Source organism: Scomber japonicus, chromosome 20, assembly GCF_027409825.1.
Source record: "Scomber japonicus isolate fScoJap1 chromosome 20, fScoJap1.pri, whole genome shotgun sequence".
NCBI classification, from domain to species: Eukaryota; Metazoa; Chordata; class Actinopteri; order Scombriformes; family Scombridae; genus Scomber; species Scomber japonicus.
In genome coordinates this window covers 16,971,758-17,115,936 of record NC_070597.1, presented here as the reverse complement: position 1 = coordinate 17,115,936, position 144,179 = coordinate 16,971,758, and the positions used below count along the sequence as shown (strand labels likewise).

The 144,179-nt window shown below is 40.1% G+C and overlaps 8 protein-coding genes across 13 annotated transcripts in view; 4 read left to right on the top strand and 4 right to left on the bottom strand.

The window, feature by feature from the left end:
- Nucleotides 1-4,118: 4,118 nt before the first annotated feature.
- metrn (meteorin, glial cell differentiation regulator) lies at nt 4,119-9,975 on the bottom strand. The gene is made up of 4 exons (XM_053341966.1): nt 9,701-9,975; nt 8,542-8,975; nt 6,819-6,878; nt 4,119-6,163 (listed from the first exon to the last, which is right to left on the bottom strand). Exons 1-4 carry the CDS (start codon nt 9,802-9,804, stop codon nt 5,850-5,852), a joined length of 912 nt encoding a protein of 303 aa, XP_053197941.1. The 5' UTR covers nt 9,805-9,975; the 3' UTR covers nt 4,119-5,849.
- Nucleotides 9,976-27,590: 17,615 nt separating this feature from the next.
- Nucleotides 27,591-34,465, top strand: stub1 (STIP1 homology and U-Box containing protein 1). Its single transcript, XM_053341964.1, has 8 exons — nt 27,591-27,638; nt 28,463-28,690; nt 28,865-29,063; nt 29,499-29,664; nt 29,789-29,864; nt 30,030-30,086; nt 30,881-30,997; nt 32,355-34,465. The coding sequence occupies exons 2-8, from the start codon at nt 28,577-28,579 to the stop codon at nt 32,478-32,480; spliced, it is 855 nt and encodes a 284-aa protein (XP_053197939.1). The 5' UTR covers nt 27,591-27,638; nt 28,463-28,576; the 3' UTR covers nt 32,481-34,465.
- Nucleotides 32,523-38,588, top strand: crp1 (C-reactive protein 1). The gene is made up of 3 exons (XM_053341097.1): nt 32,523-32,709; nt 36,049-36,159; nt 37,978-38,588. Exons 1-3 carry the CDS (start codon nt 32,523-32,525, stop codon nt 38,586-38,588), a joined length of 909 nt encoding a protein of 302 aa, XP_053197072.1.
- A 23,410-nt stretch (nt 38,589-61,998) lies between these two features.
- Nucleotides 61,999-64,392, top strand: prr35 (proline rich 35). Its single transcript, XM_053341753.1, has 2 exons — nt 61,999-63,407; nt 63,567-64,392. Exons 1-2 carry the CDS (start codon nt 61,999-62,001, stop codon nt 64,390-64,392), a joined length of 2,235 nt encoding a protein of 744 aa, XP_053197728.1.
- Nucleotides 64,393-66,849: 2,457 nt separating this feature from the next.
- LOC128381345 (toll-like receptor 13) lies at nt 66,850-70,970 on the top strand. The gene is made up of 6 exons (XM_053341340.1): nt 66,850-67,671; nt 67,780-68,342; nt 68,427-68,574; nt 68,673-69,043; nt 70,000-70,093; nt 70,221-70,970. The coding sequence occupies exons 1-6, from the start codon at nt 66,850-66,852 to the stop codon at nt 70,968-70,970; spliced, it is 2,748 nt and encodes a 915-aa protein (XP_053197315.1).
- Nucleotides 70,971-71,986: 1,016 nt separating this feature from the next.
- si:ch73-103b11.2 (myosin phosphatase Rho-interacting protein) lies at nt 71,987-120,667 on the bottom strand. 4 transcript variants are annotated; one of them, XM_053340836.1, is made up of 25 exons: nt 119,829-120,667; nt 117,323-117,400; nt 115,411-115,476; nt 98,270-98,421; nt 96,601-96,685; nt 93,954-94,007; nt 92,952-93,177; nt 92,185-92,743; nt 90,752-90,893; nt 90,544-90,660; nt 88,849-88,905; nt 88,679-88,747; nt 88,467-88,556; nt 86,139-86,248; nt 84,286-85,066; nt 84,076-84,192; nt 76,772-76,919; nt 76,580-76,685; nt 75,982-76,141; nt 75,792-75,899; nt 75,621-75,707; nt 75,362-75,524; nt 74,874-74,950; nt 74,549-74,638; nt 71,987-73,375 (listed from the first exon to the last, which is right to left on the bottom strand). In XM_053340836.1, exons 1-24 carry the CDS (start codon nt 119,946-119,948, stop codon nt 74,606-74,608), a joined length of 3,705 nt encoding a protein of 1,234 aa, XP_053196811.1. In that variant the 5' UTR covers nt 119,949-120,667; the 3' UTR covers nt 71,987-73,375; nt 74,549-74,605. The 4 variants fall into 4 exon arrangements, with proteins under 4 accessions (XP_053196811.1, XP_053196810.1, XP_053196813.1 ...); XM_053340835.1 differs by having other exon boundaries at nt 74,553-74,638; XM_053340838.1 differs by having other exon boundaries at nt 74,553-74,638; nt 92,563-92,743.
- Nucleotides 120,668-122,937: 2,270 nt separating this feature from the next.
- Nucleotides 122,938-139,793, bottom strand: LOC128381330 (actin-binding LIM protein 1-like). Of its 3 annotated transcripts, XM_053341319.1 has the most exons (20): nt 139,727-139,793; nt 135,913-136,056; nt 134,284-134,467; nt 134,040-134,152; nt 132,705-132,831; nt 132,381-132,474; nt 131,840-131,927; nt 131,613-131,671; nt 130,660-130,737; nt 129,681-129,851; nt 128,996-129,025; nt 128,721-128,838; nt 128,476-128,565; nt 127,308-127,355; nt 126,451-126,518; nt 126,159-126,204; nt 126,025-126,032; nt 124,803-124,877; nt 124,193-124,273; nt 122,938-123,985 (listed from the first exon to the last, which is right to left on the bottom strand). In XM_053341319.1, the coding sequence occupies exons 1-20, from the start codon at nt 139,737-139,739 to the stop codon at nt 123,872-123,874; spliced, it is 1,749 nt and encodes a 582-aa protein (XP_053197294.1). In that variant the 5' UTR covers nt 139,740-139,793; the 3' UTR covers nt 122,938-123,871. The 3 variants fall into 3 exon arrangements, 2 of the variants coding, with proteins under 2 accessions (XP_053197294.1, XP_053197295.1); XR_008323540.1 differs by lacking the exon at nt 126,025-126,032 and having other exon boundaries at nt 123,932-123,985; nt 124,799-124,877; XM_053341320.1 differs by lacking the exons at nt 122,938-123,985; nt 124,193-124,273; nt 126,025-126,032 and having other exon boundaries at nt 124,566-124,877.
- A 3,443-nt stretch (nt 139,794-143,236) lies between these two features.
- The window catches only part of mfsd1l (major facilitator superfamily domain containing 1-like), a 4,634-nt gene continuing 3,691 nt past the window's right edge, over nt 143,237-144,179 (bottom strand). The window contains exon 13 of the mRNA XM_053341302.1: nt 143,237-144,179. This exon is cut by the window's right edge and continues 131 nt beyond it. Coding sequence (XP_053197277.1) covers nt 144,170-144,179 — 10 coding nt within the window. The 3' untranslated portion in view covers nt 143,237-144,169.

The window sequence follows — 144,179 nt, the reverse complement described above, 5'->3', positions numbered from 1 at the left end:
TTCCATTTGGGGATCATCACTCCCAGCTGTGCGAGGGTGTTATGGGAACAGGGAATCATCAGCTGGAAATCTGGGATGCCAGTGTGGTCATGGACTTCATGCTCACTCTCAGCTGGTGCCAAGCTGATGGAGAGGGAACAGGATGCACAACCACTGAGTCACATGGAGAGGTGGACAGACCACTAGGCTTAATGTTTGGTTGCAGTGGGTTGGATGTTATGGCAAAATCATTTGTTTATGTGGACAATAAAGCCTCTCGAAATCCACAGCTGTTTCTTCATCACTACTCTACCAGATGCAGAAACTGTAAAGAAGCCTTAAATGTTTTTCCCTTGACGCCTTTTAATCATACTTGCTAATGCATTTAGCTTTTTAAAGTCCGTGTCAAGCAATAATAAATATGTGTTATAAGTTTGTCACACCACAGAAAATGTCTATTTCACCACACAAATATACAAAATTAGGTTTCAAAATCGTGGAAAAATAAGCAGTATTCTTTGCTCTGAAACACTGGGGTTGTAACAACGCTCATGCCAAACCCTCCTATAATAAGGCATTGTTTGTCGCTGTAAGGAAAGCAACATGGATGATATCTCAACAATATAATGTTAGGAGCCTCTGTATAATTTGGCACATATTTTGTTGACTTCTTTCAGTAAAAATGTAACTTAAATGGTATACCAGACAGTTCATGTAAACTGCTGTAAAGTCCTTGGCTTCATTGTGGTTGTTGCCCTGGGAGCAATTACCTCTCACGCCTTGCTTTTTGGTGAAGTGCTGCCCGGCAAATGCTCTCTCACTGGCTGGGGACCTCCCAGGTGCTGAAGCCGACGCCACAGGCAGCTCCACCAGTCAACGGATACTTCAGCTGGGTTTAAAGCCTTGAACACAATTACCAAAAATGGCAGCATTCACCATGAACAGCGGATTATACAAAGTGAATCCCAGTGGTCTCCAGTGAAAGTACCCAGTGTAAAAATAGCAACTATGTGTATGTAGATTCTATTGTCATCACTCTACCACTTCAGGCCCAATTGAAGAATCCTGAACACAGGAATGATGAAAAACAGTTTAATGCTCTAACTCCACAATTCATTTGTACATACACAGTATTTTCATGTTTTCAGCAATTATTTTCAAACATGTAAAATGTGTTCAAAAAGAAATCTCTGATTTTCTTTGACATAGACTTCAATAAATAGATAAAACATTTCAACTAATTAGCTTCTCAGCTATTTGCTATCTGAGTGCCTGAGGGGAAAAAAACATAGATGGATTGTTATGTCTTGTCTTGAAGTATTTGAAAAACACTGGTCTCTCTCTCTCTCTCTCTCTCTCTCTCTCTCTCTCTCTCTCTCTCTCTCTCTCTCTCTCTCTCTCTCTCTCTCTGGACCTGATACTGAGAAAACAGTAGTGGTGGAAAAAAGAAAAGCAGCAGAAGAGTAAATCATTCTGTTTATTGATTCAAAAGCCTTAAGTTTGTTTTGGCAAAAGGAGAGCGATATGATTTTGTATGATGTCAGAGCTTTGCAGCCACAATTTCCAAATCAGCATCCAACACACCCAACAGCTGTGGTCACCATTACGGGAAATATCAGATTCAGAACTCAAAGCCAAACACACACGATGAGCGCATGAAAAGAAAGTTACAGTCGTTTGGAGTCCAAGAGAAGAGTGAGTTTGACAAAGCCCATCATGTACTGAGAGAAGCTATAGGAGAGGATGTTAATGGTTTAGAAGAAGCTGAAGCAATACAACTGACATTCCTGCAGTTATAAAACCTAAAGGGTAGACAGTCTGGTTTCAGTTTTGTAATTTAAGGATAAACAAAATAAAATCATTCTTATGCATGTCAAATCTGACTTCAACAATGGTTTTATTGTAAAAAAAAAAAAAAGAAAAAGAAAAGAGTTAGTTAACCAGGCATCGGTGGTGCCGCTGATTCTGTAAAGTCATGCAGATGCAAATAAAGTGAAAATGCTCTAAGTGCAATATCATGCTAACTGTGTAAATTTCAGCAATTCTGCAGAAAATTATGGCATTTTTAAATAATATAAAACGTTATTTGTGTAAGCTATTATGATGAAGGAGATGGAAAATTGCTAAAACCAGGAAGAGACATTTCAAACAGCCTCCAGGGATGGCTTTATTTGCAGCAGGAGCTGTTGAAGACATGTGACAGTTACAAAAAAAAGTAGATGCAATAAATACATACAAGAGAAGTCCCATTTTAGACTAGATAAGGAAGTATGTCATCAGTCTTTGTAGAGGTCTAACATCAGGGTTTTGTATGTCTGATTTATTAACCTTTATATAGATGGTTATTAGGGGAAATGTGCTGCTAGAAACACCGGACCTGCATGCTGGGTGGGATGTTGTTATGCCAGACTAGAAGGGAGTGTCCAGGAGCACTTTGCCCCTGCTTGTACTCTCATCTCTGGAGCTTTGTCTCTGGCCACTTCCCTCAAAGTCCCCCAGGGGTTGACGGAAGTCCACACCCAACAACTCTCTCCCATCTCTTTGGATTCCCCTTTCCTGAGTGCTTCCTGCTACGCTGTGTCTACACCTCACCTTCAGCCACACAACAGGACAGAATAAAGAGAGGTGTGGGGTGTATGGGGGCATGGGGGTTTATTATGTGTCTACAGTACTCTGTGGGACCACCAAAGAACAAATGAAAATAAGTCAGCGTTGAAAAAGTGTGTGTAGTCATTACCAGTGTGCAATAGTATCATGAATAAGTTGGATGTAAACACTACATGTGAAAACAATTTTATTTAAATTGTGGAGTGCATGCATGTAAACAGTAATAATTCCAATAGCTTTAAATATATGCAACTGTGCCACTGTGTCAGTGTGTGTACACTGACATTAATACTGCAGTTTTGGGGGTTCAAGCCGAGTTCACAAAGAAATGACAACAATGCAGGAAGTTGAGCTTTGTCAAAATGTCACATGATGTATTAGTTGAGGGAGTATAATTTGAGTGCTCTTTGTTTTGGCTTATCAGCTTTGCAACAGTAACCTCGGATGGACTCGAAGAGAGGGGGGCAGAGGAGGAGTTTGTGCAGGGCCGAGCAGCTCGAGGCCCCCAGCTATGGGATGTTTTAAAGGAGCACTGAGGCAGTAAATAGCTGGGGAGGTTGGTTGTTCACTCACATGAACTACCAATGTGGTGGCAAACCAGTGTCACAGTTTCTATGGGAGATGGCTTGCCAGACATGGGAAGCATGTCGCGCTTTTGTGATTCTTTTCCATTTAACCCAAACACCATGTTAATTCCCCAGCTGCTCTTTTTCAAACGGATTTACTGCTTACAGTAAATCTGAGATTTTACTGAGGTGTGCAGTGCAAGTGCAGAATTTTGCAAGCAGGAGAAACAGGTGGTGAATTTATCAGAGTTTCAGTATTAAGGGTGTAATCTACCATGCAGCTCCTCATCTGTCGGAGTAAAAATATGTACCATTGTAAACCATAGCAGGTAACAGATATACTATGTGATGCTGTAGAGAAAAGACAAGTTGAGGTTGGAAACAAACTTTTGCGCCAGTCTGAAGGCGCATGGATAAGTGGGAATGGAAAAGAGATTTGGTTTGATTGTGTCCTTGTGCACACGTGGTCAGGATGGAGTGAGCGACTGTGTGGCACCTCAGCTCAACCCAGTCTGCCATGCTGCTCCCTTAATGGCAATTTATTGCTTCCTGAAGCTGAAAACGGGGGGCCGAGGACAACAGAATTCCAACCTCTGTTTTCTACGTCCTTCCACGTCCAAACGCTCTAGGGGCCCTAAACACTCCCTAAATCTCTCTGCCTTTTAGGCCTCTCGCTCACTCAGGCATGCCATTTGTTCTGAGCTTTCATGGGTCTGAATTATGGGTACTTGAAGTGACTTATGTCTGAGAAAAGTTTACCATGGTAGATAACCTTTGGCTGAATGTACTATAATGCAGGTTGAACAGATTTGATGTGTTAGGTGAAATAGTTGGTGTGCTGCTACTCTAATGATCCAGCTGCATCATGTTTATGGGGCATTAAATGACTGTACTGAATTAAAAAGCCTTAAAGAATCAGCAGAAAAAGGACAATAATTACATCCCAAAACATCCAGGGTGTTTCTTAAAGTATATTTAATGACACAGACAAACATAGAAATAATCCACAATACTGAGACAGTGTTTTTTTCTCCACAGGCATTTTTCATGCCAACATTTCTAGAATTTTCTTATTGACATATTTACATTCACATTGATATAGACACAAATTCACATAAAAAAAGAAACAACAGCAAAATGGCAGTGTACGCATTTAAAAACATACCGCTTCAGCACATCACGGTCATTTGGTATGATCCCCTCTCCTTGTTGATATAGTGCACATTAGTTATGAAATCATTTTACAGAACATAATTTTTACACATTAAATGCATATTTTGTGTTTCTCTTGAGCTAGCCTTGTTCAGTGTGATAAATTGTTTTTCCACCAATAACTGGTCACAGGATTTTTCTGTATATTCCTCCATTCTTACTTCTATAGCACAGAAAAGCTCTGGATATCAGTTATGAATGGCTGTTGTCGTCTGTTCTACTAACTTTACTGTTTATATACAGGTGAATAAAATCTTTTTTTTTTCTTTTTACTTAATAACATAAAATAGTCTTCTTGGTATTCATTTCTTGTTATGCATGTCTTGATAATGAGTGACAGAATCATTGGAGAGCAGTGATTGACAACAACCAAACTTTTAACTGCTTTGGCTAAACTGCTACAATTTAACTCCACAGGTTTTAAATGACTCTCTTTACAGTCCAATTACTCTACTTAACATTTTGCGAAAATATTGGATGGCAATTGACACGAAACCTACTGCAGGTGTGATATCTTATAAACTTATTTTACCAACTGCTCTTAAAAGCCTACATCTCCTTATAGAAGCAAAATCTCAGAGTTGGCGAGAATATGAAAAGTGCTTTCAGCACTACTTTGAGCTGCTCAGGTAGCCTCAGCTTTGTGTTACTTCTGTATGTGCTCAAATTATCTGTACTGTACATATATTAAAATTCTCAATTGCTCCACTATGCTACATATAGTTGCTTTTTATTTGGTTTTCAGTGCTTGCAGCATCACTTTCCAGATCATTCCCTTTCCTTTATCAGTGCAAATATATATATCTTTACTTTTCCTTTTGTGAGGACCATTTATAATCTCCTTAATAATAATAATAGTCACACTGAGGAGGACACCAGCAAAGAGGTGACCACCAAAGCATGCTAAACACACTGTCCTCTAGCTGCCTGGCTGCTAATAAATGTAGGCCAGACATTTTCCAAACGAAAACACTGTGGGAAAAGGTAGAACATTTGAAATCTTGGACCACAGCAACACCTGCCCAAAGTTTACCCTCGCTGGGATAGCAACTAAGGCAGTAAGCTTTCTATAGAACTTTTCATAAATGTTCCTGAGTTTCAAAGCAATGACTCTCAATAGGCCTGAATTAATGGCTTGACTTAATTTATCCCAAATGGAAACCCTTTCAAGAGATTGCCTCTGAACCTGCATAATGGCATTACTCAAACGGTCCAATGCCAAATGCGTATAATCTTCATTTCAACCATGTCTCTCATTTGACAACTTCACCAGGTCTTGGGGACCCGGGGGACTGCATATTGCACTGCATATTTCACTCCTCAGTCCTTTGGGGAAGACTATATCCATTAGTGGCACCATGGCCACATCGGCCAACGGTTGTTTGTCGTGGCTTCTTCCGAAACATGGAACAGGGCTGAATTTGGCCTGGCTTTCAGTACAGCCTTGATTTTGTGTGGTAGACAAGCTGCTGGAGAGGCTTCAGCTCAGTCTACTGGCAGTTCACAAGGTATCTGCTGGGCTGCTTTAGCCATGATGTATGCCTGTTGGAAGTCCTTGTAGCGGGGAGCGCAGCCCAGCCAGGCCTCCCCAAAGTGGACCCGACCAGTGAAAAGGAAGCTGCCGGGCCCCGGTTTGACACCACATTGAAGCAGAGTCCTGATCTCACCCCGGCTGGTCAGGCGACTGTTGCCGGTGAACAGGGCGTACTTTTGACGAAACACCCTCGTGGCGCTAACCTTGATCACTGCCGCCCGTAGGTTCTCGTCTTCGGCCACTGCCTTGATGTTACCACGCACAACTGTGGATAAAGAGCATAGTTGGGTTAATTTCCAATTCAGTTCTGTGATTCTGTTCATATAAAAATGCTTTGGTTTCATTCTGATATCTTTCAATGTTGTGTTGTCCAATTTCAGCAAGAGATTTGGTTCTTTGCAGGCTACCAACTGATGGTAAAGGCTATCTCAAGCCTGTCCACTAATCTCTCTAACTTTTGTTGCCAGCTGAACTTCTCCTCAGTCCCATTACAGCTCAATCAGAGGCCAAGAGATTAGTCCACTGCTCCTTCTCTAGGGGGGTGATGTTAGGATTAGTCCACGACAGTGCCTTCCGTAGGGGTTCTTGTGTGTGTGTGTGTGGGTGTGTGGGTATGTTGGGGGTGCGGAGAGCTGCTGTTTCACCTTTAACCTCTGCACTTTTGAGAGGAGAGGATTTAGAGGCACTGGGGTGCTCTGCCTTTAAACCAATTCGACACAACCGATTTGTAGATACTGACAAGAAATCATTATTTTCTGTGGCTTTTTGCTGCAAAGACTTCTTTCCATTTGGTAGTCTGGTTAAGTATGATAATCCTGACTGACTTAGAAGGAGGGGGTTTCTGTGTGACAATGACATATCATTCCTGGGTCACTGTGTTTTTACATATGTGACCAGTAGCATTATATCAGGTAACTTACCAAAGTCACTGGTACAGACAGCCATCAGGATTTCAGTGTTGTTGCAGGGTCTGCAGGCTTCTGGAGTGACAAGGAGAGGAGAAAAAAGAAAGAGAAGAGTCAGTTGGTGACCCCATGTAACACTTTAAACCATTAGAAAACACCTATATGCTAATACTTATATTGAGCCTCTGGAAATCAAAGTGTGTTTCCAGATAAAAGATCACATGCAGGAATGTGAGTTGTGGATCTAGGCCCAAAAATCTGTGCAAAGACGAGCAACAAAGGAGCGACCAACCACCGCGTTCTAACAGACAGCTGCTACTTTTACAGTTGGCAGAGGAGGACCAGTGGAGCTTTAGGTGCGAGGCTCTTCCACCCCGGACAATTTAAAGGCCAAATGAAACTTCCCCCCTAAAGCCTTCCAGGGTGTCTACAGTCACACCTCATCAAAGCCTGCTAGACAGGGGCCGAGGAGAGGGAGTGGGGGAGGACTTCAAAGATTTTTTTTTTAAGCACCACAATCCTACTTCTCACAAAATACTTCCCTTCCTTTCTGCTGAAGCCTTTTTGAAAACTGGAAAAAAAAAAAAAAAAAAAAAAAATATATATATATATATATATATATATTACATGCACCTTCCTGTAGTTCATAGCATGATAGCCAGATGACCAAAAAAAAAAAAAAAAAAAAAAAAAAAAACCAAACCAGCAAAGCACTGGCTGTCTGAATGACTGAACTGTGGGTAGAATAAAAAAAAGTCTTGGCATTTTTTAAAGTTCTCTTCTCCTTGTGGCTCTTTGGAGGCCCCTTGCCCACCCCACACATTCTCCTCCATAGTGAAAACCTCTTGATAAATGAGATTCCTTCCTCTCTGGGCTAAACCCCCATCCAAACCTAATCAGTGTGTGTGTGTGTGTGTGTGTGTGTGTGTGTGTGTGTGTGAGTGTGTGTGTGTGAGAGAGAGAGAGAGAGAGGGATATGGGCGAGGGGGGTTACACTCCTACAGACAAGTCTCCCCACAGAGAGGCAGCTCAACAAAAGAGGGGAGCATCTCAGCTGGGTAGAGGCCTCCCTGTCGCCTAGGCAACGGCAGTAATCCCAGAATACTCATGCGGCACCCATTCAAAGGGCTCTGGACTCTGGAGAAAGCCCCACATACTGTGCTTTTGTCCCCCTCCCTCCCCACTCCACGTCTCCCCTTCTCCTGCTCCAAACCAGCACGCCTCTGGGGAAAGTTTGGCCACTTCCTCTTCTCTGCACTCTGCATGGGCTCTGGAAAGTCCAGCCAGCCCACAGAGGCCTGTTATGAATTATGAATCATCTACAGAGAGAAGTTTATTATACTGGTGGGTTAAAACCTACATTGGTGGGTTAAAACCTTGGATCCCTCAACCTTTTCAGGAAGGGAAAAGCGCCTTGACTACATTTTGGAGATGTTTGAGAGGAGTTTTATATGTCCAAGTAGTCAGATATTCTTTGCCTTTCAAAGATAGTTAAGTTTTGAGTTTGAAGATACTTAAAGTTTTGAAATGTTCACACAGCAACAGTCACATCAGATTAGACTGGGCTTTAAGCTTGTGTTATAAAGACAAAAAACTTCCCCCCAAGTTCCTCTGTACCTCCTGTTCATTAACATCCACAAATGACAAATTAAAGTGAAAAACTTCACTATCTACTTCTGTTTGACCCGAAGGAGCCTTACTCAAACCAACATGGCTGACTCACGCCTCACTGACTCACCTTCACTGCTGATGGGGTTGGAGTCAAGTGACAGGCGAGCAGTCCAGTCCCCTCTCAACTCATACCGAAAGGAGGCGATCCGCCGGCTGATATCCTGGTGAGGTGTAGCTTGCAGGAAGAGAGCCACCCTCTCCCCTGGCAGGCGGCTGAAGCAGCGAACCCTTGGTGGGGGAGAGGACTCCAGTCGGTCCCCTACCAGAAGCTCCAGGACCCCGTCTCTCTCTAGGTATAGCTGGGCTCCATGGAACTGCTCAGAGGGCTTGACGCAGGCTGTGATGAGGCCAGAGCTGCTCCCGCCAGGCCCCACCGCCACAGAGGGCAGACGGGGTGACAGGGTGAGTCGCAAGGCTCCTTTGGGATACAGCCAGTCCAGAGTACCCTCAGAGCAGTGGAGGGAGATCTGCTCCACACTTCCCTGCTGCATGGACAGACCACTGTATGAAGGGAAGAACAGAGGATGGTTACAATAATGTTTTCATATTATTCTCCCAGGTAAGAACTGCCTTCACAGTTTGGGTTTGAAAACTTAAGTTCCTAACATCATCAGTGGATACACCTCCAACAATCACACTGTCAAACTGCAGAGGGGTTTGAGATGGTTTAATGTGGGTAATGCAAACAGCAAATCAAAAATACTCATGATAAAAGAGTACAAACCCCAAATTACTTTTTAGTTAAAGAAAAGTTACAAAAAAAAAAAAAAAAAAAAGTTTAATAAGAGAAAGCGCCGCCTACTGGCAGCTCTGGGGGGCCCAGGGCCCTTCACAGTATCTTTAGAGCCAAACTTATACATTTCCTAAAAGTCATCTGCAGGAATTTTAATAACATCACTATAATAAAGCTGCACTGCTACAATGTCATCCACAGTGTGTATCTTCTCCAGTTATCAGAACTAATCCTTCAGTCTCCTGTCTGTCTGGACCCCTCATGGCTCCTGCAGACAGCCCGGAGGCGCAATCGCAGCAGACCACTAAAACATTTTAATTGCGCCCAATGGCAAGTTTCAACATGTTGTTGCATTCAAACAAACATTGTCATTTTACACGCTCCCAAAAACAAACAAACAAAAAGAGCCACCTGTTGCATCTCTGAGCAACAATATAAAATATATTTTTTAATTTATGCAAAAATTACAAATGGGAGATAAAGTAGTACTTGCCTGCCTCTCCAGCTACATTGGTCTTCCGAATAGTTTGAGAGAGCCACGTCAAAAATGACCAAAAGTAAAATCCAAATTGCGTAAATCCGAATTCCAAAAGACATTTTCGACAGTTGATGCAAAGTAAAAAAATGTTTAAAATAAAGAAGAAAGATTATTCCCAAAGCTGCAAAATCGTCTATAAAACAAATCTAATTATATCTATGACAAACTCCATAGTTTAGTATTCTCTTACCCTGGTGTATAAGATAAGAGAATACCACTGCAGCTCTCGACGCTCCGTGCTGCTGTGAGCCAAAGGACGCGCAGCTCGAAAGTTTATTCCCCCTTTAGAAAAACTTCAGCGACCAATCAGAGCGCGACCAGAGAAACTTTAAACCACTCACACTGAGGAGGGGGGAGGTACGTCTGACCTGCAGAATCACTAACAGTTTGCATAAGATAAACCATGTTACAATTCACTATTGTGTTGGACATGTCTAGACTGCAAATACTACAATTAACTGATGCTGGGCGATTTTAGAGAAAGTTTAAGGCCCCCTCCAAACATGTTTAAGTCATATTTAAAATGCTCTGCTTTGAATAATGATTTGTGCTTTGTTTTTCCCGAAAGAAAAAAAAACGTATTAAAATGCATAATCCAGAAATATTGTTGTATTCAAATATTGTTCATTTCTACAGCTGATTTAGTCAATCAAAAGAAAAATAACAATTTCAGCTTTTCAACTGTGAGTATTTTCTGCTTGTCTCTGTTTAAGATTATTATCAACTGAATATCTTTGGATGTTGGATTGTTGGTTAGACAAAACAAGCAATCTGAAGATGCTATTTCCAGCTCTGGGAAATGAATGGAGCTTAAACAAGACTAAATAAGTAATCAAATAATCAAAAAGAAACATTCATACTGCACAGTGAACCTCACTAAACTTCCAAGTAATGTAACAATAAGAAAAATCTTTGAGTGAGGTGACTTTAAATATAATATAAAACAAGAATGTATGTTTGCTACTTTGTGATGCTGACTCAGCCTTTAGAGCAGAGATATCTTAGTTTTCAAAATGTTCTTTACTTTAGTTTAATAAACACTTTCTGTTAAAGATGAATAAAATACTTTTTTTAATTATAATCTGTTGTGTTTGTCTTTAAAAAAAAACCATAACCCCTGACCTTGTATAGCCATTTTGAGGGCTGGAGTTATAAAATATGGACTTTTTAAGATTTGGAGGTGATATGGGTGAAAGAGACAAAACAGGAGACATAAAGCACTGGTCACAGTTAAATAATGCTAACCTGATTTTCAGGAGCAACATATATGATGGTGATGATGATGAAGATTTTGCCTCCTCTGGTTGTCTGCCCTCTGCCCTTTCCCCCACTGGGCTTCTCTTTCATGTTGTGGTATTTATAACCAAATCAAATATTCTTTTGTGTCCATAGTGCCCATCCATCTCCTCGAGCCAGTGACTTTCAGTGTACTTGTGTGTGTGTTTTTTTTGCATGTGTGTGTGTGTGATGAAAGTCTAGGCCCTCTGATGGAGTTATGACAAGGCCCCAGACCAAGACAAAGGCACATGTGCAGCAATCCAGCTGCTTTATTGTCTGCAGCAGGACGGACTTTTGTTTTCTGCAGGGCATTTCAAAGCAGCAGAGTTTAAAGCGTAGAGCGACAGGGGGGTGACCCAGTCAAAGAAAAATGAATACATTAGTGACTAAAACTTGGTTATGGACTTCACAAATATGTCAGAGCATCCACGTGTGCACAGAGTTTTTAGACACCAACGCTCAGATTTACACACTATGTCAAACACATCAGCGGGCATGTATTCATACGCGTGTCTATTAAAACAATAACACACACGCGCTCTTTATGACCTGCATGACCCCAGCTACAGTCTTATCCAGTCTGGATCATATTCAGTGCTTTCATGTGGCTGCTTAGTGTTCTGCTATGAACACAAAGATCTTAATTTCCAGCATACTGAGAAAAAACTCACTTGATGTGGTTATCAACTGTTTCAAATTTCTTTTCCGCTCTCATTTACTGAGGGTTCTCTGTATGAAAAAACTGTAATGGAATGGAGGACAGAGAAGAGGGTTAGATTTATAAAACATATGTGAAAATGACATTTCTTTTGGTTTAAACATACTCACATGTTTTACAATCAGTGCGTTGTCATCAAAAACTGGATGCCTTGCTGCCAGAGTCATGCACTGAGTTAATTAAAGGAAATTGTTTGACATTTTGATTATTTGCTTTCTTGAGTTTAATGAAAAGATTGATACCAGTTAGCTTAGTTAAGCATAAAGAATGGAGAAATGGGCAAGCAGCTAGTCTGGTTCTGTCCAGATGTTTTAAAAAGTCTGCTTACTAGCATGGATTCAATAAATGAGATATAAGAAGAACAGCTGTTCTCACTGTTTCTAGTTTTATCCTAAGATAAGTAAAGCTGCAACTAATGATTATTTTCATTGTTGATTAATCTAATTAATATTTTCTTAATTGATCAATGAATGTTTTTGTCTATGTCATAAAAGAGTGAAACAACGTTATAGTTCTCTTGAGTGCAAGGAGACGTGTTCAAATGTCTTGTTCAATCACTCAAAAACCAAAAGATGTTCAGTTAACTGTCATGTATCTTTACATCTGAGAGGCTGAAACAAGCTCATTTTGGGCATATTTGCTTCTTTAAATGACTTTAAATGACCCAAATGATTATTTGATTATCTGTCCTTTGATTAATTGACTAATTGCTGCAGCTCTAAAGATAAGCTAACTGTTTGCTAGCTGTAGCTTCATATTTAACAGCCAGACAGAACACTAGTATCAATCTTATGTGACTCTCTGCAAGAAAGTCAAATTCCTTAAAGTTACATTTTGGCCTTAATCATTGACACATCAATACATCAACTAAAATTCAATAGAAATATTTTATCTTTGTTTGTCAGGAATACAAAAAACTTTATTTGGCTTCACTAGAATCAACATGTTGTCACAGGACCATCGCGTGCATAGAAAAGCATCACAACTTGCACACCAGCATGCAGAGCTGCAATCAAACAGTGCGTGAGTTACAGTTAAATGTCATTTGGAGTGTGTGAACCGTCAGACCTGGTTGCTTCCGTTCTGCATGGAGAACAATGCCATCTTTGACTGTGCTCATACTTTAACCACTGAACCAGATTGCCACTGTTGTAGAGTTTCAGCTCTCTGTGTCTGCTGCATTCTCACTGGCCCGCCAATGAGAGCGTCTTCAAACAGTGCTGCTGTACGCATACGAGAGTTGCATGCATGTGTTAGAGCTGTGTCTATTTGCTAGGTATTCTGTATTCCTTTATGTGTTGGCGTGTGTCTATGCAAACACAGAGAGGATGTAGTGACAGTGTGGTGTCGCTGGTATTTATGGGACTTTGACATTGTGTGTAGCTCTCTCTTGCTGCCTCTTCTCACTGTCTCAGGCACATACAGTAGAGACTCTTTTCAATGCTAAAAAACAAAACTTGAATTTCAGCATATTTCAGGGTAAACCTTAACAGTAGAAGTGCATCAGTTATTTCAGTATTTTGAATGTTGAGTTTTATCTTTGAATTTTAACTCTAAAGCCCATCTGTTGAATGTTCCCAGTTAAAAATGAATCAGCGTTTAACACTTCCTGTCTTCTTCTGTGACACAAGTTTAAGATGGCTGGCATCTAGAAACTTTATCCTGTTGCAAGATTAAAATGAGCACAGAGGTATGTAACTTTAGTGAGATTTGAACAGTAATATGCTATCCAATATGTCCCATCTAAAACACCACAGAGAGACTAAACTGAGTTGGAAAGTTGGGATGTCTCTGTTCCCAGACTTTTCAGCAGCTTCCCATGGCACCTCAGCGCTAATCCAGTTGATCTGACATCGCTACTGTTTGTTTTCCAGCACAGAGTCATCTATCTGCTGGTAATGAGATCTAAGACCTTGACAGGACACTCTGATAATCCGCCTATGTCCAGGGTGGCAGAAAATATGCCCTTCCCTTCACTGGATTGTGCTGTGTCTAATGTTTTGCCTGCTTAGTTTGAGGTTTGTCATGGGAAACAGATTTAATGTTTGATTGACTGATTTTTATATAATATTAGGCCACCACGTGAAAAATATTGATATCTCAAGTGCCAGAACGCAGCATACATTTTGGTGTTAAAGGAAATTATTATGCATTAGAGTGTCATATATTAGAGTAAAAATCAACTTATTGGCACGCAGGTGGTTGAGTGGTTAAGAGCGAATGTCATGTATGTAGTGGACCCCGGTTCGAGTCCTGGTCAGTGGACCTTTCTGCCCCCCCTCCCTCTCCCATAATTTCCTGTCTCTCTACTTTCAAATAAAGGTGTCTTTGCCAGAGAGAACCTTTTAAAAAAATTGACTCAATCTGAAAACAGGGCCAAAGACAGTTACATTTTTTTGCTTCATTTCTGACTGAAACCCAACATTTAGTAGGGGCATGTTGTTTTTTGTCATCATTACAGCTATTTTTCCTTCCTTCCTTTTCCTGTTAGCTGTAAAGGAGAGTATATAGTGATTAATGTGTGGTTATAGGAGAGAGGCCCTGCTAAACCACTGGAGCTTGGTGTTGTGATGAGTCAGTGAGAGCAGTGAAGATGGCATTTTCTCACCTCTCCATGCAGGTGAGGGGCTCTTCCGTCAGAGTCGAATGGCGGGCCAGAGGCCTGTGAGAAGAACCAACGCTACCGGAGCTCGGAAAAACTTGCGCTGATATTTACCCTCTGAGCCCCCATGAGAGCTGCATGTGAAAACTGACACCTGCTCTCTCATTGCACTTTCTCAGGATCCCGATTGTGCTTGTGTTTGTTTGTATGACAGTAAATTTCTCTTTGTGCCTCTCATCTCAGTTTGTGTAGTTTGTGTGTGTGTGTGACAGTGTGCGTGTGTGTGAGTGTTAGTGTAAAGCCCAGTGGGAAACTGAATACAAGAGGGTTCTATACCAGATAAACAGAGTCAGAGAGGGTTGATAGCAAACGCAGCTGGAAACGCGCAGACACCCTGAGAATGCTCTCTAATGCTTTTCTAAACATGTAATAGATCACTTAGCTCTACTGTCACAATACTCTCATACGGCCCTTGTGTACTTTAATCTTTTCCATTGGGATCACACATAACTTTTGCATGCAAGATATGACCCACGTGTTGTTGCATTCAAAAGGCTCAGATGAATTATTTTTTGATTTTGACACAAATCACAAGAGATTTGTTTGTGGCAGCTGAGGTCAAGTCTCAGTTTACACTTTTTATGTGAGTATATGCTGTAACTCTCTCACACACATTAACTTGCTCCTCTTTCTGTGACTATCTCTCTTCTCGCTCTCTCTCTCTCTCTCTTTTTTTTTTATTTTTACCTCTATGCACATGTTTCTGTTTTAGTTTATTGTACTTATTTAGAGTCTCATTCATTATTGCCATGTGTGTTTGTGTCTATTTCAAGCGAATTGTGGCAGTAATTAAAAAAAAAAAGTTATTTTATATGTCTCATAGCTCAACATGCAGCAATCCACTTTTGGCATTCAGCAGCTCCAAATCTAACCTAATTATAGTGTCTAAGGTCAGAGGTCACAGCTGGGTGCCCTGGGGACTTTTCATTAGCAAAATGGAGGGAAGAGGCTGCAGGTGTCTAAAATGTCCCTCTACTTATTCTGCTCCAAATCAGCTCCAAATTCTTTATTGCTCTTGCATATTGTAGTTATCTTCAACAATAAACTTTTTTCCACATCAGACAAATCATTTGTGCATTATACATTTTGTTGAAAAGAACAGAACAGGACCAGCAAAAGGAAAGAGCCAGCAAAACTATTTGCTCAGTGAACTGATTCAACCCTGGAAGTGTTCAGCAATGCAGATTCAAGTACTGAATTAATGACATCAGAGCGCTCATCATGCCAGTATCCCACAACAGCATCTCTGCCAAATAAACTCCTCTAAGACAGTGATTCTCAACATTTTTCACGTCAAGGACCCTTAAACTGACACAAATTAGATCACAACCCCCTTCGCATGAGAGTTTTGTTTTTAGGTGTTTTATTACAAAAATGAATGAAACCCAAGACCAAAATAGTCACACATTCTGTCATTGTGTTAATTAAACTATTCCCCTTTTTGCTGGGGAACCCCTGGAAACCCATCAATGACTTCTGGGGAACCCAAGACTACACTTTGAGAATTATGCTCTAAGAAACAATCATTCAGTTTCATTCAGCTCTTTTTTGAACTCATTTTAGGTCAACATAACATTTATTTCTCATCTCTCTTAACATTAAATTTAAATAATATGATGATTGGGTCAAGACATTTATCACCACTATTTGTGTACCTCACAGCTCTTCTAAATTGTTGGATCATCCTTGATGCTTGACAATTATTGTATTCCTATGTTGACAAAGAGGTCAGATCCAAAGCCTTATCTCAGTTTGAGCAGATACTGATAGTGTCATTGAACTGAGACTGACTTTAAACAGAGACAGCATCAATAGTGCAGTCAACCTTGATGTTCTTTTGCCTTGATTCTCACATTCCTCAGTGTTCAACAGCACACAAGGGAATAGTTTAGCTCCAGGGAAAACAGGCCAGACTCTTTTTAAGTGGTTTTTCACACAATGTTGCCACCACTAAGTCAGAGGATTTTTCTTTTGACAGTCAGTGCTTGATTGCGAGTAGCAGAGGGGTGGAATAACAGATGAAGAAGGCATAAGAAAACCCATCGCTGTCACCGCAGAATGCACAGGAAGTGTCTTGCGGTATATGAGGTTTGAGGGTAAATTTAGACTACAAAGCATCCGCATCCAGTGCTGCAACTTTTGATTGTAGCCAGATTGGAACAAGCATGTGTCGTGTTACATCATGAAGGTTGAGTTCCCTCATCATAGCATGTTGGTGTGTGGGTGAGCATGTCATGATTGCCTGACATTGAGTTGCAAAATCCGGTCTGTGAATGGTGTGGTCGTCTTGTTTTTGGAGGGAAACACACTTTGTTAAGAAGGCCCTTTCACTTTACATTTATGACTCACATTAGCTGCAATTAACAGAGCATCACCCAGTCCTACTAATTGTAATCTAGATGAGAGTATTGTCACCAGCCCAGCCCAGCGGTGCTATAGCAATGTCCTGGGCCTGATGGGTTTGATAAGGAGTGTTGTTGGAGCCCAGCTGGGGGTCAGACAGAGGTTCTCCGCTGTCTGAGTTGTTTGTTGCTCCCTTCCCCCTACACTTCTTCTAATTGGCTGAATCAATTTGGAGGGAAACTTAACAAGTAGCAGGATCCCTCCAAAATTGACAATAGGTAGAGTGTTTTACATATGTCCACAGGAAAGACAGATGTTGTTGCCCTCGACCACATCCACATTTGAATACCCTTATTGGAATACAATGGAATAGAATACAAAAGGGTTATATATTGGCGGTCAAGGCAGATGCATAATTTTGGCGGTCAAGCCATTTCCACGTTCTTAAAGTTTGTGGCGAACGACTTCTTCTAATTCTTCATCCTCTTGAGAATCGTTTTTAAGTTAAACAATCATTAACCTTTTGAAAATAATACAGTAGATACAAGCTCGATGTCCACATCTGTGCCAACATGTGTCCACATCAGTCACACAGAAAGAAAAGATTTCTTGTAAACATGGAAACTAAAAGTCATCCTGATCCTGACAATGTGTCACACATCAACATCATTCCTTGTAACTGATGTCATTTTTGTTTCATACACTTGAGGAAACTGCTGAATTTAGTCAAGTATTGTGTCTTGAGGATACTTATGAGATATTTCACTTTAAAAAACTGCATCAACTGCATTTAACAGGATGGGGCCTTTCTTTTAGAAAACACAGCCTCCAAAAATCCCTATTAAAAATACAACATGCAGACTTTAATTAGAACAGTATAGACAAAGAAATCTACAAAACCTTATAGTACTATTGTCACAAATGTTGCTATTACACCATAAAAATGTAATATGGATATAATTTTATACGATAACCTATTATAATAAAATTATTTTATTAAATTATTATTATTTTTTTTTAAACGTACATATCAACATACCAGTAAAAACTAGTTTAACTTAAAGTCTCTCTTCACTCAATGTATTTTTATTATTACTTTTTTCTTCTTATTGTTCCTTCACTTGAATGTTTGAAAGTTATGTTTTACAAATTTACCTTCAAGCATGATATGTAACATCACAAATAGTTTGGAGCCAATCCTGGTCCAATACTCAACTTACACAAGTGCTATCTGGAACCTTGAGGCCTCCAGTGCACATATACTGAGAATGGACTTTAGAGTGCAGTAGGAGAAATCTTGTATTCAGCAGTTAAACTACTGAAATGAAAAACATTTGCATATTCATAAAGCCTGGATTGATCTTTTAATGAAGGAGAAGAAGTAGTTGCCATTAAGTTTTTAATGTGTTAAAATAGAAATATTATTATGCGTCTCTAAACATGTCTAAACATGTCCTGAGGGAATCTTTAAATTCCCCCTCCGGACATGTTTTGAGACACATAAAATACTGTGATTAGCTTAATAATGTGTGTTTGATATGATTTCCTCAGTTAAAAAATCTGAACATCACGTCTACTCTTTCTCTGTTATTGAAAATTGCAGCATCAGCGAAAGTTTTCTTTAAAAAGTTTAATTGCTGAATATGAGATGTTTCCTGCTTTACCAAAACATCTGTTTGCAGCGTACAGTATGTGCACTGGAGGCTTCAAGTTTCCACATCTGTGTCTGTCATATGTTTAAGTTGCGTACTAGGCTACAATGGGTTTCCCAAGTAGTTTTGATGTCACATTATGCCTTAAAACTCAGATTTAAGGTGAGCACAGACTTTCAGTAGACTCTGAACACATTTCTTGAATGGTGGTCTGGTTGGTGGTCTGCTCATGTTTGTCTCACTGTTGTGCGCACACATAACAATCGAGCAGACACACATCAGAAACTCACTTCAGAAAGCTACAAACTAAAAAACTGAAAGAATCAGTTTTTCCACTTTTGCTGCCTGACTGCACTCACTCTCCCCCTCCTCCTCCTCCTCCTCCTTCTCCTCTGTGCTGCATCCTGCTCTGTGAATTGAGTTGGTCAGGGTAGGTCATCCTTGGCTGTGCAGAATATAATTAGCCTGCCTACACACATACACACACAGACCCACATACACTTTAAACTTTAAACCCCCTCTTATACAAAGGCCTGCTCAGACAATAGACACATGCCAATACTCTGACCCCCTCGGCCCTCTCCCTATGCACAAGAAACTCCCTGTTCGTCCTCAAACCCTCTATCCTCCTGATCACTCAGCAGAATAATGACACTGATAAGGTTACATTTTTACATACAGTATCAGATTTCACATCATATCATGGAACAGGTGCTGAATATCAGCTGTTCCTGTGGAGATTTGAAATCTGGCCAATTTACACTCAATGTCTTCATGTACATTTGTGAAAGTAATCAAGGTAATAACATTTTACGGCTTCAAAACTGCATGCTGTGAAGTTTGTAACCAATATGTAGCTGGAGCTGGTTTACCTTCATAAACCACCAAATGAGGTCAGTGATTTTTTTGACTGTTGCATGAATCTCTTTTTTCAATATTATTTGATTACTAATGTTGCAAAGTGTCAAACAGTAATAAAGCGTGACCATAAGCTTGCATAAAATGCTAACACCAAAGGAAAAGGGCTGGGAGAGAGACATTATGGGAATAAAAATAACAGGATTAACGCCTCACATAATAGTCCACACGATGTGATTTAATGGTCATTCTGCAAGTCTTAGCAGTAATCCACATTTCATTCACATTTCAGCCCCCCAGATGATAATTAAAATCTCTGAATAGGGACTTAGTGTGCCCATAATTGCACACCAAATCTGATTCTTTTATCCCCCCTCCCCTCCATCTTTCATCAACTCAATTCAGACTCCTTGGTGACCTGCAGCTTCTCCCTGAGCCCCTTTTGATCTCATTTTTAAAATGCCATTGCATACAGGCACAACCTCCCCTTTGCTCTCTCTCAGCACCTGCACTTCAGTGTCCTCCGGCTCATCAATGGAACCTGTCTTTTAAAAATGTATACATCTGTTGCAAATGAGGAACCTTTGTTGGGGTGGTGGGGAGAACCCTTGAGGGGACCGCCAAAATTTAGTGTCTCCCTGGCTCCATCTATTAGTGTAAACCCCCACCCCCAACTTCTCTGCCACACTCACTCACTCACCTCTTACTTCAGGGATATCATATCACTTATCCCTTGGGGTATATTGGTGTGCAAGGCTGGATGCTCTCATATTAACAGGTGTATCTGAATGGATACAACAGGTGGGATGAATGTCGGAAATGGAAAAGACTGATGTTGTTTTGGATTTTCCTCAGTTTCCTCACAGATTTATATGATAGACACAATGCAGACGTGTAAGGTACTTGCAAATGCTGGACTTCAATAATGAATACTTTGCAATATTTACTATTAATCTTTCACATTTTGAACAAGAGATTGGTGATGTCATTGTTACCCATAGTGGCAATTAAATTCTTATATTTCTCTTTTGAGGATATTAGGAATTTAGCAAAGCTTTCCAGAAGCAATAAATATTTATCTCATAGCTCCATGTGGTTATTTTTGCTTTATTTTCTTTATGTGGCCCAAGACTGAATCTGATAGAGGTGAAAAAAGAGAGAGACAAAACAGAGCCTGTCTGAGTGACTCTTCAATAGAGGAGTTTTCTTTATGCAGTGAACTGTGTCGTCCTGCAGCGAAGTGCAGACGAGTGAGAAAGCAAAGGAGGGATCGAAAAGAGGAAAAGGGAACTGAATAATTAGAGCATGGAAGATAGACCTGAATTGTCTGACACATTCATGTGTGCACACATACTTTTTCCCTCCATATACTGGACATGCACGTACGCACACACATACACACATTCATACATAGTCCCGACTTGAGGATTTTGGGCCTATCTGCACATGTATGCAGGCTAATCAGGGCCTCTTCACAGACAGAAAGCAAAGGGTCAGTCAGGGTGAGATGTTTGTGATGGAAATTTGGACGGCAGGCGTAGGAAAACAAAGCTAGAGACAGGACGCCCCAGAGACGACATACTTTACACATGAGATAACACACATTGAGGAATTACCAAAAAAAATCCTTAAAATAGGATCGCAAAGCCGTTCTAATTAATTTCACTGATAAAGAGTTCAACTGCAGGAACTTTCACTAAATTCTAAGTGAATAGTTGAATTTTAAAACTATTTTGTCTGTAGATTTAATTCTGAAAGCTGGCAAGAAAATACATTTCAACAAGTTGTAAGATAAGATATCACTATCGCTTGTATTTGGATTTGAACAGACAGACACCCAATGTTAAAGACAAACCTCTTCTTCATTTTGGTGAAGAACAGAATCTTAAATCCAACCAAATGCTTGACTTTTAGTATATTTCCTAAAAGTGTTTATTGTTCAAAATAAATAAGCTGTTTCCTTTCTCGCCAAGTTGCTTCAGACACTCTGTTTTCAGCTATTTTCCAGCTGTTACTGGATTGCATATGATCCAGTGGTAAGGGTATGATGTTGATCATTCATTCCTAATTGGAGCACAAGGTATTTAGATTTTAGTGGGCATAGTTGGTACACCGGGGTTATGTGATGGAACCTCCACACCACATTGAGAAATCACACAAAGATGGGATTTAATGGCCCTTCGATTGAGCGATTTTGAAAAGCCAACCTCTAACCCCCAGCCTTGACCCCTGGCAACCCCTCCCATCCTCCAAGGTCCAGTGCTTGTCATTGGTCATTTGTCAAACTCCTCACACTGATCTGATTACCGTCCAATTTGGGATCTGCCGACTACACACTTCTGGGATCAGACAAGCGGCTTTCAGCAACTTTACATGACAACAAATAGCTGGATTGTGCGGGAAGAGTAAAGGAACGAGTATTTGTTCTATTCAGGCAAGAGAGACAGAAAAACTTTAAAGAGACACCAACTGTGGTGTCTTCTAATGGCTTTACATTCTTCATTTAATGAAGAACTGATACAAATAGGATACAAATGAGCAGATTTGTATTAAAAATGTTACAGAAGACACACCAGAGTCAAATTTCATAAAAAAATGTATCAACCAAACAAAGAGAATGATGAAACTATGGAAAATAACCAGATGAATCATCTAATGAATCATTGAAACAAAAATGTCTCACTCTGATCCCTTCCCATCCAAATCTGATGATTAACAGTATCCAGGAAAGCAACAGCAAAAATAGCACGAATGATGATGATTCTTAACAGTCTGAAATCTAAACTGACTGTTCATAGATTATAGTTATAGAGTTGATCTATGAGTATATATACAATATATAGAAGATAGTGAATGACTGAACATGGGAGTAATTTCAGATGGAGTAGCAGAGGCTTGGTGATGAGGGGACCACTAGACTTTATGTACTAATGTAAGTAGTGATCTAACTATTAATATGCTAATCAGCCAGGAACCTGTCAGAATAGCTTTGTGAGCTTTTTACTATTTTCTCTGTACTGTGCCATTTAATCCCTTACATTATTTTTTTTCTCAGAATTCACCCTTCATACAATAAAGATGAAGAAGGGGAAATCTCTCTAGCCAGCTTGCAACACTTCAGCTTCTCATCCCCTCAAAGGTCAACACTATCAACATAACCATAAACATTGGTCAATGGCACAAATTTGTGTGTCAAAGTTCACCAGTTGAAGTGGACACGCTGACCACAGTAATTCCATTGAAATGAATAATGTGACCGGGCTTTAGTATTTAGTTTGCTTCCGCTTTATGAGTGAATATAAACATCCTTTTGAACAGCTAAGATGCCATAAACTACCACAAACTGTGGGGTGCTTTGTAGATCTGTATGTACTGTATGTACTTTGGGTGGTCATATAGCTGTAGTGTAGAGCAGTTTGTGTGTTATTATTAATTTGTCTCCTCATGACTGGCTGCTCTGAAAATCTTTGGTAAAGGACTGTCAGTAAATCAGATAAATGTCTTTCCCCAAGTCTTTCTGAGGTACACACACACACACACACACCCACACCCACCCACACATACACACACACACACACACACACACACACACACACACACACACACACACACACACACACACACACACACACACACAATTAGCCCATACCTCATTATGTCTGCTTTAGCTCCTCTGGATTGTATTGGATGGGGGGGTTGGGGCAGGGTGGGGTTTGGTGACCCTGGAGAGCATGACCTGAGGGGACATTCAGGGAGTTAAAGGGGGGGAGGAGCACAGAGGGACAGGGGGATGGGGCATCACACAGGGAGGGAAAGTAACTTCTTGGTGCCCCTGCTGGTTGTGTTGACTCCTGTAAAGATCCCCATTGATTTTCTAAGTTAAAACTCACTGATTTGTCACCACTAGTAAAGTGAATGAGCTTTACCAGAACAATTGCTTTTGAGTTGATAATGTGATGAGATACTACTAAAACAAAGCTTCATTATAATTATTTAAAAAATCAGTCTTGTCTTCTATAGCTTACAATTAATAAGACACAATAAACATATTGTTTCCATCTGGAAGTAGTTGTTAGTTATATTTATGACTACACTCCATTTTTGGGTGGGTGGGGTGCAGGTCTGTTAGGAAGAATTTCCCCCCACATATTTGAATTAGTCAGTCACAAGAGTTTGGATTTCCCTCCAAAAACTCTCTATTGTAAAAGTTCTCCCCCGCCACTTATACAAACTACACAGCAGCCGCCTCCACCCCCAGCCGTCACACATCAATCCATGGTGTGTGTGTGTGTTTTGAGAAGGTGGGGGTGTCTCAGCCAGTGTTCTGTTAACCCCCCAGGGTGTAAAGGCTTTTTGGACTAACTCTGCACTTTTCAAAAACAACCTCTTTGTTTTCAGTTTGCTTTAGCTTTTTTTTTTTTTGGAGGGGTCTTTACCCAACAGGCCTGTAACACTAAGAGAAGTTGACATTTTTGTGTGTCATCCTGTCTTAATGCACACATGCAATTTCATTTGCTGGCCAAAAAAATATCATGAAATACCCAAATCGATTGCGCAAGATTTTAGTCATTCGTAATTGAAAACACAAGTTAATCTATTTAAAGTGAGCACTGGAAATGTATCTCTCAGTCTTTCACATTTTTTATCTTCCTGTCTTTGTGAGATTGAAATAAGTATCTGAAAAGAGATGGATCTGCCCTTTAGGAGGTAGATGAGTTATTCCACACCCTCCCTTTGTCAGGAAGCTTAATCAGGGATGCAGAGGTGTGCGGATGACCTTTGACCCCTTAATGTATCACTGACTTTTCTCTTACTTGCCTTTAGGTTAGGATCAGGATATCCCTCATTTAACTCTTTACCCGATGAGTCAAAGAAGATGCCAGAAAGAAGAGTTCTGCTGAATAGTCAGATGTAACATGCAGAAATGAAATGTGCAGCTGCAGCCTGTATTCACAAAGTCACTCAATACATTTATCCCTTTGAGGCAGATATAGGAATAATTTATATACACTTTGTAAAATGTGGTTTCTGGCAAGACAATAAGGTAAGATAAGATAAACTTTAATGTCCTGAAGGAAATTAGTTTTGGGCAATAGTGCTACGCATAGCTGCAGTCAAGCAACACATTATGACATTACAATACATAGTCAAACTGATACATAACTGATAAGACTATGCAGAGGTGCAATAAAACTCATCAGTAGTAATTATTATTCATTTATGATTTGAAAATGTTGCACGATGACCACTTGTTGCATTCAGGTGTAGAGTTATTGAAAATTGTTTAAAATAAAAGGGGTGGTCTGCTCAGGCAGTTTTCAAAGTAACAGAAGTCATGGTGGAAATAGGAAACATTTGAACTGTCCATGGTTAATTTGTTCAGCTTTAAATACTTGATGGACAGAAAAGTTTCCATTGGTGTTGGTGTTTAAGAGTTCTGGCAAAAGAGCAGATTATAGGGGTGACTAAATGAATGTAAAGGGGGGTGATGTGATTGACAGCAGGGCATGTCTGTGCATTTCTGTGTCTGTATAATCAAATTCCTCAAGTGCCACAGTGTCATGGTTAGTCACAGTCTAGAGTGTATATGCAAAAGTTTTTGTTTGAATTGGGTATAGAAAAGAAGACCATTTGCAAACAAGTTGGTCAAAGGAACAGTGACATAAATGATCTATACTGACAGTGCAACAATATGAGCCCTCCTGAAACCAAAATGCATTTCCTCTCATTGAAATAAGCTGTGTCTCTTTGATCAGTTGAGACCTAACTTAAACAGTAATTTCCTGCATCTTCATTGTCTTTCAGCTAAGACTGGAACTATTATTTTACTTTGTTGCTCATGTTGCATTCAGATCCACTTCAACAAACTGCAATCAGTCTATGAGACTTTCCCCTCCTCAAAATGAGCAAACCCACCAAACAAAAAGCCACCATTGTGGATAAATACGGCTTTTGTTTTACTCATTTGAACCTGAGGTTTCCCTTAACGCTAAGGAGAGTGTGTTCACCCTTTTTCTCCTTTCAGGCACTTTGGCGCTGAATAGCAGAGCCCACTGCCAAATGGGAAAAAGACGACACAGGCAGAAAGAAAGACCAGAATCAATCAGGAAATGGCAGCTTTTCAGCTGTGCCAGAAGAACCGGGCAACTTCCTGGTCATGTTGCCAAGGTGACTGGAAGCTCAGCCAGCTGGTGCAGTGGGCAGCAGTTGGATTTGATGGGGGGGATGGCGGAGGATGACGGTTGGGATATTGGACACAGAAAGTGGGCAGATGACTGGTTGGTGAGTGAGGGAGAGGCAGTTTAAATGTAAACACTGAGCACTTCAAACAGTATTCATGTGGACCATCACAATGTGGCTTGTTTGTTTCTATTCTACTCATAATCCTTTACAAACAAATCCCCTCAATTACCCCAAGCTTCTTGTATGTAGGGTTTCTTCACTTGGTATTAGTTAAAGATTTTTTTATGATTTATAACCTTTTTTTGTGGAAGGGAAATGCACAGGCACTATATGAAAGTCTGATTTTACTCTCAGCAACATGATCTTTAGATACGAGAAAATATTGAATAATTGTTTAGAAGTAATCGCATCAATTCTGAGAAGTAGGGTTATGAAACAAAGATTGTGGCACATACTGAGCAATTTCTAAATTTTACTCATATCTGTGATGAGAAGTTATGTTGATATTATTATTTTTTAAATACCTCTATTGAGATATAAATCAAAGATTAGGGTCAGTCATCTTATCTTTAAAGTTCTGGGTGTGTTAGGGGGCATTTTGAACAGACAAAAATCATTTTAAAATAGGGCATTTGAGTAAAACTGGGTAAGAGAGATTATGTTTGTGATGTAATGGATATTGTATAATAGAAAACTTTTGCTTTATTTATGATTTTCATAGCAGTTTCTATGCAAAATATAAGTACTTTATGTCAGTAAGTTCTTATTTATGTTATTTTGTTATTAATAAAATTTGTAATAAATAATAATGATACATTTAATTTTTACCACACTTTTCTTCCATAGTGAAACTCAGAGTTCTACAATATTGATATCATATTGCGATATAAAAGACTTCATGAATAGAAAGAAACTAATGGAAAAAAGTACTTTATTATTTGATAAAGGCAAAAAAGTAAATGATTGAAAAACTGTAATTTGATGATTGTTTGGTGTTGCAAAAATTAGTGTCACTGCTTATAGTAGATTATAGTACATAAGTCTGTATCTATGGTCTAATCCTACAGAGACGTTAACTGGGGGTGGGTGGGTAGGTGGGTGTTCTGGGGGATCAGGGGACCAGACTGGCGCAGATAGGTAAACACAGCTGGGGACACACAGCTCTGGTAAGTCTGCGCCTCAGTGGCCCCCCTCACACATTTATCAGTGTGTTTGCTCAGGGGATGTGCCTTAATCTTCATCACACTGATCTCTGAGCGCAGCCTTCACAGAAGCCCGCCAGGCTTGGTGACCCTGTCCACAGCCACAGCCTTGCTAATTCCTCTACGGCTAAACTTGGATGTTCTTCTTATTGTAAAAGCCTATGTGGACTCAGGGGTCATTTGTGGATGTGCCTGTGTGCAGTTGAATTTCTCTGTGGGTGGGATATTCCTGATAATATAGACTAAATTCTTGATCATAATCTGACCTTTCTCTGAACAGGGTTAGGGTTGAATGGATCATTGTCCTGTTAGAATTAACAGGCAAATAAAAGGAGACATATAAAGTGTCTTCAATATTCTGGCTACTGCTTACTGTTTCCATTATCTTAATTTATCAAAAATGAATCACAGGTGGCTGTAAGTGAGTCTATCTATCTATCTATCTATCCATCTATCCATCCATCCATCCATCCATCCATCCATCTATCTATCTATCTATCTATCTATCTATCTATCTATCTATCTATCTATCTATCTATCTATCTATCTATCTATCTATCAATGAACAAAAACTTGTTTCACAACACATTTGCACCTGTGTCTGTTTTACGAGTTGGATTATAAACAAGTGATTATAGAGCGCCATCTGCTGACATTACTTTGCACTGTGCATTGTAAATTGGCTTTAAAAGACATAGCGGAAATACTATACAGTGCAAAGAACGAGAAAATACATTATTGTTTGTTTAAAACATGGTTAACACGAGGAGATCGTAATTAATCAATAGCTTCTTTAATGAGGGCTTTTTATGATCAGTCGAAATTTTTTCAAAATAAAATAACGCCCATTCGGCTTCCGTCGACGTCGCGTAAGCGCTTGACGTCAGCATAACAACAACCTGTCATGACAGCTCTTATGAGAGAAAACTAATCGAAAAGATTTGATGTTGAATTATATAAAATCAGCTTTCGTTGGATGTAGGGCTTCTTTTTAAAGGTAAGGACTGAAACCCGCAACGTTTGGCAGAAAGAATCACACCATAACATGCATCGAAAGAGCTCAAATAAAAGTGCTTAGCATAAAAGGTAACCTAGCGTTAGCTATTTTCTATTTTCTCAGGTTGTCGAGCGGCGGTGAGCCAAGGCGACTTATTAAGGCCCTCAGTAAGATATATTCCAAACGTTATAAACAGCAGATGCTTAAATTAGCTTTTTTTTGTAGCTGCAGTTATGGCGTTGAATGGGCATAATTGTATTGTTAGTAGCCACCCGCCCGGTGTACGCCGACAACATACCTTATGCTAGGTAGCTAACAAGCTATCGTTAACATCTCAGCACCGATCTCCTGTTTCTGTCATCTAATGTCAGTTAGCGACATTGTCACTGTCTATACTTCATCATCCGTGTCTCGCTGCTACGTGTGATCCATGATTTGTAACTTAACCCTATTATAATCTCTAACTACCAAGGTATACCAGCGGTGTAACGTTGTAGTTCAAAGCCTTGCACCGCTCTGCTGCTGCCGGCTGCTAACGGTTCGGACCATCAGTGTTTTCAGATGGCTGGCCAGCTAGCTGTGCCGCTCATTTAGTCACCACTGATGTCCGTCACATGAATAGTTAATTCGCCGGCAGTGTAGCCACCTCGCTGTGTTCAGCTGTGTGCACAGTCAGCGAATTAAACGAATGCCTTTTGGGTGGCATCGAGGACTGCACCTAAGTTAATCCGCTCAAGACGCGCATTGCAGGTGCATTGCAGTGAATGGACGCCGGGAAACACTGATTTAACTTTGAATGCATGCTCTCTCTCTCTCTGATTTAGTTGAAATCCAGGAGGGACGGGGCATTCTTGAACCTGTCCAGTTAGCCAGCCGGAGAGACGGGGAACAGGATAGGGAAGCAGGGCGAGGCGGGCCCCGCGGAGCCGGTGGAGAAGATGGCCGGCAGCCCGGAGAAGAGTTCCACCGCGCAGGAACTGAAGGAGCAGGGGAACCGGCTGTTCCTCTGCCGCAAGTACCAGGAGGCTGCTACATGCTACAGCAAAGCCATTGTGAGTACATGCTAATGTCAAATAAATGGTAATAGTGCTTGAATAACATCGTATCAACTAAGCCACATTCAAAAATATATAGTAATGTCTATGTACTTGTGAATGCAAATAAAAGCCATTTCTACGAGGCCGTTTGTATGTGTGTTGTGATGTCTGGTATGTCCTGCTTTCCAGAACCGTAATCCATCCGTGGCAGTGTACTACACCAACAGGGCTCTCTGCCATGTGAAGCTGCAGCAGCATGACAAGGCTCTGGCAGATTGTAAGCATGCTCTGGAGCTGGACAGTCAGTCAGTCAAGGCCCACTTCTTCTTGGGACAGTGTCACTTGGAGCTGGAGAACTACGACGAGGCCATTGGCAACCTGCAGAAAGGTCAGAGCAAACTGCTAGAGATCATAAAACCTTTGCAACCATTTATGACTGCATAGAAAGGTAACTTTCTGATGAATCGTGTCATTTTATGCTTTTCATTTCCTCCTATTTTTGTGTCTTTTGAAAGTCGTGTTGGTCCTACATCCCTTCTGTCAGTGGCCTTAGAGGCAAAGTTCTGATCCTAAAACCACTTATAACATCTTCAGGCCATTGTCATGTATGATTAATAAGTGGATGAAAGTGTTGCTCTTGTATCAGCTCCACTGAATGTTTATTTATCGGGTTGAATTACAGCAGGCTGTATCAAGGTTTCCATCATTGTAAGTATGATATTTTACAGTGAAAGGAAAGACCCTAGAAATGCCAGACAGAGAAAAAAGCGTTACATTTAAATAGTAATTCAGCATTTCTGTAATGATGTTTTTGTTTAAACAGCTTATAACCTGGCAAAAGAGCAGAGGCTGAATTTTGGAGATGACATCCCCAGCGCCTTGCGCATTGCCAAGAAGAAACGCTGGAACAGCATCGAGGAGAAGCGAATCAACCAGGAGAACGAGTTACATGCCTATTTGACCAAACTCATATTGGCTGAAAAGGAAAGGTGAGACTGGGCAGCTGGGTTGCAGTCAAAAATCTTGTTTGCTTATTCATCAAGTAATGATGTCAAATGTGATGAGCACAAATCTGGCATGCTGGTTGAATTATTATTTGTTCTGAATGCGCAGAGAACTGGAGGAATACAAAGAAAAACAGGATGACAATCAAAATGGAGGCGACGCTGGCAAGATTGCGTCAAAGCATGTACGTTTTAAACATGTGTATGGGACTTGCTTAATTGTCATTCATTAAAAGAACAAATTCAGGAAATCTGTATTTTTTGATATGCACTTGAATTCTTATTCATATTTTTCTTTATTTTGGTAACGCATAACATTTTTGTAACATTTGCAAATATGACCCACTTAGGACAAGTATCTAATGGACATGGATGAGCTCTTCTCTCAAGTGGATGAGAAGAGAAAAGTGAGTGTGAAAATTATTCTTTTATTATTATTATTAATATTCAGTGAGCATGTGTCACATATTGTCTTTATAATAATTCTATTCATTCACTCAGTCATTTGTCATACCTGCTTATTCCTAGTATCCCAGCATGCACTGGGCAAAACCATCCTCAACAGGTCATCAGTCAACCATAGAGCTAACACACAGACTGACAAACAGTGAAATGGACACACAAACACACACATTCACACACATTCACAGTTGTGTGCAGTTATGATCTCAGATTTCTTTAGTGTGCGTACATTCTTTGTGCTTTGTTCCACCTACTGTTATATCCTATTCCCAGCCCAAGCTGTTTCTATGGCAACCATTACTGTTTGTTTGCCAAGGCTCGCAGTGATTAATTATCCTTGCTATAGATAGGTGTTGGCTTTACTGAGGTAGTTGTCATGTAATTATCAGTTGAATTGACACTGCACTGACTGCCAGCTGGGTGTTTCTCTAATGTGTGTGTTAAGTGTATGAGCCGGAGAGTTCACCATAGAGATGAGTGAGCTCAAGAAAAGAAAAGCCTGCAATAATAGCCTCAATATCTTTGAGACAGTAGCTTGATGTCAACAATTTAAGAATACCTGGCTGGTGCTTTTGGCTAGGTGATGTGTGGGTATGATGTGGATAAGATTGCCAAGCAACAGTTTGCCATTAAACTGTAATGAACCCTGTAAGACCAGATTGTGGAAGTTGTATTATGCAATTTATCTCTCAGCAGTAGATCAGACACAGTCATGGTGTGTGTTTTTTGTCCCTCCCAGAAGCGAGAGATTCCAGATTATCTGTGTGGCAAGATCAGTTTCGAGCTGATGAGGGAGCCCTGCATCACACCCAGTGGAATCACCTATGATCGCAAGGACATTGAAGAGCACCTACAGGTACACAACATTTCAGAGTTGACATTTTTTCCCTATGACCATTGATTTTGTAGACCTTTAGTTCATTGTAGTTGGTAAAGTGAAAATGGACTGCACTTATATAGCGCCTATCTACCTTATTGGACAAAGCGCTTTACAATTCTTGCCATTCATTCACTCATTCGCATACACACTCACACACTAATGGCAGAGGAGCTGCCTTGCAAGCATGGTGGGAGACCATCGGAAGCATCTAGGGGTTCAGTGTCTCACTCAAGGACACTTGACAGGAAAGGTCAGGGATTCGAACCACGAACCCTGTAGTTAGTGGATGACCTGCTCTACTTCCTGAACCACAACCACACATAAACTTAAACTTGGTTGTGACAAGTTTATAAACATCAGTTAAATGTGCACATAATACTAAATGATACAAAAATGAATCATTTCAGAGTTTTATACATTTCTGATCACTTAGATCTCAATAGATGCTTATGAAAACTATCATCAATGCTGTTGGCAACTTCAGTCATTAGACCTGGTATGTTGATCAAAACCAAGACAACTTGTTGGATTCACCAATTTTCTTATTCTTGGAAAAATATTTGCTTTAGATATGATGAGTGGTTCACACCTGCTGTACGGTTCATGTACAGGCTGTCCCTCTCTGTGTCGGGGAGAAACACTTAATTGACTTAATATTAATGCCTTCATCTGAATACATTTGGAGTTACAGAAATAAACTAAAATAAACAAACATGCCATCTTATACAGTACAGTAGCTGTTGGAGCATCCTTTGTTATAACACCAGACGGTTTAACATCACCTACTGTAAAATATTCTATTATCTATCTCAATTATAATATCCTCTTGACCGCCTCCTTTGTTAAAGTAATGGACCACATTGCATTTGGAAGAAGTTTTTATGTTATCTGACTTCATTAGCTCTTTACGTCTGTCCGGCATGGAGCTTCTCTGATAATACATCATTGACCGCTCTAAGTTTATTTTCTTTTTGTTTCAGATCTCTCTAATAAAACTAAAAAGACTATGCTGAGACAGTTTTTGTCTGTTAATTCCTGATAGCAGGACTTGAAGCTTGTGGTCTTCATTTTAGTCTCCAGTGACATTGTTGTAAAGGAAACTTGCCCATAAATGGTACAGAACAAGTAGCTTAGTAAAGCTTTTTATGGGGTTGGATTATACTATTCATTTAAACGCCTCACCACATCGTCAGCACTGATGAATCATTAGGTTGAAAAAAAAAAAAAAAAAGATTTACGTGAGAGATTGGTGAATCCAATTATGTGTGAAATATTTTCAACAGTTTTAGTATCTTCATTTCTAACACAACTAATTGACCTGCCCCCTGTGTAGCGAGTGGGTCATTTTGACCCAGTTACCAGGAGTCCCCTGACCCAGGACCAGCTGATCCCGAACCTGGCCATGAAGGAAGTGATTGATGCCTTTATCCAGGAGAACGGCTGGGTGGAGGACTACTGAAGGGGGCCTCTTCCCCTCTTCCCATTTCTCCATCTTACCCTGATGACCCTCAACACAAAGCCTGGACAACACAAAGACTTTAGAGAACCGATCACCCCTTGCCTGGATATGTACTTTACACAAGTGGGAAAAAACCACACTAGACTGGACTACCAAACAGGAGCCATGTATCTCAGTCTGCCTCTCCTCCCCACATCTTACCTTTGCTGTGAAACTTCCCGCTCCAAGCGTAAGAGGCTCTGTGTTCATGGCCCGCTGCTCCCTTTAAGACTCCTCCCTCATTCTCCTCTGTCCGTACTGTCTCTCTTACGTGCTCTCCTTTTCTGTCGTGCTGTGTCTCCTCCTCCTCCAAGCCTTTCTTTGCTCAAAACAAGGGGCCAAGTTCTCAGGTCTCTCTCCCTTCTCCTCCTCCTCTTTCTCTTTCTCTCTATCACTATCTCTTTCTATCTCTTGAGTGCCACAAAATCCTAGGAAAGCATCAGCATTGCACTCCAGTGTTCGATAGATATACCACCCATATAAAACAACATTTTTGGTGGCAGAATTCATTAAGATATTAGCCTTTTTATTTGGCGTTTTCTCCAGTATTTCTTTGTGATTTATTTATTTATTTTTTTAAGTAAACAACATTTGGAGCATTAGCTGAAGCGGTGACAAAAAAAATGCCAAAAACCATACTCTCTCTGAGGGTGACTGGTTTGTATGCAAGGTTTACATGATGATCACTGAACAAGAGTACATCCTAAAGCATGTCAGCTGGCATGATTGGAGGGAACCAAGTCCTTGTCCACCTCCAGGCGGCGCTCTAAGCACACCCACTCATTTCACAATACTGTAAAATTCTGAGTAGTTCTTTCTTTTTCTTTGCATATCAATCAACCCCCCACCCCCACCCCCCAACCCAATGCAGACAATTGAAATAAGTTGAATGTATGCATAATGTACTCTTCAATTTTCTGTTTGACCTACAGTAATTCAAAATGTTTTTTATCAGGACACTGTAAGATTTTCATGAAATGCGGCCTTGAACTGGATATAGAAAATATGAATGGAAAACGGCCGCTACATACAAAAAATAGAAAAAAAGAAAAAAAAAGTTTTCACATTGCTGGATATTGATTCAAAAAATATTGAAGTGTTTGAATTTTCATAGATGACTGTCAGCTGTCAAGGTTGATGCTACAATGTGCTTTAAAAGAATGGTCTGTGTGTCGCTCATAGAAGCAAATATGTGCTTGGACATTGTGCTGTTTGCCTGGAATGACGGTAGATGCTTACATCAAGCATGAAGTGAATTGTTTCCTATTCCTTCTCAAAGGTAAGACAATGGTTTTTCACACCCTGATCCTCTTGCTGTTCATTTTCTACACCTCCTTCTCTTCACAGTGTCACAATTATGGAGAAAATGGTTGCAACAACTAATGTAAAAGCGATCGTCAGTGTGAAACTAACTTCAAAGTAGTGGAATATCCTCTGACAAGGGTTGAGGTTCACTAGCATCACCGTACCAACCTCCCCCATGTTAGAAATGCTGGAAGAGTTACGACCATCTTATCTCATCCATACCTCAGTCCCAGTTTTTGGCGTGCTGGCTACCTGGCACCTTCTGTAAAACATTTTCAGTTCAGTGCTATTAGTTTACAGCTTTTTTCAGCTGAATGTGTGTCTGTGGTGAATTAGGCCTGTTGGTGGTTCGTGTCCAGGTGCAGGCAGTGTAAATAATTTGCTTGTGTATCTCAGATTTTATTTCTTGACAAAATAGGGTTCTTTTTTTTTTTTCTTGAGAAATCCTAGAGCTTGAGGAACTGTATTAAATGTAGATATGTTGATAACATAAATGCCTGGTTCAGTTTTCATTTGTCCCCATTAAACCATGAACTTTGAATTTGTTTTTTGTGATGTTTGTGACAATTGAGTGTCATTGAAGAGACACTCATGACATTAATAGCATGTCAACTCTGAATACACAATACAGTTTCTGGTGATTATCACTGTCCCAATATGCAGTATAGATGGATATTAAATAGCAAAAACACAGGTGAAGCCCATTAAGCTAATAGTGTGATTGTTGCAGCTGTGCGTGCGTGCGTGCGTGAGAGAGACGGAGAGACTGAAAGTGTTTATGCAGCTGAATGAAAGGTGTGTAAGAAATGTGTGCACCTCTGTCTTGTTGAGTCATTTTGACTAGGCTACTAAGCCTGCATGGTAGAGAGATCTGAAGTTGTACATTTTGTTCACTAAGTGGACCATTGTTCTCCTGAGTGATAGAGGGAGAGGGAGGCTCCGATTCAGTTACTGTCTATGTCTGTGAGTATATAATTAGTGCAGCCTTTTCCCTGAAATCATGCACTAAAAACCATACACAAATCCCCAGAAACATTATTTTCCTGTTAGCTGCTGGTCTAATAGTCTTACTGAGGAGAGTGGCTCTCACATAGGCTTCAGTAAAAGTGCAAACATGACCATTAATTACAGAGTAAACATTACTGATACCAAACAAAAGGGTCTTACATTGGTACTGGAAACATACAGAGTTAATCTGTTATAGCTTGTCTGTAAATGAAAAAATGTTGTCGCCATTCTTTGACCAGACTCAGTTTATAATGTTTGACTGAATGGCATAGAAAACAATTTGCTTCCAAAAGCAGTAACCCCTGGAGTGCCCTGGTAGCCGAGTGGTTACCATGCATGCTACATAATAGCAGCCTCCCTGGTTCAATTCCAGCAAGGGACCTTTGCTGCAGGTCATTCCCTCTCTCTCTCTCCCTGTTTCCTGTTGGCTTTTATACCATGTTCTGGCAAAAATGACCATAAATAAATCTTTAAAAGAAATAAAAGAAAAAAGTGGTGAGAAGGCTTTCATCATATACTGTACATAGTGTTTCTATTTCTGTTTTTAACTACAAGGCATACAACAACTGGGATAGAAAGGGAAGAATTTGACTAAAAATAAAGCAGAGGCAGAGTTCAAAAATACTACAAGAGACAGACAAAACCAAAGTCTTATCTAAAAAAACAAACATGTTGTGTTTTGATTTAGATCTCTGTTTCTGCAAAAATAAGAAACAATTCTGAGATCTTTATTGAACAGCTCTATCATTATTGGATGTTGGATTTGAATTGTTCTATAATGGAGATGCCACGATAAGAATGTTGATTTAAAGACTATCACACATTTCCAGTGCCAATGTAATGTAATAATTTATGAGTCATGTTTCTCCCTTATGACTTACTGAATCACCTGTGACAGACTGTTGGACCATAATGTTTCTGGGATTTGTGTTTGTTTGTTTTTATAGTGCATGATTTCAGGGAAGAGATAGCACTTCACTGAAATTTAAAATGTACAACTTGTTATGAAAAAGACAAGCAGCACAAATGAAATGGACTCAGAGTGATGAAACAGCACTAAAAGAAAGACAGAAACTACATTGTGAAAAAAACCCCAACAGCCTCCTTCTCCCTCCATCACTCTGGGGAACAACTCTCTACCATGCAAAGCTATGTGTGCAAATAGCCTTCATAAAATCTTATATATGTGAAATATTTCCATATGAATAGAGCTGAGAGCAGCAGGAGACACTGGAGGGTTATATAAATACTGTCACCAACACCATTGCTAGAAAGCATTACAGTTATTACAGTTGTCTTGTCACTATTAACTATGCTTTGAGTGGTTGTTTGAAAATGGTTTTGACTTTACTGTAGTCTGGAAATCAGAAGCTTTCCATATCTAAATTCCTGGAAATCAGAAGCTTTCCATATCTAAATTCCTGGAAATCAGAAGCTTTCCATATCTAAATTCCCCCCATTTGGACATGGAACAGGTTTAGACAGGCCATTGTCTGTCTAACACAAACAGGTTTTGTACAACTTCATCAGTAGGTGGTGCTGCAACATCAAAGCTATGGATGCTAGAGCAGCAGCTAGCAGTCTAATCAACCAACATCTCTAAACTGCATTCTAGTTGGATTTACACCTAGCGAGGTAATCTGGTATTAATTATAGTAATAACCAATCAGCATTTCAAAAAGGTAGAAACCAGTGACCTGTAAAAAAAATATATATATAAGTACTACTCGCTAAGTCATGTCAAATCTTTTCACATATCAAATGTCAATCCACATTAAAATAGTAAAGTTACAAAATGGTTAAATGATTTTAGTAATATCTCTAAAAGTGTCTCTATTGGAATATAAATAAATCATAAATAGATAAACCATAAATAAAACCCTACAAAAGTAAGTAAAGATAGTTTAGACTATGGACATCAGACAAGATGTTAATTAAACAGTGAATACCTTTAGAGTGTAAATGTGAAAATAATGAGGGAAAAGCTCTGGATCATATTCAGGTCATCTTGGGTTGAAGTTCACTTTCATGTGCATCATTTTCTTTTGTTTGCAGTTGAGTTGGGACTCTTGGGGATATTGCCAAAACATTTAATCTGTCACTTCTGTATTAAAATTGATTTGATTTGTGTAGTTTCCTTTGAAATTGTGATCCACTGCAGAGCCAGTGTAGGTGAGAGATTTCTATTATTTTGTCAGATTCACAACCAAATCAGTATCAGTAGCAACTTAGTGTCTCAAGGTTTTAGGAAATGCAGTTTTCCTCTTTAGCATAAAAGATATACACACTGGCATATAAAACCTGAAACTATCTGCATGTCTTGATACCATTAGCCTGCCAGTGAAATAAAACAACATCTTTAATTCATTTGGGTGAACTGACCCCCTGAGATTCCCAGTAAAACATACTGACTACAAAACCAGTCAGATCACAGCCTAAAACTCTACTTGACTGTGTGTAATGTCATAGATATAAAACTAGAGGTTTTGAATTATAGAAAGTGAAAAAAATTGCCACAAACACCTGCTTGCTTTAAATCATTTGCCCTGCTGTAATCACTGTAGGCTGGTCTATCATGTGATACAGACACAAATAGGTGAAGCAAGTTTGTGTGCTCACGCGCATATCAATCACACGGACAGTACATTGTCACCCAACTCTCACACACCAGGCCTATTGTCAGAGCATCCGCTAAAGAGCTGACGTCATGGCCTGTGCTAGGAGGGAAGGGGACTGAGCACGAGGACGTTACTGGACCCGACTTAACAACACAGAAGAACAACAAAGATACATCAAAATGGTAAGAAAAGCTGTTTTTTGCTTCCTTGTAACTTTTTAGATAATTTGGTATCTGACTTCAGTGTAAAGTCGTCAGCCTGTTATCCCTGTTATCAGATTATGGCTGACCATGGATGTCTGTGTGTGTTTGCAGGGGGTCAATAGTGACATGTTTGCTATGGTACTGCTTGGTGTCTTTGGTTTGTCTTTGACTTTCTCTGCACAAGGTATGGTTTTAAGAACAGAATATATAATTGTACTTAGATTTATGCATAAATGCCATCTTCAGAAGTATAGCTTTGTTGGTCACACACTGATAAGAGTTAAAGTCTTATTAATTCTGTTATTCCTTTCTGTTTTGCCCCAGCGGGTTTAACTGACAAAGTCCTAGTCTTCCCATATGAGACAGACTTCAGTTTCGTGGCCCTGATCCCACAGAAGGAGATGGGGCTGAGGGCCTTCACCCTCTGCATGCGTGTGGCCACTGAGCTGCCAGAAGAACGACAGATCATCTTGTTCGCCTACCGCACAGCTGACTATGACGAACTCAACGTGTGGCGTGAGAAGGATGGACGTGTCTCCTTTTATATGAGCGGTGACGGTACCTTCTTCCACCTGCCACCTCTTACCACCTTCCGCACCAGCCTCTGCCTGACCTGGGAGTCTCGCACTGGCCTCGCTGCTTTTTGGGTGGAAGGGAAGCGCAGCACCTACCAGGTCTACAAACCTGGGCACTCCATCCGTCCAAATGGCTCCATCATCTTGGGACAAGACCCAGACAAACACCTCGGGGGCTTAGAGGCTGTGCAGAGCTTTGTTGGGGAGGTGACGGATCTGAATATGTGGGACTTTGTGCTCTCTAGGAGCATGATTCAGGCCTGGCACTACGGGCACAAGGTCCCTAAAGGTAACATCTTCGACTGGGGCACTATTGAGTATGAGCTGAATGGGAACGTGATGGTGGTAGATGATGACTGACTTAGTGTGGAGTTAAATGCAGACAAGGATGAGGCTTTAGCAAGCTGTGCTCCACTGATATCAATATATGTGTTTGTCTTTCTTAGATTCAGTGTTGTTTTATGTTAAGGCCCTTCAGTTGTTCCTCTTAGAAGACCACAAGTCTTTGTTGTAATGTTGCAAAAAGAGCTTCTTGATCATTAGGTTGCAAATAGGGAAAGCAGAAGTGTTTGGGGCGATCAGTATCTTGGTAGCCTACAACCTATTTTCAGCAGTAAAATGCATGGTGGTGCACAAACATAACTGGTCACTTGTTTTACATCAGTCACATCATTCATCACTCAAACCTTTTGATAAATTGTAATACAAATTATGATCTTTTTAAAGTCATACATATCTCAAACTATAATCATTTGCTGCAAGAGAAAATGAGTGAGAATCAAGCATAACTTGTTGATGTGCTGGATGTATCCATAGGGTGGCGCTCCGCACTAGCTCACATCAAACAGAAAGTTGTGTCAGACAGAGCATTATCATACAAGCATCCACTAATTTGATTTATTAACTTAAGACCACTAATAGCTGATTAAGAGTGTGAGAAAAAAAATGCTTAATTGCTACAATCCAGATTGATTTAGAATGATTCAGTTGTGTTTGCATATGGAGAAAAACATCAGCATACATTACCATAATGCAATTAACCATAACAGACTTTATAGTTAGATGCATTTTAAATTTGAAAACTGCAAAGCCATCATCAGTTAATTTTTTTTTTATTAGGTAAAAAATGATTAAAGTAAAATTATGTCAGAATATAACAATAAATAAATATCTGCTGTAATTCATTGCAATTTTTCCTAATTATTTGGTTTGTTTGTCGACAAACATCAGTCATAGAAATGTAAATTAGATTAGATTACATTAAAATAGAATTCCTTTATAAATAGCAATCCTGACAGTGCATTCATACATAACAAACAGCAAATAAAAACAGCAAATAAAAATAGAATAAGGTCCTAAATATATAAATGATATATATAGATATAAAAGATATAAGACAATATAAAAAAAAGAGAAAAACTATTAGCCGTAAAATATTAATTAAGTTAAAGATTAAAACAGCAAACTGGGGGGACGCATTATTTCTACAGTAGACTTAATGATTTAACTGCACTCAGAGACAAATAGCAATTATCATGTTTAAAATCCATTGCCATAATGTTGCCTTTGGTTAGCACACTTACTCATGAATTTTCCATGTTTCAACTGATGTAAGAACGCTTTTGGGTCTGAAATAGGATCTTGCCATGTGCATAACTAATAATGTTTGTAATTAAAGAGAATATTTCTTCTTTGAACTCTTGCAGCTTCCTTTCTATGATCATTGTCTTTTTGACGTATTCTAAAGATATAATCACTGGAATATTTCTTTTTTTATTAAGGAATTAATCATGTACATTTTTGAAAGGAATTGTGCATGTTGATCTGGAGATGTTCTTTAAGAAAGAAAAATGTTTTGAGGAGAAAGTGAAAATACTTTTTTTTTTTGGATGGATTGTCATTTTCATAAATTTTGAAATGCTTGTTCTCCATTGATAAATATTTTTTTTCCAGAAAAAAATGAAAGAAAAGCTATTGCTGTACTTGACGCTTCTACATCCAATCATTATGGGCCTCTGTCATCTACCTTAATCATATCTGTCCCTATATTTTCCAATTTCTCCAGTATTCCTCAGTAAACCATGGCAAAGATGTAATAAGATGGGTGTGTTACATGTTACTTGCAGAAATCAAGTCATATGGAGTTACTTCACTAACAAAGGCCCCTTAGAATAAGCTCAAGGTCAGATCTTCTCCATCCAAGTGTAACACAGTAACCCTAAGTTCCAGTGTGATGTCTCTGTTCGTCTCCATGGCTCTGTGCACTCACTCGCTCTCCCTGCCTGCACCACAATCGTGACCTCCTTGCAGAGATGAGGGAGAAGAAGTTTCCAGCGCGCAGCCCAGGCTCCCTTGAGGGTGGGAAAGTGCTGCGTTCCAAGTGTATGTTTATTCTGACCAAATCACCCGTCGGCTCTCTCGCAGCAGCTAAATAAGGAGAAGGCAGGGCCAATGAGTTCTGACTGCGGGTCAGCAGCCAAATGTTCCACCTTCTTGGATGTTGCAATGCATCAATCGCAGTGCCCACTCACTGTGTGGTAACACCTTTGTGGACCATCTGCCCAAGCCCGGCTTCTCATCAGCCCTCTGGTACACATACACACACGTACACGTACACACACACACACACACACACACACACACACACACACACACACACACACACACAGAGCCTGTTATGTCCTTCTTTTTGCATTTCTGCCCAAGAGGGACACTAATTCTTCATACATGCACATTAAGAAATTTCAGTTTATAAAGATTTAACTTTACGGTGGCCCTTGTGTTTCATTTGAAAAAGTACCCCTACTCAAAAGTCTAATTTGTAAACATTTCTCTTCATATAAAATTATATTTTTCTTATGTAAGCACCTAACACCTTTTCATTTCATGGCATCAGATTTTTTATGCAGACAGGTTCAAACACACCGACACACTCCTCTGTTTCTGCACCACAAAAAGGCATTTTAAGTATTTAACAGCAGGACACAGCTAGGGACCGGTCCTCTCCACTGACTGGATAATTATTCCTTCTATGTCCTGTATTGCATGTATTATCCAACTGAGCAAACAGTTGCAGGGCTCCTTGTCCTGCTTGCGGACAGGGCCGCCAGTGTGGGCCTATGAGATCTGCATATTGGCCCATGGTGGTTTAAGCTGTCTGAGGCAAGGCGGTGCCACTGACTGTATGTCCATGCGTGTGGAGCTGGTGAAATATTTTCCACGTGAGAGGAGAAAGACGGCAAGAGAGAGCCCCGCGTGAGCCGGGCGAGGGGAGACAGAAGGAGGGCCGTTCTGGATTCCTTCGAGCAACTCCAAATAGATTTCCAGGCAAAACATATTTGCATACGCAAGACAGTGCTACGAGCTATCTGAGTGAGCTGTGGCATGTGTGCATTGAACAGATGGATAATTTTTTTAGAGCTTTCTTGCAGAAATTTCAGCCCATTAAATTGAGATCGTGGGCATTATTCAGCCTGCTTTTGTCCATGAGGCTGACAAAGAATAATCAGGATCAAGTCGCTCTTGTAAAATCAGATTTAGTACATAATTCCCAAGAGATGAATCAAAAGCATCAAAGTAAATCTATATAATATAAAGCTGTCTTAAATATTTTTTTGTGGAAATCTGTGCATTATAACAAAGCCAAGATATGTGAACAAACAGCTAAGGGAAATAAAGATAATAAGACTGTGCAAACACTTAAACAGAAACTTCACTGAACTGTGAAACAACAGAAATTCATCTGTAAAAATTAATCTATCAAAAAGATTACAGTTAATGTTGCTACAGCTGGCTGTTGTATGCTTGCTCATGATCATCTTTGACCTGCTAAATAGGATGAAAACAGACTACTAATTTGTCTTGATTTAAATGTTCCCATAACTTACACGTTCAGAGGTGATTCAAATTCTGTTGAATGAATCTGTTATTTAGCAAATGTTGACCAGAATCCTGACAGAGTGTGAAGATGAGACCTGAATGTCAGGTTACTCCTTTACTTTACGCTGCTCTCTTTCTCTCTTAGAGGTTGTAATCTGCCAGTATGGTCGCTCGTCCTCCCCCTCTGGGCTGTATGAAAAATTCACCAGGCCTTCCCATTAGAGTCAGTCTGAATCAGGGAGCAGGCGTTACAATGGCCACACACATGACACTTTTATCACTCGACACTTTGCAACGCAAATGTTGTGTTTATGAAACACAAAATCACAGCAGTCGTAAAATTTTTCGCTGCAGGTCAGGTCAACCCAGATTGTATATACTGTACATACAGATGCACACACACAACCATCAGCAGTCCTGAACTGTTAAAAACAGATGGATTATAACCTTTTCAGTGCAAGCTTTTCACACTGATGGTGCGAGACCTGACCTTTACTGTGTGCAACTGTGAGAGCAGTTGGCTCCGTCCGGTGCAATACCTTCAGGCAGGATAGCTAAAACTGCGCTAACTACCTCTGAACATACTGTACTGTATGTCCAGTGTCAGGAGGACTAACACTGCATCACTGTGGGTGAACACAGGATGGATAGAATAACAGGAAAGCCTGACAAGACAATAGTCCTGCAATAACTACTACCTTTAAGAGAGATAACATTTTCAGAGACTATAGACTTTGTTAGAAGGCATTGTTAGTAGTTCTGTTCATATTTAGAGCTGAAATAATTTTACTTTTACGTCTTATGATGTTTGTGGCTTGGGAGGAGTCTTATCAAATCTGAAAAAATTGCGCAACATCATAGCATCATTTGAGTCATGCTTAGAGACAACACATTTTCAATAGAAAGCCTGTCATGGTGCATTATGGGAAATGTATGATCCAATGGTTTTGCATCCAACAAGTTAAGAGATCTAAACCTCTGATGCTTCGATTTTGACTGTTCTTTTAAAAAATCTGTCTTTTGTGAGTCACCCAACTTTATGGAAGAGAAATATTAAATCATATTAGTTATCCTTTAATTCATTTTTAGTAAGTGATTTTTTTGAAGCCTATTAAAAATACATTTAACTTTCAACTTTATTGATCCTGGGAGTGAAATTGCACACATTACAGCAGTACATGAATGCTGGTGGCCATTAATATATGTGCAAAATCAATGGTGCAATTATGTTAAATTCAAATCAAAGTGGCATAGTAAACAGTAATGGGTACAGTATGTTTGTAATGAATATTAATAGTCTTTTTTATAGATTAACATCTATGCATAATCAATATAATGGATGTTTTTATTCACATTATATTTACTATAAAGCTATATAAATGTTTGTGTGTGTGTGTGTGTGTGTGTGTGTGTGTGTGTATTTATGTATATATATACACACACACATAGTACATAGCACATATTGTGATATGTTTATAAAACATATATAAATATGAATATGCATTACAAAAACATCCTCAAGCAGGATTTACTCAGATTTAGATCTCATGTGCTTACAACTTATATTTCAAGAAACCACTTTGGCCTGTTATTTTGGCATTTTATGGATGAAATCATTAATTGAATAGTCAAAAACATTATTTTTTATTATTTGTTGCAGCCATAATTACAAGGGTAAATGTTCTTGCTTTATTGTCCTTGTCCAGATACTTTGTGTGTTGAATGTGATAATTTACCAAAAAAAAAAGATGAGCACTACAATTAGTAGTAACTTGGGTATGCATGCTAACAATGCAGATATGACTGTCTGACAAAACAAGAAAGCACTTTGTAATTTAACAATTACAGTGCCAAGTCCTCTCACTGTTCTCCTGCCTCCTCCACCTAAAAGGAACGAGGCATCAGAGAGTAGAAGACAGCGAGAGCCTCTGTGGTTGAATGCGTTGTGGCTTTTAGCAGTGAATTCCCCTCCGTCGCCTGTGGGCTGGCCTCTCCTGTGAACATATGAGCCGTGCCATAACGTGTGGTGCTGGGAGACGGTCCAGGGCCTCCTGATTAAATATTACAGCCCTCTAAATGGATGGAGATTAGCCTCTGTGGGAATGTTAGGGCTTAATTTACCCCCCGGCCAGAAGTGTGTGAGAGAGTGTGTGTGTCTGTGTAGATGTGAAAGGAAAAGCAGGGAGGGTAGGGGTTGTTGTACATGTGCCCAAGTGTAAATGGATTGCATGTTTTCAGGAGTAGGTCAGTGGAGGATGTACTGCGGTTTCATGGAGTGAATGTTCTGCAGCAGTTCAGAGGTGTCGGTCATACAATTAAAATTAAATAGAATTAACAAGTTCATTGCATGTCAGCTGTAAGCTTTTCATTTTTTATAAAGATTTATGTCCGTTTAAATTTGATTGTGTGCAAGTATTACAAGATCTTTCTCTTTCAGTTATGAGTGAAGAGGCATTCAGGTTCCAACATACAGGATGTGATTAATGTCTTAAACTGGGATATCAAACTGAAGAAGAAACAGTTTAATCTTAACAGCTAAAAATGGAAGATAAACAGGAGAAGATACAGCAGCTCAGAGACTTATGAAGACCTTTTATCATGGACATCATTTGAACCATGTAGCTACTTCTTTCCATAGACACACTGTTTTAAAATTTGAGGTTTTGTTGAGGGACATCTGCATCTTCGGTGTGCTGATGAATTTTGGTCTCTGCAGCGTCAAAAAGCATTTTGTCTTCAGAATGATGGTGTCATGAAAAACTGATATACTAGAATATTAATCCTTTTTTTAAAAGGTATTATTTATCTTCAGGTTCAGAGTTATTCTGGCTGCCTCATTTTGTGTGCCCTGCAGTCTCCCTCCACCTCAAAACTGAAATGTTGCACCACATTTTTTCTGTTTGACTGCAGGTTTTAGTCATAATAAGAAAATGAATTAATTCACACATATGGAATATATTTGTCATTTTAATTGCATGCTGTTTTGTGTGTTCTGTTATGCCATCGCGACATTTGCTCTGAATTATTGATCGGTTGGTTTTGTAGTTTGCCACATTGAAAATGCTTTTAAGGTTGTGAGTGCTTGTTTTGAGGTCTTTGCATGAAAACCCTGAACTTTATTATTTATAAACACGCGTAACCTTTATGGAAAGGGGGATTTATTTAATCATCCACTCTATCCATTCACCTTTAATGAGCATGCGCTTACATCGGCAACGTGGTGGTGGTGGCAGTCTGATGAACATATGTTTTTCTCTGTCTTCCTCTGCAAAAACGTGCATCAGATGTATCACTTCGAGGCCTTAATTCTCTGTTCATTTTCCTCTCATAATGTACAAACACATCCATCAAGCACACACTACATATGTGTACAGCATCCACAGTTAATAACTGTTCAACATAAACACACCACATGTGCACGTGCACACAAGCAGAAACACAACGAAACACTATCTCACACATGCACAAACACACACGCACACACACACACACACACACACACACACACACACACACACACACACAAGCACTCTGTGCCACTGGGCAGGGACTAGCCTGAAAGATTGAAAGCAATTAAAACTATCATCTGCAGTGGCTCTGGGCTGGCCTGTGGCTGCGAGGGGGGAGCTGCCACTGTGCATCAGCCTCTCAGTCTCAGCAACGCACAGCGACATGAGAGGGAGAGTCGCAACCCTCTCCGAAAAACACACAGGCACTGCCACAGCCCCTCGTAATGCACACACATGTATTCTCACACAGGGCTTTGTCATACAACTGCTATGGCGCTTGATCCTGCAGCTGATCTATCACCTGCTCTTGTGTTTTATTGTCTTTTTCTGAGAACTGAACACATGCTGAGGACTAGATACCAACTCTCAGTGAAGTTTGATAACTCCAAGTTGACTAAGCTGAGCTGTTGTGTTAACACTCTAACAGGAATATTTGTTGCAGGTACACTGTGTATGGCTTCATAATGGCCTGCCCTGAAGCCCGAGGAGCCGATGTGTCTCCAGAGGTGAAATAACACAAACAGCGAAGAAAGAAAAAGTTTAAGTAACTGTACAATTATTTAAAAAGATTGTGTAAGATGCCTTTGGTGCCCAGATAAATGCTTGGGTTTTTGTGTGTGTGTGTGTGTGTGTGCATGTCTTACTAGTACAAAACGGCAAACAGAGGAATTAGTTATTGTTCCAGTAAATACTTTTGTGGATTGGGATGCTTTATTTGCACATATACAGACTCACACACACATCTACACACAGAGCTCATCAGTCTGATCTCATTAAGTGGGAAGAGCTGTAACTCCAAGCTGTTTGGGCCAAACTTGGAGCAGTTTACCTGCATTCAGATCCCTGGGAATGGTGGCTGTCTGGCTCTGTCTGGACTGGCTCTTAACAAGTCTCCTCAGGACAACCACACCACCATTATCAACTACTGTTACTGTGTCTCTCTCTTTCCCTCCGATCAGCTCTCAACCTGTCACTCTCACTTAGTGTCGACATTAGCACCGGTGGTTTCCTCATCCTGGTTCTCTTCACCCCTCCCCGCCTCCATCTCCCCTTGGTGCGTTTGAATACATATCTCCGATATTCAGCCCCTACTTAATTTGACAGGCCCCTGTTTTGTCAGTCTGACAGGCCCATAGCAAGACACTAATAGGCCACAGAGACCACCAGCAAAGGCACCAGCCAGGGAGGCCCCTGCGGTGCCAGTCCCCATCACCCTCCATGTCTCTCGGGGCGATGAAGGCAGGAGAGAGGGGGTCAGGGGTGGGCTGGTCAGGCAGCAATGCTGTCACACCAGGCCACAGCAGACTGGACCAGGCCTCAGTACTGACACCCGTCACTGCTCCTCTGTAACCTCCCCCCACCACCACCATCACTCAGCATACACATACACACAAAAGAGGGTAAAAAGAGCAGCCAGTGGGGGCATCTTGGGATCTAATGACTGCACCTGCCACTCACAGCCATAGCTGCAGTCATCATGGAGATGGCTGCTGAGAGAGGGAATTAACTCCACACTGTTTGTTTGGTGATGGACCCTCAGTGGAGCAGCTGGGTTGGAGATGTGTGTGCAGGCTTATCTCTGTGTGTGTGTTTCCCTTTAGGCCGTCTGTCTGACTGATTGTGACCTGCTACGCTGTGATAACGGTTAATTGGTGGCCGGTGGTGGTCAGAAGAGGTACTCTAAATCTGGGACAGTGGCTATTGTTCTTCTTTTGTTTTCTTCCCAGACAGGTGAGGGAGGAGTCTAAAACACAACACTGAAATTATGGCATGCTCATGACCTGAATTTTCAGCCACGCTGGTGGTGTTGCCCTATAGATTACAGTGTTTTGTTCAGACTGAAACATTGGATCAATTGCCATGACATTTGACAAAGACATTCATGTTCCCCCTTGGATGAATTTTAATAACTTTGGTCATCCTCTGACTTTTCATTTAGCACAACAATCAACGTAACATTTAAATTCATCAATACTTAAGTCTGTGACCAGCCTATTTAGTGCTGATTACATTGGACATTGGAAACATTGGACAATATCCACAGACCAACGTCTGGACACTGTGTGACACATTTTCATCTGCTTTAAAAACTCACTTTGGTTTTGGCGAGGGTTGATGCCTGGGTAGAGTGTACAGGAGGCAGGACATCATGCAAACGGTTTGGTCACAGCACATTGAAGATGGTGGACAAGGCATCCGACTCATCCTTAATATCAGTGCTACATGTATTTGGATATATCTGTAATATTAACGAAAAAGTGGAAAGCACTGTTCAGACGAGCAGAAAAAATGGTACCTGCTAAGCATTAGTATATTATTGTTTTAGAATGCTTAATTTAGCATTTAGCTCAAAGCACTGTGGTAGTACAGCTTCAAATAGCTGCTAGCACAAATGTAGACCTTTTAATCTGTAGATATGAATGAAGCTTCCTGCTCTCTTCAATACTCATCAAAGACTGGATCAAAGGTTTTTAGACTTTTTACTGTATAACTGTGTTGCCATCAGCTTAGTGGTTGGGAAGTTGAGCTTTCTGAGCACATAACAATATTAAAGAGCAAACATTAGATCAATAGAGACCATTTTGCAGCCGTATGTATTGAACAGTGTCATAAGTCATTTAGCATGAGTTCTCATCGGCAGGCATAATTCAATCTATATTAGTTAGACATGGTTAATGAAATTTTAGATTTTATAAAATCAATCTGGATTCTTCTTCTCCTTTACTTTGACTGCTGACAGGTGCTGTGATAGAGAGAGAGAGATCCAGAGGACATCAGGGTTAGGAAGAAAGCCAGAAACAGGGGGTCGGTTGGGGGACTCCTGAGGTCTTTCATGTGGTGAATTATTAAGGTTTACTAATACTTCATAAATCCCCTCTTTGTCCTGTCCATTACCAGCCTGTCACATCCTCTCGCCACTGCTAGACTGACTCACTTGCTTCATCTAAATGACAGAAGTTAAACTGTGTTCCAGAGGAGATGAGAGGTGGGGGTGGGGGTGGAATTGGGGAGGTGAAGAGGGGGCAACAGCACTCTGCAAGTAGGCCCCAGGGCTGGATGGCTTGGGAAGGGTGAGCATCGGTTCAGATGGTGTGCTTGCGTGTGTTGCTGCTTGTGTTTTTTGTGTTGTCTTGGGCATATTTCTGTTCAAAACTGACATATAAATTGCCACTTTATGACAGTGAGTGATCAAAAGAAGGGAGCCAGTGTGTATCATTTCTCAGATCCATGCTTCCTCATTAGCTCCCCATGCATCTACACCACCAGCTAGCTCCCTGCCTTCCCCTTTCCCTTCTCCATCTCCTCCTCCTCCACTCAAAACAGCAAACCTTGCCTCAGTGCGTGCCTGGCGGACTCTCTCCGCGGTCTCGACAGCCGAGCTGGTCGTTGCCTCGAGCACTGAGGAGCTGTCGCCTCTCGTTAGTGTCGCTGTGGCGACCCAGAGTCCTGCCTGCTCCTTGATTAGAGAGTGAGGTGGATGGAGGGAGTGTGTGTTTGTGTGTGTGCACGAATGTGTGTGTTTAGTAGAGGATGGGGGGTGGCGAACACCCACCCCCCACCTCCCCACAGAGCTGTTTTTAAAGATCAGTGATTTGGTCAATTGGCCTGGCAACTCCAATCCCACGGAAGGTCACTGATGACTCAATGGACCAGTCAGTGAGCCAGGCTGTCATGTCACTATGCCTGTGTCCATGTTTGTGTATATATATGTGTGTGTGTGAGTTACCAAGCCTTGACAAAATCAATAAGGACAAAATCTATAAAGTTGTGATCAGGATGTCAAACATTCCAAGAGATTTCCCAGGCTTTCTTAATTCAAAATGATACTGTAATCACTGAACCATTCATGTGAACTCCTGGATTATGTGTAATGTCAGGTTCAAACTATACATTTTCAAATTTTGGATCATTTTTATCACATGTAGTATGTCCTAGTTGTCAAAATTCTGGCAAAAATACTAGCATGTCCGAATTTTTTTAACCATCCCTTGCCAGTTACAACAATGTGTTCTGTGACGTTGACCAATAGGTGCACAGGCACTCTTCTGCGCACAACTGAAAACATGCTGAGGCAAAAGAGGAAAACACCATTGTTATTTTTACTTTCTTGTTCCTGGAAGTCAGCCCCTGGCACCTCCAATGACATCACACAGGTCGTACAGACAGCAAGCTATAATTGATTGGGTAACATGCGGTCATGTCCCTTGGCCAAGTCACAGCAAGAATTTATAACTCCGCAGTTGCTTAATTTGACATAATGGTATCTTGTTAAACAAAAATATTGTGTAGTTTAAACCTGGTATAACTTAATGTAGAGATGGCCCATAGTATGTGCAAAGAACAAAAGCAAATGACCAAAACTACAGCATATTCCATATTCTTCTTGACTATTTTCTCTCTTCTTCCCATTCACACTTTTGTGTCTCTGCATGGTTTTTGTGTTTTAATATTTGAATACCTGATAAAGCATGCTGAACTAAATTTGAATGAAATGGTGCAATACATGGGGAGTCATGGTGAGCTAATGGTTGAGACCAGTATAAAACCACAGTGCCCCTAATCAAGACCTTGTCATCTCCATCTGTTTCTCTCTGTGTTTCTCCTCTGCATCTCCACTGTGAAGTATCCAATAAAGGCAAACATTTCTAAAAACAGATATGGTGCAATACAAATAAACAATACATATTTAATCAAACTTCAAACTGGAATTCTGCTAAAAAAAATTTAAAAAGTTTTTAAAAAGAAACAACAATTCTTTGAATACTATCTTGTCTTGTAACCTTAAATTGTGATGGATGGTGGCTGACCTTGGGAAAAACTTTGGACAGGCAACTGTCTGCCTGTCTGCTGCTGGGTAGCCAGGTCAGTGAGTCGCTAGACCCTGAGGGAGCCATAAATACTGTGTGTGATTTCACTTCCTGTATGCCCTGCCCTGGGCACAGCTGTCCATCTCTGGACAATTTCTCTGCCTAAAGGGAGGACTGACTGGCTCTGCGGACCTTGTACACACACTGTCCCATCTGTTTGGGACTGTCTTTCATTCACCCACTGGAAAACAAAACCAGGCAATTTGGCTTATTTTGAGTTTAAAATATAGAATGAGTCACAGGATTTTATTTAACTGGACATGGTCGATTCTGTTTTAGTTGTACTTAAATCAGTCAAAAAGATTCAATAGGTTAAGAGGACATGTGACAAGGTACCAGTGCCAATACCACACCTGAGTTTTGATACCAGTATTGATACCAAATAAGAAGCCTTAGAAGGACTTGCTTTCATAGTCAAAAATTGCAAAAATCCTTTGTACAGGATGGACTCAAAATAAAATATATAACTGTATATAACAGTTCCAAATCATGGGATGTGAGACGAGAGATTCTGCAAGCGGCAGTGAGAATACACGAGGCTGACAGCCAGTGAGAAGGAAACAAGACTTCCCCCTAGCTATGGCTTCCTGACTTGTTTATTTGCTAACTGGGTGGGGGTGGGGGGTGGTGTTGGGTGGGGGGAGAGGGTGAACATATGGTTTGCTAAAACATGAACTTGTAGTTGGGAGGCCAAGGCACCCTAAGGGATGGAGCTGACGGGCTTTGGTCCCTGTCTCCCTCAATTCCTCCCGCTTGGACAGCCAGAGCTGAACAGCCGTCCTCCAGAAGCAGCTCAGTGCAGCCTCTCGCTCCGCTCTCTCTCTCCCTGCTGCCTACCCACGTTCATCCTCAGTCAAACCCAGAGATGGCGACGGAGGGGGAGGTGAGGGGCCGCTGGCTTTGGGGTGTACGCAGGCTAGGGGGGGTTGGTTGCAGCTGGGAAACTGACTGACACCATGCTCTTGTGCTTGGTCCCCAGAGTGCGGTGCTGCGTTAAGCCCTGTTGCTGAGGGAATAAAAGCCCTGGTCCCAGCAAGAGGGCATGCTGGTACCGTGGTCCCAACACATAAGGACATTTGCTGTACTTTAGCGTTTAGATTTTGGACACATTTGTTGGGTAACGGATCTTCTGTGCTCTGGGAATTCGTCAGAACTCTACGGGAAATTGCTGAATGAGATCAGTAGCTTTTATTTTAAGAGTTGAGGGTTGTCGATGACTTACCAGCTACAACAGCTATCTTACACAGATCACTGCACTGAGATAGACAGTTACACACACACACTCATACACACACCCTCAAGGTCTATGTGTTTACGGACACACTCACTCCCTGGGATCAAGGCGCTAATGTACACACATGGTCTCACACACCCTGCGTTGATGAACAAACATATGCACACACTCACATACACTCCCTGTGGGTCAGTGACTTAATATGCACATACTTACACACACACACACTGGGTCAGTTGTTGATAGACTTATACATGCACACACACACACACACACACACCCTGAAGGTCAGCGTCGTGATGGACAGCAGTCCTGATGTGCTCTGACAGAATCGGCTGCTTCCTTTCATTTCCACTTGCTTTTCCCCCATCAGGTGACACCCACAGGTGCCTTGGCAAAAAAGACCCCACCTCCTACGGGTGTGTTTGCGGGCAGCTGGTGAAAACGGGAGATGGAGACAGAGACAGAGAGTGTGACGATGAGCGAAAGCAGACAACTGAGGTACCAGCTGCTTCCTGTCAATGACCCACAGCACAGGCACCGGTGTGAGCTCCACCTCTCTTCATACACATACACACACAAACAGATATTTGAATGATAACAGTGAACTTTCGGCATCAGTTGCTTTTATTCCAAATAAATGCAGCTGACGGACTGATAGTAACAAGCCCCTCTCCTCTACTGATTCAATGTCACAAAGTTGCATCAATATCTGATGTTTTTCTAATCTGGTTGAGACTCACAGAAGGGCATAGATATCTGCAGAGAAAAAATGTAACTAGTCATAGTTCCAGTCATGACTGAACTTTGACATCTGCCCTTTTCAGATATCAACCCAGCTCACTTTGAAGGCTGTATTTTCACCTTGGAATATGGCCAGTGTTCCTCTATCCCCCATCTGTATAATTGTGTGTGTTCATTTAAGTGTGAAGCTGAAAATGTCTCACTGTGTGCTCCCAGCACTGTTCCCTGACATACTCTGGGGGCAGTTCACCTCAGTAAAGGACACTTGTCTATCTTGTCAAGACTTTTGGATGTGTGTCTGACATAAGACATTAATAACCTTTCAAAGGAATAGTTCAACATTTTAGGGAAATACGTGTAATCCTTTTCTTGCAGAGATGAGAAGATTGATAGCATGAAGGTGCAGCAGGTCATTAGCTTATCATCGCATAAACACTGGAAACAGGGAGAAACAGCTTGTCTGCCTCTGTCCAAAGGTAACAAAATCTGCCTACCTTCCACGTGTGCACTAGAAAACAAGCTATTGACCTCATGACAAGAAGAAAAGTTTGTTTGTTTGTTTGTTTGTTTGTTTGTTTGTTTGTTGTATCTGATAGAGAAAGAAAATAGTGTGTGACCGCTTAATGAGAGGACCAAGAATAGAGAATACAGTGGTCAGTTCTCTTTTCTGGCACATACACAGTGGGTGCTCTTTAGTCAAAAGTAATGTTTAAGTGATGAAATGGAGAAAAAAAAAAGATCAGAAATGGGAGGCTGGAGAGGCGTGTCGTTGTCTGTGTCTGTGTTTTACTGTATTTGATTGCATGCAGAGAGGTGAAGAGGGGAGAGACTGGAGGTAAGGGGAGGCCAAAGGGTTAGAGAAAAGTTAAAGAATGAATGTAGTAGTTTTCGTGTGGAATCCCGAAGTTGCTTGGAAGAAATGTGTATTTGTTTATGGCTTACATTGCCAGCTAGATACAAGAGGACATGTTTCTGAGTAAAGGAGAACTTTTACTTAAAGTTTGCAGTTCTGAAGCTGCTCGTTAATCAAGTAAGGGTAAATGGATTGTAGACCACTGCTTGCCAAGCCAGCTCAACACAGTAACTTTATCTGGACTGCTTCCCTCCTGGAAATAAGAGGCAGCAACCATATAGTGCTGTAGGCTAAACTCCATGAATATAACCCAGGTGCTACAATCCTACTCATAGACTATGGGCTGGTAGCCTATTCCAGAGGGTAACATTACTCTATAGAAGTGCCTCTCTATTTATTTGGTTTTTGCTTCATTTTGAGTGAAGTGTGATCACAAGCATCGAATCAGACCTGCAACGATTTTTATTTTTGTCATATCATTTTGCTGGATTACTGTAGAGTGATTATTGGTGTTTGGGCACTAATTTAGGGAAAAGGTACAGGCAAGCAATTTATTTTGTTTAAAGCTAGAAATTAAAAAAAGGAAAATCTACTGTATGGTTTGAAAAGAACATTTTGATGAAAGAAACACTGGCAGACACTTGTGAGGAACGAAAGGTTTAAGTTAATACTAGTTTTTATTCTTTTTGCTTTACAATTGAAGTAAAAATACATGTAGCCTACATACATTATATACTGTGTTAAAGGGTTAATATACACAATTGTTTGCTTTATGGTGATCTCATAATAGTCAGTTATATTTGGGAGGTATTAAGTTTCTAGAACAACCCAAGATAAATAGCATTAAGTTAATCATACCATACCAAGGGCTACCAGAGGGTAGATGGACTTAAGAAGAACCAAACCGAGACATCAGTCCAATCATAGGGGAGAATTATGGTTTAGTTCACACAGCAGTCAAATACTTGACATTTGAGGCACCTCTGACAGCTGATTATTTTAAAAAGACTATTCTCATTCAATTAGCAAAGAGGCCAAACAAGTGTGAGAGAATGTGATGAGCAACCAGCCATTAGTTGTAAGCCTGTGTTTCAAGCATGTGTCAAGCAAACACTGAAGCTCTGCTTGATTTAAACTGGTGTCTAACTGGTGAAAAATGTGCTCAAGTATACATCAGCGTGAGTGTATATAAACTATATTATCACAAGAATGATGTAAGAACGTTATTAGCATGCTACAGAATACGATTAAGATTCTAATGATAATTTGAGGTCATAAAACACACTAGGTGCTAAAGAAAACTGAAGGAAATCACCAAAGGCAGGAGGTTGTTTTGTCACTGTGGCTGTGTTAGTAAAGCTGGCAATGGCTGTTGGAGTTGTTCTCTTTTGAAAACGAGGGGAAAGAGGTAAAGACGGGAGGGAGTGGTGAATAATTGATAGTGGCTGAGAGCGATATGAGTTTAGTTAATGTGCCCAGCAGCGCAGGCGAAGAGAAGAGCTGTTAGCTATTCGACCTCAGGCCTAAAACTGAAATGACTAAAACCCTGGGTTAGTGCTTGCTATTTAGTGCTCCATCTTTCTATCTGTATATCTCTTCACACCAAAAAATACATCTTGTTGGATAGTGCACGTTCTGAAAATACATTTTAATTGTTTGGTTGCATGGGTTTGGTTGTGTGTCTGTGTGTGTGTGTTTGTGTGTGTGTGTGTGTGTGTTTGGAGGCATCTGCACAGCTGGATCTCCCTGGTAGCGGTGTTGTTCTCCCCTTCAGGTTCCTTTCTCTGAGTGGTAATAGAGTGCTCCTGTCAGCCTCCCCAGATGCCGCTCCATAAGGACCCACAACTCTCTCGACTCGCCAGGAGAGTTCTGTGTGCACACTGCAAGTCTCAGCATCCTCAAATTCATACTTTTCCTACTGAAAAACTTTCTGGAAGAGTGTAATTGCTATCTGTTAAATGAAAAACAATAGGGTTGCAACAAACAATTATTTACATCATAGATTAATCTGTCCATTATTTTCTGGATTAATGGATTTAGTTGTTTGGCTTATAAAATGCCAGAAAATGTTGAAAAATTTCACAAAGTTTAAGATGCAGCTTAAAATGTTTTGTTTGGTCCTGACCAACAGTCCACAATCCAAAGATATTGAGCTTACTACAATAAAGGGCAAAGGAAATATTCACATTTAAAAAGCTAAAACCAGAGTATCTTCACAGTTTTTCTTAATAAATGACAATTTCAGTGATAATAAAAAAAGTTATTGATTAACTTTCTGTTGATCCGCTAATCTATTAATTAACTAAACATTTCAGCTCTAAATCAAAAAAGACATTTAAAAAAAAAAGGAAATAGGCACGGCTGAATCAAGCTCCTGCATAATATCCTCCTTCATACACATACCACTACTCAGTGAGAACATAAATATTTGTCACAGATTTGATGTTATTTCATTCTTAAGGGACCATGTACAATATTAAACAAATATGAACATTTGATAGTCCAGTATATTGTGCCTTCTAAATAAATCAGATATATGTCAGAAATAATGATGCTATGTGTCTGAGTTAGCTGATTGTTTGTAACTGATTGTTTTGTAGGACTGACACAAGGTGCTAAGCTAAACTAAGTCATCTTATAAAAAAACCCATCAAACAGAATTCAGTATTTGTAAAATGTAAAACAATGAATTGTTCATGGAAATTTGATCCTGAACATCAACCTGTCTCCAGCACCCACTGAACGGTGGAAGAGAGAGAGGGAAGTGTTTTCTCATGTAATGGATATACTTCCATTTTATTCAGAGTATCAACCACACTGACTCTGAGCTAGTCTCATGGAGACTCCCACATTTTTTACATTTCAAATCTGTTTCTGTTGCGCTTAGTGAAGTGTAGTCTGAGAAGGCAGCTGTTTAAATCACAGATATCCTGTTGTATATGTGTTTTCAACTTCTATCAATCAATATAAATTGATGATTTTTTCCCTGTGTAGTTGACCAGTATTATTTTGGTTCAGTAAATGTCTGCAGTCAGTCAGCCTGGTGAAGGCAGTCCGTCCGGCTGCTGTCCTCTGAACTCCGGTGCAGCAGCAGCTTTCAGGCGGCTGCTTGTGAAGACAGAGACGCTGAACACAGATCGAGTGAGAAGTGTGGAGGCCGCAGAGAAGCCGAGGGTGTGGACGGACTGTTGCGCTCACATGATGTGATTTTTTCCCCACTTATGATCAAGTGTGAGAGGAACAGAAGTGACAAAAGGAGGGGTCATTTGCTTGGGTGTTTATTTGAAATATTTCTCCAGAATGACTGACACTGACTTTAATTTGATTCAAAGGGAAAGTATCATATATTACTCAATTCGGCTCCCCAAACCTGCATATTCCCTCCACCAAAGCCTCTGTCTATCACATGAAATATTTAAAGCCTAAACACAATTTAATGTCAGCACAATTCGATCATCAACACAAAATTTGATTTCTCTGGAAACCTTTCAATAAAAAGTTTCACTAAGATTCAGTCTCTACTCTATAATGTGCATTTGTGATGTGGACCCAAAGGTGAGTGGAAGGAGGCTAAATGGCTAAATGACTGTAAGAATACCAGACATTGTTCCCTCATCTCTCATACCAGCATTTTCTCTCAAAACCACAACAGACTTGTGGATCTGACAATGAAGAGGCAGAGGGAAGTGGCAGCACTGAAGGAGTCAGTCCTCACTTAGCACACTTACACTTAACAGGAGAAATTGACACCTTCTCCCAAGTGTGTCTGTAGTTGCAGAGAAACAGTCTCTTTCTCTCAAGAAAAAAACCCCTGACATCATCTCCCATGTGTCCCATGTACGCTTTAAGAAGAGGAGGATCTTTCTCTTTTGCTAGCTCCTCTTCTTTCTCTTCTCCCTCCTCCATGTCACAGTGCACTCCTGTCATTCCTCCTGATTTACCAGACATCCTCTTTCCCCTGCTGTCACATTTGGTACAGATGGTTAGGCTCTATGGAGTGGCCTGTCAGTCTCCATTTGGCCGCCTCGATGTGACAGCGGGCCTGATGGCTCGTGAAGGGGCCCCGACTTTCCCAGCACACGGACACTGACATTTCTCAAGGGGGCCTCGCAAGCACGCTTCCCACCCAGCCAGAGAAGAGAAATGAAGAACCTGGAGTTGACCTATAGCCCTCCATAGGCTAAAGAGAGAAAGGAATGAAGAGAGAAGAGAGGAAGAAAGAATGACTGAGAGGAGATTTAGAGGGATGTAAGTGAGAGGATGGGATTCAATGGTAGTATAAGAGGACAGAAAGGGGAAGGAGAAAGAGATGGAAAGTGTGTGGGAGACAAAGGGATAAAGAACAGGTAGGGTGGGGGGGTTAAAGAGGAAACTAAAGTGTCAGAGGAGACATATGTCAGTCATTGCCTGTGGATGTGATCTTACAGCTCATGTCAGTAACCTATCCAGTACACTATCAGTGCACTAAACACCTCCTTCTAAAGAAAGGTCGCTTCAAATGCCAACAAAACCAGGCTGCTGTTTGCGATGCAGTTGAAGTGAAGTGGAAGAAAGAGGAAAGAACCCCCCCCCATAACCTCCACCCACCTCCACCCACACTGAAGACAGACTTCTACCTGAATAACCTGGCTGACGTTAACACTCACATGTGCTGTATTAGGGCTCATGCAGGTGCAAAGAACAAAGAGGTGCACACACATGATCACACAAATTCACAGGTCCAACACTGATCCTCGCACACATAAAGACCGACATGCTCCCTCCCATCCTTCCCATAAGGTTAGGACACAGATTCTGTAAATGTAACGCACTTCAATTCACAAAGACAGATGTCGATGGTAATGGTCTGTTAGTAACTGAAGAGCAAAAGAGAGAATAAGAAGCTCGCTGTCATATAAACGGTTTCTCTGCTGCATATAGTTTCAGCATTTCTCTTACTTTTTGAATTTGTCACTTAACCTGCATCAAAATTAATGGTCTAAGTGTATTATTAGTAGAGAAGATATAGAAAGATAAAAGAAAAAAAAAGAGGAATACAGAAATGTAAACCTCACCAAAAGTCAGCTCTCACATTAGTTATCTCTGCTACAAATCATCTTCTTATCAGCATTTTATTTAACTGCAGTTATAAAATATTTTTCGCCAATTGAAGAATTACATTTGCATAATTATGTTTTCAAATATAATTAGGTTTTCAAATATAATAGCACTTTCAGTTCCAGTTTGGTTAGGGTTTTTTTTTTGCAGGGCGGTTATTAGAGGAAAAGCCTTATGCCTCTCCTGGATAACCAAAAAACAAAACAAAACAATGCTTCATTTAAACAGGATCAAAAACCAAATATAGTCTTCAACAATCAGCAACAGAATATTGATGAGTTTGCAGAACTTCAGCCAGTTATAAACTCAGAAAATGTATCAAATGGAAACAATTGTTCACTTTTTAATGCAAGATTCAGATTTGAAAGCAATACAAAACAGAGCTATTTTTGAAAAGGCTCTCATCATGCAGAAATTAACCCAAACAAATGTCATCTCCACCCTCCGTTATAACAAGAAGCCATCACTAACCTAACCTTTTCCAATACTGTGTAGGTTGTTATATTGCATCCTGGCTGCAAGGTAGAGACCACATTTGACAATCCAGGGGGAGGGAGGGAGGGAGGAGGGGGAAGGGGGAGTGGGGGCTGCTGTATTGTAGTGCCTCCGGGCAATGCTCCCAGTCAATATATATCTCCACACTCGCTCCTGCGCTCCCATTTGAGCGGGACGCGCTGCCCTCTCAGTGCCGCTGCAGAGGGGTGACAGCCAGCCACACCGGGACGCTCTCTAGGTACGGATGAACACATTTCTTCTCCTCGTTTAAGTAGCTCATAGCATGCAAGCAGATTAGTTTATTAAGTTATAGATAGCAATATTCTAACAGGAGATTAAAATAAGGCCTGCTGTGCATGGTGCTTTTTCTTGCATTGAGATTATTGCATTTTGAAACTGCTCATTTGCAGTTTTTGCAACATAAAAGGTTTCAATGTGAACTTTAATTGTAGGTTTGTTGTAAATTATTTAATTTTGAGATCAAATTCGGACACGATTATAGTTATGAAGAAATTTAAAAAAACAAATTCTAAGCTGCATTGGGACTAGTTGAACACATTTGTAGCATTAAAAATGCAATTCAATTGCACATTTCATTTACTCAAATGAAGAATTGGGGAACATTGTAATAATTTATCATCAGATTCAGATTCAGATGTTGATTTGCTGACAAACTTGCATGCCAGGCAGGCAGTAAATACATTTATGGCATGTGTTAATAGGGAATATTTTTGGCAAAAATGATTTGATTGCAGTATTAAATTAAGGCTAATTATACTGAAACAGAAGCATGAAGAGATAATGACCAGTTGATGATAACTGACAATAAAACTGTTATTCTGTAATTGTCTTTCTTCTTTTCCAGGACTTTTTTCTTCTCAGAGAGAGTCAAGCAACTCATCATCCATAAAACCATCTAAGGTAAAGTTTTTAACATAAAGTACATAGTATTATATGTGTGTGTATATATTTATATATATATATATATATATTTATATATATATATATATGTATATAATAAAACCTAAGCACTTTAAATGGGTTTACTTTTCAGCACTGATGTGCATTTACTGACTGTACAAATAGCCCATCCCAGGCTGTCAGTGGTGTGGTTGCTGTTGCGTGTAACTTGTCAAAGCTTTTAGTGTGGTGAACCTCCTTAATTTCAACAATAGATGTTCAAGCGGTTAGGCTTGTTTGATCATCAGCCCTAAAAGCTTAAAACAAGACCGCAGGGTTTGGATATGGGGCAGCGGGGGGGGCCACAGTGCACAGTCAGTGCAGAGGCAGGCAGATAGCAGTTGCCAGAAGAGGAAAAAAATCCACTGTAAAAATGATTTTTATTGATTGGCTCGTAGCAGCAGCTGTTAGGCTCCATTATGAGCTCAAAGCCCAGGTCAGAGCCCCAGGGCGGACAAGTGAGCCAATCAAATGGTCAGGCACTAACGGGCCAATTCTGAGGGTCCAATTGGGAGAGCAGTTGGCAACAGCCTGCCATCCTGTGTTAGCCTCACCGGGTCTTTCATCATCATTCTTCCTGCTGTGGGTTTCACAGATGAGGTTGTCCGCTGTCTCTTAACATAACCGGCCATCCATCACCTGTTTTTGCCTCACTGGCCTTTATTTCCAAACTTTGTCATGAGCAGTCTGGGTTATACACAGAACATTAGTTGGTGAAGTTTATTTTCCCTCAGCATCACGCAGACTTTTATCTTTGAATGACCTGAGGAAAAAGACAAAATAAAAAGCCTCAAAGCAGAGTGTTTTAAATTGAGGAGCACACTCCTTCATCTTCATCTTCATGCACCGCAGGGTTCACCCAACGGCTTGGCTTAAAGTGTAATAAGGATAAAAAGTTTCTGTGATTCAACCAAAGAAGAAAAGCATTTACTGTTGGAAATTTGAATTTGATTTAAGGGATAGATATTAATTAAACGTATGGCATGGAAGTCTTGTAACTTTAGAAGATGAAGAGGAATAGAAATAAAATGTGATGTGAAAAGTGATGAGAGAGAAGATTTTAGGACAGTGAATCATTGTGAGCAAATCCAAAGGTATTGTAGTGTACAAACTATTTGCATTACATTTTATAGATTGGAGAAATGTGGTTAGAAAAATAAAAAATAGCATCAATTATGTGGTGGATAAAAACTCAAAAGATTAATTTGTGCTGAGAGGTTTTTTGGTCTCTCTTGTAATTCAAATCTAACCTCTCATAATCCATGCTTTCATCCTTTGTGAAGTTATGAGCCAACTCCAAACACAGAGGTAGCAAGACTAGATGAGACGAGTACAGGAAAGCAGTTGAACTTATGCACCATGTCCTGACCCAGATCCCAGTCCTGGCACTAATGACGCCCTATAGGCATGAGGCCAGGCTCTCATTAGGAACCAGGCCTCAAACCCCCAACTCCTCTCCCTTCCATACCCGCTGTACGCAACCTTCAGCCTGGTCGTGATGTGCCTGTAGCCGGCCTCCGAGGGTCTGGCCCCTAACTCAAGCAGCAGGCCGTTGAATCTTGTGAGGCGTCCTGTACAGGTGCAGAGTCCCCTGTGACGGCCGGTTTGCCCCCCAGCCCTGGGCCCTGCTAGCGCCTGGTACTATACTGGAACTAATGAGTAGTGGCAGGTACAGTGAGAACAGGGCAACATGGGCCTCCCTGCAGTTAGTTTAGTGGCAACCCTACACACATGTGTATAATGATTATATACCACCCTTCAGTACACACACAACTTTATCAGATATTTGGACTTTCTACAGAACTGTTTCTGCAAACTTTCTTTGTTTTTCATGATGAACGAATTCTGAGGTGAAAATGATAAATATTGGTGAAATATTGAATCTCTTATCTGTTGTTCCTGAGTTGATTTTTCATTCATACAAAACTGTCTTGTGTGTTCACAGGTTCTACCCCACTTTTATCAAGAGAATGCTCCTTTTCATCCCCATTTACCTGCAAAGCTGAAGAAAAGCTCAGAGCGAAATGAAATGAACCCTGACACAAAAGATACAGAATCTAAAAATCTACCTTGAATTGCTGTAATTTAAATACAATCACACAATCTTTACACTATACTTCATAACTCCATCATGTCCAAGGACGACGCTTGTAAAGTGACTTCTGCCAGCAAGCACAAGGAGCGCAAGCCCAAGAAGCCTCACTATATTCCACGGCCATGGGGCAAACCCTACAACTACAAGTGCTTCCAGTGCCCCTTTACCTGCATGGAGAAGTCCCACCTGTACAACCATATGAAGTACAGCCTGTGCAAGAACTCCCTGTCTCTGCTCATAGAGTCAGACTGGCCATATAAAAAGGGCAACATCCTGCATCCAGATCAGCTCCGACCCTTTCAGCAGGGGCACGGCATCCATGCTGCTGGTAAAGATGAGCTGGAGCAGGTAACACGGACTGAGGAGAGACAGATGCAGCGAAGGAGTGTCGAAGAGGAAGGTGATGACAGGGAAAGCCAGGGACCAGAAGACGAGGAGGAGGGAGGACGAGGGGAGCGAGCGGAGGTTGCAGAGCGGATGAAAGAGAGCTCCAATGACAACAGCAACAGAGGAGATACTGCAGAGTGCGCCACCAAGAAAACCAAAGCACCAGAATCAGAGCTTCTGATGGCTGACATGCTCTCCCTTGAAGACCAGATTTTACGAGCACGCTCAGTGGAGGTAGAGGCACAGCTGAAGCATTATAAACTATCCAAGACATGTCTAACAGCTCCTGGGCTGCTGTCAGAGCAGTGGCGGCTTTTAGCATCCAGCCATACTAAGGCTAAAGCAGAAAGTGCTCAATCCAGAGTGAGTAGTTCAATCCCCTGTTACCCTCCTCCGCCAAACCTGGTGGATTACCAGGATCCCACTGGACTCAACCTGTCACTACTTGGGGTAGGCTATCCCATCAGCCCCAGCCTCTTCTCCTACATGAACTCAGCCATTCCCTCCACTGCCACAGGTCTCACAGCTCAGACCCATGCACAGCTCGCCCAGTTGCCCTTCCTCGCTTCTGCCGCTCAACTGATGCACCCAGCTTCCAGCACCCATGCAGACAGAACTCTCATCCCCTCTCGGCTCTACTACCCCTTTCTGTGCGAGCACACGTTTGGACCGACCTCCAGTCAGAATGATGCCAGCAAAGCGCTCAAGACATCCCCAAACAGTTTAGAAAATAACCCCTTGACCAGCTTCCAGTCCAAAGTCAATCTGTGGAAAGTGCCTGCTTTGCGGCCAGGGACCACTGCTGTCTCCCCTGCTGGTTGGGTGTCACCTCAGAGAGAATCCCCAGACCAGGCCTACAGGCAGGGGGATAAACTGCAAGCTACAGCCAAGGAAGGTAAAGTAAGCTGGGGCCTCAAGAGGACAGGAGCCCCACTGGGGAACCATGAGACACCTGTGGAGAAGAAGCCAGCTATGGGCTTCACTTCGGACCTTCTGAAGAATATTCAGAGTGCATCTGCTCTTAATATGGCATCAGATAAACTTTTCTACCATGGCAGGTAAGATTTTCCTCATTTTATCATTTCCTTCTTTTTAATGTCTTTTGGTGGTAAAATGAGTTAAAGGCAGTAGAAGTATTAAAATACATGTTCACCTGTTATAGGTATGTCTTTTCATTTTTTGGAGTTTCAAAATCCCTAAATTCCTCCCATCTTTAGTTTACAGGATGCTCAGCTTCAGACCCGGCCGTCTGAATTGTGGTACAACGATCCTCTCACTAGTCCGAACAGTGAAACATCCTCTCTTTCTACTTCTGTGGGACCCAATAGCCAGGACATGCCAATTGCCCGCACAATAGGGGAGGGAGCTTCAGAGTCAGTGGCTGCTCTCCTCGGTGACCTCTCCAAGGCCTTGCAGGAGTATCAAGAGGCTGAGCGCAAAATCTCCCACCTGGAGAAGGAGGACATTCCCGCCCAGCGCCAACTCTGGGAACACCTGAGCAAAATCCGAAGCGAGCTCTCCCACATCCACCAGGCACTGGAGCGGACGGCTCGCCAAAGCGACGGGCCTCTTGACCTTTCAGTCAAAAGAGACTCAACAGATTCAGTCGGTGATCAAGGCCTGAGAGAGGATGGTAGTCTGAAAGGCAACACGACAGAGACAGAGGAGGAAGACGAGGAGCTAGAGGAGAGGAAAGAGGACGAGGAGGATGAGCGCGAGAGGAAGGTGATGAAGGCTTCCCTGGAGAGTCGAAAGCAGTCACTGGATATGCTGATCAAGATGAGTCAGGCAGGTGCATCGGTGGTGAACGCAGAGGTTCTCTCTCCAAGTGGTCTTGGCATGAGGCCCAGTCCGGCTGAGGCCTTATGGCCGAGCAGAACCACTAAGTGTGAGGCAGACTCCAGTGTCCTGCTCTGTCCTGACGGCCGATCAGTGGTATTCACTGAAATCCCCTCCTCTGCCAAAACTCCCAAAAGAACCCCATCCATACAGCGGCTGGAAGCACAGTGCCCTCCAAGTCCTTTGACAGCGACAGACAACTAAACCTCTGTTCCTCTGACTGTAACATAACTGAGTCTACATGACTGATCAAATGCAGTTGTCTATAAAATTACTGGCATGCCTTTGATTTTCACTGGCTGAAACAGGACTGCCACTCTAATTCTCAGTTTAACTTCACAAAAACCTCAAATATTTTGCACCTTATAGAACATACAGAGAATGAATGACAAAATATTGAGAGAAAAGTCTCACAAATGCACTATGGACACTGATTGTTACAACAAGACCCTCCTAAAAATCTTTAAATGTAACATTAACACTTATTTCTATTCGAATAATTAGACCAATTAAGTCCTTCAGAATCATGTTGAGAGACAATCTTTTGAATGGGGGTGTATATAATGTAATTTTTGAAATAAATGTAAGTAAAATGTTTTAAAGGGTAAATGGTTTTATATGGATGTCATGTCGAGCTTGATTTCACTTGATGAAAATAAAATGTATTATACACACTGTATCTCTTGGAATAAATTGAGTAAAAAACAAAGTGTTTCTTGCTTTTTATTCAAGTGGGACAATAAGGGGAGAATGAGAGGAGTGAACATCCATATATCTGAGGAATACAAAACACACATGATAAGAAAACATTTGATTGGACAGGTTGTGAGAGTAAATGCTATCATCACTATCATTATAATTTAAAGTTTAAAATGAGACAAACAGATTCATAGTGGCTGTGCTAAAGGTGAAGCAGCTCCTTAAGCTAAATGGCGATCAGTGGGGTCACCTGTGTCTGGCTCTTTGATCCAGGAATCTCCAACAAAGGTCAGGGCTCCAGGGCTCCACATTGACTTAACAGAGGAGTACCTGTCTACCCCCAAGGACACCCAACACAGGGCTGCCCCGCATTCTGTGGCCCCTTCACCACCCTCACACTCCAGAAACAGCAGAAAAGGTCAGCTGCCAAAACTAGAAGAGCCTCAGTGGAAGTTCAGTCTGAAGAGGTCAAAATGCCTGTCTTTTTTAATTTTTTCGATTAATATTTGATACTGGCTGACTATTTCAATTGAGTTATTACTGAAATAATATTTGCAATTTTCTGAACCACACCATTCTCTATGAAGCTGTTATCTAAACCATTATTTTAATTTAAGACTTCATGCATTAATATACAATATCAATAAACATATCAAATTGAATATATATATATATATATATATATATATATATATATATATACATATATGTTAAAAAAGTTTTTCAATTTTCTAATTGAAAAAAAAACTGCAAAAAAATGCCACTGTCTTTCAATGACAGAAAAAAAGACTTCAGTTTCATGGTAGTAATGAGTGAAGTCATGGTCCCCAGTTTAGGAGTTCCCCTGAAAAGCTAAAATATTTTAAGTGTTTGCACAAAATCTTTTATTGGCTTAGGGTTTGTGATACATCCCAATCTGAATGCTCTGGACAATGAAAACATTCTCTCTTTGCTGTAGTCTTATGAGATCAAGACCCAAGCTGATAGCTCCCTCATGTGGTTAAAAGATGTAAAGCTACAGTATGGCACAAGTGCTCTGATGCACTACTAGAGTGACAGACAAAAAAAATCATGCAAAATAAAGCTGGTAGTTACAGAAGCGTATTGCATTCACTTGATTTTTTTTTTTTTAATTTACATAATTACTCTGAAAAAATCACTGCAACAAACAGAGAAAAAAATTGAGTGAATGCAATACGCTTCTGTAGGTAGTGATCACCTTTGAGTTTGAGACTGAATCAGTGTACAACTATTTTCAGCAGTGTGACTACAAAGGCACATACAGCTGAACACCCTTCCTCAAAAAGACACAGTCCCTTATATAGACAAACTCTGAGAACTTGATAGCTAAGTAGGAAGTGCAGTAGCATAGATTGATGCAGTGTAAGAGGAACATAAAGGGGTAAGTTCCAATATTTTCTAATATGTATGTGCTTCATGATAAAAAAAAATACTTAAGTTAATTTGCATATTTGGATCAAATAATGTTGCACAGTTAGGTCGGAACAAAGCATTGTAGTTTCTTTTAAATCACTTTTGCTTTGTCTGTCAAAGCACTTTGTAAATTTTGTTTTTAAAGGTGCTATATAAATAAAGTTGTTATTATTATTATTATAATTGTTCTTGATATTAAAATTCCTCATTTCAAAAACTACTCAAGAAATGATGCAATTACGAGAAGCAGTCACTCATTCATCAAAACAAAAATAGTTAGAATTGATTCCTTCCAATCTTTTCTCTGTCTACTTACATTTACATTGTTACATTCATTACATCAAAGATATCAAAGGTATTATGCTTTTCAATAATTAAAGTCCTTAACGTAGTTTTCCATCTACAAGTAAAAATTCAGCTCAGCTTTGTCAACTTCCCATTAATGCAAAGCCTTTTCTATGTTAGCATATTTTCAGATTTCTTTGCCAGACTTCAGTGCAGTCTGTACAAAGCAGCTGTCAATCAAAGATGGTGCGAGCAGTCTTGTTCCTGCTTCTGCTCAACACCTCCGCCTGCTGTGGTTTTGGCTTTAAAGGCTGCTCTCAGAACTTCCCCGATACTGAGACCCTATGGTGCTTCAACCACAACATCGTCAACCTCTCCGATGTTGTTAGCATGATCCCAGCTAATATCACGACAATCAACCTGTCCAAGAATAACATCGCAGTAATCCCACCTGGATCATTTAGTCACCTGCTCGGGCTCAAACAACTGGACCTGAGTCAGAACAAGCTGGTCTCTCTAAATGGAGGAGAATTCAGAGGTCTGGACGTCCTGTACTTTCTCAATCTTACCTGCAACAACATCTCACACATCCACTCTCATGCATTTGATGGACTTGCTAGGCTACAATCCCTCCTCCTGACCCATAACCTACTTGTAACAATCTCTCAGGGTATCTTTAATTTCCTCCCCCTGATTCAAAAAATCGACCTTTCTCTGAACATGCTCAAGACCTTCAACTGTGAAGAGTCTGGCGGCTCCTCTACTCTAAGGTGGCTCAATCTTTTAGCAAACAACATCCAGAAGGTAAACGTGAGCTGTTTCCCTGCCCTTGAGTACATCAGGTTGTCCAACAACACCGAGCTGGAGCTTCAGGCAGATGTTTTTGCCTTCAACCCAAAACTGAGGAGTTTGCATCTCCAGGGAGTTAAAGCAGATGTGCTAGGGGGACTTTCTGAGGAGACAAAAATGAATCTCTCTTGGGTATCATTTTCGTTGTTTGTGGAGAGATCTCCATTTACCATCTGTGGATTGATGAAAGGAATGGATCAGCTGCAGAGACTCGAGGTACAAGTTCTTTTTGTAATGCAGCATTTCTTTGCTTAAGCAGCAGTTGCTTTATTTTGTGATGTTTTCAATATGTTTTAAATTTCATGTGAATTTAACTTGATGTAGGTTGACTTGAAAGGATCCAAGTTACTTCATCCTAACTCCACCCTCCTGGACTGTGCCACTCCACAAGTTCTGTTCATTTTGCATGCAAACCTTGGGAATGTTGCTCAGGTGCCGTTGGGTAAGGGGAACACAGGCAGACTCTATCTCATCAATTGCGGGATGAAAGAAATATCTCGTACTACATTTGAGGGTTACAAACGACTGAAAACACTGCAGATAAATCAAAACAAGGTCATCATTCACGAGGATACTTTTCAAGGCATGTCCCACCTCACCTTTTTGAGCTTTGACAGGTGCAAATTACGGGACATCAACCCCAACTGGTTCCTACCTCTGAAGACTCTGACTCGCCTGTCTCTCCTGAAAAATGAAATCACTGAGTTGACCCCAATGGTATTCAGTGTCCTCACCAAACTTGAGCAGCTCTACCTGCAGTTCAATCTGCTAAAATATATCACCAAGAAGCCTTTCAGTAAGCTGCGGAGGCTGGATAAACTCAACCTCAGTTTGAATATAATTGATTTCATTGAAGAAGGCTCTTTCCAAGATCTAACGAGGCTCAGGTACTGACAATCCTCTGCTTATCTGGTTATCTTTTCTCAACTTTTCTCTGTGGTCATTTATTAACACATCTGTCTGTCCATTAGATACCTGGACTTAAGTGGGAACCGCATCAAGAGGCTGACACCATCCATTCTGTCTGGCCTGATGAATTTGAGGACATTTGTTCTGTACAACAACCGCCTCCATTTTAAATCATATGAATCTCCTTTCATCAACCTTAATTCTCTGGATGTATATATCACATATATAAATACTTCTTTAACAATAGGAAAAGGCCGACATTTTGTGTGTAATTAAAAAAAAATCTGTCTTCTGTGTTCATTCTGTAGAATGTGCAGTTGAACTACCAGGGACCTGGAGGACGAGGCATTGGTAGTATTGGACCATATTTCTTTAAAGGTCAGCGTAATCTTACCTCACTGGCCATCGGGCACAGCATCATGGTTGACTTCCATCGTGACGCCTTTGCTCCTCTGGTCAATTTGAAGTACCTGTATATAGCAGGGGTGCTAATGAAAACAACCAACCTGAGCGCAGTGCTTTCCCCTTTGAAAAAGCTGTGGAAGCTGACTCTTTACAGGGCAGACCTGGATACTCTGCCTGCTGACCTGCTGCCTCCAGATAATTCACTGGAGGTCCTCAAAGTCCAGTCAAACCACCTCCGCACTGTGGACAAAACCATGCTGGATGCTCTGCCAAGGTAATGAAGTTACTGAAATATCTAGTAAGCAGGTCTTAAATGACAGGATACCTAATTTTCATCATTTATGACTATAACATCTCTGTTAGCTTTAGTTTTAAGAAGCTTCATATTTTACTACAGGTTATCATGGGCCACAGACCAAAAATCATGAAACTTCCTCTTTATCTTATTTCATTCCAGTCAGGACTGTACTGTGAGTTTCCCATTTCTTGAAAACAATCATAATTGTTTCTGAAGGCCTAAACCGAGAAATGTTTTTCTTCTTAATATGAGCAATATGGTCCCAAAAGCATACATTTTCTGCAAAGTTTAAAAAGTTTTGGTTATTTCAAGAGATTTTCTGTAATTCTGTGTTTCGTCTGTGATTCAAACTGGACTCATTTGGAATAAGGTGCTGTTAATGTTGTTAGCACTACCAATTATTTAGTGAAGTAAAGTCACTAAACTATCTTAGTTCTTACTCCTTTTTTCTTCTTAAATTTTGACTGTTGCTTATTTATTTCACAAGTGTTAAATACTTAAGACACATAGCCAGGTTTTAAGGGCTTTAGTTATTTCCCTGTTAGACTGTAGTGAGAAGCTACAGCACAGTTTAAGTAAACCCTTTAAGTCTAACAGACCTTGCAAACCTTTGTCTTGTGCAGTCAGTAACATATATTCAACAAAGCCTAATAAGCCTTTCTATACTTGAGAGAGAAAATGAGACCAGCTTATCTTATTATGACCAGAGAATAAACTAACACAATGTTCAACATCTACATCACAAATCTAGATTGACAATCACTATAAAACATAAAACATTGTGCAAAATTTCTTATAAATGAAATTCGGCAATAACCTCTTCCCAGAGATATGGTCTCTAGGAGCCCACAGTATTACCAGTGATAGATGTTGATATAGAGAGTGATATCTGAAAAAACTTTGATTATACATGTGACTCTGTGTGTTTCCAGATTGCGTTTTTTGGACGTTTCAGAAAATCCACTTACCTGTACCTGTGACAATGCCTGGTTCAAGAACTGGGCTGTCCAAAATGCTCATACACAGGTAAGACAAGCTGCAAACACTGTGACATGTATTCACTGTTATTATTAGAGTAAAACACCTGTAACTTCCATATACCGGTATTAATTAGTTCAAATGGTTCAGTTGTCTTGGTCTTCATGTGTTACAGGTGTCCTACCTGTATGACCTCCAATGTGACAATGACAGGAGATCTCCCTATCTGTGGCAGTTCAATGATAAAGCGTGCTCCTACGAAAACGTTTCCTTCAATCTCTTTGTCACCTTCTCTGTAATGGATGTGTTATTTGTGTTTGTATGTCTGACTTGGCACATACAAGGACCTAGCCTCCGCTACCTGCTGCTCATCCTCAGGGCAAAGGTGCGTGGGCGTAAGGGGGCAGCAGGGGCCAAATTCCAGTATGATGCATTTATTTCTTATAGCTCCAATGATGAAGCCTGGGTGATAAGGCAACTGGTGCCAAATCTAGAGAAGCCAGCTTCTGGTGCACCAGGACTCAGGCTGTGTCTCCATCACAGAGACTTTCGCCCGGGTACTTCTATCCTGGACAACATCGAGGCTGCCATCTACAACTCTCGACACACCATTTGTGTAGTGACACGTCATTTCCTGCGAAGTGAGTGGTGCTCTATGGAGTTTCAGCTGGCCAGCCTGAGGCTTCTGTGTGATGGCAGTGATGTCCTGCTGCTGGTGTTCCTAGAGGAGATACCTGAACACTGTCTGTCTCCCTACACACGCCTACGCAAGATCGTACGCAAGAAAACCTACCTGCTGTGGCCTGAGAAACCACAAGAGCGTGATGCCTTCTGGGTCAGACTGATAGATGCCTTGAAAGACAATGAGGATGAGAATGAGGAAGGAAGAGGAGGAGAGGGTGAGTTAGTACAGCTAATTGGCTAGATAAAATGCTAACTATTTGAAAATACCCATAATTAACTTTTTATGGCCTGTTAAGTGCTGTGTGTTCCATTTCAGTGACCTTCATTTACAGGCTGTTAATTTAATGACAAGAAATTACAAAAAAAAAACTGTAATCTCAATTTGTTGTAATTAGGTAACACATTCAAGCAACTGTTTCCAAATAAAAAGTCACTGTACCGGAGTACATTTCTACATCCTGTAAAACTTAATAGGAATTGCTTGTGGTGTATGTGATTGGTTTGCACATTAAAATGAGTATTATAGTAATATTTGAAGACAAGCTAAATATAAAATGTGATGTCCTTACCCTCCTATGGCCTGTGTAGCATGGTTTCTTTCCAAGAGTCAGTTTTTATGTAAATACAGACAAATACCAAGAACACATCTTCTATGGCTTTTATATTAACTTGCTTTAACTTCTTGCCCCCCCCCCCACCACCCCCACATTTTCCACATTCAGAGATGTAAAACCATCTCTACGTGCTTCAGAAAACCTAATTCTTTACATTAACATATCTGTAATGAGACTTCTTTTAAAATATTGTATTAAGTTCTGTTTTCATTTAGTGATCATTTTAGGAAATGCTGTCTAAGCTATGATAACATACAGAATAGTGAGCAATAAGAACTCAATGTCAATGCTCATTTGTTCTGTTCCTTATGGCAGATAGTGTAACAATTACTAGATGTACTGTCTACAAGCATCAACTGGCACAGAGACCTAAACTCTTACTTCCATGTACAGAGAAATGCTGTTACCTAATCCAGTTTTTTTTTTACACCACTGGCTGTAGTGATGACATAATGTATAATAAACTTCACTTGAGTATGTGTTGTTTGTCTTGTTTTTGCTGCTACACTTACTGATGGAACAAAGTCAGGAATGCCCCTATATACTTTCTGATACTGATGTCCATTATCACCATAGATATTTACTGCAATTTTGCAAGGACACCACAGTTTTCTGAAAAAAAAGAAGAGCTACTGCTACAAGATTTCCAAACACTTCATTTATTTGACGTTATACATTCAAATGAAAATAAAAAATATTCATATATATTTCATATAGAGCTAGTGAGCAAGGTACAAGTTTAAAACAAAAACACAGAAGTCTTCCATGTGGCATACGTATATACAAGGCGTGGTTTGAATACTATACAGTGTGTTTCCATAGCTGCACAGGTTTCATGGATGTTTATATTCTTCACTCAGTTGAGGCACGACTAGATTTCAGTGAGAGGTCGAGGGATTGGGCCAAGTGCTTCAAGACTGCCGCTTACAGTAAAACATTTCAATCTCAACACCTAAACAGTAGGACTTGCAAAGCAAAGCTTATTAGTGTTAAGAGTTCCACACTAAGCATAAAGTAGGAAAATGAGGCAACATGATCATTCTGCAATTCAAATTATACTGTACAGTCATGCAAAGTCCTAAATAGTTTTTTTGAGATGATACTCTCACACATCAAGTCAAAACTGAGCAAACACAAAGGTTTTAAGAAACTTAAAAAATAATAATCCAGTAATCACTAACAAGTCACGGCTGTTCACTAAGTTTGACAGAAGTCATGATGTTTGGTTGCACTGCAATAATTGACTTGAAGTCACTACACCAATTTGAGACAAAAAAAGCTTCCTCAAGTAGTCAAGTGATAAGTGCAATCCCACCCTGCTTTTCCCCCTTCACACACAGACACTCCACTTTATAAAACTCTCATACATAAGCAAGTTAAGCATCACATTGTTTTCCACTATCAATCAAACCATAGTTATAGTACAGCAGATGCCCCACACAATCAATAGCAAACCATACTCTTACATATATCCAGTAGTTATGTACAACAGAACAGGTGCACCATTAAACACATTAAAAACTATTAGATATAGAAATTGTAACAATAATAAAATACAGCAGATACTTAATCCATATTGGGAAATATATATTATTCATACTGTGTATTGCTGTCTGTTTTGGCATTTTGGAGGATCAATAAAAAACAAAATGCTGCCATGTATCCCTCTCACAGCTTATTTGACACATCTCCACCTTAGACAGATTATATACCTATGTGTTTTTTTTTAAAGAAAGCTAGACAAGATTCATTCAGTAAAACTTTTTTCCATGAATTAAAAAGAATATCAAATAAAAATATCTTAACTTATCAGAGGCATGAAAGCAGCAGGTCCAGTTTTAGAATTGACCTTTTTTCCCCCATTTCCTATGAGAGTCATCAGCTGCTGCTGGCACAGCCATGGCAATCTGGTCAAAAACCAAGGCCAGGAACGACAAAAGAAACTTAAGATTCTTGAGATTTAAATCTTTTTGGAATCTTTCGCCTCAAAAAGCTTCATGCGCTCCTGCACAGTTAGTCCCTCTTTCAGGCTCTGTTAAAGGAAAGAAAACAGATGATCAGGCCAACATGAGGGTAGAAACGAGCTTTGTCCATCACAGACATATTCCTGCTCTTGTCAAATTATAAGACATACAGGAAAAAGTGGTTAGGCTGGAATATCATGCAACTTGGCCACACCAGCATGACTGCTTAGTGTGAACAATAATGAATTAATCAAACAACAAATAAACATGTGAAGACTCACAAACAGAAAAAGACAATAATTATAGGATAGGTTTTTACACTGACAGAACAAAACAATAGAGGAACACATGAGATTGAATATATGAGTTGCATAAGAAAAGATAGCTCTCATTCTTTTATATCACCATCTGAGTTCAACATTGATATTCAAACTCCTACTGCAGACCCAAACAAGATATAGGCTAAGATGTGCCTGTCAGCTGGTGGCCAAGTGTGTGTTCACATGCTGCCAGGTATTACCTACATATGAAAAGTGCCAACATGATGCACACTTCTAATAATAATGCTTTGATGCAATACTCAGAGCTAAGTTTATCCTGCAATCCAGGCTGGTCTACTATTGAAGAGCATTAAGGACATGTGAAAAATGTATTTGAATTCTGACTTCAATCTCAGGATTCTGAGGCTGTGTCCAAAATCCCCACCTTATTCACTCATTCACTAATGCCTACTGTATATAGTAAACACTAAATAGTTTACTCAATAGTGAGCAGCAAACAAGATTTTGGACATCACCATCAGTTGTCGAGTTGCATAACAATAGTTTTCGCATCTTTAAAATGTGGAACATTGCATTGTGGGATTATTAGCAGAAAGTAGTGTGCATGCTAAATCTGGAGCAAAGCATGTGTGACAGTAAATATGAATGGGCCCACTGCTCAACTAAGTCTATTTTGAGAGAACACTGTTTCATTAGATGCTGCCAACATTTTTCAGCTTACAGTTTGGGTGAGGCATGTAATGAGTAGGGTGTTTGCAAGATGTAGCAATTCTTAATTACTGTTCGCAAACCATCTCCTCTAAGAACTGTTAATGCTAACAACCACCTGAAATATTTAACTGAGGGATCGACACTAAAATCAGCTCTTAGGTGCAAGTTGGGGCAAAAGGAAAGGTTGTGAGGAGAGGGGAGGGGACAACATGCAAGGACGAGCATGCTTTGCTCTACAAAATGCTATACCTACAGCACATCTTGGGGTGGGGTTTGGGGGGGGAGAATCACCCCACATTGGGAGTGTCAGCTATCCCATGAGACCTGTTCAATGACAGACTGATGGACAAAACAGACAGTTGACAAACTTACAGGACAAGAGACTTTCAATAAATCTTACTGACCAACCAACTTGACACATTTCTATGTGGTGGCTGAATTGCAACAATGATAAAGTCAGCACTACAAAAGCTGGAAATGTCACATCACACAACAAACTGAAATTCCACATGTATTTCTGAATTTGAGACTAAATGCCTGTAATTAAAGAGAAAAACAATGAATGACCATTTACCTTTGACCTTACTCCTCTTGACAGCTTGGATTGTTCTTTTTTCAGGAAATCTGGATTACTTTTTGATTTCATAATGTCTAAAAACGCACAACAAAGGTATGTCATTATTATCATTGACCTTAATTAGCACACTAGCATCACAAGTAGAAAGCCCTTGAACAGATATCCAAACTAAATGCTACACTGAGTACACTTAATAGATGTTAAAGTGAAACATACTTGCAACACAACAGTCCATTATGGCTCTGTATTTTTAACATTTCTTCAAACGAATGTCAAAAATTCAATTGTTATAAATTCAATTGTTATAATTAATTAATCCAATAAACAAAAGAGTCTGTATTTTTGTGGCATTTCCCCTGTACTGAAGCTACAAACACACAAAAAAGTTCATCCTGAATGGTTGCGTTACTGACTAAACTATTGGGAAATCTGAACATAATTTGGGTAATTAGTGGATCCATGATAAGAAAACGTTTTCTACTAACCGTATCCAGATGTAACTGTTCCGTCAACAGTCCTCTCGCCTAATGCTTCCGTGGCGATAAGCAGCTTCTCCTTCAGTTTGCTGATGTCGCAGTCAGCCTTTGCTTTCACAATGCTGAGCTCTGTATAGATATCTTTGTATTTGTCTGTGGCATATTTCTTGTCCTGTTGAAATGAAAAATTATACGATACTGTTTTTAGAATTGAACTAAGACAAATAAATGGAATTATTGGCAGCTTATTATTATTGGCTCAGCTTACCCTCAAAGCAGATTGCAGTTCGTCTTTCAAAGAGTGGATTTCCTGTTTAAGATACTGGATCTCCGACTCCTTAATTCGAAGCAGCACCTACAAGATGAAAAGAAATATTTAAGAGCAAATCCTTAGTGTGTGTGTGTGTGTGTGTGTGTGCGCCCTCCTGTTTACACATACCTCCAGTTCATAAACATCTTTGCCGTGGGTAAGTGGTGACAATGCAGTTTCACCACTGAAACAAGAGCGCATCCGAGTGATCTCTGTAGTCAGCCTGTTATTTAATTCCTGTTGGGAATAATGAAGTTGTTTATGTACCTATGGACAGAAAAGTGTTTTTACGTGCATGTGTTTGTATGTAGATTCTGACCTGGTTGTGAGCGTTCAGCTCCTGATTCTCTCTCTGACACTGTCTGAGGGCCTGCCTCTCAGCCTCCAGTGCCTGGGCCAGGTGAGCGTTCTCTAGACATTTCTGAGAGTACTGCTCTGACAACACCTCCAGTTCCCTCTGGATGGACTGAAGCTCCTCCCTAAACAAGATCAGATCATTATAACATCAACTTGAATTCTCATCTATCAATGCATTGCAGTTTTTAACCCTAGAAAAGAGTGGACTGATGCATCATGTGATGGCAGCTTTCCCAATTTTTAAAAAAAAAGTTCCTCCAGTTTATGAGCCACGTAAAAGCTTTTTGGTGGGCTTCTTTTTTAGAACACAGAGCTACCAAATGAAAAGCCAAAATATTAACTTTTACCATAAATATTTCCTCAGCATCAGGACTCATGGTAAAAACTTCATAGCGTTTAACATTAAAGCTTCACTTCTACATGCTATAATCTTTTACTTTTTTTCAGATCAAGGATAAGTCGAATGAACATATTTGCTCCATGCCAGGAAATTCTGTGCTTCTCATTCTCAAAGTTAAACAGTATTGGTGTTCTTGTTAAAAAAAAAAAAAAAAACATACTCATATTGTAATCGAAGTTCATCAATGTCAGAATTCAGTCCACTCAGCTGGGAGCGCTGGGTCTTCTCCAGCTCCTCCTTGTGTGCATTCTTCATCGCTTCAATAGCTGGATCAAAGATAGATCATATTAAAGTAAACTGGTTGTGCTTAAACTAGAGAAATTATGGGGTGTAATACCAACAGTTTATTTACCAGCAATTGTAGCGGCAGTCTCCTCAGCCAATAGCCTCTCTCGCTCTTCCATAAGTTTGGAAATCTCCCTCTGATGCTGCCTCTGGAGGTCTTCAATCAGCTTTTGGTGTGTTTCTTCCATTGCTGTAAAGCCACGTTCACACGTGGCCTAGAGAAAGACGTTAACAAAATGAATTCAGCACTTTTTTGCCTAGATTTCTATATTGTGACTCTAAATTCAGTACAATATCTACCATTATCAGACTACACTAAATCGTGTCATGCAAAATCATTGATAGAAACCATGCAAGCTTTTTATGATATGAAGCCCAGCTATGTTAGTAAGAGAGCAAGATAAAGCAGGGAAATTCTATTACAGCGAGGCAGCACTATTGTCAGTAATAAACTGTACGTCATCCTGTTACTGAATCTGGGAAATGGTTTATCTACTGATGCCCATATGAAAAGGCAATGTTGGAGTCACAGTGACACATTTTAGTTGAGCTATAAGTACAGCTATAATTTGATACTTTATTTGAATGTACTTAATTGATAACAACCTGCTACAGATTACTTTGCTTCATTGTGTAAAAAGCTTCTAGGATGTCCCAAACTGATCCACAGGTTCAGCATTTTTTATGGGTCGGTATCGTCTATATAAATCCTGATTCCTTTTCAAGCTTGTGTTTGCTCTGTACACCAAATCAGTCATAAATACCATATTGAGCTCAGTTTAAACACCTAAACATCTGCTAACCTACAGTGTTGTGAGTAAGTTGCCAACAGAGCACACAGCAAGCAGCAGTTTGAATTAATGATCTGTCAGTGTGTGTCAGTAGGCAATACAGTAAACTCAACAATCAGGTGCACAATGTTTCTGAAATGCTGTTGGTTGAAAATTGCAATTGAACTGCAGTATTTTGGAAAAAATTACAAATATGTTCCTGCCACAACAAATCCACATTGGCTTGGTATAATATACAAAACTTTATCAATAATATCATACAAAAAAGTCAAACTGAGACACAGCCTAGATGTTGCTAATGTAGAGGTTACCAGATAAGAAACATATTTAAATTGATTTTATAATTTTCTTTATCTAGGATTATTGTGGATGAAGTGTGCACTGTCCCACACTCTGCTGATGATTCTCGATGAAAAGCCATTCATCTAGTCACCAAAGTTATTAAATTAATCCTGTAGGGAACATGAATTACTGTACCAACGGTCATGGAAATCCATCCAATAGTTGTTGAGATATTTCACTCAAAATCACAAGTGCGAACATCATAGTGGCACAGGAGAGAACCAACACAGCCTGAAAGCTACGAATGTCTACCAAATGTTGTGCCAATACATCTAGCAGCTGTAGATACAGTACAGTTCACAGAACAATTGTTCAATTTGACCTGCTGGTGGCACCAAGAAAAATGTCAGGATCAAGAAAGTCAGTAGGCTTCATTGTCTGGGAACCAGGGGTCATAATCACATATAATATCAAAATCCAATAGTTGAGATATTTGAGTCTGGACCAAAGTCATGTCTGTTGCTATCCGTAAAGCTACATTGCCAGCATGGCTAACCAAAAATGTCAGGCTTGGCATCAGCACATATAAAAAGAGACTTGTTTGGAGGAAAAAAGGGGGAAAAAATTGGGACATCTTTCAAAGCTACATTTACATTCACAATTTGCACGCAATCTGATTATCCAGGTTGTTGATTTAATGTGACAAATAAGCTCAAATCACACCATTTCCCAATTCCAAGTCCTCTGTATATATTAGTAGGTGGGACAACAATCAACTACTTATTCAGCTATTTCACTATTCATCTACTACTCTCTCATAGATATTCACTAAGACAAAATTAAAGAGCAAAAACCTTAAGACTTTCAAAGTCTCTCTGGTATTTCTCTCTCAGGCTGGCCACATCTCCTTCTAGGTGCTTGTTCTCCAGTTCGTCCCTCATGGTGTTCATCTGAGTTTCCAGCTCCTGGATCCTGTCCTTCAGAACCACCATGGAGTCTACCTCTGACATGGTCTGTGCATCTTCCCCCTTCCCCTGCTCCTCCTCTTCCATCGGCGTTATGGCCTCATCACAGGGAGGTGAGTGGGAAACCTCAGTGCCATTTTTGTACTGTTGGTGCTCTTGGATACATTGAATGTTTTCCATATACTGGGAATGCATCTTTTCAATCTCCACTTGGTGGACATGCTGAAGCTCACAGACCCTGTGTTCAAACTGCTCCTCTAGTTTTCTCACATGGCTATTGTGCCGCTCCTCCATGGTGTCTATGTCCACCAGCAGGACCTCTAGCTTTCGTTGGCTATCAGCTGTGGTCTCCATGAGGGCCAACTCTGTTGAGGCACGCCCCTGCTCTGCCTGGCTTAGCTCTTGCTTGTGCCGCTGCTTCAGCTCTTCCTTCTCCTTCTGGAAATGTTCCTCCAGGAGGGTCAGCTGCTCCTGTTGCTGGGAGAGCTGGTTTACACGTTTGCTGATTTCACTCTTAAGTGTTTGGTTCTCAGTCTGGAGAGTGGCCACTGTTTGTGTGAAGTTCTGGCGCTCTTCCTGTAAGGATGCTTTGTATTTGTCTTGGATTGCACTGACGCTGCGGGCATGCTGCTGGACAAGGGCATCCATGTTCTGACCTGCCTGTTTACACCAGCCCAAGTCTTGTTCATGAATGGTGCGTAACCTGCACGCCACATAAGCTACTTGAGCCTGGATGAGGGCTTCACGCATACAAAGAGAGGTACTTGTGAAGGCATGTGAAGTTTGGTGCCCTAAAAGGGCATGGATCATTTTAGCCATTTCAGGATGGTTTACACCACTTTCTATCTCTTGAGCATACTTATGGAGGATTGCTGCCTGTCTTTGAAGTTCACCAGCCAGACTTTCATGTGCATTTTGAAGTGACTCAATGGAGTCAACAGCACTATAGGGCATTTCTTCATCCAAGTGTCTGTCTATGATTTCCTCAGCCAGGTCTCTAGCATCTTCCCGTTCAATCTGCTCCATGTAAGGAGCAAGTTCAGGGGGATGAATATCAGCTAACTTTTGTTTACTAAAGCCAAAGTTATTTTTAACTTCTTTTATTACATTTTTCAAATCTGGCCTTTTGGAAGCTTCAATAATCGCTTTCAAAGCCATTTCCCTTTGATACACATTGTTACGGGCTTCAGCCAACTCCCTTTTTAGTAGCCTGAATTTCTCTTCATAGGAAAGTTTAAGGTTTTGAACAGAATAAGCTAGTTCTGCTTTAATGAAGGTATTCAAGATAACTGTGGCATTAACATCTGCATCTGCTGGAACACTGCCCTCTTTTGATTTAGCAACATCCGAGTGTTCACACTGTGTCCCAGCTTTCTCCAGGTCTCTCCAAAACGCACTCTCTAACATCAACTTCCTGGTCAAGACGTCAGCATAGGCTATGGACAAACAATCTTTTTCACTTCTTTTAATGTTGTCTATGTCTCCCCATATTTCAGAGAGAGATTGCAGGAGGTCAGACTTTGAGGTCTGTATTAACAAAGCCATTTTGTTCAAAATTACTGCCTCAAAAGACAAAGTTTTGGCAAAGAGATGCATTGCCTCTTTATCTAGCATCTCTGGGTTTTGATTTGGAGGGACAACTGGTAATTGCTCTTCCAAAGTCTTTTGTCCTTGATGGATGTACAGTGATGCATTGAACAACTCATTTTCTATCTCTGACAATGAATGAAGCTGTGAATCGGTGGTATCATGAGAGCCACCAAGAATAGCCCTGACTTTCACTCGACTATTTTCCACACACAACAGGGCCCTGGCATAATGCTTATTGACAGCACTAATCTGAGCCCCACTTTCACAACTAAACTCTTTCTCTGAGCAGGGCTCTTTTTCGGTTGTCTTCCTGCCATCAATCTTGGACATATCTTCAGTTTGGGTGGATTGTTGCTCTTCTAGATTCTGTGTGAGGTTTCTTAACTTTTCCTCAGTGGCTAGCAGTTTGGTTTCTAGGGCATGTATAATGGAGATAAACTTCTCTGGGTCATTAGTATGTGGGAATGCAATATCAGAAGATATATTTTGTTCAGTTACAAGGATGTCTTCATCTACATCTTGGTTATCTTTTTGTCTTGTGTCTACATAGGTACTGCTGACATTGCTAACATCAAGGTCTTCTACGCTGCTATATTTTTGGCACTGAATACTGGAAAAACGTATCCTTGGTCTCTTAGCTTGAGACTCCTTATCATCTAGGGAGTTGTCTGTCTTAGATGTATTGTCAAAGGCAAGTATGTTTGCTGACAGGGAGGCTGACGTTTTAACCCTTCCCTTCTTGCTTTGTCCTGGCATTTGCTGCCTTTCCATGCGTAGATCAGCATAGCCCAGCTGCAGAGCATTGAGGTGTTGCTCTAGCTCTGCAATGCGGTCCTCTGCTACCACAAGCTTGGCTTGTAGATCCTTTTCAGCACTACAGGGCTCAGCCTTATCTAAGAGATTTTGACTCATTTGACAAAGAAGTTCCTCTTTAGCTTGCAATTTCTGTTCTGTTTCCTCCAAGCTGTTTCCAAGTGCAGTCATTTTAACAAGTGCCTCTTTCAAGTCCTCCTCCTTGCGTTCCACCAGCCTCTCATACATCTCCTTAGTCTGCCGGATCTCTTCCTCTTTCTCTCTAAGGAAATGGCTCATTTTCTGAAACTCTTGGGTAGCCCTCTCGTATGAGTGTTCCAGGGTGTAGTAATCAGCTTCTTCTGTTTCCAGACGACTGTGGAGCTTGTTCACCTCGCGGTCTGCCTCTGCAATCTGGTTTAGAAGCTCCTGACAGCGGCAAGTGAGGTGTCCTTTCTCTTCTTCTAGCCTACGCACACTCTCCCTTAGTGTCTCAACCATGTCAGTCTTCTGGGTCAGCTCCTCTTGCAACTTGATTATTTCCTCTCTGTATTCTTTTTCTCCTGAGGCCTGCTTCCCTCTTAACAGGGCCTCCACCTGCTTCTCAGCCTCCAACAGTCTGTCTTCCATCTCTTTTCGTGCAGCTTCAGCATCAGCAAGTCTTTTGCACAGATTTAGTCTTTCTCTCTCATGACTCTCTTGCATGCTATGCTGCTCCTTCCTCAGGCGCTCCTCCTTCAGTGCTTGACCTTCTTCTGTAGCACTTAGTCGAGCAGTCACTTCTTGCAACCTTTCCTGCAGCCTCTGTATCTCTCTCATGTGGTCTCTTTGCAGGGCCTGCTGGCGCTCCAGGTGCCTAAGGGCCTGGTTCCTTTCTAGAAGGCTAGCCTCTACTTCACGGAGTCTATCTTCACTGTCCTTTAACTGGGCTCGTAGGGTGGCCTCACTGTGTCCATATTCATCTTCTTGTTCTTTTGAACGTTCTTGCTCCAGCTTGAGCTCATTGCGCATACGGGCCACCGCCTGTTCACTAGCTAAGATCTCAGCCATTGCAGAAGCCAGTTTAGCTTGCAGAGCCTGAATATCAGCCTCATGACGGTCTACAGCATCCTGGGCTTCGGTGTAACTTCTTTTTAGCGTCCGAATCTGCTGGTGAGTCGTGTCCTGCTTGCGCTTTTGGGACTCCAGTTCGACCTGCAAATCTTGGTTCAGCTTGTGCAAACGTTGCCATGGCATTCTGTGCGGTGAGGAAGGGGGGGTTGATGCACTCTTGAAAAAGATTGATGAGACAGTTTCATTAATGACATCACCTTACCTTCCCTCCCATATACAGAGAACCACATCTCGGGAGATACCGGGAAAATAAGTTTCTCTCTTCTTCAATCTCTCTTTTGTTAATAATTTTTCTTTCCCAAGCTTCCACTGTGCTTTTTCAGGTGACTTGGAAAATAAAACGTTTAAATGAACATACACCCGAAAACAAACTTCATTGGGTGATCAATATAGTGATTAAAAAAAAATCAAGTAAATAAAAATAACCATTCTGGTGTTGTGATAATTTTACTCTGTAACTTAAAAGTGCACAATGTGAAAAAGCAATTAGTTCAAGTATGCAATTCTGAAACACCAAAAAGCATGCAGAACTCAAGCTTGGAAAGGACATACAAACAAACGCACAGATGAACAGAGAGAAAAAGCACAGCAAAAGGCTTCTTGATCAAGTTTCTTACCTTGAGTATAACTGTTAATTAACAATTATTTTCCCAGGAGATGTGAAACTCCATGACAAAAGTTAGTGAAAACTCATGCTAAGACCACCACAACCATGCATATCAGTTTCAGAAAATAAAGCACCCACATCTGTTAGTAGATTTCATAAAAGTTACAGTAGCCACACTTTGACAATCAAGAGGCAGTAGACTGTATAATAAAAATACAATCTACATTGCTCTGTGGGGTAGGGCTTTTGGAACTAATTTGTGAGAACAGTAAAAAAAAACTAATCGAACACTGAAATTACTATTCAAAGTTGTGTTTTCTAATTATTTTTATTTTGTATAAATGTGTAGGCTAATATAATGAAATTCTTTTGTCATGTCTGATAAACATTGAAGTTTTCTGAGTCTGACTGAATTGCAATCCCACATTCAATGTGTGTTAACATCAGTGATAGGAATAACAGTGTTATAAATAAACTGCGTTTTTCAGTAGCGAGTAATCAAACGCTGTTACCGTTACTGCCAAAAAAATGCGGTATTACTTCTTCTACCTCACTAAAGCGGCTTTCAGAATCTGGATCGAGCGAGCAAGAGTGCGCTGTAGAGAGTGACTGCGTGTGTATGTTTGTGTGACTATCAATGCAGCGCGTGTGAGCAAAGCGCCCTGATGGCTTTGTGCTGCTGTTTATTAGACCAATTTTTGTCAACAAATGGAAAAAATTAAACTTATAACGAAAACCTGAGTGATCACTGCTGCAGCCTACAGTAATGGGTTTGGACATCATTTGGCTATCATTTGGGTTTATAGTGCATCCCAAGCAGGATAAATTTGTTATGATGATAACTTAGCAAGAAAGTGATCACCTACCAATTGGTAATGGTGGAATGCCCTCTAATGGACAGAATATACAACAACCACATGCTAATAGTGGCAATGGCAATGCATAAGGTTGCTTATACAGTCTATAAGTACATGGTAAATATTGATAATAGGCTAAAATTGAGCATTAAAATATAATCCAATATTAAAAATAATAAGGAACACAGTTTAAAAGGGATAATAGAGGAAGTACTAGACAGTACTACTGTGGGGTACAGTTAAAAGAAATTCGACCAGTATATTTATGCTATCTTGCTGAATACAATTTTGAAATTCTCAAGATGGCATGTAAACAATGCTCTCAGTGTAATTTTAAAACATGAATCCTGAAAGATGGATGGTGAGTATGGTACCTGCAATACATAGCCCTCTCTGGCACTTTGTTCTCTCCCGAGAGCATCTTCGAGCTGCTCTTTTAAACAGTTGTTCTGCTTCTGCAGTCGGTCCAGCTCCTTCTGCTTTTGTCCCAACTAAACAGAAAGGAAAGGGGAAAAAATAATAAATGGCAGACGACGCTCTGCTACCTTAAATATGATGTATATGATCACATTGAAAAAACACACCTCTTTGTCTAGTAGCGCTGCAAGCTCATGTGCAGGCAATCTGTCAGAGTTACCAGAGTTTCCTACAGCTGTGTTGATGGGCACTTGCTTCTCCTCTCTTAACGGTGTTGTCTCCACCTGATGCCATCGCTGCTCAATCTCTTCCTGGACAGCTGGGGTTCTCTTGTCCTTCTTATCTTTACTAGCAGTATGCACAGCTTCAGGGTGGTCTACCTCCATCTTTCCTTGCTCTTGGCATTCAGGCATTGATGGCTGTACTGGTGATGTAGTGTTTAACGTGGACGTCAAGGTAACAGTAACCGTATTTGGCATGTGGGTTGCACTGGTTGTGCTGTGTGGAGGGATACCTCTCCTTATATTCTCCTTTTCTGTTTCTTCTGTCATAGAAGGTGGGTGAGCACCTGATAAAGAGGACGTTTGGAGGGAGGAGGTAGAGACAGGAGAGGAAGCTAATGAGGAATGGGAAGAGGAGGGTGAGCAGTAGGAGGAGGTTGTGGAGAACGATGAGCTGAGGTCAACTGTGTCTGCCCGTTCTTTCACAGGCTTTTCTGTCTGTTCCATTTTGAACTCAGTCCAGTCAAAGGTCTTCGAGCGGCCCTCTCGTCTGCGCTCACGAACTCTGCTTTTTCGTGGCTCAGAGGGAGGGGTGGAAGCATTGTTGCCAGCTGGCTGTCTGTTGACATCAATCTTGGGTGATTCAGGACTGGGGCTTAGCTCAGGGGTGGCCTGTAGACACGGCTCCAGCGTCACTTGAGCTTTTATCTTCTCCTCGGGGAGGGATCTGAAGAAGATGTGAACAAAAACACAATTAAAATTAAACAGGGTGTGTACAAATTTACATTTCGAGGCGCTCAAGCTACAATACACAAAGCTTTGCAGGACAAAGAATGAACACATTGTGGCAGTGCAGCATCATTTAACTGTGCATTTAAAAGCATGATAAAATTCAACAGAGTGCATGAAAGTCGAAACATTAACATCAAAACATTTAAAAGGCACATTACACATTAGGCTGGATAGTAGCATTGGTGTTTACACTCATGATCTAACATAAGCCTTATGGCAGATGCCTGCCTTTAGCTGCTATGTTAATGCCATTTATACAGTGGCTTAATGTGAAGAATGTTTGCAGTAAACTGCAGAGCATTTTTTAAAAATGACCTGGACTGGCAAATCTATTTTCATCACGTTGTGTTGAGGTGTCAGGAAGTGTGAGTAAGGGGAAAATGAGAAGGGACAGAGCTCAAGAATGAGAAAGAGGTGTCTGTGAGGCGTCTATGCACAAATGCCAAAAATATCACACATTCTCCCATTGGAGAGAGCAGCCTAAGAGACAAACAGGCAGAGTAAAGTGTGTCACTCAGTATCACATGTGATGGGCCATCTGAAAGGAAATACTCAACTAAAAAAGACTAAAATGAATACTAAGGAATAATAATAATAATAATAATAATAAAAAAACTTAGGTTAGGACAGGTTGGGTAGATTAATCTAGTTTGTTGATGTGATTGCAGTGTGTGTCTCTACAGTGGCACAAGGAGACATTACTCAACAATCACATGACATAGGGCAGGACGACAAACACGCTGTGGCTGACATTGCTGAGCAATTACATCACTATTCGAGGAGGGGGAGATATTCAACACACAAGCTTTCCAACCTGGGCTTCAGAACGGATAGTTTCAGAGAGATGTTTTTCCTGGAAGCAGGGGGAAAATACCGGTCAAGCGAGGAAGAGAAAGAGGAAAGAGAGGAGGAGGAGGAGGAGGAGGAGGAGGAGAGAGGGATTAAGATAAAATAAGTGAGAAAAGCAGCTATTATATCTGCCAGTGGTCAAGTGTTGATTATATTACCGGGTGACATCAGGGGCAATGATGGGTCGCACATTCTTCATGATGGCCTGAATCCAGTTGCGACGGATTCCAGAGGTCATGGCCGACAGGGTGCATGCTCCATCTTTATACTGCAAACACAAGAATGACATTAAAATACCCTTTTATTTAAAAAAAGAATGAAAATCTAAGCACAGGTTTCTGTCTGTTGTCTGGTAGCTATTCACTATGTTGTTTTACCAGCAGTAGAGTAATGGTTGAATGAACAGTGAAGTGAGGCAAAACATGCTTGGCCTTACTTCTCCTTTGCTGTCGAGTTACACAGAGTTGAGGTTTTGAATGCATGTTTGAGGGCATTAAAAACGCCCAACTAACACTGAGCTAATGGGAAGCAAAATAATGTTTTTTTAGGTTTTCACACCCACAAGATGGGTGTAGTAGGCTAGTAACATAAATAACAGAGGGTGTTCTTCTTTTAGGCATTAAACATTCCAATACATTCAATGTACTGTACAATCAAATCTACATCTCCTTGCTGTAATATGCTAGATTTTTCTTCTTTTGATTACTGCACTAATATCTGCTAATCATGAGGAATTTCAGAGGACTGCCATATAGTTAGTCTGTGAGAGGCCGTAAGCTCATATTTTAAATTTTCACAAATTGTTTCAGATTTGCAATTTACTCTTTGATTAATCTATTTCATTCAACAAAACATTTTTAATCAGTTATGTGATACTTTCAGTCTTGATTCTCACACCACTGTAGCTGGATTTAAATATGAATTGGAGGCATTGGTAACACATATTCCAAATGCAATATTGTACATAATTACAATATTATGTACAATATTATGCACTGCCTTCTTCTATTCATATATTGCGAAAAATATCCACTTCTAGAAAAATGTTCTGAGCAGACCAAGTAAAAAAGTAAAACTCTACTTTTGTAGAGACATAACCTACACTAAATGGTTTTATAACTCAGCTTTGTGTGAGCAATAAATTTAACTTAAACCTCACAGTGACCTCTAGTGGCGCTTAAGTGATTTCTAAGATGCCACAGATCTGCATTAAAGCCTCTGAAGACACAGTAATGACTTTCAAGAGACCAGGTACTTCATTCCTGACATCAGGATTTCAACTGGCATTCAACTCTACACTGCAGCTATGCTAATGACAGAACAACAGCCCCTTCCTGTCTGACCACGAAGCAGAGAGAGTAGATATAAATACTGGAGTTATTAATTTCTCGACACCAAACCCATGTTGTTCTCAGCCAAAGAGATAATGATCCCCTCGACAACTCTATTTCTGACTTCCTCAACAAAATAGCCGGGGAAGCTGCCTCAGGCAAATGTAAACCAAAGTAATGACATTGTAGCCACTGTTCTCCTCATTTACACTGGATCTGTATTTTAAGTTTATGCAATACGGTTTGTGTGGCAGGAACAATGCTGAAAATGTTTAATAGTAAAATACTTTTATTATCAATCAATATTTTTTTCTCAATGAATCAATTCACAGTTTGGTGTATAAAGTGTCCAGAAATGGTGAGAAATGTGCTGTCTCCCAAAACTCAAGATGCAACCTCAAAATCTGTCCCTACCAACAGTCCACAACCCAGTCAGTTTACTATCATACAAACCAAAAGAAACCTGAAAATAATCACATTCTAGACACTGAAACATGAACATTTTAGTATTTTGTCTTTCAGAATGACTCAAAATGAAAAATCAATTTTCAAAATAGTTGGCAATTTATTTCCTGTTGTTTGACTGATCACTGCAGCTCTATGTTTATGTCTTCAAAAAACAGGAGTGTTATTGAACAATTATGGAAAAGGTCAAGCCTTTTGAATGCAAGAGGTTAGGTAAACATATTGTGCATTGTGGGATGAAGGGCACATGGGTTCGGAGAGACAAGCGAGGCTGGTAACAGCTGTAGCAGATTTAGACCACTATGAGGTCAGCCTTTCACAGAGAGATGACAAGTCAAGTGACATCCTTCATGACAGACAAAGAATCAGTTCAAAAAGAGAAATGGCAAAACATGATACCTAAAGCATCACCACATGGTGTCTAAGGCTGTTTATAGACTGGCGGGAGACAACAGAGCTACACTGTGTTTACAATGAGGTTCATCTTTACTGGTGATTAACAGTTGCAGGAGGATTGATCATGTGACAGTGGCAGCACTTTATGCTTTATTCATCTCAGACCTTGTATTTATAAACAGGACTATCAGTTAATATCTCCACGTGTCCATTTTTTAGTCTGTCTGCTTATTCATCTGCTGCGTTTATGTACCTGTAGTCATTTGTAATCAATTGAAGAGAATCAACACTCACCAGGATTTGAAAGCCGTAATTCCTCTGGACTGGGAACTCTTTGACATCATAACATGTGGAAAGGTCAATCTCACCATCCAGTTCTGAAGCCTGAAGAAAAAAAAAAGGAACAAAACAAACAAAAAAAAAATAACAAGAAAAAAAAATCTTTGTTACTAGCTCATTGATTTATATCAAAACTCCTTTAAATCCCTTTAAAAGACAAATCTTACCTCCTCAGCTATTGAATCCTTGTAGTACTTTAGACTCTGATCTGTGAGAACAAACCAGTGTTTCTTCCACTAAGATGAAAAAAGATACCATTAATTGGATTTCATTAGTCTATACATAAAATATGATGTTACTTCAGTATACAAAACAGGGAGATGCAACAACAAATTACCACTGCATCTTCATACAGCTTGGTCATCCATCCTTTTTTGAAGTTCAGCAGATCTGGCTGCAGGGAAGAGAAATCAGACTGATGTGATATCATGTGATGCAACTGATAACAAATCAATTAGAGGGGACTTTCAATTTGAAATTAAGCACATGGATAAAAAAGGGGGCAGAAACACAAGAAATCAGGATAGCAGCAAGCATGTGTACTACTTTGTCACATAATACAAGTCCTCATTACTTATGAATGATGTAATCAGAATATATAATTGACTTCTCGCTATACACAATTACATTTATGCTCATTTGTTTACATTTAGATCACCACCTTGGCTCAAGAAGTATAACTGCTGATACACAACTCCAGCTAAAGAGACAGAGTGGCGGGAGCTGGATCTTCCCTGTGAAACACAAACTGCTGTACATTGAAACCAAGCTCTGGTCTGTTTATAGACTTAAGTAAATCATTTGTCCAAAACCTGGTTTCTGCTCATTCAACAATACCTTATTTTTGATGAGCTTCATCCGATATGGAGTCATCGCCTGGCAGAGGGTCATTGTGATGGCTAACTGCCTTCCCTTTATATGTTGACAATCTGTTTCTTTCCGTCTGCCCCAGGGACATACACACAACTGTGACTGCTTCTGGGCTGGCTATTTATAATGATCAGTAGCAGTGACGGCAGTGGTGTGTCCCTACGTGTGTGTGTGTGTATGTGTGTGTTTGAGTGGGTGGGGGTTCTGGCAGCTGCCGCTCAGCCAGATAGAACAACCACACACACTGACTGGATCACCCCTACAGCGCCCTCTGAACAGACCGGAGGATACCTGTGCAATTTTAATCATTTTGAGGGCTGCTTTTACTTATTGTCACAGTAGAAAGAGAAAATAAGTGCAGTAATGTCTAAGTGTGGAGTGAACTGAAATTATGTATACCAATTTGAAAAACTTCACCTTTCAAGAAATCAGATTTTTTTTTTTTTTCATTTGGGTTATTTATGTCTTGGCCAGTGCATAGTGTTGTTCTCCTGAGCAGTGGACATTACGTAAAGTATGTGCATATTATTTTTGTTATCTCTCATGTTATATTTTTATCTTGCATGCTGCAAATGTTGACAACATCCTAACATCATCGCTGAAGGACATATCAATCATTTCAGACACTGTGTCACAAAAACGGTCTGGGATCATTCACCTGAAATGTCTTGTCCTTGACCATACACACTCCCTGACATGGAAAACACACCTGCCAAGTCCTTTAAATGTCTCATGAAACTATGGAATGAAAAATGCCTTTTACATTTTATATTGTGTCCCTAAATGTAGTTGTAGTAGTCTGTTGTATGTAAACGCACTTTTGAACCCTTGTGTCAGAGTCATACCCCTTTTTGACAACATGGGTGGTGCGGATAGGGTGTAAAAAAAGAAAAAGAAAGAAAAGAAGACGCTAACCCACATTCTTGGGTTCAGTCCACTACAGCTCTGCTTCTGCATTGGTCTGATGCTATATTGAACACAATTTTCACAGTCGGAAAGGTGGGGAGCGATCACATAGTTGTTGCTGCTCTAGAGGCACTTAGGGGTTATTTGGGTGGTAATGCTAAAATTAAATCAATGTGAATCTCAAACGTTATTTTTATGGGACCTTGAAATAATTTTTTTATCCACAGCTTATGACCCTGTACTGTACAGAACTCACAGTCATTGAGGACTCAGTGACTCTGCGGTCCAGTGACTTGGCTCTTCTTAAGTTGGCAAAATTGGAGGTGGACACATCAGGGACTGAACGGTCCTTTCCTGCATCCAGTGACAACTCCTATGAACAAAAAGTATTAGGAATTATTCCCTCATTATGTAGTAATTACACACATCAGATCAGATAAGATTAAACAAAAAGAACAGCATACATGTTTGTTAGAAAGATAGCGTCTCTCGCTGCGGCCTTGTCTCTGGATTAGAGTGATGTTGGAGGTCAGCTCATTGGAGCTACTGGTGTCCATATGCTCCACAGGTTGACCCTCCTCAAAACGGCCGATGACTTGAGAACGCCTTAGAAACACAAACAAACCATTCTTTTCAAAGATGTACTCAATACACGGTACATATTTCACTTAACATAAATTCTTGTGACATTTTGCAGCATACCAAAAACATAGTAGTAAAATAATTTGGTTGTTCTTAAAAAAAAAAAAAAAAAAAAACACAATAATGCAGCGTTTCATCCTCCATTGGCGGCAAAATAAGTTGGCATAAAAACAGGATCATAGCATGATATGAAAGCAAATTTGAGCCAAAATCCATGTCCAGAAGTAGTTTCAGTTATTGTTTGCACAGTGCATTGCTGCCATTATTGTAATGCACAGCAATCACAAACACCATGTAGTTTGACTGTGGACATCATTCTAGACTCAAAGCTCCTTTCAAGATATGCAATTTAAGGTAGAATCCCCATAGAGTTCAATTCAGAGTTACACCAGAGAATAAAAAGAGTAGTGTTATATGAAATTAAACTTTAGAAGAAAAGGAAAATGGCTAGGATGGTGGATTAAACAAATTGCAGAAATAGCAGCAATGGCAACACGGGTGGCGTTACCTTAAGGCACTGCTCTTATTGTTAATGTGCGTTTATGTATGTTGTATGAGAGGAGGAGAAACTAAACGGCACCTACAACCAAAACAACCAGTATGTATGCACAGTAAACCAAGTGTGTGTCTATTGAACAGTGTGTGAGTGTGCTCCCAGGCAGTGCAGAGATGAAATGATAGAAAGCAGGAATCAGCGGTGACCAGCAGGGAACAGCATTGGGACAGGGGTGGAAGGGTTGGTTGAGCATTAGATCTGAAGCCCCTGGAAAAGATCACAACAACAAAACCAACTAGCAAAGGTAGCAAGAGCAAGAGGTAGAGACCAATAGAAAAGAAAGTAACACATGCATTTCAATCCCCAAAATCATTAATGGCAAACCACTGGTAACTGGTAAGCTGCTGTAGGCAACAATGGCAAAAAGATGCTCAAGAGACAGGAGTGCCTCAAAGACAGCAGCCACAGGGTGGTGCTAAGAAAATAATGCTGAATGTTTTAAGCAATGCATGATCTTCCCTTAATACATTACTTAGCATGCTATCTCTACATTTCAAGGCTATACCAAGTGCTACAACCAGTGGTTCATCATGTTTTCCTGCCATCATTATCACAAGTGAATCAGATTTATGTTTCTGCTATGTGATTCATGTTCAGCATTGATATGATCAATCAAGAAGCAGTTACAAGAAACATAAAAAGTCTCTTTACAGTATTTTTGCTCTGTCCCATGCATGACTATTATCCATGTCCTCTTACCTGCGCTCCTCCCCAAACAGCCGAGCCACCTCCTCTCTGCCAGGACTGCGTGTGCGTGCCCTCAGCTCTTGACGCTTTTTGTCTGAACGGAAAGCTTCGCGGTAGGTCAGCCTGCGAGCCCGTGGCACGTCAGATAGCGCTGCATATTCCCTGCCAGACCGGCCCAGTCTGCCTCCTCCTCCACTGACACTACTGGTACTACCTCCACCACCACCGTGGCCCTCCCAGGCTGGTGCACTACTGCTGGGTTCAGAGTCCAGCGAGCTCTGGGAGGAGCTGATGGTGGAGTAGCTGGGGGAAATGAGGGAACCTGGAGAGGGGAGAGGATCTTGGGAGGGTTGATAAGGGGAAGTTTGGGGTTCTGACTCAGAGTTGTACCTGGGACTGGGAGCTCCTAATGAGGAGGAAGATAATGAAGAGGACAGGGGTAGATGTTGAGGCGGCTGAGGTGGCTGGGAATGCGGTGTAGGCTGTGGAGAGGGCTCCGACTTGGTCTTCTCCAGGGAAAAGTAACCGCTCTCCACTCGTACCTTGCGTCCAGTGCTCATGGTGCCACCATCTGGATTCCAAAAAAAAAAAAAAAATCAACAATAAACTCATAGCTAGTTGCAATTTACATTAGAGTGAGTAAGATAATAGTGGACATGTCATGTGACAAGGCCTCTAACCATTTTTCTAAATGACCTCATTTTCCTAATTTAAGAGTGAAACAACAACATTCAGTATGTACAAGATGTTAAAGAACTTGCATGCATTCTAATCCTTACCATCTTGAGTAGTGATACTGGAGTCTGGTTGGCTCTGGCTCAGCTGGCTGAGACAGGAGGCACTGCGGCTACAGGGGATGGTGGCCCTGCTCCAGCGGCTCTCCTCCTGCCACAGAGTGGCACGGCTCATTGGGACACGCTCAGCACTGGCGATGCTGCTGGGCAGGCACGGGATGCTGCCTCCACTGTTGCTGCTGGTCACTGTCACCTTGGCGGGGCCAGGCTCCTGGGTAGGGGTTCGGATTGGAAGGAGTGGATGGGAAGAGGAAAGGACATGATGGGGGGTAAGGTCACACAGAGACTACAAAAAGGAATCCAAAAAGGAAAGAGATTAAAAGAATAATTAAACATTGAAGAGTACTTTCTTTTCCTTCCAAAATCCATCACTTCTTGTTGTACATGTGCTACATTGTGTGCAATGGTGTCCATTCATGTTTTCTTTTTCATTTTTATGTGTTTATGTAAATTCTATATTTAGGTGCCAAAGCAAAAGAAAATTGCTTTCAACTTTGGTAAAATGATTGGTAAAATAAAATGAGAGGAGGATGAGGAGGATGAGACTGAATGTGATGAAAATCATATTGATAAAGATAATCTTCATTTGATTAATGAACACAAAGTACAGATCTTTATAAAATGGAATACTCATTGTTGTTGCATTAAAGTTTGATGTCACCAGTAAATCATACTGGAAGCCCACTCAGTAATTAGCAGTCCCAGAAGGTCATTCAGGGTCATAAGAAGAGAAGGATGATTTTAAAAGCGAAGCAGCTCTCAAACATCAACTCAGCCAACCAACTTCAATCACCACAAACATACAGCTGTGTTAAGATTCACTCTCTCAGTGTCACAGAGAGAAGCAAAAAGCAGGTCGTTTTTTATTAACCCATCACCTGGACTGATTGATGTTGAAATACATATAATTTATTAGGGCAGGGATTTCTAAGCCTGAGATTTTTAAAAAGTGAAGCAGGACAAAACGTTTGGCCAAGCTGAACTCACTGGGTGTCCATTCATGTCCTCAGTGGAATTACACTGGCTTGGAGTGACTCCACCCTGCCAATCACAAAAAGCCTTTAATGTTAATATATGCTATGTAGTGCTCATTATAGGTAGACCTCAGCCTCATAATGGTTATATGAGTAGTTTCTGTATTATTTTAACTATGTGTTTCATTCTCATTTAGTCCAAAAGCATGCAGAATTATGTAAAGGGCGTTACTATTAGATGTAAAGTATTTCTATTGCTTAAGAGACAACACAAGAATCTAAAAGAATGAATTTCTTTCAGATTCCTTTCAGTTTTTATATAAGACACAGTTATCACTGATTCTTATTACAATACATCTTTTTCCTTTTGTTCTTAAGGTCAGGTGTTTCAATTTACTGTAAGAGCACTACCCAGAAGGCAAACATACGTTACTGTGCCCAGGTATTTACAAATGGTTCTTTGAATATGTCACTTCAGTAAAAGTGGGAGGAGAGCCTTCAGATGGTGCTGACATAATTAAGTGTGAAAAAATGTGAGCCTTAACGCAGTAAATGACGATCTATATCTGAGCTTCATCCCAAAACAACTGACCAGCCCATGAGACAATGAGAAAAACCAACACGAGGAAAGCAGTGAAAGCATTAACACTCTCACACGTTATCAACTCTAATTATATGACTTGGTCTTGACTGTTATTTCAAGCTACCGCATTCCCATTCAACACACATGCAAGTAAAACGATGAATTGTTGTTTTACACTAGCATCTAGGTTATCTAATAGTAGTGTTGTTAAAAGCACAAATCTGTAACCAACTGAGATGAAATAAAATCACTTGTATGACATTTACATGGTTGAATGTTGTTAGATATTTAGACCAGGAGGTATTCAAATACAATGGCTGAACTTGCAGTCTTGTAGCCTTACTAAACAGTCTTCTGGAAAAAAATCTTTGGGTGACAGCTTAGTACTTCATTACTATTTTAATCCCTGTAACTAAGCATATTAGCTGTGATGCACTGAAAAGAAATAGATGAAAACCTGAAGTATAATTCAATATGGGAGGAAAGCATTGTTGGTGAATGCAGAAAATCAGACAACAATGACGGAGGTCCCATGAGACACAAGGGTCATCACTGTGTCACCATTGTCCCCTCTGCAAATTACTCTGCTTGTATAAGCTCAGCAAGGTCAGTCTGATTCAGGGCGCCATCATTAGAGGAACCAGACAATGAACTTCAGAGAATTTTGTGCGCAACCACCACAAATTTGGCCTCACAATATAAATGAGGTAGGGAAGGGGGGGAACCCGTATACCATAATGGGAGGTCTGTAAAATAATACATGTCTATTATTATTATTATCATTGTTATTATAGTGATTTACCTTTACATGGTCATGTTACTTTACTTCTATCTACCAGGGAGAAATCTGACTACAGCACACATAAAGCTTAGACTGACATGAAAACTGCATTTTGATTCCCTGCAGGCATTTCATGTCTAATGGATGTCACCTGAATGGCTTGAAAGATTCTTCTCACTTTGCTCTTAGACTATTGAATGCTACCATGTTTTGCTTGCTACAATTTGTGTAGATCATCTGCTTCATTCTCTCTCAAGGGGAAATTCTCTGTCTGATCTGAATCTGTGATATTTCAGTTATTAGTTTAGGGCAGGGATTTAGACTCAGCCAGTGTCTCGAACAGATACTTACCGGGGGCCTCAGCTGGAACTCAGTCAAATAAAAAAAAATGTTTAAAACTGTTTGGATCAAGCCCACAAGGTAAATGACCAAACAGGCAGGACTCGAGGCAAAAGCCTGGAGTAGGTGAGACAGCAGCTGCTGGACATGACAATGAAACAGAGTGCACCAGCAGTTTCAGAGAGGATCATGGTCACATTGCTGAAAAATACTGCTGAATGTTATTTCAGCGAGCAGTTGTCTTCACTGTTTGCTCAGGAATATTTTGATTGCTCACAAATGTCTGCCGCCTGCTGACCAGGTGACACATATATTACAGTAGTTAGTCTGTAACAGCGCATCTATAAAAGCAGAAGTACATTCTTAAAAGCAAAATTCTGCTGAAGTGTCAAGCATGGTTTCTATAAATACCTGACTGACAAAGTCCATGAGGTGTTATCACTGTAATTCTTTTGTGGCTGCACATCAATGAGCAAAACTATTAGACAAATATGTGGCATGCAAACTATTTTACTATGTAATCTAGCAAGACTGCCACATCATGTGAGTCAAGAATGCAAATTACTACCATATTCAAACATACACTGTTGTACATGCTGCTGCCAGAGGAACAATGCATCTCTCTCGCTTCGTGTGAGGAGAAAACAGCTGGTGTAGTTTGAGTGGAATGAGAAGCCTCCATACTGCATACTTTGATGGCAAATTGTTCCATCTCATATAATACACCTTAACCAAATAATCTCAAAACGCTGCACTTAAAAGGATCATCCTGTCCTTGTTCCCTCCTATACGCAAAGGCAATCAGTTACACTCATCACACAAAAGAAAAAAAGAAAAAACATCACCCTTAAAACAGAGAAAAATACCTTTTTTGTGAATTTTGTTGCTTCCTACACTTCAACTGATCTTGCAAGCAAGGTAATAGCACTTTAAGGTGAGTAAGAATAGGTACATTACCTGTTGAGTGGGTGGATCGACCTTGCGTTTTTTCTTCTGGTTCTGCTTGTTGGTTCTGGGATACACAGTCAGAGCCTCCTGCCATCTAGAAATAGTGAAACAATCTAAGTTTTTTTTATTTTTTTAAACATTAAATGCAGTCTATAAAAACCCTGCACCAATTGTGGATCAATATATCACTAGGATAAAGGTCTCTGCAGCAAAAAAAATAAACCAAAATATTTGCCAGGACAAACATTACCTAATACTACTAACAGCTCCAAAAAGACACAACTACACTACAATAAATTTAAAATAATCTAGTCTCTGAACAGTGAGCCAAAGCGGTGACAGAAGAGAACCTTTGGCCATTGTCTCATTGGATTATCTCTGACTATTTATTTTTGCCTACTGAGAGATTAAAATGTTTTCATGAAACACATTTAATGAGGACACTTATCCCATCAGCAACTACATTAGAGTAGATTAAGTTAAGCACCATGTTTGAAAAGCAGTAATAATACATCATGTACTACACAACACAGATGCACAAAATAAGCTCATTCACGCAAAACAATACTGCCAGCGCCACTTACAACCCAGGGTGATATCCTCATGTAACTGTATCATGTGATATGAAACTTTATGCGATATCGAAACCACTTTTGTTACTATTCAAATCATCAAGTCATTTGCCAAGGTACATTATAACCAAACACTTCTCTACTACTCCACCACTTTCTAAAGACTGAAAAGCTTTGGTGTGAAGAGTCATACTATAAAAACTCCACTATTACAAATATGTCAAACATTTATACATGAATGAATACACACAGCACTGTTTTCATACTGTTCCATGATGAGACAAAAAGGTACAATATAAACACATTTACAATGCTAAATTACAACTGCTATGTAAACAATAATTAAACACCGACAACCTTGCCTGGGTTAATGTGCCTGTGAAGGCTCAGAACTAACACATGGGAGCCAGATGATAGGGGAGAGGAGGAGTATAATGATAGAAGCAGGTAGCATAACGGAGAGTGGGTTGCTGTGAGTCATAGTTCCCTAAGAATAGCCATAAAATGTATGCTACAGCCAGGGAAGGGGAGGGCAGTGCAGAAACACACTTTTAATGTGCAGCAGTGCAGGAGAGGGCGCAGGAGAATAAAACTGCATTATGAAGCTTAGAGCCGGTGCATTGTGTATCTGTGTCCAGGCATAGGGGAGTTTGTGAATACACACACAAAAGGGGGCAGGGAGTCAGGAGGGGGACCGTTCAAGAATGTGCACCGTCACTGCAGTGTGGATTACAACTCTGTGATAAAGCAGAACCCAAAAGAGACAGCAGAGGGCAGAGCAGTTGCACACAAATCCTAACCCTTGTCCAAGTCTCTGTCATCCCTAACCCCCTCAACCCAGAAGACACAGACAGTGTAGACATGGAGGCAAGTTGTCGGTGTGCAATTCCTACGTTAAAAGTCTGTCCTAAAACCATAGCCAAGTGTCCAAATAAACACTGACATGTTTTACTTGCTGTGATCATTCCTCCTGCTCACACCCTTCATAATGCTCTTGTGCGGGTGATGGGAAAAAAATATCTTCACGGTCCTCCTTGCCTGTTTTAAGTCAGACTTGAAAAATAGTGGACCTATCCTTTAACTGGTCACTTATTATTATTTCTTACCCGTTGATGATTTCTTTACACTCAGCCCGGATGAAGTGCTCTTTGTCGGGGGTCAGGATACACAGCGAGTTCTTCTGACCAGTCCTGGACTCTCCATCGATGACATCGGAGCACTGATTCATGTTGATTGTACCCTGGGGCAGAGTGCTGGGCTGCAGGACCCAACAGAGATACACAGAAAAGGTGTTAAGTGGGGTACTGAGCAGATGTGATCACATATCCGTCCACATGGTCTTTCTGTCTTTTCACACACACACACACACCCCCCCCGCATCAATTTTCATGCCAAGATTGGCACACCACACACTGATATGACAATCTGTGCACAGGAAAATGTTCCTGTTGGGGCTCACTGTGATATTTTTGTTTCTTGTGATAAATACTGCAGCATTTAAAAGACAGTCATTACATAACTACGTCATATATGCAGGTTTTACTTCAACCAGCTCTATTTTTATAAGAAAGTATCACTCTAGCAATGATTAGGTCATTTCAGGTGGGAAAATTGAGCAGTTGTTCACAACTCTATTGGACTCAGCATGAGATTATTGTATTTAGTTAATACTTGCCACCCAATCCAGAAAAGTCCATAATCAACACATTATTAATAAAGTACTTTTAGTAGCTTTAGCAGTGGGTTCATTTTTGATAATAAAAATTGTGACAAGAAAGGATTCAGTTGCATTAGACATTAAGATCATACAAAATCACACTGTTTATCACATAAACTAGACTTATTGGCCTTGCAGGACCTGCGAAAAGGACTACCCGTTCCATTTATAAACAGTGCGAGTTCATGAGTTCATTGGAGCAGGCTTGAGTTTAATCTGTCTGATGCCTAGCTGCGAGGTGTAAACCCAACTATGCATGCTGACATGGATGCCATCTGTCTGCCATAAATAACGTGACCACAGGACTTTCAGAATAATACTACTTTGTGTACCAAGACTTAAGGTTTCGAATGCAGGTTTATGTAAGCAAATACAATGGCTTTTCTTTTTTGTGTAAGGCATGGCTCATTTACGATGAATAGCGACATGCTAGTTCAACTTGGAAGAGATAAAACAATCTATTAATAGTACACTTCACTGCATCTTAGAAAAATAGAATCAAAAAATAGAAGAAGTTTTGCACACATATATTATATTATGTTAATTAAATATTACTAGTTTAAAAAAATGACTTTTGCATAGTCTGACCTCCAAATGACTTACTTGAGCAATGGGAGAAGCTTTGATAATCTTATGTTGACTGAGGGATTTATATTTGCTCAATGAAGTAATGAGTGCTGCATAACTAAGCACACTGGGCACAGGATGCTGTTTGAACAGCTTTTGGGTCCTACCTTCACAGCACTAAACATACAGGCAGAATTATAGACACTGTCACAAGTGGTTGCAAGCTAAAAGTACCAGGTAGCCACAGATGAAAAATTACAGCCCTACGCAAATCAGAATATATTAGGAAATAGAGCTGGAAACTAAATTAAAAGGTATCATGTTGAAGTTAGATAGTGACAAAATAAATAAGGCCCAAATTGTGCAGCGTAACTATAGCCTGTCAGTGACAGAGCAATTTAAGCCTATGGGATGGCCTCTGATGTGGACAGAGAAGTCAATAGTTAACAGTGTGTGGTAATCCCACCCTTGGGGTGGTTGAGAGGCCCTGTTTACTCCGTCACTGTTAAACGTCACTTCCATTCTGAACTTTTTCACCACTGCCTATATTGTAAAATATAGCAGTGTCAACATTTAGTACAGTGAATTGGAACAAAGAGAAAAACAGATGTACCAGGCTAAAAAGTGGAGACCTGAACATCGAGACAGCATGGTATGACAGGTAGAATGACCCTTGCAACTCTTCTACCATGGTAAAAAGTGAGTTGGTTATGTTTTGGTTCTACTTCTTGTGCCAGTGACTTTAAAAATTGTCCATCACCGAAGGGCTCTTGACACCAAGGTGAGAGGCCAGGGCAACAGCCGGGCTTGACAGACAGACAGCCAAATAGACCTTGGGACAGCTGGGCGAGGGCCCAGGCCTGCTTCAGACTAGAAGGAGAGGGTGGCGTCAGCTTGACCTGAGAGCCCTGTCATTCTCAGACTTGAGGAGAGGAATGAGGTTTGGAGACGGAGAGTAGGAACAGTGGAGGGTGAGAGAAGGGAGATTAAGTCTCAAACTGGTGGTCAAGGGGAACAGCAGTGCAGCAGCAAGCGAGAGAGAGAGAGAGAGAGAGAGAGAGAGAGAAAAAGAACAGGGTTTTGTGGACTATGACTTTGGACTGCTTGGCCATTTGTCTGTATAAACAAATCTAGGGTGCACCACACATGCATGTCCTTGAGCAAGAGTCAGAAGAGGATAAAGAGCAAAATATTTCAAATTCTGAGAACAGTTTACAAGCAGCTTAAGCCCCCAGTTTTATAATCACAGCATCAGATTCTCTACAACACAGAAAATAAAGCTGTTCTGATTAAAAATCTATTTTCATAATGCTGCTACACCTCTGACAGAGATTGGAGTGCTTGTATGAAGTAGGTTGTGCTCGTGTGGGAGTGTACAGTATATGATTTGCAGAGGGGTTGTGTGGCAGGCAGCACGGGACTCCTCTCACACGTGTGCACCCTCCCAACCCCGGCACTGTGTCAGCTGAGCACCAATACACGCCCCTTACTTTGGGCTAGCCACTGCAGCTTTCGCCCCCAGACCCAGGCCCCCCGAACCCACACCTCGCTGTCACCTAGCCTAGACCCAGTCCCCTCTCCCTTGGCCACCGCTCTCCACAATAGAGCCTTTGTGAAGCAGCACCAGTTCACACAATGTGGGATTGTCAGCCGCCACAGTCCACAGAGCCACTCCTCCCCTTAACCCTCAACAAGGAAATGACTGAGAGACAAGAGGCCCAAACAAGTGTCCTTTTGTGATCAGTTCATGGAAATTATGAAGCCAGCATAAACTTATTCTTGTCTCTGAAGTTGTTCAGACAATAGTATGAATGCTGTCTCGATGGGAGTCATTGAGCAGTCTCAAGGGGAGACGGGGGACAAATCAGAAAAAGATTTGATTTCTCTAGAACAGCCTGTGATGACTGCAGGTGGGCATTTAGTATCAACATCCATATTTGAAATATATTTGTGATAAGAACATAAAAAGGTAGCAGCCAGATGTGCCATTTTAGCTTTCTAGTCTTAACAGGAATATTGTGCTACTATGGCAAACAGTTAACTGAAATAATGAATAAAGTGTTGTACAAATGGAAAACCTAAAACCTAAAACAGCTGCTTTACATAAAGACAGTTCTATGGAGCAGTTTCATAAGTTTGTCAGTTTACCAACTCAGTCAATCAATCTTTATTTATATAGAGCCCAATCACAACATAAGTTATCTCAAGGCACTTTTCACATAGAGCAGGTTTAGACTGTACAACTCAACTCAATGAGGACAGACACTACAGCTGATGAAGACAATCAATGACATCATGGATAGGATGCTTTATAATAAAAAAAATTTTGCTTTAAAACTGACTGATTTTCTAAATAGTTGATTCATTTTGTCAATCAACCAACTGATTAATCGACTTATCGTTGCAGCTCTATATATCAAGTTCTTTTCAAGTTCAACATTACATTAAAATGCATTTCCACAACATAGTTTAGACGTATCTCTCATCTTTTCTCCATGTCTTGTGATCTCTGTCCAGATGTTGTGTAGCCTTAGAACAGTGTTCATTAGGAATGAACTCTGTTTAGAAAATGCTAATTAGTACGCTCCACGCAAGCATGCCTTTTGCACCCCTGGCGTCCTTCGCTCTTGGCCATTCCACGGCTTAGCAAAACATCCCCATTCTCCCTTATGACACAGCGGGAGAAATATTTGCTTCTCTTGGCAGCTGGCTGATGGTCCACTTTCATTTTTGGTTGTGAAGCACATTCTCTTCCTCTGCCATCAACATTTTGGGTTTGACAGACTCATTTCTAGTCATGGTAAGCAAGAGTGCAGTTCAACTGACTCAGCTAAGAGGAATACTGAAGACTGAAATGGCATTCAACTGTCTGATTGAGTCACACATTGCAAACATCTTTTTCAGTACATTCACCTTATTTTGCATCAGTATGAAGATGCCAGACATGTTGCTCATTGACTTTTTAGTTATGAACACCTGTAACTTGATTATAGACATCTGTTATTAGACAATGGGTGCCAGTTTGTCTGGTGACAAATCCAAACGTTACTTCACTCATTCAGGTACGTCTTTTGCTAGGCATGTAACAGCAGGATCCTCAAGCCCTGTTTCCAGGTTCTTTACCCTGAAACTGAATCTGCTTGACTTTGTTCATAAAAGACGTGGCAGCCCAAGAAGAGCTGATGAACTGGCATTGCATTATCCTGACTCACAAACCTGGGCCTAGAATCAGGTCTCTTCAGGGTCCAACATCCCCTGTTCATTACTGATAACAGCAATTATGTAATAAATCTTTCCTTAGCAACTTCAGACAACAGGGGTAAACACACATTTTTTGATACCAGTGAAGATGCCAACAACCGGCTGGGGGGGGTGGGTGGGGGTGTCCTCAGGTGCCAGACGGATGGAGTCACCACTCTTACTATAGAGGACTATCAATCACGCCATCTCTCTGTCTCTCCCCCCCCCCCCACTTAAATCCACAATAATCACATAGCCACACACAGATATACATAGCAATCAGGCCATGAACTTAAGCTGACAGATCGGTCATGAACAAGATTACAATAATCACTGTCCCAGAGACCTTGTGGTCCTACAGTTTTACTGTGATATTGCAACAACTTTAAAACTAGTGCAATCACATGATATTTACCTCAGCTATAATACAGACCCTAACCCCTGCTTTTAAATAAACATATAACCCTATAAAAATCTGACTAAACCATATGGTGGATATCTGACATCTCTGTTGCAGGGCCAAGTATAATCTTACAGATGTTCTCCAATACACCTCACTGTACTGGTATGCATTCAAGACAGTCAGACAAATACAGGAGTATAGGCATTTGCTCTGCTTGGTTACGCGGCAACAGCACTACAGTGAAGGCTAACTGCAAGAACATAACGTTCAGAGAAAAATGAATAATCACACACACTGAAAATAAATAAATAAATAAATAACACATACAGTATTTCTACCAGGTATTTTCAGAGAGGACTGTGGGTGGTCGCTGTACTGCTCCTCTTATGGAGAATGGTAAGAAGATGTGGGTGGTTTAATGCCGCGTTAGAAGGCCAGCAGTCGACAGAGCTCAGGAGGCAGAGGAGGAGGAGGAGGAAGAAGAGGAGAGCGAGTTGGAGGATGAAGAGCATTTTCTGAGCTAGTATAGCAGGATTGTTCTCTAACGGTAGCTAAGATTGTGCTGCCAATCAGACGGACGAGAACTACATAAACCATATCCTTTGCTGCTAAAATAATGGAGTGCATGTAGACAAATCATTTATCTATAAAGTGCTGGAATCCATGCTTTGACAATAGGGCTTATGTAATGTCTGTAATAATAATTACTGCATCATGAATTGAGTCAGAGTGTGAGAAATCTCTCGGTCTATGTCTGGGTGGTGACAGAAGAGATGGGCAGGCTGCACAAACAGGTGCTACAATCGAGTTGTGTCATGTTGGGTTGCCTGTTCGGACTCAGACTGCCTAAAGAAGAATTATTATAAGTGTGTGTGTATGCTTCCCCAGACTGATAACTTACTCCTTTGCTATGCAACTCCCTCATCTACTTCATTAAAGCTTGTTCTTCTTGTATGCACCCTTGTCAGTGCCTAACAATGTAAACAGTGTGTACTCTTCTTTCTTCAACTTGTTTTCTTTACTCCTTCCCATCTGTGACGAATGAAATCTACAGGGTGCCATGTCTGCTTGCTCTGCTTGTCACTTCAGTCTGTATCTTTCGCTCTAGATTTTACAGGCAGTGTTCATCTTTGTATTCACAATGAGTGGATTTATTGCCATCTGCTATGTAGCCAATCTCTTAATCAGTGACATGACAAATAGAAAAAGGAATGAGCTGGAGAAAGTAAGATTTAAGTGTGTGCTGGTAATCAGGGAGATGACATATGAAGATATTTTTGTTTTATTACACTGCCCTGTCAGGTTAGTTAACCACGGAGGTAGGAAAGTATTGTTTATTTAAATTTCTTGGTGGCTTAGCACTGAATGTACAAATGCATGTCACAGTGATGCCATAATAGGGCCTTAAAAAAACATAACAAAACAAAACATATCCATCCTAAGTATGCACCAGCAGAAACTCATTGAAACTACTGTTCTTCCAAGACCAATGATGATGGCAACTGCAAGTCCTGTCATTGGACTGGTTTTATTTTCCAACTTTAACCATTGTTGTTCTTAAAGTATCCTAATGCACTCTCAAAAGCAGTGCCACTTACTGACTAGTAGAGTAGTAAATCCTAAAGTTACAGTCCTAAGATCAGCGTTTTGACTCCATTGCAGAAGAAAAACAAACCTGTTCCAAGATCACAAGCTGCTCCAAAACAGCAGTGTCTGGATTACTGCAGCGTCCCGTACGTTGCTCTGACACAGCACTTTGGAAAGTAGGCCAAGGTGAATAGGAACCCATTATACGCTGCGGCTGCTGTTAAGTCATAAAGTTCTGTTTAAAGCTATTCTTGTCAAAAATGTGTGTGTAAATATCATTCACTCCAGTAAAACCAATTATCAAGAAGCTAGCTTCTGCAACTGAGTTAACATTATGTGGAGAAATTATATAAGACCTGTCGTCCACCTTCAAATAATTCTTTGATAATGACTGCAAATCTGCCAAAGCCTTGCTAAGTCAACGCAAATTAGCCCATCAGGCAGAAGAGAAAGGAAAATGGGGGAGGGATAGGAAAATGTTCCTTTGGGAATTCAGCTAATACCTCAATTTTGGAGCTGGTGGTTTTTCCACAGGGCTGAAGAGCAGCTTTCTACAGGCTCAGGTCTGCTAGTTAGCAGTTAACCTGCTGTTCTAAAGAGTGCTGACAAAAAGTAACTTTGGCTAACAGACAACTCAGTAGCATACAACTTTTGGGGCATGAAATTATTTTCCCGAAAAATTAATTTCCAAATTTCTTTGTGTTCTAGGACTGGCTAATAAGCAAAATTGAACTTTTAAAAACTATTAACGATACAATTTTCAAGTTTTTGTGCCAATAACCAAATAATATTTTTCTTTCCATACCTAACTTTACCAAGTATGAGTAGTTTTTCTAAAAAGGTTTTATTATTTCAAAAAAGAAACCAAACATCTTGTATGCTTAAGACGTCAACACAAAACAGCCAAACTAGAACTTTTCTACACATTCTTAAAATCGGTCATTAAATATTGTTTAACAAAATTATGGTTTAACCATATAGTATCTTATCAAACAATGATTTAAGGGAGACTAAAAAGTTAGGTTATGCGGGTTAAGCTTCGAAACCCGATGTAACTGAGAAGACCCCCATACTTTAATATTTTAGCATACCTCAGATCATCTGTTTGTCAAAGATGTGGAAGGATTAGCTGAACACAATATGTTGTCAAATTTGATGAAGACAGATAAGATGGCTTAGTTGTATTTCAGTTAGTTCTGATTCTTCTGTTGATATCTGCAGGAGTTGACAGCTATCTTGTGCTTTTCATAATTGCTTTGTTTTTCATTTCATTTAAAACTGTTTATAGCTTTTTTCATTTAATAGTTCATATGGCACAGGACTGCAGTTGATGATGTCATTAAAGGGGGCATTTTCTGGCGCTTTTGCATTAAAGCTAAGCACAGAGGGGAGAGCACTAAGCTGATTAGGTGCTGAGATTGGAGATGGTCCAGTCCATGGCTGCTGGAAATGGGAATTTTGGTCCAGGTCCTGAAGAAGCTGGATGGGTTATTAAAGAGTGAGTGGCTCACCCAACAACAATTAGCTGCAAGCCAACATACTTAAGTTGCATGTTATGTGGATTTTACAAGCAACCCCTACCCATGAAATGAAGCCCATAAATATGATTAAGTGTGTCTACAGGGCAATACATTTACCTGCATATCAATTATTTTATCTAAACCATAAAATAGCCTCACTATTATACTCAAGTCAAATGTTTCCAACTCCAAGGCTTCACTTTCATTCTTTCTAATAATATCTGGCTTTAGAGCCCTGTCCTTAACAGGTGGTTGGATTGGCAGGTTGCCAAGCTGAGGTAAAAGGTTAAAGGTCATCTAGTACACCTGCACCTGTTGCAACTCTGAAAGACATTCAGCTGCAGCTGTGACTACTGCAGGCCATCACAAGACGGCAGCCTAATTAACAGACACTCGCTCTCAGGCCAGGTTAGGTTAGGAGACGTCTTCCTACAGTGATGTAACTAATCAACTCTGCCAGCCGTCCCACAATCTAAAAACCAGGGAAAACCTAGTACAGCCAAATGGTAGTGTGTGTTTTAAATGAATAATCAGAGCCATACTGAAATATAAATGACACGTATTTCCTGGATATGCTAGTTGGGTACAGTGGTGTACATGTGTACGTAATTCTCAATAGCTGCATTTCACTTTCCAAGTTGGAAATACCTCTCAGTGTCCCTACAGCCCACACCATCACACATGCAGACACCTACCCCGCTGTTTTATTAGTGCCTGTCTCAGAGCTGGCTAACCCCTCAGCCTGATGCTTTAAATGAAACCTTTGTCAGTGTCCTGGTCTAGTGTTTAGAACAAACTGAGCGAGCAGTCCGTCAGGCCATGTTTGGCTTTATAGACAAGGGAGGGCTTGGGGGGGGGGGGTTACACAATACTGCTGGCTGCTCTCCCCAACACAAATGATTTATTGGCCAGAGAGAACTGGAATGAAAGACAGAGATACGAGAGAGTGGCAGAATAAGAGAAAGTGAGGAGGTAAAAGGATGGGAAAGTGAATAAGGCTGAGTAATGGGAAAGTAAAAGTGAGGACCATGCAGGCTGGAGTGGACACTGGTATAGCCAAAGCCTCCTGGAGCCAGCCTTTCTCTGGATAATGAATGGCTGGAAATCATTAAAAAGAACAAGAAAATGAAGGAAGGCATAAAGAGAAGGGTGGTAAAAAGACATTGTGAAAAAAGAGCCTTTTAAGGACTCCTCACCATGGCGCAACAGTGGGCTGCCATCAAGAATTTAACTCAACCCCACATGGCAATCATATTCACCAAGAGAAATTTAAAAAGAGGCCAAGTTCACCATTAGCTGGAATCCCACATCAATGGAAATGTGACGCCTCATTAGAAATCACTACCCCTTTGCTGTAAGCAGTATAGGACTATTTCACTCAAGGTGCTGATAGACTTAGTGTCCTGTGTTAAATGATCCTGTCCACTGGCACTGAACAATATAATAACAGAGCAGAACAACAGAAGAACTGTTTCCAAATGCTTTATGCCTACTTTAGTGGAATCTTGATTTTATAGCCAATGGCTGTGTTGTAAAAAGGTGCAAATGCATTTTTTTTTTCTTTTTGTCAACAAATCTCCAAACCATCAATGAACTCCCTACCTAGTAGTAGGCTATTATATGTGTATCTAAAAGTTTTATATAGCTTATTTCTCTGTGCCATAGACGTCCATTGTTGTCCAAAAACAATTAAAAACACATCAATACGCCACAGTGCTGCCTTTGCTGACATGTTCGGTGATCCTTGAAGACAGTGGCTACTGTAGCATGTTTAAAAATGGCTTCAAAGACCAAAATAGCAATACAATTGTAACCGATAATGAATATGTACAGTATGGGAATACAGTTATGTTTACAGGGCTTCGCTGGCCTGTTGTGCTGCAAAACACAACCACTTGACTTTGTACTTGATTTCCTTGAGAAATTTATAATGTAGTAGAGAGGTTTTGTCATGTACCACATTAAGCTAATGAAGCTCTGTAAAAGGATCTATGTTTCTTACATGCTCAGTGGTGTAGTATAAAGATCCCCTGTCCTGATAACTACTATCTTATAGCTGTTGTTACTCTTTCAGTCAGAGTCATTTCTAAACAAGTTACTGTTGCCACTGTCTTCAAGTTAAGAGGGAATGTGTAACCCAGTGTAGACGTGTGGCTCACTGAAGTGATTTAAGTAATTTTACACAACAACAGAGTTCTGTGGCACAGAGAAATAAGACAGAGTATGGATACATGTGCAATACTTATAAGAAGGATGAATTTATTTTTGGTTTGGTACTATACATGAGATTTGTTGACAATGAGAAAATCCTTTAAGGACAGACAAGGGACTTGTTATTGACTGACTAACCTACATAGACAATTGTTTTGCTCAGTCAGTCACAGAGGGACAGCTTAGTCCTTTCTTCTATGAGTTTGAGTTAGCCTCCTGGAGAACAATGCTGTTTTATTGACTGTAATTTGAATTTAATAAGTATAATTTGAAAGCAATTATTTTGACTCATTAAGCCTTTTGGCTATGAAATACAGTCCAGCAATGTGCAATGGGGGAGGGGGGCTGAAGGGCAAGGGGGTGAGAAAACATGAAAAATGTCCCCTGTCCTTCACATCTGATCATTGAGAGTTTAAAACAAGAACAAAACCATGATTAACTTTAGTTTCAAATCAGCTGGATCATGTTTCTTCGCTATTATCCATGTGTGTCTGAACACTAATGAAAACTACAGCTTTAAATTATACATTTAAACATAATAAAAGTTACCAAAGTGGTGCCATGTAGGATAGTGGTTCATACCAAGGCCCAGCTCTTTGTAGATCAGCCTTAAGTGATTGAGTTTAATGTTAAGGCAGCAGACTTGGTCCTGAGCCAGACAGGGTTACCGTACATCTGACTAAAGGAATGGAAATACTCAAACAGTGAGCAAGTGGAGAAGATAAGATTTTTATCTTAGCCATATCCGGGATGATGTATTGACTAAACCCACAGCAAAAACTAAAGAGCACAGCTCAAAAGGCAGGAAAGTCAAGCCATGAGGCCAACAGAACAGTAACCAGATTGGTCATTCATCAAGTAAAAATACAACCTAGCCCATCTTTCATCATGACAACTTTAATTGTATTCAACTTAATAATACTCTGCTGGTAATAATAAGCTCCTGCCTACTCAATGCTCAGCACACATTTGGAGCGTGGACATGCATTTTGGGTCACTTAGGAGACAGCAGGGACCATGGTTAGCCATTAATGTTTAGTGGTGAGAACCCGATGTACAAATCCCTTCAAGAATTACTCTGGCCTGATTAGTGTAGAAATAATAGTGAAAAGTTTGTGTTGTGTGAAGTTAGTAATCATAGGGTCATACAGTCTTAGGTGGAAACTAAAACAGGACTAAGGGTCCACAGCTACTGTGTCACACAGCAGCTGTGTGACTTTAGCACACAGGTGCTAGGGCTACATGCTAATGTCAGCATGCTGATATGGTGATATGGGAGTGGCCTGCTTGCATGTGTTTGGTCATTAACCAGAATTTGACAAATCACCAAGTTATCACAATTTATCCTGAGGGTGGCATGTACATGTATTTGAACCAAACTTCATGACAACTATTTCTGCAGTTGTAAAAACATTAACCAGAAATGTTAACTTGCAAGTGGTGTAGGAGAAATATCCGGGGAAGTTACTGGAATCCAACGTCTGTGACACATGTGAGCATTTGTAGACAATTTCATGGCAGACCAATTGGCCTTGCCATGCCTAGAACCGTGCTGCTAGCGTGGCTAAAAATCCACAAAAATTCAACATTTCTGTGCATGAAAACAGCTTTGGGGTGTGGGGCTGCCATTAGATTGAGTGGCAGTTACAATGTTGTAGTAGACCCTGATGATTACAAGCTGTATGAATGGCTGTTCCCATGGTTTTGTGGCTTTGTGCAATGGGAACAGTGACCCCACTGTAATCCATGGCTGTTTACATTCCAACAGATCAGTTCCTACTGGATCCATGGGGAAGGGAGGGCATAGGTTAAGGAAGACTCTCACGCACCATATCTCTACAAAATCAACACATGCCTCACCTAGGACACACACTTGGTAAACAAGCCCAAATGATAACAAGCCACATCCATCCAAAATGCAAGGTCACACTGTTTTCTCAAGAGCTGTGACCAATATCAAATTTTATTCTTACCCTTTTTGCTCTCAGATATGTGCGTCTCGCCCAGACACACCTTTCTATCCTAAATCATCTATCTCTCCATCTTGCACTGTAACAGAAACTAGCAAGAACATCAGGCACCTTTTACTTCCTTCTCATTTCCTGCGAGTGCATGACTGGAGTTATCTTGTGAGGCAGCTGGACTCCCAACATCACAAGATCACGCGAGAACTGATTTTTTCTTTCTTTTCCAAATAGTTTGCACGGACGACTTCTCAGATTGTTCTGCGTATGAAACCATCTGGGGCTTCAGGTTACGACCGGAGCTCCCCTATAAGTATCCCTAATTTAATGGGGTGGGGTGGTGAGCCTCCACTTATTCCCTCCATAGAGGGCCTGGGGGCAACAACACAACTTAGAAACCCTGCCTACTCATCCACCCCCTAAAAAGCTCTCATTCCAAAACCAACACAAAAGCCCCTCAATATTGGTTAAAAATAGAACTCAATTTTACATTTCACAGAGTAGAGAAGGGAGAAGGTTCATGCATGTTTCAGCATGTCATGGGGTCTTACGAATCTGAGCTGCTAACACTGGTTGAGGTGGTATATGCTCATGTCTGAAAGATTCAGGGAAGTGGCAGGAGAGTGGTGTGCCTCAAGTTAAAAGAATGCACAAATGTGAGGGAAATGGAGGGAAGTCTCTCAAAACTGACTTCTTGGACAGTGCTAGAGGGCAGGGGTCCACTATTTGAATTCCAGTAAACACAGGAAATTAATTGAGCTAAGATGAAATGAGAATGACTTCAACAGTTGAAACGTCATGAGAACATCATGTTCCCATTGGAATAACAAGGGATATGGCTTTGATACAGTCTAAAGGCAAGTGTAACTCAAGTGTCTCTGAAAGGGCCTTTTGTGTACTGCAACTCAATAGGTAGCCTCCTTTTATTTGCAGGTATAGTGTGCTCTGATAATTTGGACTAAAATACATTAACTGACCAGCATGAGAACACTAAGTGGAACTCTTTCACAAGGACTTTCCTGTAAAGTGAGAAATATTGTACACAATCCACCTTCAACAGTAATAAAAAGACATCAATGCCTCCTTAGTCTAAAGGATGCAAAAAGTGAGGCTATGATTCAGTGTGAGCTCAGAGACCAGAACAGACATTGAGATATTGCAAAGAAATTCAACCTAAGTCATATGATGAAGGGTGTGTGCGCAACTGTCTGCATGTGTCAGTAAGAATAGGTTACAATTAGGTCAAGGCACGGTCAGTGGGAGCTAGGTGTTGCATGGAGTATTTGGAACAGCATAGCGAAGCAGTTATTAGAGTGTGGGTGTTGATCATTTTAACTCGCACTTGTGGAGCTGGAGAGTTCTTTACACCCACAGACCTGCCCTCACCACTAGATGATAATGGATTTTTTTTGTGGGTGTTTCTCACATAACTCAAACAGCTTGAATAGCTTAATCATACAGCTGGGCATATGTGACCTTTGTTCATTTCTCTGTTTTGACCCCTCTGTGATTGTACAACCACTTTCTCTCATCGGTGCTAAGTTGAGACTACTAAAGCTGAAGTCAGTTTAAAACGGAGGCTTCTCAAACCTTGCAACACCTGTTCCTGACATGGCATCTGCAGTCAAGCACCCTCGGTCCCAGGTGCATTCACACACACACACACACACACACACACACAGAAACATGTGCAACTCAGCAAAAACTATTACTCTGCCCATTCCTGCCTTGCACATTTGTTTCGATGCTGTGTCTGATGTTTTTTTCAACAGCTACTGTAGAAAGGCTTGCTCGCCTGAGCCCAAAGACAATCTCGACCCACACACTCGTGCTTTGCTTCCAGAGAGTTCTGTCCTGTGTCCATACAGTCAGGACAGAGACAGTGAGAGCTCTCCACAAAACAGAGAATAACTCTGTCCCATGTTACACATGCCATGGTCAACTGTCGCTGGACAAAGGGACAAAACATGTTGCCTTGGCAACACTTTGAAACCCTGAAATAACTGTGTTGGGTTGCTGTGGGGATGTCCAGCTTGTACATTCAACTACAGAAGACAGTGATTTGAAAGGTGTTTGTAAGTGAATGTTTATTGTCTCCATAATTCTAGGTTATATTCAGTGAACCACCTTAGACACAAAATATTACACAATTCCCTTTATTTGTAGGCCTGTGCCAAAAACAATTCAATAAAGCTGCAGTAACACATTAGCCTTGCATGACATCACACGTTCTATGCAGGCCAACGTTTTCAGCCATTTACCCAGTGATAGAACACATTTCCTCTTTATCATGCTCTCACTTCAGCTAAACTTTTCTTTCTTTTCGCAACTTGTTCCTTGTACACAACAGCTCTTCAAAGACACCGCTGCTCTTAGCATAAAATTCTGGCAGCGGTGTGTCGTGATGGGTGTTCACCGTAGGTGGGCAACCCCAAATCGATGGCTCACAGAACTGTGACATCCCGGGCCTTTGCTAACCCATTCCTTTCCCCCCAGAGCCATGCCACATCCTGCAGGTTGGGACCGCAGATCATCTGGGTTTAGTTACAGCCAAGACACAAGAGCCATAAAACTAGGCAGAGAGGAAAACAGAGGGGCACCCCCTCATCTACAACCCCAACTAGCGCTCTCAAATTGGGACTCTGATGTGGTCTGAAGCAACATTATACAGGCAAAAACTGGCAGTCTTTAGATTTGGCCTGATGTCATTCACAATACAGCATTTAAACAGATCTTAATCTTAAACAGATCTTAGTGTCAATCTTTTTCATCTGAAATATTTTTGCACCTAACATTTGAACTCTATGCATAATACTTCATAAAATACATAGTAATGTATCAAATTCCAAAACTATACCCATCATCCAGTATGTCCAGTTCTCCTGCTGTATAACACTGGCGCAATAAAGTGTAGATTAAAAAGTGCACCTCTTTACAATAATGGACTGTTGCGACAAAACACTTCTTGGCTTTGGTAACACACTCAAACTGCTTCTGTGTTACTGACATTTATTTTCGCTCAACACCAATGTTTGGGCCCTTAGTATTTTTTACATCATTTCTTATATGGTCTTTAAAAGTGAAAAACACATCAGCTGCAATGTATGAAATCATAATGCCACTTATAGATTCTACAAGTTAACATAAAACAGCCCAATGTTAATGTGAACTCTTTTGTCCATAAAAGACGAGTAGCAGCTACCAATTAGCAAACTTAGTGCAGCTGTTTATTCAACACAAACCAATTATTCTAATGTGCTTGGTGCGACAAGTGAGCTTCTATATTTAGTGTCACTTGATATATCCAGCTACAGACCCTTACTACCCCCCTCTCCTTTTGATCCTTCATTCAGAAAGGAGATGAAAAGATGAAGAGTGACATCCAGAGAGAACAGTGAATGGAGGGAAGACATCCGCCTCTTTCCTTTTGTCTCTTCCTGTAAACACATCACCCATCCTTCTTCTGGTGTCATCATCCTCCGCCAGTGCCTCACATAACACAATTTATTGGACTCCAGTTTGAACAAGACATACGAAATAAAACTGTGGCGAGGAAAAAGATCTACCATGCTGTTGGATACACTATGCGAATGGTAAGTCACTCAACATGCAGCAGCTTCCTCTCCTCCACAAAAATCCCCACTGCATCCTAGCTCCTGGTGCTTCTATTACATAAAACTAAATCTCTCCTCTATCAGAGAATACTAAATATGGAATGAATGGGTCAAAAGTAGTAAAGCATGTGCTGCTTCAACTACTGCTGCCTTTACCTCACTTCAAAGCACATCCCACGTTTGGAAAAAAAAGCTGTTGAGCAGAGCTGGTTTGGGTCAATCAATGTTCAGTGCACATGCTACAGTGCATAAAGTGCCAGCAAACTATATAACAATGAAACAAGTGACCTATAAAACCATGAGCTTGAGAGTCTACATATTCATGCTGTAATTATTACATATTGTACCACTGGCACCAATAAACACCACTATAAAAGACATCTTCATCTTCCTGGAATTGAATAGTTTTTCCAGTTTTTCTTTTAGAACAGGAAGTTGCCGTGGGGCTCTTGCACAATACGCATGTCAGCCACTTAAACAAACACACATAGCTCGGCACATGACTTTTAGTATCAACACCATGTGGTGTCACTTCATTCCTTTTAACACCACTGTGCTAGTTAGCTTTGTGCTTAGCACATTCACAAAATACCCTGCTGTATGCAGGAAAGCATTAGTGTGTGGTGACTGCCAGGCAGAGCACCCATCTCACCCTGCAGGTTTGCCTTAGACAAATATGCTTGTAAGAAAATAACAACACTTGTTAACTCTAATGTTTGAAGTCTGTAAATGAATAAATTAGTTGTTCTTATGTATCATTAAGAGCAAAGCTTTCAGTGAGACCAGCTCCTTTTGAAAACAAATGAACAAGCATGAACCTGGCCTTACAGCTAGTGTAAAAAATAGCACAACACTTTACAGAAATGGGATGTACTATTAAACTGATGTGACCCCTGTTGAAAATAAAAGGGTTAACTTCCCCAGTTTTATATTTCATCATATTTAAATAAGAAGCTTCCCTGTTTAACTATTGGTTCCTGTTATTGTGCTAATGTTCTGTTGCTGTTATTTTGTGGTAATGCAAACTTAAAAATGTCATCAGTTTCAAATGAAAACACTTCAAGTAGTTCAGGAGGTATGTTACTTCACTACTTTCACTAATGCATAGTCTCATTAACAGTAGGTTATCACAGAGAAAGAAAAGCTTAGGAGAATAAATCATCATATGCTGAAATAATTAACATAATATAATAATTTATAAAAACACAGAAACTCAAGAGCAAGAGAGGGGTGAGTATAACAGGACTATGTTGTACCAGTGATGCTGAATTTACCATGCAAGCCATTATAGTACACGTGTAGTACACATTTATTTGCTTGGATAAACCACAACATCTGGTTTTGACACCAGGCCATTACCTGAAAATGAGCTTTTTAAAATGTTTTATCATAAGAAGTGCAACAGGGAAAAAGCCTTAACTCACCATTTCGTCCAGGGCATAGCGAAGTAAGCCATGTTCGTACAGAATGAAGAACCTCCTTTGCCATTTCTACATGAACAACAGAGACAACCTTGAGTTACTTACAGTATATGGTGGCAGGAATATCATGGTGGAGTTACAGCAATGCATTACAACAGCTTTTTATAAAAAGGATGAAGAAACATGAAAAAATGTGCAAAATTTAGCCAAACTTACAAAAAAAAATACATTTGCCAATTTAATATGCTACTTCTCTTATACTATTCAGTGTAAATAAGACCAGGCCCACACACTCTTGCACACAAACACAGACAGTAAATACACAAGGGCAAGCAAGCCTTTGGGAAACAGTTGCCATGCAGTTGCAACAAGGTTCTTGGCACAATTTCATATGATGATATACCACATGACAGGGCTTTCAAGCAAGCTGACATCTTTTAATCCCGTGCTTTAGTTAACCAATCAATCATCCAGTTTTCGAATTGTTTTCTTTATAAATGCATGAGGAAAAAAAAGCCTAAAGACAGAACAATTCTTGTTTATGTACCAACTCAATGTGGGTGCAGTGACAACAAAAGCTAAGCAAGTAAAACCTTTTCACAGCTGCATTTGAGATTGCACTTCTGATAATGTCATCCATAACCAGATCTCTTACAGGATATACATGTCAAAAGCACACCACTGTAAACTGATATCTGGTAGTATCATGTAAGTGCACAATGTTAATAGACCCCCTGCCTACAGAAGAAGATGAAGCTGTTGCTGAAACTACAAGGTCAGATTAAACATGCAAGGGAGTCATTGTATCTCTTGGTTAGAATGATATTCCCGTCCTGACAAATTATATGGTGACACTCAATTGATTTCTTTCCTCAATGGGTCGATGAGCTGTCCACTACCCCCCCCCCCCCCCACCCACCCACCCACCCAATCTAAATGCACCATTTTGTTACAGTGTTAAATTTCTGAGGCTCCGATTCCAACAGAGTCCAATCCATAAAATATTGAGAAGTGCTTTGTAACCTAAAAGGGCTTTGGAAGGTCTCAACAGGGCTGCTGATAACCCTCACTGGCCATGTTACAGCAGCACCACAGTCACATCCAAAGATGACATTAAAAAGACATTTGGCTTACAAGGAGCTTTATAGTGTCCTAAGCTCAGGATTAATTCTGCAGTGCTGCTGAGTCACGGACACGTAACCTTTTTTGACCAAAGTGGTCCAAAAAACACTACTCATCTAACAAGTAAGCTCTTTTTCTGTTATTTATTTGTTGGTCAGTCCAAACCTGCACATTACTGATGATGTCAAAGCAGCAGCCGTGTGTTGACAATAGCTGAGTTGAAGGATCCAGAGGTGCTTTTCCCCAAAACCCATATGGAAGCCATCAGTGTGGCTGTGAGAACTCGAACTTTCCTTCTCCTCCCCCACAACCTCCTTACTCCTCTTTGAGATGCACCACCACAGCATAATCTAGGAGCTGATAAAGCGGTGCAACAGAGCAAGGCTCCCATTACATGATGCTAAGGGAGCAGGATTCATGAAATAAAGTCAATGTTAAGGCTCATTATTTTGCCTGAGAACCAGGCGTCTTCTGATAGATGGTCAAGACTCCCACAGGACGCTGCTGAAGCCATGAAATAGCTACAGGAGCCACAATAACCAGACCATGTCAAATGTCATAAGTGAATGCATAACAAAATTAAAAGGAAGGGCTATGCAAGCACACCACCATTGTCAACTTATCTGACACCCTCTGAGCTGCCTTGATATATTAAATTTACCCATCTTGTTCTCTATGCAGGTAATCCTAAGAAATGCACTAAATCACTTAATTAACTCTTTAACTGAAGCTATAGTTGTGAATGTGAAAAATTTCAAGTCAAGCAAGGGTACACACTTATGAAACCACTTACCCGGGATCTGTGTAAAGGATTGTCAAAATTTGTTCCCTCGGGTGCAAGCAGCAACCATCCTCCGTATATAGGTTTTGCCTGGTGAGGAAAAAACACAATTACAGTGTTGAAAGCAAATATTTAAACAGGGACATTAACACATCGATTAACAGTCCAATTATGCACTTATATCTGCAGGCTTGTCCCTAGCTTAGTCTACAAACTGTGACCCAATATCGAAAGGGTATATTTTAGTTTAACTCCAGGGATGTGTATATTTGTTAAATTCACTAGCTGCCTTGAATTGACTGCGGGCTACATTCTCCAGCTGGCTGTATTCCACAGCACCATGCTGTCCTGGAAAAAAAAAAAAAAAAAAAAAAGGGAAAGGCTAACACACATGATTTTCCCTCTGATCCTCTAAGTGGGTGGACTGGTGGGTAAAGGGGGGTAGAGGGGAGGGGGGCAGCAAGAAGCAGAAGTTAGCAAGAAAAACAGTGGATGAGAAACAGGAGAGAGAAGCAGTAAAGAGCCTGGGAGCTTTCGTGGCTACACATTTGCAATTCAAACTGAGACATGCAAGTTGGCCTGGCAGTCTTTCTTAAATAGTTCTGGTGCGTACTTGAACTCTAGCCACACTAGTAGTCAGCAATTATTTCGAGCCAAAAAAGCTCTGCATAACCACTGCAGGGCTTTGTGTAAATAAATATGTTTAGACTCAGATCTTACCTACGCCTAAACAGCCTAACAAATTAACTACCTTGTCTAATTCAGTTTCATAGACTCCCAAGTCTATGGAACAGTAGCCAGAAAATCTAGTTCAAACATCCGACATTTATAGCTGCCTGTCACCTCCGTGTCCCTTTATCAGTGTTGTTGATAACAGTCATAACTTCATCCCCATGTAAAGCCAAGTATAATCCACCATAAAATCCTCTTTCACCTTGATTACAGGGGTTACAGCACATTTCTCAGGCGAGTGACACAAACAAAATGACATAACAGTCATACGTCCCAAACATAATTTTGGACAGTCAAAGAGTTTGTAAAGACTTGCAAGAAGGCAATGTAACCCAACTTCTAAAAAACTATTTGCCTGAGAAGAAGAGCAATAAGCTTTGAGAGGGAATCAAGAATGATACTGGCTGCATCCATGCCTGTGGAAAATTAGTTTAAAACCCAAGTAGAAACACTGAGACCAAGCATGGTTAAGAAAAAACGTCCCATCTCTCCTCACATGACCTGACAGCAGCCCGAACGGCAAGCCCTCCTGAGAGAGAGAAATAGACAGATGAATCTAGGTCATTTTTACCCTTCAATGGTTTCACGGTTAAACAGAGTCATTTGCGTGCGTTCGTCCTGCAGAATCCCCCCAACCTATTACTGTATTCCCTCTCATCATAAATGACAATGCAATACTGCACTGATGGTGGGACGAGGGGGGCTCTGAGTTAGTAAGGAGGGAGAACACAAGGACTAACAAAAGTTCTGGTTGGAAAAAAAGAGTCAGGGAATGGGAGTCAGGATGTTTTTGTAGTAGTCATTGAACACTCATGACTGACCTGGTTTTAAACTTCAACAACAATGTATGATGATAACCTTTGACTAAGTGCAATCATGAAAGGATAAGGTTGAAAGCCAGTGGGTCAGAAATTCCATTGGGGAAGATAAAAAAACAAAAAAAAAACCCTCAAGACTATTTCCCATCCCAAAAGGGAAGCCTACTTAGAAATGATGGAGGATATCACAGGAAAACTTGTACAATTTAGCAACCCTAACTAACCCTAACCCTAACCCTCCTCAAGCATCATGACCACCACTAACAATGTCATTGATATAACTGCTAATCTGGATACAGGCTGACTTTTAACTAGTGTTAAACAGCTTCCCCATTAGGAATGATCACAGTATAGGCCAACTAAGTTCACTGCTGCCACATTGCCAATATCAACAACACAGTCCGACAGGAAGTATTATTGGAATATCTCCATTGGTGATGATTATATGGAGCACAACACTGTGATTTGGAAAACCTCCAAGTCCCTCATCATTAGTGCATTTAGGAGTGAACTTGTGTTGGTTAGTTTGGACATTTGGGAGACAACAGTGTGTCAAAATAAAAAGTATAAAAAGGGTAAAATGTCAAAGGGGAGGTCATTTTAGGAACTTTTGAAACGTGTCACATGAATAACTTGCAACCCAAATGATTCACCAGAAGCAATATGAGGCAGGCTACTGTGCTGGAAGGCATGGGCCAGGGTGGAGGCCTATATCTGCATGAATTAAGGTCAATATGCGCCCTTGGGCGAGAGACTAATTATGTCCAATTAACCCAACCTTTGCACTTCACGGTCTATTGACACACGACAACCCGTTTGAAATGTGCACATCAAACGGAAAGCTAGAAAACAGCGTTTCCCTTCTCATGATTAGATTACACAGACAACAATCACATGTGAAAACAGTATCAATTTGATGTTTTAAAAAGTAGCCTAGTATTTTATTTATTGTCATTTTTTTTTTTTACCTGATTTAAGTCTTCGTCGTTGAGCAAATGTGATTCCCGGGGCTTAAAGCAGTTCTGACATTTACTTTTGTTGAAAATGTTGGCTTGAAATTTCCGACAGGGGTTGTCTTTGAATGACATGGTTGATGTGGAAGAACACTTGATGATGAAATGTCCAGAAAGAAGTCCTTTAAAATGTTCGAGAGACACGACCAATCCGTTCTCGGAGCACAACGAGGGGCCAGGGAGTCAACTTAGTACTGGAGGAGATATATGCTAACTTTATTGAACAAACCTGATGTCCAAAAAAAAAAGGCTGCGGCGTGTTTCTCACCTGTATTATCTTTACCTGAGGCGGCGAGTAACCTCTCTTTAAGTGATATCTATCATGGTCATCTTGCTCGAGGGGTTGCCTCTCGCAGCTTAACGTCGACCTGCGAACTTTTTAATAACGAATTCAAGCTGAGAAGTTGTCAAATAAGTCGTCAAAAGCCTAGTGTCCTCCTTTAATGACGTTGTACAGCCAGGTGTGGACGTTTCACAGGTGACACTCCGGGCCTCCAGCTCTCTGCAAAGGTCCCGTCAGCCTCCATCGGGCGGAACGGCGCAACCGACGGAGGGAGTCCACTTTGGCTCCTCTCTCTCTCGCTCTCTCGCTCCCTCTCTCTCTCTCGTTTTCCTATCTAACAAGTGATACCGCACTCATTGCCGTTAAATGCATACCACGTTAATATTATCACGGTTCAAGGCCAAACATTATCCAACTTTAGCAACGCCATCGACTCAGCTGTCACGCCGTTGGGTCCATAGCTTCGGGTCCCGTCCGTCGTAGCACCCTTCCAGCTGGCACTAAAACGCAGTCTGCGGTTGATGTTTTCGTGAAAATCCTCGCCTGGGCCGGACATCCAGTCTGGAGGTGCTCGGGAGAGAGCGGAGCATTGAGTGGCAGCGGTGTAGACCAATCACAAGCAGCGACACGCCCACAGTGGGGGCGGTGTCTTTAACTGACCAATAGAAAGCTTTGAAAAATCTCCCATACTTTAGATCAAGCTGGGTGGCCTTTAAAGAGCCCATGATAACAAATACAAACTTACATGCAAAATCGTGATATTATATCAGTATTGGCCTGAGCTAATATTTTCCATTCCAAAATGAAAAGACAGACAGTTGGCTACATTTATTCAGCTTATTATGTTTATTAGTAGAGGTTATTTCTTTAGCTGAAACTTGTTTTTCTTGCTGGTGTGTTAATCACTAAAGTCCACAACAACAGGACGAGGAACCAAAGGAAGAAAGGTAGCTGTCTGTCGAAACATGTGTTATTCTTGGCAATTCAGCACATTTCTTTTCAGCATTTAAAAAAAAAGGTAGTTAAACTGCTGTTAACAAAACACATGCCATGACTTTCCAAATGGAAATGATCCAAACCGGAGCCTCTATAGAAGTGACATCATTCTAACACCTTGATTGTGCTCCATAAGTAAACAGACTGTACCACTGACCTACAATTGAAGTGAATGATCAAACAAATTAGGGTGGACGCTATGTGGTGTCTACTACAATGTCAGTCCATTAATTTAATCTGACACCTGAAAAGTGAAATGAATACCTGTTTTATACATTGACAGAGCAGACTGTAACATACCACACACATAGAAATAGTACTTTAATAGTATTGTTAAACTGAGTACATTTGATAATGACAGAGGAGTAGAATAAGGAAAGCATGGATGTAATATATATTTTATGATGATTTCATTTGCTTAAATTATCCTACTCTTCTGAGACTTCAATGGATGTCATTTCTACTCCACTACTACTACCACTACTCAACAGCAATTTGAAATATACATGTACATATAAAGATGCCTCAGATATAGTGCCTTGTAAAGTCTGACAGGTGTTAATTTCAAACATGGTGAGTATTTCAGTGTGAGTGAATTGTTTCCAGGCTCAAGAGCACCATCTGTTGGTCTTAAATCTTCAGTGAGTTTAGATATTCTTCTTCTTATTATTACATTATTCTTTTTTTCTTTCTTTTTTAAAATAAATTGTACAAATATGTCAGAGCCAAATAAGTTAATTGGTTGATTTTACAAAATTATATCATGCTCAGCATTCTACTTGTCAGTCTTACTAAAACTAATCTCCTAGACTCACATAAGAAAATCAAATTACCATATTTGTTTCATTAGACTAGGTTGCCTTATGACATTATAAAAATAGAACTGACAGGGGAGTGTGGAAACACTGAAGGACTTTGGTTGTCCCTTTTTTATATTCTTCATTGAAGCTGTGCATCTAAAGTACTATCTCCTGAATTTGACAGGAGGACAGGAAAGTTGTGTAATTAGAATTTCAGCTGCTCCATATTCACAATGTGATGTCTAACAGTATTCATTCCTGATTGTGACTGAAATTTGTTAAAGAAATGCACCCAGAGAGAAAAATAATCATGAAAGCATCTGTGCAGATAACAGAGATCAAGAGTGTCAGTCAACATGAGCAGGTTCTTTGAGGTCGACATGAAAACGAAAAATTACAGTTCTTCAATTCATCTTTCATCCTGTAAGATTCTCATGGGAAATTGACCAAAATATGTGCTCAAAACACATACCACAACACACATGCACAATCTCATTCATACCGCCAATGAAAAGTCGCTAATTTACTCAAATTGTAAGAAGTGCAAGAGTTTATTTAGGGCGCTTGAGGTGTTGTGCTGGGACAGCGATGTCAGTGTAACATACAGTAAAGCTGAGCAAAGGTGATACATAAAACAAAATGAAGTGTGAAATCATCTTAATTATTCCTTTACAGTCCAATAAAGCACCTTGCAGTGAAAATGTATTTAGTGACATAAAAATCCAAATTCTCAAAGATGTCTCACTTTTGTGCTTGAACATGTTTGTGTAACAAGGAGGCAACCAAAGTAAGTATCAGCTAATTAAGAAAAGTATAGTATCATATAGTAAGAATGACACACTCACTGCATCAATGGTTATACATATTTCATGTACTCAATCGCTGCACTATGCACCAAGTAGTACATATATTCAAAAAAGGGTAATATTAATGGTCTATAAAGGCTTTTATGTGGAGCAATATAACTTTAATTTATAACTTGCAACACCCTAAATATTATCAACCTGTGTACTAAAGTCTTTATTTTAAGGTAGGCATGCAGAAACTTACACTGATGCTTACTGAGGCTTATGGAAATATTTATTTTATGATCCTTCAGTCTGTTTTAACATTTTCTCAGGAGGGTTGATAAATGACTATGATTTAGGTTTGAGATGCAAATGTTGTGGATGCTTTACCTTGACTATACCTTGCTCATCATCTTGTAGTTGCCAACCGCAGATATTTAAGACATTGGTTGTCCTTAAAAGCTTTGCCACTGAATATAATCTAAGGTTTTGCCCAATGATTCCTAAACAGTACAGTATATGAGCATTTTGCTGATCTGGCGCCCTCATTAGTAGAGTGAAAACATACCAGGAGTACAAAGATCACTTGGTTCAGGTTAGGTTAGGGTGAAGGAAGGTTAAAGACTTCTTCTTCTTCGCTAATAAATGTCACAAAAGTCAATATAAACATGATAGTCTGAAACACAATGCAAAACCACAAAGAAAAAACATTACTTTTTGCCCTTTCTTCCATACTTTTCACTTCATGGTCAATAAATGCCACACTACATGTTGGATTTATGATGAATGGGCAAATAAATTGAATTCAGCTGAATCGTCCAATATGAACATAATTCCTGGGGAGACATGCCTGCCTATTACTGAAGCCAAGACTAAAGCAAGACTAAGCCGAGTACTCATTTTCATGTCTGCTTTGAGGTATTATAAATGCAATCATCATTCATAACAATAGTCTACCAAGACTAATAGGGGAACATAGTACTGAGTCCCTGTAAAGATCTAGTTTGTCCTTTTCTTAGGCAAACGATTTCTAATTTGTGTGTCAAATAAAAAGAAATAAATATAAGGAGTCATCAGAATTTGACACGTACAGCATTTTAACAATGAACAGAAACATGCATGAGGCAGCATTTAAAAGAGATCTGCTTTCTTCTTCATGTCATTACGTTTCCAAAGCGGAAGTCTGTCAAATTCTTGTATATCCATGCCAAAGATCTCGTAGAATGAATCTGGGGACAGATGACGCTACAGAGGAGAGCAGGAGAAAATTAAAAGATTAAAGTTTGTGTGGAAAGTCTGCACAAAAGCTTAATGATAGATACAGTTTTGGGTTGTTAGTAGCCCATTAGATAAAGACTGAGTTTATTCAACAAATACCACCAGTATTCAAGCACAGACAAAAAAGAGAAGAAGATGAAATTGTGTCACATTGGAAGACTGCTTTTAATGTACCTCTAGTCTTGTTCTGTCAATTTCCTTGGGAAGCGTCACTCGTCCTCTGTTTCTAATTGTCAGCATTTCATATGGGTAGACCTTGACACAACAAAGCCTAGTTGAGAATGCTGATGATTGATGATGGTTGATGATTACAGATACTATACAACCTACACATGATCATTTGCTGATTCGCTGACTATATTTGTGCATTACCAGATGTTGCAATTATAGATGAAGTTACAATATATGCATCCCGCAGTATTGTGTAAGCACTGCACAGTTAACATATAAGTAAAACACTGTCATGGTCCTGCTTATATTAACCTTTGTCAAAAGACTGTCAAAAGAATGTATTTTCATGTACAGTATATTGTTATAAAGGAAGGATAAAAATGAAGTTGCCCTTTAAATCTCAGGAACCAGAATTCAACACTAAACTACATTGGGTTGTACTAAAGTATGCTTTCGTTAATCCTATATGCATGCCATTAAAGGTGATTATATGTGCCATCGACTCAGCTGTGATTATATTCAGAACATGCCAAGTATTTGCACTGAAAACTCTCCTCTAGCACACATGCAGCTTTGCCTAGAATTAAACATAAATATTACAAATAATACTTGCTTTTGGCTCCAACAAATTAGGCATAGACACTCCTCTCTCCAGGCATGTTAATAGATGTTGACCATCATAGAAGAGCTACAGAATGAAGCAAACACATGCAATGGGAAAACGTCTCGGCAAGATGAATCACTTAGGAGCTAGAAGCCAGATAGTTCAAATACTGCAAGCAAAGTGTATTTATAAGATGTGCGGTTAAAGAGTCAGTTATATCTTCTGTTATTACATACATTAATGAAGCAAAGGTGCAAATTTAGAATAAAACCAAATCGATTGTATTCCTCTTAAATCATTTCAATCGATAAAACATCTGAAAAATATGAAGAAAAAAAAACCATGACAACATCCTTAAGTGTCTTATTTTATCCGACCAACAGTCAAAAATCACCAAATATGACATATATGCAATAATCAAAGCAACACATTCTCTAATCTGAGAGCATCGAACCTGCAAATATTCAGTATATTTTTGGCTGAAAAGTTCCTCAATCAATGATGTCATTATTAAAATTGCCACCAATAAATCAATGAATCAGTGCAGCTCTAGTTAACCCTTAAACAGGCCTTACTAGTTATGTCATTTGCACCTAAAGTAAGGAAGGAAGGAAAGGAGGGAGGAAGAAGGAAGGTAGGAAGGAAAGGAGGGAAAAAGGAAGGAAAGGAGGGAGGAAGGAAGGAAAGGAGGGAGGAAGAAGGAAGGTAGGAAGGAAAGAAGGGAAGAAGGAAGGAAAGGAGGGAGGAAGGGAAGGAAGGGAGGAAGAAGGAAGGAAAGGAAGGAGGAAGGGAAGGAAGGACAGATGAAGGAAGGAAGAAAGGACAGAAGGAGGGAACATTTACCCTAACAGCTGAACTTAGATCTAAGGAAGGAAGGAAGGAAGGAAGGAAGGACAGATGAAGGAAGGAAGAAAGGACAGAAGGAGGGAACATTTACCCTAACAGCTGGACTTAGATCTGAGGAAGGAAGGAAGGAAGGAAGGACAGATGAAGGAAGGAAGGAAGGAAGGAAGGAAGGAAGGACAGAGGAAGGACCCGGGAGGACAACACGAATGGTTAAAGAGTCTGTATCTCCTGGTGCACGTTGTCTGTTTAAGGGTTAAAACATGCTAATGCATACAGTGAGCTTCAGGAACAGTCCTTCAGAAATGCAGTAAAACCAAATGGTAAAAAAAAGACATGACTAGGGATTCAAGATCACATAAAAATATAGCCAGTTCCTCTCACATACCTTATAATCTGAAAGGCAGGGGGAAAGGGAAAGGGAAAAGACAAGCAACACACAATGAGTTTTTCAAGTATTGGAATGATTGGGATGATTAATAGCATTTATGAACGAATAAGAAGAGGAGTCTCAATACTTACCTCTGAATCTGTCACCGTTGTACTGGGAGAAATCAGCTGACCTTGGCTTAATGAGAAGAAAACATTCATGGCTTCAGTACCGAAAAGTCTAGACACAGCACTATAGTCTAGCCTTATTGATTTCTCTAGGGAAATGTTACCTCTGTTTACTCTAAATCTACTTAAATAGATTGGTAAAATAGATGGGTGCTAGATATGTGTACTTGGACTAAATTCAGTCCAATGAATCAAGGAAATGGCCTTATACAATAATTCTAAAGAGAGACTCAGATATCAGTTACGTTGCTCTTACCGGATTGATGCCACCGCGGCCATATCCAGGCAAAGAGGATGTTTTGGATGTGGAGGAATTTGGATCATCTGTGTGAAAGTGAAACAGAAAGAATAGCTCATCATAGGAAGATTTACAGTCTGACTCGGGTCTTTGCCCAAATCAGATCAGACTAAATGAGTAAAAAATAACTTGCCAGGTGCTTTTTTTAGCCTTTCGCTAATTGTTCTGCAAAACTAAATTCTCAGTACTGCTCTATTTTTATCTTTACACTTTTAATAAAGCTTTTTTTTTACATTTACATACTTAACAACAATTGATTGGGATAAATTAAGTTACAGTTCAGGGTGTTTACCTCTAGCTTATAGTAAACGCCTTATACAATACACTGGCTCTACTGCATTGCTGCGTGACCTTACGTGACATTTATAGTGAGGCATTGGAGAGTCAAATCCAGCTCAGACACACAAATAGTCTTTGGCTACCATTGTGTTTAGTCCAATTAAATCAAAGTTATCTGACAGGACACTTTATTAAGTCAAAGTTTAATAAATAAGCCATCTGACAACAAAAACACCAAGATATACCAATGATAGCATCAATAATGTACAATTGGTTGGAACCAACAACATAAAGTATCTTTTTTGCTCAAAATTTTGTCTTTAGCTTAAAGTGAGTGCAGCATATTTATAATTTTACTGACTTTACCAAAAAAGTAATGTGCTACTGAAACTAAATCAGTGTTGTAAGACTTAATTCGTTGAAACAACACATCTGAGATAACAATCAATAACTTATATATATATATTTAACCTCTGAGCAGCTTTAATGGAAACGTTTTAAAAGGTTATGTGAAAGATGTAAAAGTTGTACTATACCTTGCTTTTTGTAAATCGGGGGCCTTCTGTACATGTTGAAACCCTGTTCTGCAGACATAAAAAAATGCATGGTCAGCAAAATGCCTTAGAATGAATGGACATGGAGTAAAAGGCAACATCACAGATGTTATTTTAGTAAGAGAACATGATTACTCAAATTTCCCTAAAAAAAGACAAAGAATACAAGGCGATGCAGACTATAGAGTGGGGCCAGAATCAATTAATAGCATAATAAAGTGTCTAAATACACATCATTAGCTTAATCATAAAAAAAATGGATTTAGTGTCATGTTACTCTTTAGATTGACAGCAAGTGCATTAAGCTTTTCTTAAATATCCTATGTTTAATTTGTAATTGCTGCATCTCTTAAATCAACTGAGTTTCATCATTGTGATCATTTTAAGAATTTTATGCTTCAATTCAGTTGAATAATAGCAACTCTAACAAAATAAAGTTATGCACCAATCACTACTGTAGACAGAAATCAAGTCCCTGCGGGTTCTAAGTCTGTTGCGAGTGATCTTCAATTCCCACTAAAAACATGCCACATGCCAGCTATTTGTGGTTCAAAGCCTGTCATCTCATCCCTTACACATGATAAATCAGGCTTTAGAAAATAACAGAACCTTCATTCCTGCTATAAATAGACACAGCTTACAGGGATGTGTGAGTAAAGAAGAGGCAGAGGGGTATTTATTTATCTAATCCATCAAGTTATAAATACCTGCTTAGATATAGAGTTACCACAGATTCTCAGACTGTTAAAAGGTTTTACTTTTTTCCATGAAAGAACTTGATTTAGTGAGCTGTGGGCAAGGTGAGGGAGAACATATGGTGAGGTAGAATATGCAAAAAACATTGAAGGAATTAACTAAATGTTTGTTGATTTGGTACATGCAGTACAGTAAGCTGCTGTTTTTTAAAGCTATAAAACAGTCTTACTAAACTTTGACCACTAGATGGCTCAGTTTTTCCAAGAAAAAAAGAGAATGTATTCCTGTTTTAAGCCATCCACCTCTGCTTGTGTCATTGACCTTTGCACTTTTTGTTGCTAGTACTTTAGAAGAACTATAAATTCTAAAACCTTTGCACAAAGGAAGTATCCAAGATAAGCAAGTGACAAAATGCCAGAAAGGGAGAAGAGATGGCAGAGGAGTGGGAGCTTACCTTTGGTGGGAGGGAGAAAGTGGTGACATAAAGGGGAAGTGGGGCAGGTGTCTTTGTTGCCAGAGAATAAAGGAGGGGAAAGCATCAAGCCTGCTCATTATTCCAGGGATGAAGAGGTCAAATGGGAGGAGTGCAGGGACAGAGTTGTAGAGTCAAACGCGGTGAAACAGAGGAAAGGTCAGCAGAGGGGGATCAGTGTCATTACAAAGGTGATAAGAAGATAGAGAGGATTTTACTCTTCTTACCCGGCCGATGGAAGTGTTGCGGTGATCTGGACAGAGTTGGAGTGTAACTGCGACGATTGTACAGTGCATAACCATCGCTTGTAGATTTTGGTATGCACTTTCGCATTTCAAAGCTCTCCTTGAAAGCAGCGACACACAAAAGACGTCATATGAGTATAAAACACAAAACAGATAAAAGACAATTGTGCTAGAATTACATACGTGTGATTTTACCAGGTCTGGGCACATCAACCTGTTCTAACACTGTGGACAACAGTTGACTTAAAAATACTTACCTCTGTGGTTTCAGATATGTTTCCTGGTGACTAAAAAAAGACAAAAAAGCAATCAATACATTAACTGAATCATTCATTCTTGTTCATTTGAAAGAAAAACAACATATTGTGATTTTCAGGTGAAAACCTCCAACCTCACCAAATGTGAAGATAGACAACTGTATCCCAACCACTGCGCATGTCCAAGTTCATTCAGAGAGATTTTTAAGATTTTTAAGATTTTATATATATATAGGAAGACATATAATATTCTTAATGCTACAATCCTTCATTTAAAAAAAGGTATGAGGTTTTCACAAACATGAAACAGGAACAAAGGGATTTAATTGTATATACTTTTGGTTAATTATCCCAAGGCAGGTTTAATTAATTAAGTAGTCTTTATGAATTAACTCCACATTAATACTTTATGGGAGCATCAGTAAAATTCTCAAAAATGTTCAATGTAAGTAGGGAGTAGTATCCAATATATCTGCCATGATTTTGACTTACACATTCTTATTCTTATTCTTATTCTTATTCTTATATTTGTATTGAATGTATTTTTGGCCAAACAGTTAAATATCGAAGCAACAAAACAACACTTCACTTGCTTTAAGTCAAGCCAAGAAAAAAAGAAATCCACCAGAATAATGGCACATAAAACATGTCACTGAATATAATGCAGAGCACTGAATGACGTTACCTCTGCAGAGCTCTGCCTGTCCTCTTTGTTGCCTTTGTTGTCCAAAGCAGAGGAGTTGTCACTCTCAGTCTTATAGGATATCATATCAGGATGCTCTATATCATATATAGCCTTGACTCTGGGAATTGCTGCTAAGTCTCGGTAATCAATGATCTCATTATCTACTTTTGCCTGGGACCAGCAGAGGGAGGAGAGGGGAGGATGGGGGAGGATGGGAATGAGGGAGGATAGAAACACAGAGGGAGTAGACAGCACGATTAGGTCAAGTGGAAGGTCAAAGGTCACTTATTACATCACTTTAGGGAGGAATGAAACTTTAATCCCACAACACCACATTAGGCTGAGTTTGGCACATCAAGTGAAAAGATTGTATTAGCCTGTAAAATTATTATCTATGACATCATTCACTGTTTAAATAGCTTTGGTTTTTTGAGGTGTTATGATGGGGGTAAAGCATATTCCATACCATAAACCAATAAGGTGATCATATATCCTAAAAGACTGGGCAGAGGATGCAAAACGACATTGACAGGAATGAGCTTTCAAAAAGATGCCAATTCAAATGCAATTTGAATTTTTAATGCATTCAAATTGAAGAAGCAGATAAATCTAAATTTCTATTCAATGTGTGGTTGATTTTTAGTATATTAATGATTGAATTGATATATTTTAAATGGTATAGGTTCATCAGTCAACCACAATTGAAATAACATTGTTCTCTCACAAGAAAAATAAAACTAGTTCCGATCAGTCAAGGTAAAGTTGAAAAATGTCTTATACGGAGAAATGTAAGATTCTTTAAATGGGTTTTTCCACATTAGCTATTCACCTAAATGTGAGTATTCAATTACTGTCAAAACACAGACACTTTGCCGACGTGATTCCCCTGTATGAATAATGGATAGATGAAATGCAAATCAACCCACAGTGAATTGTGCACTAGGGAAGATGCTGAGCAAATGTTGTCATTACAACTTACACAGATAGTGCGACCGGGGCTTCCTGGAGTGCATGAGCCCGGTCTGGAAGAGGAGCTCTCAGATGAGGATCTAGTGGGCTAAGGAGGGAAAACAACTGTGTTAGTTAGTTTCACTGAGAAACAGCAGTTTACTTCTGCAGGTGTTGGCAGACAGCTTTACCCTTTACTACAAACACAACAATTGCATCACATCTAGACCAGTTTACACCAGTGCACAGGCCTGGCACCAACAGCAAAACTATTTTTATTTATTTTTTGTATTTTTTTGCACCTAACAGTGATATGATATCAATCAAACTATTTTATGTACAGAACTACCCTACACTACATGGTGTATATCATATTGTGCAGATACTAGTAGATGACACAGTCAAGCATGCAGCATGATGCTATAGCTAATTTATTTTTTAAATGTGATAATTACATATGATATACACTGTGCGGGTGTTCTGCTAATTAAAAGCTCCTCTTATCCATGCTGTGATGAAGGAATTGTACTCATACTCTATCAAAATGTGATTGTGTCCTCTTTTGGCCTCTTAGAAGTAGCACACATGATGTAATTGGCCAGCCTGGTGAGCAAAGTGTTGGTGTTGCATGTGAAAGAAGCAAGTGCAGTTAATCTCAAGCCGTGAGATTACAGCCTGCTCACTCTAGAAAACCAGCAAACTGCAGGCCTGCTTACAATATTAACCTTTAGTTCATGTTGGGGGTAAAAGTAATCAAGACAAGGCGTTTTGGGTCTGCTGGCCTGGGAAGAAGGAGAGTGTTTAAAGAAATGACATTGAATATTTATCTTATTTCCAAAAGTACTACCATGTTGACATCACCTTGATACAAATTTGAGTTTTTTAAATGTACAGGAAAGCTGCTTCTTATACATATTTAGACAAATTATACACTTAGAAACAAAGTTGAGCACTGAATTAAGGATTATTTCTGTATGGTCTTACCCTGTAACTGTCCTCAGTTCTGCTCCTGTTCCTGCATTCTGGGTGCCACACTGTCGAACCTGTGAAAGCAGAAACAGTTACCTTCTGCAGCCTTTATGGTAAAAAGTCAAAATGTAAACAGAAAAACATTTACATCACTGAACATTTAGATATTTTCACATTAACAAAAACCCCAAATCCATAAGATGACTATGAGTGGATGTATAGAGTGACACTATCAAACTAACCTTGCAGATACATTTCTTCTCCCTCTGTGAATATTCTTTCACATCGGCTACATCTGGCACAGCCGGGGTGATAATGTTTGTCCCCCGCCTGCAGCAGACATTGACAAAAGCAAAAGCTTCAGATTGAAAGCATAAACACGTGAATTGCATACAATCTGCATATTTGAAATCATATTACAGTTTGTCAAGTTAGGCCTTATATCAGTACCAAGAGCATAATATTTACATATGATACTCAAAGCATAGAGAGCAACAAGATGCATGTGCATAGTTCATCAATGACCCTCAGAGACTTTGATTAGATTTATCTGCACATTCACAGGACAGCATTAAACGAAATAAAGCAAACAAAAAGATGAGAATAGATTTAAATTGTTATAGGAAAATGAACTCTTCAGTTGCTGTGACAATATGTGCTGGGCAGTATAAGCATGATTCCTCTTACATTTGTTACATTTCAAACGAATTTAAAAGACAACTTTTGATAAAGACATATATATCCCTAAATACATACACAAAAACTCACTAAGACATTCCTCACCTCTAGGACTTTCCCTGTTATGAACTTCTGACATGCTTCACATTGTACACCGAACTGAATCTGGTAGTCCCTCTCACAGTATGGAACACCATCCCTGAAAAGGCCAAAACAAACAAAACATGAAGAGACACATATTCACATCATCATTCAAACTTTTCTCATTAAGAATATATTAAAAATAATATAATATGTGTTCGTCATCACTGAATCCTTGAAAAAGCAGTTGACATGTATTCCTAATATCTTTTACTGGTTTTAAATTAAGGGAAGATAAAGAAAGGATCACGACTGAGAAATCAGTATGAAAGAGGTATTTGTACTTACTTGCTGATGTATTCTCCACTCAGCATTCTTCTGCAGGCTTTACACTTGAAGCAGCCAAGGTGCCACTGGCTACCCAGGGCTAACAGAGCCTGGCCATTCTTGATCTCTCTGCCACAGCCATTGCAGCCTGAATACACACACACACACACACACACACACACACACACACACACACACACACACACACAAACACACACACACACACACACACACACACACACACACACACACACACACACACACACACACACACACACACACACACACACAAATGATGTATCAAATGAAGGGCTCAAGTTAGAATACACCCAAGGAAAATAACACTAAATTGTATCAATCTAGTTTCACATAGATGAAGCTACCTCAGTTGTTCTTCCTAATTTGTTGTTTGAGTATTACAAGTGAAAAGCCTTCTGACATCACAGAACTAGAGTATTTACGTATGTGTGCTGTTTCTTCCAACTATAGTCCTGTATAGATATCCTTTTAATCCTGAGTGTGAGACTTTGTGAGTCTGGATTTTCAGGTTTATCCCTGCATCTATAGTTGTGTAGTGGATAAGGTCAACTTGAGGTTTAGAGGGCTACTGTATCTCTTAGTCTGTACTGAGTCCTTGACCTGGCGGGATCCCACGAGGATGACCAGATTTATATGGTTACGTCAATTCACAGTGTTCAGGGGGAAAATCCTGTGTGTGTGTGTGTGTGTGTGTGTGTGTGTGTGTGTGTGTGTGTGTGTGTGTGTGTGTGTGTGTGACACAGGAGATTTACAAGCATAAGAGTACAATCAGATACCTAAAACACATTAAATAATCAATCTAAGAGAGTTTCTACAGGATCCACAGAGGCCCAACTTACTCTCTTGTTTGTGGGTTATTGTGTGTCACCTGTTTCATCTTCATATGATTGATGTGCATTCACAGAAAGGAGGCTGACAATGCGCTGACAACTTTGAATGATCCCATAGCACAGGAAAACACTAAATATACAGGCAGCTGACATACAGTAGAAAACACAGCTGACCTGGATTGAGAGCAGAATCCACTGATTACCTCTGGGTGGATTCCAGTTCTTTGATCTCATCAATAAATGTTTTTAATAAGAAGACTAAATCAAATTACTTTTAGTGTGAATGGGTTGCTGATGCTCCTGATCCCACTGAGAATATCTATAGCAAAAATCTGCAGTTTCGATATCTGAAAAGTCCACCACACCAGGTGTCAGTACACAAAACTTTCATTTGTGATCTACCACTCATCTCAGACCTGCAAGCTCCCAGGACTACCAGCTCCAAGGCACAATCTGTAGACAGAAAGCTATACAAGAATACACTTACAATTAGAACAGCTTATGTCGTTAGTTGGAGTTGGAGACAAGGGTCTAATACAGCGCTGACAGAGACAGTCTTTACCACTGAAGGTGACACAATCCCCAGCTGGAAAGGGTTGTCTGGGAAACACAAGAAGAGAGAAAATCATTTCAATTTATGTAAAAGTCATAACATTGCCATCAGGATATGTTGTCATACTTCTTCTACAGGTATGTGTACAGTGTCTGTTTGTACGTATTTTTATAATTACTTGCAAATGGTGCACACAAAACAGGCCGGGTGGTAAGTCTTCCCCAAGACTGTGACCACTTCTCCCTCCACAAATTCCCCACAGTTGTTGCAGAGCGTGCCATGAAGCCTCTGAAAGTCGACCGGACAGAGGTAGTCGCCGTTCCTCATGAAGAAGCCTGATTGACCCAAGTCACAGCCACACACTGCACACAGACATGCAGGCAGAAAGAGACAAAGATGACAAGGTAGTTGAACAAATATATGATCATTTACTAGACCATGCAGACTTCTCTTACACACTCTATTTACACAGTATCATCTTTTTGGTGAACAAGACATTGATTGCACTTCCTCACATATACAAGTTCACAATAGGTATGAGTTTACAGTTTGAATTGTCTCTTTTTTATAAGCTGTTGTCAGAATAAACAGCAAACACATCAGTCATTTCAACAGGATGGAAATAAATGCTATATGGCCTGTCTGACCTGACTTTGCTACCAGGATTTCTGTATTTGTGTGCGTGTCAGTCAACATGTTTGTGTATGTGTGTGTGTGTGTGTTCGTTCTGAATGGCCCAGTGACAAGTTACTGACAGAGAGGTAGTGTTTTCTTTCAGCTTGTCATTTGATACCATTTCCGACACCGTACCTCTGAACCTGTCACTGTCATGCCACAACAGAATGCACCGAGATGCCAAGGACAGATTAATGCTGGTCTATTTCCTATCCTGTGAGTCACCCAAGATACACATTATTTAAAAGAATACTATTTTAAGTCCGAGTGAAGCACATGCAAACATGTTTTTACATTTCTCTAAGTATAGACATGTTTTGTAGAAATGACCTAGAAATGACATTGTTCATTTTTCCTTGACTTATTATTGTTACTATTGTTATCCTCGGGACAATATTTATTCCCTTCCTTTCTGTATCATAAGATTTTATTTACTTTGGTTGAAATTTCTTAGATCACTGAAACAAAAAGAGCAGTCACCAGTTCTTTGCTAATGTTCTCTTTGGTGGCTTATTTTAATATTAATTTATACACTTCAAAGCGAAACACTCTGTGGTCAATTCTGACTCGCTGAAGCAAACAGTCCCATTCGATTCCGTGGGGTTTTCCATTGTTAAAATGCTGCAAGCTTCTCTGCTCTGAAAGTGCCTTTGTCTTACTCTGTGCTGTAAACATGGTTGCAAAGCGATGAAAGGGCAACAACATGAGAAGCTTGTCAGAGTTGATTAGTGAGGACAATAGCCTGCTGAAGAAATATGTTTTCCACTAAGCAGAGTAACTGCGGTGGATGACAATCTGACAACCCGGGACGTTTTAACAACAGTCCATTGTAGATACAACATATTTTGTAATACATTCAATTTGATTGCACCCTCAGCCTGACTAATGATTGAGCAGCAAAGTCTTCTCAATAAATCCCATGACAGTCTTAATGAACTGTAGCAGTAAACAAATGCATTAATGGTGATATTAATGTTACAGAGCTAACACTAGCCCTAACCCAAATGAGTTATTCTGTTTATTCGATTGCTTTCAAATTTCTCACAACTAATCCATCTCTGAGCTTAGTTGATAATATACAAAGTCTGTTCTGATTGAAGTGCGACTACAAGACACTCTTAATGATGCTCACCCTTGCAGGTAAAGCACTTAATGTGGAAGTGGCTGGTCTGGACACGCAGCACCTCTCCTTTGCATGGTTCTCCACATCTGAAGCACTGGATGAGCCGCTTCCCTGCTGGTGGACACGGGTGGCATTCATCCTGAGTTTGTAGCACTACAGGACAGGGAGGAATAAAACAATCAAGTCAGTCTCGATCTCAATCTAATATGCCATATAAAATGTGATTTACAAATGCCTGAAAAAAAATAATCAGTTTAGCGGTTTGGTCTTTCAATTTGGCAATTTCTGCTTTTTTTAAAATAGCACTCTGAGGCAATAGCCATATGTAACCTCATGTAATTGTCTGATAGTAATTTGCTCACTCTGATGTTTGCATCTCTTATATGTCTGCAAAATGTTATTCTACACAGGAGTTTAAAAGTTTAGGTCCATAAAGCAAGAAATGAAATGTTTGCATTTTTACTTGCCCATATCAACAGATATATGCCTTGCTGGTAGATTACACACACACACACACACACACACACACACACACACACACACACACACACACACACACACACACACACACACACACACACACACTTTATTTTCGATACATGAGGTTGGAAAACTTGAAACAGTAGCACAGTCTTCTCAGAGTAAACAACTCTCTCTCTCTCTCTCTCTCTCTCTCTCTCTCTCTCTCTCTCTCTCTCTCTCTCTAATCCATCCAGTGAGTGGCTTCTGCCAGAGCAGTTCATTACAATACGGTAGTCACTCAGAACGGTCCTTTCAGACCTTACATAACAAAACGTAATGAGCAGACATGCTTTGGCTTTTGGCACAGAAACACACACACACATACACACATACACACACATGCACACACAGTTATAGTAATCTTTAAAGGTTTTGGTCTATTGGAAACTTTAAAAAAGCAGACACGGGTTGACAACAGGTCGACTACAACACTATCAATAGGAATACTCTAAATAAACATTTGGCCCCTGGGTGCCAAACACTGTGGTCAAACTGTAGTATGTTGTTTGGGGGAAAAAAAGCTCAGCCTCATTCCTTCTCTCTCTATCTCATTCATGTTAAATGACAGGCAGGAGCAGTGGACGCCTGTGCAATCTAATCACAGCCCACTTGAAAAGTCCTGAATGTGATTAGCAGAGGAGAGAGAGGAAAGAATGTGGCACGCTGAGAGCACCCCGTCTCCTAGTGTGGACACCCAGCATAGAAATAGGCGAACAGACACACATGAGCTTCATCTTTTCTTTTTTCACATGCAGTCCACCTCACACTAATCTTTCTTTTTATGTCACTCTCTCTTGTTCAAACGCAGGTCGTAATCAGCTGTGATCTTTTGGGAGTAAACACCTGTCATGCCTTTCAGAAAAAGCAAAATCCCAAATTCACTTATGAGTATTTTAAGAGCTACACTAGAAATATATTGTTCCTCAAATAGTTTCATTTGCGCTGACATGGATTAGTTGTGTGTGAACTTATTCGACCCAAACAGACAGATTTCCACACACTCACAACTGAACATGGAGATATATTCTGAATTTATTGAGCTGAGCTTATTCCTGTTTCAACTCCCAGACTCAGCCTTGTGAATCCTAAGAAAATTGAGTCAAGTACCATTGGTATGTGGCCCCATGTCTGCCCCACAACAGGACAGATTTATCACTATAGTAACAAACATGTAGTAACAAATGAGATTATGAGACCATGCTTCCCAAAGGTCAATATAAATATCCCTGTAACTGATTAAACCGTTTTTGAGACAGTAGTTAAACCAGTGTGTGCATCATTTAAGTGTCCATGCGATTTTAAACTCAAACTATAGGCCAGCTGCAGAAATTCATACAGTAAGAGGGCTCAATTAAATTAAAAAAAATAGTAGTAATCCTCCACCCTGATGCCTAGAATGCTCTAATAAAGTCCAATAGCAATATGCCTTTTAGATTTTTTTCAATCTCAAATAAGTAAACAAGCAGTTGAGGTCATGTTGACTGACACATCAATTGCATCATACCATGATGCATTAAATAAATGTGTAACAAGTATTTTGGCTGGAGGTCATAAAAACAGCTGATGACATAGCGAGAGAGAGAATTGTAATGCAGGCTTAGTTTTAATCATCACATAAAATCTGATCTATGCAATCTGATCTAAGCATTACCTCTGACATACTTAACAAAATCCTGCACATGGGACGCCAACAGTTAGTGAAAAACTCAGCCAAACTGGCCTTTGTCCTAGAGCGCTTTGGATATTTGTTAATGACAGAGCTGTGATGCCAACACAAATGCCTGCAACCCATTTGTCACGGGGACGTTCACACACACTGCTACAGTTTTGAAATGTTTGAAAATTAATCAACTGACTAACATTGTAATGTTCAACCAATATAAAGTATATTTTCACTTGGGTTTTGTTCTTATGGGAATGGTAAAACTGATATGTGCAGTCCTCAGACAGAAAGTCCAAAATGCCTCCCACTCTTTCTCGATCTCTCCCAGAATGTGAAGCTGATATGGTGTCAAGTATTAGCAAATGGTAGATTTAGAAAGACAGCAAATGGAGAGAAACTTGAGACCAACAGCTAATCACTCAATCCACTATCTCCAGCTATGAAAACCTAAGTCTGTGTGTACATGCATGTCTATGAGTGTGTAAGAGGGTGAGGGAGTATCTATTTTAAGGATCCATATATTTTTTTATGTATATGTTTAATAGATTCTACAATGATGAGCTGTAGAAATGGTGGAGGTAAAAGCCCAAATAAAACTGCCACTCAGTAGGCCTTCTTTCATTGTCAGTGCAGTTTCAGGAGTTTCTAGTGTTCATCAGACAGTATCAGAATGGCAAGAGGGAGGCAGGAGGCTTTTATCTCAACAGCCGCCAGTTTTGTGAAATGAGTGAGAGCATTTTTTCCACAACGTGATGTCACTTATTACTGCTGTGCAAGACAAAATAACTTCACTCTGACTAAGAGTCACTCCAGCAGTTAAGTCACAATAGAACATCTATGTGTCCCTTGTTGCTGCAAAATAGAAGAATCGAGGCGAAAGAGGGCTTAAATCACAAGTATTGCTAAAATCACATGTTGGTCTTACTCAACCACAATGCTCTACGATTAGCTCTAACAGCTGCCCTTGCACTTTTCCCCACTTGGCAACTACAGTTTTTATCTCCAAATTTGTTTTTTATATTTGGGAAAGTTGTAAGAATAAATACTCCCTGCCAATCTGGCCAAACGGATCAAAATTATAAAAAGTACAGCCTAGAATTAAATCATTTTGTGTTCAGAATGCACACACTAGAGAGTTCACGTGGCAAAATATCAACCGAGCCTCATCAAATTACTAATAACATGTATAACACAAGAATATATCACTATTTGCAGGAGCAGCTGAGAAAATCATCAGCAATACTGACATTAAAAATTAACATTAAAATGCCACCTCACATAAAAATCTAAAGAACATGTACAAAAACAATTAGAGAAATGTGAATGTGTTAGATAATAATGTTAGCATTATAAAATGTCACATTGATAAAGAGTTTTAGAAATGATATTTCCCTGATTAAGCTGCAAGACTGCCTGACTTGATGACAAAATGTAAACTTAACAAGTGCTAACAAATCACAAGTATGTGAAGAATATCACAAAATGCACAAGCAGCCACACTTCTCTTCTATCTGCCCATGTACCACACACACACAGAGAGAGAAAGGAAGAGAGAAAGGAAGAGAGAGAGAGAGAGTGAGAGAGAGAGAGAGAGAGAGAGAGAGAGAGACGCATACACACGCACTTAAAAGTATCTACCTTTCTCTTTCATGACAGTTGGTATCTGCACTTCTGTGGGAGAGAGCTCACTGCAGCGGATCAGTGTGAGGAGAGGAACTAACTGGACTGCTGGTCCAAGAAAAAAGGGGTGGTCCAAAAACAAAGGGCAGCAGTGTGTGTGTGTGTGTGTGTGTGTGTTTGTGTTCTAAAAGAGGACAGGAGGTGTAAGGGCTTGTGTGCTCCTGAACCATGAGCTTATCCATATACTATTAGGGAGAGTATCTGTTTTGTACTTTTTTTTCTGTTTTTAAGGAAAAATCCAACTACTATAGCCAGTTTATTGACAATGCATTTAAAATGTGGGTCAGTAATGACAATTCTGTCCCGTATTGTGCACAAAATGTTCATAAACCTCTACATATTTTTGAGGGTTTGATGGGATTTCTGCTCAGCAATGCTGATTTAGAGATTACATCACCTGCTGCTGATATAACTGTGTTCAACCTTCACCTTCTGGTATTGTGTGGTTAATCTTTCCTTTTTGGAACTATCAAGCTGAATGTATGCATTATGTCTCTGATGAAACATTGTTTTTTATTCTGCATAGTATGCAGCATCTTCTGTATTTGACAGTTCAGTCATAAATGAGCTTTGATATCAGTTAAATGTAGAAATGAAGCACCATATTGACAAAACTGAAAACTGCCAGTATTCCAATTGGCTGCTGTAAACAGAGGTGTGTCAAGTCTGCCAGGTACTTTTGAACTTTATGTGGGGATTGCAGAGGCAATTGTAACTGTGTCAAAGGGTTAAATCAAGTCTGATGGTGACAGCAGAGTTGTGGATTACTCATGTCGGGGCATCAGTTTTGTCCATATTGCATTCTGTCTAACCAAATACTTCAAAATGTACTTTAACAAGGACATGAATTACTGTGCTGCGGTGAAGTAACAATGCTAGGCGACTATTAGGATTGAAACATTTGGTACACATATGCACAACGTTCTGCTTTAATAGCTTGAAGATTAGTGTAGTAGTAAGTTCTCGTTTAAAGCTTGGTAACAACAAAATAATGTTTAACAAACCTCAGTTTCTTCATCTGATACAGTATATATATATATATATATATGATGTTGCAGATTGTGAACATTTACATTAATGGCCTTTTCCATCTAAAAAACACTTTTATTAGCCAAATTGTAGCACGGAATGACAGGTCAATGACAATATCACCCCTGGCTACCACATAAGAAATTAAACTGATCATTACAAGACAAACCTGCAGGAATGCCGGCCAACTTTTCACACAGGATGTATTCGCTGGGGTCGAGGAAAGGAAGCTGCTCCATCATAGACTGTTTAGGAATAAGGTAGAGAACCTCTGCAACTTCTCCATCTTCAATTATTGACATGCGCCTGACAGAGTTCTTCCTCTTGACCCGGTCCAAAACCACTTCATTGTTGTGACTGGAGCCGCAGATCTTGCCGAGCCTGTTGAGGGACATGCTCATGCTGCCGAGATTCTCTGCCAAATAGTTCCGACTGTAGATTGACTCCAAGTGAGAAACCATGAAGGAAACGTCAGGATGTTTAAGCCCTCTGTTGAACGTCAGGTATTAAGTTGCTCTCTAAGACTTTGTGTCTGACTCAGCGTGTGTGTGCGTATGTGTGTGTGTGCTGTCCATCAGGCAGTCAAAGACTAACTCCTACCACACGCCCTAAGAAGATTAAGTAAGGTATATTTTTAGGGTTTATCTTCATGGTAAACAGAGGATCTGAGCTCTAGAAAGTCTTTATCAGGTAACCTTGTTCCCTCAATTCCATTGACTCCGACTTCACAAATCATCATTTATCACAAGAGACGCAGCCTTCTAGTAATCTAGTGATTGGGGTTTTTTGCAGATTATGTCCTGTACCCTTGTAGTTATATGTGCTTTTAAAATCATATTATTTAAACCTTTAGTACATGTCGAACGTGTTTGTGCAAGTTGGGCATTTTCTTCCTGATCTTTTTCGTTGGATTATGACTGAATACAAGGAAAAGCTGGGCACCAAATAATTGCTTTTCAAAAAAAGTCTTGGATTGCATGCAACATAATACATGTGAATGATTGTTTTGGGATTTGTTTCTCAGTAATCTACTGCGTTATTTAGAATTGACCACTATTTTAAATGCTTGGCTTTAAGACAGGAGACCTTCCACATTTAACCTGGCACTTGGTCAGGGACAAAGGTTGGCACCCAGAACCTGGATCTTTAGGGTAATCGTTGTAATCGTTGTATTTGTGGAGTGCAGGATAACATCAAGGGCTGACAAATCCATCTAGATTGATTCAGGTACTCTTTAATTTGCATTTCATTTAATTTCAATGCTAACATATATTCAGACGTTTATAGTATGTTTATTCAATGGGAAAATGGGTGGAAACTGATTGATAACAATTTCTGTCTTATGATCATAAAGTTAGCTGTGACCCTCTTGTTTTATTCTTCTTCCACAAATAAAAAAAAAAATTGAGTTTCACCTGTGGGAACAAACCAATTAAAATTTAAGCTTGACTCACTAATGTTAAATCTTGCTTCTGTCTTATTATGATGTAAATCATTCTAGACTGGAAATAGTTCAAAAATAGTGAAATGTTTAAAGGAATATGTGCCTCTGCTTTTGCTGATTTCTTTCATTGATATATATTAAAGAAGGAAGCATTTTTGTTAAAAACCAGTACTGCTAATACATGACTAAAATTATAAGATTTATTGGCTTAAATCAATATTAATGGCTTTTAGCAATGTGAAAACAAGTCATTATATTTCCATAGAAACAGACTTAAAATGTGTTACCCTTAATTGTAACGCTTCCATATTTGCCTGTTGCTATTTTGCTGAAGGCTACATACTTGCAAATTGTATTGATGGTGTGAGAGATGTAATATGAAGTACAGATACCACGCCTGCTTCCCTCAAAATGCCAACACTGACTTACAAACATGTTTGGTACGTTAACATCCAGTTACTGAGAACTCATTTAACTAAAATAAATAGTTGAATTAAAGCCCAACTAAAAGTAAAGTAATAATAATAGACGCACAATAATGGAAGCTTTACAATTCCACACATAAATTGTAGTCTTGTCATTGCCAACACGTGTGGGAGGCTCCATCTGCTGGCTGGAATGTGCCTGACATGTGGTGAGTATTTAGTATGTAGTAAAATTTCCCTTTTATTGAACGTCAAATCTTAATTTCATCAGCTGATATTTTATGCTTCTCAACCTTGAATGGTATGCTACAATTTGTGCTGTATTGATTTGACAGGTTGAAACATGATTAGTATCTAAAAGCATATATCTTCCTTTTGTTTTTGATGTTGAAAAAAACTCCCATCTTATTTATGTGTTGTGGTTGGATATCTGTGAATATCCCAATGCAAACAGTTGTTATGCTATCCTATCTAATTACTTCAGAATCAGAATTTAAAGATACCTGCAACTGACCAAGCAAGCAAGTTCAATGGTGTTTTTAGACAAATCACAAAGATGTCACAGCCAGAAACAGTTAGCAGCATTTTATTGCTCCTGTTTTGGCAATGTAAAACAGATCAAATTCCCTTATTCAACCATATAATGAAATCTCTAGCCTCAAACATACAGCTGTCAAGCCTCACTCTTTCATTAGAAAAACAACATATAGAAAACAGACTTTCAATTTCTGTGGTATGCACTGAGACAGGACATAACAATTATTCAGTAACATCAGTAAGATCCTCACAGTCAGTTATGGCAGTACAGTTGATAGCTGAGTGAGTAATGTGTTTCAACTTCAAAACATTTTTTTTAAATTAAGTGATAGTTCAACTTTTTGTGGAATCCTACTTACTGGCATCATTAGAAAATCCTGCAATATGGCGTGCAGGTGGTCGAGTGGTGAGAGTGCATGCCATATATGCAGCTGACCCCGGTTCGAATCCCGATTAGAAGTCCTTTGCTGCATGTCACACACCCCTCTCTCTCCCATGTTTCCTGTCAGTCTACTGCTAAATAAACCCTAACCCGTCTATGCCAACAAAATCTTAAAAGAAAAACCTGCAATATGTGGTTCACATTTAATATAAAGTACAGATACTGTTTGGGTGTAAATACTGTTTAACGGATTCATTTTGATTTATTTCCCTGCAGCAACCAAAGACATGATATGGAAAAGTAGTGTGGTGTTAGTGCAGAGTACAATATGCTGAGTCCTGTCTGAAAAGTGGTACATGTAACAAATATATAAAAAGGGGAAGAGAGAAAGAAATCTTCAAACTAAGTGTTAAAGGTCCAGTGTGCAGGATTCGGTACCATCTAGTGGTGGGGATGCAGATTGCAACCAAATGACCAACTGATTGGAATGCAATGAATCTAATTCTCAGTAACTGTACATTATTAAAACATACTGCCAACATATCCCACTAAATCTTACACACTGGTCCTTTAACATGAAAAACTCATGAGTTG

Bases quoted from the DNA above. Each gene is read 5' to 3' on its own strand.
- crp1 (XM_053341097.1), top strand. From the start codon at position 32,523: ATGACCCTCAACACAAAGCCTGGACAACACAAAGACTTTAGAGAACCG. The intron at 32,710-36,048 runs GTAAGAGGCTCT...AATAGAGCTGAG, and splicing joins TGAAACTTCCCGCTCCAAGC to AGCAGCAGGAGACACTGGAG. The intron at 36,160-37,977 runs GTTTGAAAATGG...GTTTTGCCCCAG, and splicing joins TAACTATGCTTTGAGTGGTT to CGGGTTTAACTGACAAAGTC.
- stub1 (XM_053341964.1), top strand. From the start codon at position 28,577: ATGGCCGGCAGCCCGGAGAAGAGTTCCACCGCGCAGGAACTGAAGGAG. The intron at 28,691-28,864 runs GTGAGTACATGC...CCTGCTTTCCAG, and splicing joins CATGCTACAGCAAAGCCATT to AACCGTAATCCATCCGTGGC. The intron at 30,087-30,880 runs GTGAGTGTGAAA...TGTCCCTCCCAG, and splicing joins AAGTGGATGAGAAGAGAAAA to AAGCGAGAGATTCCAGATTA.
- LOC128381330 (XM_053341319.1), bottom strand. The intron at 132,832-134,039 runs GTAAGTGTATTC...GTGTGTATTCAG, and splicing joins CGACATAAGCTGTTCTAATT to GCTGCAATGGCTGTGGCAGA. The intron at 124,274-124,802 runs GCAAGTATTATT...TGTTGTGTCAAG, and splicing joins CTAATTTGTTGGAGCCAAAA to GTCTACCCATATGAAATGCT.
- prr35 (XM_053341753.1), top strand. From the start codon at position 61,999: ATGTCCAAGGACGACGCTTGTAAAGTGACTTCTGCCAGCAAGCACAAG. The intron at 63,408-63,566 runs GTAAGATTTTCC...TCCCATCTTTAG, and splicing joins AAACTTTTCTACCATGGCAG to TTTACAGGATGCTCAGCTTC.
- si:ch73-103b11.2 (XM_053340836.1), bottom strand. From the start codon at position 119,948: ATGTCATTCAAAGACAACCCCTGTCGGAAATTTCAAGCCAACATTTTC. The intron at 94,008-96,600 runs GTAATGTACCTA...TGTGATTGGCAG, and splicing joins TCGATCCACCCACTCAACAG to GGTGGAGTCACTCCAAGCCA. The intron at 76,142-76,579 runs GTATGTTTTTTT...GATCTTGTTTAG, and splicing joins GAACTTCGATTACAATATGA to GGAGGAGCTTCAGTCCATCC.
- metrn (XM_053341966.1), bottom strand. From the start codon at position 9,804: ATGTCTTTTGGAATTCGGATTTACGCAATTTGGATTTTACTTTTGGTC. The intron at 8,976-9,700 runs GCAAGTACTACT...CCCTTCATACAG, and splicing joins CAATGTAGCTGGAGAGGCAG to TGGTCTGTCCATGCAGCAGG. The intron at 6,164-6,818 runs GTAAGTTACCTG...CTTTATCCACAG, and splicing joins TGTCTGTACCAGTGACTTTG to TTGTGCGTGGTAACATCAAG.
- LOC128381345 (XM_053341340.1), top strand. From the start codon at position 66,850: ATGGTGCGAGCAGTCTTGTTCCTGCTTCTGCTCAACACCTCCGCCTGC. The intron at 68,575-68,672 runs GTATATATCACA...TTCATTCTGTAG, and splicing joins TCAACCTTAATTCTCTGGAT to AATGTGCAGTTGAACTACCA. The intron at 69,044-69,999 runs GTAATGAAGTTA...GTGTGTTTCCAG, and splicing joins ATGCTGGATGCTCTGCCAAG to ATTGCGTTTTTTGGACGTTT.